Source organism: Pleurodeles waltl, chromosome 8 (assembly GCF_031143425.1).
Source record: "Pleurodeles waltl isolate 20211129_DDA chromosome 8, aPleWal1.hap1.20221129, whole genome shotgun sequence".
In the NCBI taxonomy this organism is placed as follows: domain Eukaryota; kingdom Metazoa; phylum Chordata; class Amphibia; order Caudata; family Salamandridae; genus Pleurodeles; species Pleurodeles waltl.
In genome coordinates, this window is record NC_090447.1 from 476,620,416 (window position 1) to 476,764,594 (window position 144,179).

A 144,179-nucleotide genomic window follows, 5' to 3' on the forward strand; every position below is an offset into this window, starting at 1 on the left:
GTTTCACATATGTGAGCTGATGGTTACCATAAGCGTGAGGGAGACGCAGAAAAAGAAATAGAAGTTCGCTCCCATTGAAACTTATTGGCAAAATTGCAATTATCCATGTTAACGGCAAAGGTGCAATCATCCACGTAACCAGCAAAAGTGCAATTATCCATGTAACAGGGTCGATGTCATGCAAAGCAATCGACTTCTGCCCAGCGAGATCGGCTGCACAGGAAATGAAAACCAGCTGAGAACACAGAACCTCGTATGTTTTCAGTAGCTTACCAGTGCGCTCAAGGAGGGCTAAACACTGGTAAAAGCATGACGTATGCATGCCTTTCACAAATGGAATCAACTGATTTTTAAAAGGCAAGCCCAGGAACAAATGAAAGTCACGGGCATGACCTGGGTTTGGTTAGAAGCCCACAGAGAGATTACAACATGGTCCAGAGCTATTGCGCGCGGTCGACCCTATAAATGAATGGTATGTTTTTATTTGTTTAAATGTCCAGGATCACACAGTGCAAAGTTGAAAAGGTTGCCATTTATGTTTGCCATGTGAAAGAGAGCTCCCCTATTCTCATGCTTAGTTTTCACAATTCTTGAGAATATTCACTCTATATGATAAGAGCAAAAACAAGAATATTTCAGCAACTCAATTTCCAGGTATGTGAATTTCATTTAATGGAGAGGAAATAAATTTAAAATAAATATTATCTACGTCAGTTTGGCAAAATAAAGTATGAAATATATAGCATTAGATTAAAAGAATGTGAGATTATATATCAGCACTAGTGTGAATAGTTTTATGCATTTATTACTAGGTAAGTCACATGGACTATGTGTAAGATTCAGAGTAGCTGTCTGAAAATGTAATTTAGTATATATTGCCAAGGAATTGTGTATATTAAATATTGTATTGTATTGCATGCTACATTTGATAGGAAGAAACTGTAGAATAAATGTGAAAGTCTGACTTCAAAATGTATCAGACGTTATGAAATTTGTTTAAGTCAATATACAATCTGCTTCCTTTAAAGAATGTCTAGCTTAGAATTCTGGGGGTTGTAGTTCTATTTATTCTGTCTTAAAACATTTTATACAAACACTAAAACAGACGGTCATGTACTGCAATATGCAGTGAAACATTTTCTGGTTCCAGTAGAGGTGGAGATCTATAATCAGTCAGAGACATAGGGTAGGATTAATACCACATTTTCATCTATGCAAACAATTACTACTTTAATTATGGGTGAGGACTACTGCTGCACAGCTTCTGTATCCTCTCTCATCTGTCAGTGGTATTGACCTGTAAAAGTTCTTTGTCAAGTCTCAAACTCATGTTTTAGTGCAAATACGTTCCATCTCTGATATGCTATATATAGCATGAAGCGTGCTGCAATGTGTTTAATTTATTATGAAACATACTTTTCAGTTTTAGAAGCTCATTTGACCAGTTTGAAACCTTTAACCAATAACAAGATGCACTATGCCACTCACCAAGGAACTGACATTCATGTTTGCAAAGCATGTATGGTGTGTGACTGAGCCAGTCAAAGAGAAACACAGAGATAGCCAAGAACATGCATGATCTAGTCAAGTATGCAGATAAATGCCGCTTTAATGATAGATGAGGCCTATTAGTTCACACTTTTCTGTCTTTTGTAACTGCTGACTAAACTTACCTTGTAAAGCCTCTTTCTGAACTCTCAAACTTGCATTAAAGTGCAAATATGTAATCTGTGTGATATGTTGTAGGAACCCCTTTAAGCATGCTGCATTGTGCTTCAGTGATTTAGAAGCATTCTTTTTCTGTTTTACAAGGTTACTTGTGCGCTTTCATACCACTAAGCTCAGAACTACATACACTATCCCAATCACCAAGGAGCTGCCATTCATCATTCTAAAGCATACATGCTGTAACTGCAGCACTAAAACAGAAACAGACAGAATTCTGCATTTAGTGACATATTTACACAGCATTTACATATGCAGCAATATCAAACACAATTGGAGACACACTCATATAGTCCTCTATCCTCTAACAGAGGTAATGATGTATATGATCAGCACTCATGTAAAGACTGACAGAGTCATAGTAGTCATAAAACAGACAGACTCATAGTGGGAGGTGCACTAAAATGTTTCATTTCACTGCTACAGGTATACATCTGAATTCACTCTGAAATTTATGCAAGTACTCACATGATCTAATCAGGTATTCAGAGACATTTTGCCTAAATCATGGACGAGACCCAATAGTTAAAACCTTGTCTGTCATTTGACACTGGTGACTGTATTTGGCTTGTACAACCTTTTTCTGAACTCCCAAACTCACATGTAAGTGCAAATATGTAATCTGTATGATATGTTGTAGGTATGCTATCAAACATGTTGGATTGTCCTTTACTGATTTAGAAACATACTATTCTGTTTGAAAAGTTTACTTGAACACTTTCAGACAACTAATTCAAGCATTAGGCACACTATCACAATCAACAAGTACCTGCCATTCATGTTTCTAAAGCATGCATGCTGTGACCCATGCAGTAAGAGACATACATTGACAGTTATACATGTAGTGACATACTCAGAAACTATGGCCCTAATTATGACATTGGCGGTAAATTCCACTTACCTCTATGCTGACTGCGGATATCCGCTAGCCATGTTATGACACACACACCAAGCCATCACAATTCAGACACACACACAAATCCGCCAGCCCAAAGGTCAGTGATAAACTGGCAGTATCAAAACCCACACAGTTACGCCAACATAACTACACCCATCACATTATGACCCACAAATCACCATGGCGGACATTCAATGGCGGTAAACCATTGGTGATACATACTGCTGTGCTCAAAATGCACACACACAAACAAAACAGCACCACATTGGACAATTCAAACTACACACACCTGACACCCATACATACACCACACCCACACACCCACACCACTATAAAACACACAACCACATTACTCACAACCCTTTACAAATACAAACAATTGCCAACAGAGAGAGACAGCAAGAGCACTCACACAACCAGAGCCACATACCACCATCACCTATGCCGCACCCACGCACCTCACAACACACACCCCAACACATCACCCTACACACCCTCACCCACACCACTCACACTACACCAATGGCACCACAATGACACCCCAGGTTCTCTCAGGAGGAGCTAAGGGTCATGGTGAAGGAAATCATCTGGGTAGAGCCACAGCTATTTGGAGCACAGGTGCAGCAGATATCCATTGCTAGGAAGATGGAGCTATGGCGGAGGATCGTGGACAGGGTCAACGCCGTGGGACAGCACCCAAGAACAAGGGTGATATCAGGAAGATGTGGAACGACCTACGGGGAAGGTACGTTCCATTGCAGCAAGACACCAACTCGCTGTACAGAGGACTGGCTGTGGACCCCCACCTCCTCCCCCACAACTAACAACATGGGAGGAGCAAGTCTTGGCAATCATGCATCCTGAGGGCCTGGCAGGAGTAGCAGGAGGACTGGACTCTGGTAAGTCAACCCTATACTACCACTACCGCTCATACCTGCATGCTATCACATACACCCACCCCACCCTCACTCCATCACCCCACCACCTGCCACACACCCTACCATCACATATTACTCATCCCAATGCCAAGCTCTGTATGCACTTCCAATGCATGAACACCTATCACTATAGCATGCACGCTATAGAGAATCAGCTAGCCCACCAAATACCAACTCACACAAGGCAAAGCTGCCAGGGCAATAACAACCATAGAGGGCAACCCACCCATGCACAAGATGTCACACATAGAACCAATAATCTGCATTTACATCCCAACGGTATCGCAGCCAATGCCACTGGAGAAGAGGTGCCAGCAACACCCAGTCCCCCCACAGAAGAGGCCCACAGTGATGACAGCAGCTCTGCTCGCCTGGATCTGGATGACCAACCTGGCCCATCAGGGACCTCCGGACAGTCAGTTACCCAGGCACACTCTCACACCACCACAGAGCATCCCCACTCAGGAAACACCAGCACAGCACCCACCCAGCGGGCCCATACCTCTGTCCCCAGGACACATCAATCAGCAGTGTGTCCACCACTACAGGGACCCCAGGGCACATCACAAACCCAGGACAATCAGGGACCTGGGGTCAGTGGCAGTGGGCACACGGTTCAGGGGACAGAGGCACAGGACAACAGGGAAGCTGGGGGGACTGCTGTGCGACAGGGGGAGGACAGGCCCTTGGAAACGACCCTCCAGGAGGCACTCACCGTGATCCTGAGAGCCTACCAACATTCCCAGGACACGCTGGGCCAGATTCTGGATAAGATGCAGGAGAACATGCAGCTGCAGGAGGGACAGTACCTTGGGATCAGGGAGGACTTGAAGTCCATTAACACCACCTTGGTCTACATTGCAGGGGTGCTGGCACACATGGCCAACAGTATGAGGGAGGCAGTGGCCACCACCGGGCCCCTGACACTAGCCTGACTACTGAACAGCCCTCCATCTCCACTGCCGCTAGTGGACAGGAGGCCCCGCCACAGGACCAACAGGCCACCAGCACCCCTCCCCCTGCAGAACATGAACCACTCCGCAAACGTTCCCTGCCATCCAGACAGAAGCCAGAGACTATTGGCAAGACCCCCGCCAGGAAATAAGACTCTCCTGATTGTCACCCTTGTGTCCCACTCTATCACCCTCTCCACCTTGAACTGCCATTGTTCCCCGTCCTATGCCCCCTTGGACACTGCACCTGTGATACAAATAGACTGGACTTGAACCTGGACTTTCCTCCATCATCAAGCCAGCCCACTGCACTACCCCCTCTTTTAAAGAGCATTGCAATAAACACACTTAGAAAAAATACAAGTATGGTGTATGTCAAATGATTTCAAAATGTATTTGTTTAACAAGGTTCAAACATTGCAGTTCAACTGTACAGTAATGTTTACATAGGAAAGACCTGTAGTTGGCTGCACTGAACACACCAGGAGCAATAGTGGGGTACCAACATCTGCAAAAAAGAAATACCAAAGGGTACAGTGTGCAGGCATAGAAGTAGGAATTCAGAGCCTGCCAGTGACAATGTCACACATCAAACTGTAAATGAAATGTGAAATAACACTGTCTTACCTGTGCGTCATTGGATGTATTGACGAATGACTGCACTTCTGTTGTCCTCATACTCATCCTCTGCCTCCTCATCTTCACTGTCCACAGGGTCCACTGCTGCCACACGACCATCTCCAGCCTCCTTCTCCTGCAGAAAAGGCACACTGCGGTGCAAGGCAAGGTTGTGCAACCTACAGCATGCCACGATGATCTGGCAGACCTTTTTGGGTGAGTAGCACAGGGAGCCACCAGTTAGATGGAGGCAATGAAACCTGGACTTCAGGAGGCTGAAGGTCCTTTCTATTATCCTTCTGGTTCGCCCTTGTGCCTTACTGTAATGTTCCTCTGCCCTTGTCCTGGGATTCCTCACAGGGGTCAGTAGCCATGAGAGGTTGGGTTACCAAGAGTCACCTGCAAATATTGAGGGACAACTGTTAGCCACACACTAACCCTTAGGGCCCACAACATACCCTTACACCAAACTCCACTGGGTGGGAACCAGGGCTCACCTATTAGCCTCATACTGTGCCCCCGGAGTTGGGCCATCATATTTGGGATGCTGCTATTCCTCAGGGTAAAGGCATCATGCACAGACCCAGGATACATTGCATTTCCATGGGAGATGTATTGGTCCGCCAGGCACACCATCTGGACATTCATGAAGTGAAAACTCTTTTGATTTCTGAACACCTGTTGATTCTGCCAGGGGGTACAAATACAATATGTGTTCCATCAATTGCCCTACTGATGTTGGGGATATGTCCCATTGCATAGAAGTCAGCTTTCATTGTGGCCAAATTCTCCACCTGGGGGAAAACGATGTGGCTGCACATGTGTTTAATCAGGGCAGCCAACACTCTGGTCAGCACTATTGAGAACAGTGGCTGTGACATTCCTGCTGCCAAGCCCACTGACACTTGGAAAGAACCAGTTGCCAGGAAATGGAGCACAGATAAGACTTGCACAAGAGGGGGGATCCCGGTGGGGTGATGGATAGCAGATATTAGGTCAGGCTCCAATTGGGCACACAGCTCCGTGATTGTGGGCCTGTCAAGTCTATAGGTGAGGATAATGTGCCTGTCCTCCACTGTTGCCAAGCCCACCAGGGGTCTGTACACGGGGATGTCTCCATCTCCTATTCATCCACAGTGGTTGTAAACTATGTGGCAAAATAGTGAGCAGCTGGTCATTATTTGTACATTGCAACCACTACAATTCAATGCATATTGTTATTGTTACATTATTTAGGTATGATAGGTCCAAAATGTGAATTTATGTACTGTGACACAGTTAGGATCCATCGCCTGCACCCCCCCCCGAAATGGCATCCTCCTCTCCAGTATGGAGGGACAGGTGGAAGTGAGGTAATTCTTCTGACATTGTGCGCCTTTGTTGGAGGTGGTTGTCATTTGGCCCTATGGGGTACAGTGGCCAATGGTGATGTATGCCAGTGGTGATGGTACGCACCGTCATGGACATGACCGCCATTTTCTATCTGTTCACTCACTTACTACCTGACCTTCAACAAGAGAGGACCTACACTGCATGTTCTGCTGTGACCTGTGTCTGGAACCGACCATGGCTTGTGTGACTGGGGAAAGGGCCCCTGCCTTCACCTCGGCGGAGTTGGAGCGACTGGTGGATGGGGTCCTACCCCAGTACCGACTGCTGTATGGGCCTCCAGACAAACAGGTGAGTACACCGTGAGTACAATGCATGGGCCATGAATGCATGGAGTGATGTGTACGGGGGGTTGGTGGATGGGCCATGGGCAGCATGCAGCATGTATGCTGGAATATGTCTGTGCTAATGGGGATGGGAAGGGCTATGGTGGGCCATAAGCGTAGCAGCCAGGACGGTCGGACTAATACCTTTCCCTGTGTATTTTTCCTGCAGGTCAGCACCCATCAGAAGAAGGGACTGTGGCATGCCATCACCAAGGATGTGCGGACCCTGGGGGTCTATAGCAGGCAGAGCATCCACTGTAGGAAAAGGTGGGAGGACATGAGACGCTGGGCCCAGAAGACCACAGAGGCCAGGCTGAGGATGGCCTCCTACTGAGGGCGGGGTGCCCGTCAGACCCTGACCCCCTGATGGCCCGCATACTGGCTGTGGCCTACCCAGAGCTGGATGGGTGCTTGAGGGCAGCACAGCAGCCACAAGGGGGTGAGTACAGTGAGTGTAATAACCATTTCTGTTGGGTGGCATGGGATCCTGGTGCTGGGTTTCAGTTAGTGGCTGACCCTTAATGCCAGCTCAGCCATTGCTGCATGATGCAGCTCAAGGTAAATGGGTGTATAGCAAAATCTATTAAACTAGCTGGGTTGCATTCCATGCCAGTCAGGGCTTAGTGGGTCCCAGGAGGGGTGCAGTTGATGGTGGTTGGCTCTCATCCTGCTGTGGCACCTAGCTAATGGAATGCCAGTGTGATGCATAGTGCTCAACCCTGATCCCTGTGTGTGATGGTAATGTGTATGCCAACTGTGGTGTTGGTGCTGTATTTGATCCAGTGCTCCATTTCTCTCCCCCCCATTTTCTTCTGTCATCCTGTCCATGTATGCATTAGCATCATCTGGCGGAGGAGCAGGGGCACCAGTGACTGAGGGAGCTGGATCCACAGGACCCAGGAGGCAGAGTCCACTGACGCCAAGGGGACCAGTCGGACGGAGGGCGAGGGGAGCACCACAGTGGAGACAGGAGGTGACAACACTGACTCTGATTCCTCCTCTGATGGAAGCTCCCTGGTGGTGGCGGACACCTCTGGAGCCACCCCAGCTACATGTACAGCCGCCACCCCGTACAAGCACGGCCCTCCCAGTAGCCCCCACTGAGTTGTCTGTGCCCACTCACCCAGAAGGGTGGGCATCTCCTTCGCCCCAAGCACCTCAGATCGTGCCCCATTGAGCCCTGCTTCCCCCAGTGAGGAGGCTATTGACCTCCTGATATCCATCTCTGTAGGGAAGTCAGCCATTGTGAATGCCATCCAGGGGCTGGCATCCCAGATGCAGCAATGCAATGCATTCGTGCAGGGCATCCACAGTGAGTTGGCGGCCCTACTGAGATCGTTTCAAGCTCTGGCCTCCTCTCTGAATGCAGTCAATGTCCTTGTTCCTACCATCCCCCCTCCATCTACCACTTCCCAGTCCCAGTCTCCTCAACACAAACCCATCCCAGGCACACATACGGACAAGCATGCACCCAAAACATCACAAAAGAGTAGCACAGTCAAACACAGGCAGCACACTTCAGGCCACATGCACTCACACAAACAACAGACTGTTGCACACACAACCACATCCATTGCCTTCACTGTCTTCCCCTCCTCCTCCTCCCTCTCAGTCACATCTGCACTCACACCTGCATGCATTTCATCAACAGCCACCACCACCATCACCACATCAAGCAGCACACACACCTCACTTGCAGACACCTCCACAACATCCATCCATGAGTCCCCTTTGTCCTCGCCCACCCGGTCTGCCCTCCCCAAGAGACACAACACACGCACTCAGTCACCCAACAGCCATCCACCTCACACACGAACACTGTTGATGCACCTGCACCCAAGTGCAGCAGACGTACACCTCCGACAACCACTCCCTCAACCTCCAATCCCATCCCTCCTCCCACATCCTGCCCCAACGTCCCTAAGAAGCTTTTCCTTGCCCAACTTGACCTCTTCCCTCCCCCTCCATACCCCTTCCATCCTGTGGGCGCAGGGTCCCAACGACCCAGCACAGCACCTCAGCCAAACAGTCTGCCACAATTCCCATCAAATCATCAGCTCCAGGCACAAAAGAGCCCCAGAGTGTGACAGCTGCCACTCCTACTGAGAGCACACCTCTGGCTCAGAAAGGGAGGGCTAGGGTGGCGAAAAGCAAGGGACAGGATACAGGGACAGTGGAGACAACTCCTAGTCCTGGAGGCAAGGACAAAAGTGACTTGTCAAAGGCCAAGGGGACCCGTCACAAGAGGGGACACATGGATCCATCTCTACCACCAAAGATTTCCAAAGATCCCCCTCCACCACCAATGAAAGGGAAGGTTCCCACTCAACTGTCAGTGAAAGGAAAGGTTCCCACCCAACCACCAATGAAAGGCAAGAGCCCACTCCACGAGCAGAGACACAGCAGCCCTCTCACCTCCAGTGGAGGCAAAGCATCCCTCCCCTCCAGCAGAGGTACAGCATCCCTCACCTAAACCAGAGACACAGCAGCCCTCACCTCTAGCTAAGACACAGCAGCCCTCACCTCAGCAGAGGCATAGCAGCCCTCATCTCCAGCAGAGGCACAGCAGCCCTCACCTCCAGCAGAAGGCATGTAAGCCATCCCTCTAGGGACTGTTGTACAATGAGCCCCCTCCAGAACCAGTGGGCAAGTCCCCCACTTTAGAGACTGTGGCCTTGCACTCCCCACCAAAGACAAATGGGCATGCAGCCCCCTCCAGAATCATTGGACAAGTTCCCCGCTCCAGAGACTGTGGCCTTGCACTCCCCACCAAAAACAAATGGGCAAGGAGCCCCCTCCAGAACTAGTTGGCAAGTTCCCCACTTCAGAGATGGTGACCTTGCACTCCTCACCAAAGACAAATGAGCCTAGATCCCCCTCCAGAACCAGTGGGCAAGTTCCCCACTTCAGAGACTGTGCCCTTGCACTCCCCACCAAAGACAAATGGGCATGGAGTCCCTTCCAGAACCAGTGGGCAAGTTCCTCACTTCAGCTGAGGTGCTCCCCAGCCCTCCCCTCTTCCCCCAGAGGTGCCTGTCCATTTACAACATGACTCCCCTGAACAGTGGATTCCGAATTGTGTCAGGAGTCAAGTTGGGCCTTGGACTGTGCCCTGTGGCCATGTGGCCATTTTGTACTTTGGATTGGCGATTTGCCCATTCTGAACATTGTTGCCTACATTTGGATTAGAATGGATAATATAGTGGCTCTTGGCATCAAATTACAGTGTTTGCTAATTCTCATTGTGGTCCTTGTTTTATTTTGACGTGTGTCCTGTGACATTGGCTTAACTCTGCAGCTGGTTCTGTGTATGGTGTGTGTGTGTGTGAATGGTGTGTGTTTTGCGTGTGTATGTCACTCTCCATTTCCTCCCTCCCTCCATTGTGTTCTGGTGGCTGTACTCACCGTTGCCGTCTTTGTCGGTGTTGGTGTTCCAGGAGGGCCATGGCGTAGAAGAGCATAGGGAAGACTTAAAGTTCCGGTTCCATGGTGGCGGCGGAGTCCTCTGGGTACTTGTTGGTGAGACTTTTGTTTTCTGTGTTATGTTTCCGCCAGGCTTTTGATGGCGTTGGGACCACCCCGGAAATCCTGGTGGTTTGCTAGGGCATAATATGGTGGGCAGTACTTTGGCTTCCGCCTGGTTGTTGTTAACTACTCCTGTGGTCAGTGGTGTTAACGCCCTGGCAGTTGGTGTGGTACATTGGCTGTCTATGGGAGGTATCACCGTCATGGTCATAATTTGGTGGTATTTACCGCCAGCCTGTTGGTGGTGTTACCACTACTTTATCACTCACTGCTAATGTCATAACGACCACCTTAGTGTTCACTTTCTATTTCGTTTTACATTTTAGCCCCATCAGATGCGCCTGCTCTGTTGAGTCTGCACAATTATCAGATACATAAACATTTATTGTTCCCGTTACTCCATACCACAGCCCACTTCGGTACTTCCCAGTGCTTGCCATACTTCTAAGCCTCCCCAACTTCATTTGGTGGGTTATTTGGTGCTTTTAGATCTTGCACCGTCTATACCCAAGCCATTATATCATCTGTCTTCTTTGGATCTGTGCGAACATGTTTCATCTGGACTTCCTCTGCTATTGCCCATTCTATGAAGTCTTGGTACCAGTCTCCATATCTCAGTGGAGTGGGGTTAAGCCATTTTATCGCAATGCAGTGTTTTGTCAATAAGAGTCCCAGCATTATAAATTTGCGAATTAAGGGCCAGATGTACGAAGGCATTAGCACCTTGCAAACAGTGAAAAACGCCGTTTGCGAGGCGCTAATGCCCTCACGCGATGCAGAAACACATTTTGCGAGTCGGAACCGACTCGCAAAATGTGTTTCCGACTCGCAAATAGGAAGGGGTGTTCCCTTCCTAGTTGCGACTCGCACCGCGATGTAAGTTGATTTGCGACCGCGAAAGCGGTCGCAAATCAACTCGCAGTTACCATCCACTTGAAGTGGATGGTAACTCATTTGCAAACGGGAAGGGGTCCCCTTCCCCTTTGTGAATGCTGACAAAATTATTTTTTCAGAGCAGGCAGTGGTCCTATGGACCACTGCCTACTCTGAAAAAAAACGAAAAAAGTTTCGGTATTTTTTTCTTTTTGCAACTTGTTTTCCTTTAAGGAAAACAGGCTGCAAAGAGAAAAAAAAACTGCTTTATTTAAAAGCAGTCACGGACATGGTGGTCTGTGTCTCCAGCAGGCCACCATCCCCGTGAGTGCCTAGACTCGCTATGGGGTCGCAATCTGCGACCCACCTCATAAATATTTATGAGGTGGGTCTTTGCGACACCATAGCGAGTCGCAGAAGGTGTCTGAGACACCTTTCTGCATACCAATTTGTGAGTTGCAAATTGCGAGTCGGAAGGACTCGCAATTTGCAACTCGCAAATTGCTTTCTACCTACATCTGGCCCTAAGTGTTTTCCTTTACGTGTGGGAAGTACTCCCAGCAGTAACACTCTGGGGATACGTGCTAACCTCCACCCAGTGGCCATCTCCAACGCCATCACTATATCCTTCCAGAATGAAGACAGCGCTCTACACTGCCATAAAATACGGAAGAAGTCTGCTGAAGCCATAGCGCAGCGAGGGCAACAAGGGGATCTCGCTGGGTATAAACGCTGAAGGAGACTGGGAGCTAGTTATGCCTCATGATTATAATTATATTGTATAAGTTTGAACCTGGCATTGGAACTGCTCGTTCTAGTCCACTTATATTTTTGTTTCCAGTTTTTGGCTGAAATCTCTTCCTCCAGCACTGCCCCCCATCTATGCTGTGCCACTGGAGTAATACATGGCACATCCTCTCTCATGGCTTTATACGTGCAAGAAATCAGCCTCCTCCCTGTTCCTAGTGAAAACAATGTATCCTGAATGGCTGAGTTCTGGGTTCATCAGGAAACCCAGACCACAGATCACGAACTGTTGCCGTCAGTTTTGCATACTGTAGAAACTGCCCTCTCCCTAACTGGAAAGCGTCCATAGCATCCTGCTGGGTTATACATTTTCCCCCCAAGGAAAAGAACTCACGCTACCTCACATCCCCGTCTTTCCATTTCTTCATAGGAAAGTCCAAGGCAACTTTTGCAAATGCCTGCATATCTCGTAGAGGTACATCCCTGGAGTAAGGATGGCAGCGCAACACAGAGGACACCACACGGGTCCACACATTGCAAACCTGTTTCACTATATAAGGGGCTCCAGCTCACATTGTCTAGTTCCCCAATAATAGGGCTGGCAGGGTGTATCCCTCAGACACTCTCTGAAGGAGTTTCTTCTGCCAGTTAATGTCAGGGTCAAACCAATATACCTACTGCATGCTGTAGCTGGGAGGCAAAATATTAAAGCTCCCTATGTGGGATCCCAATTCCCCCACGGTCTCATGTTTGTTGCAGCATGGCCAGTCCCACCCTTTTTCTCTTCTTTGCCCATAGCAACTCTAGGATTAGACTATCTATTCATGCAAAGTGTGATCGAGGTACTTCATATAGGGTGTTCTATAGCCCATATAAGCAGCTTGGCAGAACAACTATCTTAATAACGGCCGCCCTGCCCAGCATGGAAAGAGGCAAGTCTTTCCAAAACCCAACAGAAGCTTCCAACCCCTCCAGTACCCTGCCATGATTGAGGTCATAATATTTTTCAGCAGTATGTGACAATCATATTCCTAGATAGTGAAGACCCTCAGTTCCCCATGGCAGTCCTGCAGATGGTAGTATACCGATCTGATCCCCAACTGGAGTGCCCATCGGGAACAGGTAGGATTTACAAAGGCTCACCTGGAGTCCAGAGCACTCCCCAAATGTATCCAAGGCATTTAAAAGAACAGGAATCGATGCCCCTGGGTGAGGCACATAGACTAGCATGTAGTCCACATATAGGGATACCAAGTGAGTAGTTCCCCCCAATGCACAAGCCCCAGGGATTCAGTAGCTCACGCAAGTGTGCCGCCAGTGGCTCCATTGCCATAGCAAATAGGAGAGGTGACATCGGGCTGCCCTGTCTCATCCCTCTCTTCAATTGGACAGCTTCCAACACCACCTCCCCATTTCATACCTTAGCAACTGGGCGCTGATACAATAGTTGGATCCAGGCAATATACTGCGGGCCTAGACCTAATTTGGCCATAACTTGCCATAGATACCCCCAATCCACTGAGTCAAAGACCTGTTCTATATCCAGGAGTGCAAACGCTACTGGTTCCTTCGACTACAGATATTTCTGATGTATGTGGGAAAGGCCAGGAATATTAAACATTGTACTGCAGTGGGGTATAAAACCACATTGATCCTCGTGTATAAGTGAGGATAAATGAGGAAGTAAGCGCAGCGCCAGAAAGCCACTTAGTATCTTAATATCCACATTCAGGAGCAACAGTTGCCTATTTGTAGTAGGATCCGTTAGATCTCTATTTGGCTTGAAAATAAAAGCCACCCAGGCTTCGCTCATCAAGTCCGGCAGGAAGTATAGGAAAGTACTATCTTGCCTGGCTTGTTACCCCCATTTTTACATGTATGTAAGTTTGTTTTTGCCTGTCTCACTGGGATCCTGCTACCCAGGACCCAAGTGCTCATAGTTTGTGGCCTGAATGTGTATACCTGTGTAGTGACTAACTGTGTCACTGAAGCTCTGCTAATCAGAACCTCAGTGCTTATGCTCTCTCGGCCTTTAAATTTGTTGCTATAGGCTAGTGACCACTCTTACCAATTTCAATTAGCACACTGGAACACCCTTATAATTCCCTGGTATATAGTACCTAGGTACCAGGGTATTGGGGTTCCAAGAGAGCCCTATGGGCTGCAGCATTTCTTTTGCCACCCATAAGGAGCTCAGACAAACCTTTACACAGGACTGCCACTGCAGCATGAGTGAAATAACACACACGTTATTTCACAGGCATTTTCACTGCACTTAAGTAAATTATGAGTCACCTATACGTCTAACCTTCACTTGATGAATATTAGGTTTAAATTTACTAAGTGTGAGGGCACCCTTGCACTAGCAAAGGTGCCCCCACATAGTTCAGTGCCATTTCCCCGGACTTTGTGAGTGCGGGGACACCATTACACGTGTGCACTACATATAGGTCAATACCTACATGTAGCTTCACAATGGTAACTCCGAATATGACCATGTAACATGTCTATGATCATGGAATTGTCCCCATTCCAAATCTGGTATTGGGGAGCAAATTCCATGCATCCCTGGGGCTCCACTATGGACCCCGGACACTGCCAAACTAGCTCTCTGGAGTTTTCTCTGCAGCTACCGCTGCTGCCACCCCACAGACAGGGTTCTGCCCTCTTGGGGTCTGGGCAGCCCAGTCCCAGGAAGGCAGAGCAAAGAATTTTCTCTGAGAGAGGATGTTACACCCTCTCCCTTTCGAAATAGGTGTTAAAGGCTGGGGAGGGATAGCCTCTCCCAGCCTCTGGAAATGCTTTGAAGGACACAGATGGTGCCCTCCTTGCATAAGCCAGTCTACACCGGTTTAGGGAACCCTCAGTCACTGCTCTGGCGCGAAACTGGACAAAGGAAAGGGGAGTGACTACTCCCCTGTCCATCATCACCACAGGGGTGGTGCCCAGAGCTCCTCCAGTGTGTCCTAGGCCTCTGCCATATTGGATCCAGAGGTGTGATGGCACTCTGAAGGCCTCTGAGTGGCCAGTGCCAGGAGGTGACGTCAGAGACCCCTCCTGATAGGTGCGCACCTGACTACGTAGCCAATCCTCCCCTGAGGGCTATTTAGGGTCTCTCCAGTGTGCTTCTCCTCAGATACCAACTTGAAAGAGTTCCTCTGCATCTCTCTCTTTGACTTCTGCCAAGGTTCGACCACTGACTGCTCCAGGACGCCTGCAAAACTGCAACAAAGTAGCAAGAAGACTACCAGCAACATTGTAGCACCTAATCCTGCTGGCTTTCTTGACTGTTTCCTGGTGGTGCCTGCTTTGGGGGCTGCATGCCTTCATCCTGCACTGGAAGCCATGAAGAAATCTCCTGTGGGTCAATGGAATCTTCCCCCTGCTTCAGCAGGCACCAAACTTCAGCATCACCGGTACTCTGGGACCCCTTTCATCCTGATGAGCGTGGTCCTTGGAATACAAGTGGTGGACCCAAGTACCCCAGACTGTCCAGTGGTCCATCTGTCCAAATTTGGAGGAGGTAAGTCCTTGCCTCCTCTCTCCAGACAGTAATCCTGTGTACCGCATGAACTGCAGCCACAAGGGCTTCTGTGCACATTTTCACAAGATCCTGCATGCACAGCCAAGCCTAGGTCCCCCGCTCTCCGTCCTGTGATGTGCAGCTCCCGGAGTTGATCTCTGGTGTCGTGGGACCCTCTTTTGCAGTGTTGAGATGACCGCTGTGTTCAGACATCTTGAGCCCATGTTCAAGAACTTCTGCAGGTGCTACCTTCTTGTGCATGGGCTCTCTACATTGCTGAGGGTCCCCTCTGTCTCCTCTCCCAAGTGGCGACTTCCTGGTCCTTCCTGGGCCTGGGCAGCACCCTTTTTCTTCCACCACGACTCTTGCAGCTTGTAAAGCTTGTTTGTGGTATTTTGCCAAGGAAACAACTCAGCATCCTCCAGCACTCTGTGGGACATCTCCTGCACGAAAGAGAAGTTCCTAGCACCTTTTGTTGTTGCAGAATCTTCAGCTTCTTCCACCCAGAGGCAGCCATTTTGCACCTTTATCCAGGGTTTAGTGGGCTCCTGCTCCCCCTGGACACTTTGTCGACACTTGGACTTGGTCCCCTACCTTTGCAGGTCCTCAGGTCCAGGAATCCATCTTCAGTGCTTTGCAGTCTGTTGTGGTCTGTTTAAAATCCTTTATCACAACTTTAGTATGTTTCTGGGGTAATAGTAGTACTTTACTTCTACTTTCCAGAGTCTTGGGATGGGGTATCTTAGACACCCTTAGTGTTATCTTACACTCCCAGTGACCCTCTACACACTACACTAGCCTAGGGGTTCATTAGTGGTTCGCATTCCACTTTCTTAGTATTTGGTTTGTGTTGACCCTAGGCCTATTGCATCCCATTGTATTCTACAGTGTTTGCACTTCTTTCTGACCGTGTTACTTACCTGATTTGGTTTTCTGTGTATATTTTGTGAATTTTACTGACCTCCTAAGTGAGTATATCCTCTAAGATATTTTTGGCACATTGTCACTAAAATAAAGTACCTTTATTTTTAGTAACTTTGAATATTGTATTTCTTATGATATAGTACCTATATGATATAAGTGGTATAGTGGGAGCTTTGCATGTCTCCTAGTTCAGCCTAAGCTGCTCTGCTATAGCTACGTCTATCAGCCTAAGCTGTTAGAACACTACTGCTCTACTAATAAGGGATAACTGGACCTGGCAATAGGTGTAAGTACCATTGGTACCCACTATAAGCCAGGCCAGCCTCCTACAGGAAGCCACAGGCAAACGCCTTTTGGTATGCTGCCAACAGTTTCTCAGAAAGGATATCAGCATATTTATGATAGAACTCTGCCGGAAGTCCATTAGAACCAGGCGTTCTTGATGTTTTTAACTGTATTATGGCCCTTTGTATTTCTTCCCTATTGAGAAGAGCATCTAATAGAGCACTGGCAGTCTGCGTCAGTCGAAGAAGTGTGACCCCGTCCAGGAAGGCCATCCCAGCCTCCAGGGGGGCCACCCCTGGGAAAAGCATATAGGCCCTCAAGGTGATCCCAGAACACCATATTAATTGCTACCTGCGTACATACTCTCTGACCTGTATTAACCACCAGGGCAGTGACAGGCGTACGGTTAGCTTGTTGTTGGAGCAGGCGTACCAAAATGGCACCCACCTTATCACCCTCCGCATGTAAGCATTTGTGGTATGCCCTATAAACATATTGTTCCAGTCGTCGCTAGTCAAGTCAAAGGAACTTTATTTCGGCTACAAAAGCCATAAAAGTGCATAGCAGCAATAAATACAAATAGATACACAGAGTAATAAATGTAGCAATACCTATAATGATAAAAATTGAATAAAGATAAAATACACTCACACAGTGTAATGGAACAGTCTTGTTGGAACCATTAAGCAGATAAAAAAGGAACTTGGCAACGGCAATCACTAGGGTTGGCCTAGTGTCTGATCTGAGGATTCGCAGGGCTATATCAGAGCTGTGGACTCCCAGCAGTCTGCATGCCGGGGCCAGCCAGTTCCTACGTGAGGCGGAATACGCGGGGCAGGCAAAAAGAATGTGAGGGAGGTTCTCAATGGGGGCTTTGCAGGCTGGACAAGCGGTTGATTCTTTGTGTGACCAGCGGCTGATGAAAAGTCTTAGTGGTAGCGTTCCAATGCGGAGCTGAAAGTACGGTTTCCTTTCCCTTGGGTCCATGATTATGTCCCAAAAAGCCTCATACTTGCATGTCTCTTTTAAGTAAACAAAGTCACAAGATAATGTAGTGTGAAGTGGGGCCCCCTAGATCTTCGTGATCTGCCATTTGCCAGTATAGTTTTTTTAGTTCCCTTTTTGAGGGGAAGACGGAGGTGGTTGATGAATTCCAGAGTTCACTGAGCCCGAGTGAGTGAAGTGACCCCTTGATGTATCGTAGCCAGAGGATGCTGTGAAGATTTTCAGCTTTTAAAATAACCTGCAGGGCTACAATAAAGGTTTCAAGCTCTGGGGTAGTCCAGAGATGCCGCCAGTACAGGAGAGGGCGTAGGCGGGCTTTATGACCGATGCGTATTATGCCAAGATCCTTAAAAAGGGGGAACAGTGGAGTGCTTGGCGGAAGGGACACAAGGTTTCTTAGGAAGTTGTTTTCAGCGATGGTTATGTCTTAGATTTTGGCGTAACCCCATAGTTCAGCCCTGTAAAGTGCTGAGGTCGCAGCCTGGGCTTCGTATATCTGTATTGCTGGGCGAATTGGTTTTGTGTGTGAGAGGTGAAAGTTTTTTTAATAGTACCCCTGTTGTTTGCTTTAGTTTTAAAGCTTGCTTTCCTATGTGTGGTTTCCTAGACATGTTGTCAGTCAGTGCTATACCCAGGTAGCTGAAAATGCCCACCTTCTCAAGTGTGGTGCCCTCTGGTGTAAACTTCCCTCTAAAAGATCTATGGGGATGGAGGGTCATTAGTTTTGTTTTAGAGGCATTGATTTCAAGTCCCCGCGTTGAGCAGAATTTCTCAAAGCATGTGAGGAGTTTCCTTAGTCCACTAGGGGTCTTGGATATCGGGAGAGTATCATCTGCAAAGAGCATGACAGGGATTTTTTGTGTGCCAAGTAATGGTGCGTCAGCATCCACTCTAAGCAGGGAGGGGATGATTTCATTGATATACAGAGAGAAGAGGGTCGGGGCAAGGATACACCCTTGCCACACACCACTTGATACATGGATTCTATCAGTTAGTTGCCCCTTGTTGTCCCACCTGACTTGTGTGTAGTTGTCTTCGTGGAGACGTATCAATAGTGCTAGGATATGCTCTGGGATTCCCCTTCGGGAGAGAGTGTCCCATAGTTTGTTGCGAGGTACTAGGTCAAAAGCAGACTTTAGATCCACAAAAGCTACATATAGGCTCCCTTTACCAATGAACACTGTTTTCCAGTATAAAAATAGGATCCTGAGGGCTTGGTCAGTGGTAGATATTTTTTGCCGGAAACCAGCTTGGAGGGGACTAAGGATATCATGTTCAGTCATCGAGTCTTCGATCTTTCCCAAGAGGAAGTGGCAGAAGACTTTTTGCACACAGTCAATTAGACTAATTGGTCTGTAGTTGCAGGGGAGTGATCTGTTGCCCTTTTTAAAGATCAGGACAACAATAGCCCCTTTCCAGGACTCAGGGATAGGCGCCCCAGATGCTATTGCGTTCGCTATGATGGTGAGGTATCTTGACCAGGATGCAATGTCGGTTGAGAACAGGTCTGCTGGAACACCATCCGAGCCTGGGGCCCTGCCGCGTTTTATGGTGCCTAGGGAATATATTATGCCACTTTGAGAGAACAGCTGGGGCACTTCAGTGGTGGGTGCTAAAGAAGTGTTTAGGCAGAGATCCATGTGAACGGGAGTGGAGCTTTCATGTTCATGGGAGAACAGCCTACTAAAATGATCTACCCAGTCTTTTGGGGCGATGTTGGTTATAATGTTCAATCCACTGTTTTCTGGGCCTCGCGCTGCCAGGGACCAGAACAGACTACAATTCCTCTTGCGCACAGCGTTGCTAAGTGCTGTCCACCACTTATCATCTTGGTCACGCTTGGATTTGCGTATGGCTGACTTGTAGGACTTCCTAGCTAGGCGGATGGCGTTGGCATCCTTGGATTCAATAGCTTGGATTAAGCACTTATTTAAGGACCGGCACATTTTATTGAACCAGTGGTGCCTACCTTTGGGTCTCTTGCCATTGTGGGCCGTGGATACTGAGAAGTGGGCTGCGATATCCCTGAAGCATGAGGTGTGAATTAAACTTATTTCCTTATAGGGGATTGGGGGACCCACCTCTAGGTCCATTAATGTTGTCTTTAGGGTGTTATTAGCTGCGTTGATGAGTGCGGGCCGAGCCGCAACCTTGTCCCACTTTAGGTGTCGTTTGTCGCTAACCAGGCTAATACCCTCTGGTGCTGCTACTGAGGAGTTAATCGTGGGCGAGTGGTTGCCCAAAGCTAACGTATGGACAGAGAGAGGATTATGATCACTTTCAGTTCTTTCAATGATCGTCATGTCGATGACTAGGGGCCATAATCTTATGTCGAATAGACAGTAGTCGATTAAGCTGGTGTGGTTGGTTTTGTTGAATGTGTGACGGCCTTTGGCGTCTGATTTGGTTCTGCCATTTAATGCCCTGAGCCCGAATTCCATGGTCAGTGACTTTACTTGGACAGCGACCTGCGCCCATCTCTTGATGGGTGGAATGGACAGGGCGGGCATAGACCAAGCTCAGTCGTCCTCGTCTGTGGACCTGAGATCATCCCAGTCTAGAGGTTCGAATGTGACATTAAAGTCACCTGCCACAATGGTTTTATGATGGCGGGGACAGTTTTGCAAGAGGTCTGCCAGGACACAAAGGTTTTGGAGACTTGACACCCCCTGGCCCCTCGAGTGTAGATATTGAAGATGTTCACAACAGTGTCAGGCCCGAATGATAGGCGAAGACCTAACAGGTCGGGAGAATCGGTGGGTAGCTGTAATATACAACAGTTAAGTGATGTTCTGATCCAGATGGTCAAGCCCCCAGAAGGCCTGCCTCTAGTACTGGGCACGGCAGGGATGTGGAAGTTTGAATAGCCTGTTCGAAAAAGTGGATCAGTTGACCATGTCTCTTGAAGAAGGCATATGTCATGTTTTTCAATAAAAGAGATAAAGGATGGAAGAGGGAGAGTAGATTTCAAACCTGCCACGTTCCATGAGAGAAGTCGTACTCCAGTGAGTGGTGGAGCTATCCTGTCTAATGGCCTGGTATTTACATAATTAGCTGCCAGAGATTGGTTTGGCAGGTGAGGTTGAGTGGGAAGAAGTGGATCAATACCAAGGTTGGTCAGTGAGACCTGGGGTGAGTGGTGATGTTCCTCTAATGGAGCTGGCCTGGCCCTGGTGAGGGAAGTGCTTGCAGGCTTAGCTATCGGTTCTTGATTTGGTGGGCAATATTCCTGCAAGGTGAGAGATGCAGTATTGTCATATTTGCACGGTAAGCCATCAGGAGTCTGGGGGACTATGTCATGAGAGGGAGAATAAGTACTTGCACTGGCAGTGTTAGGGATTGCAGCAGGCCTGGAGGTGATTGATATATGTTGGTTGCGTGGTTTTTCGGCATAGATTTTAGATGAAGCTTTAAGTCAACCGTTCTCACCAAGGGTAGATAAATTATTTGCTAGGCAGTAGCTCGGGCAATCCCCGTAGTGCGCGGGTGGCCTAGGGTATTTGAACTGGATGCGTGAGTGTGCTGGTGGGCTTGTTCTTGCATCTAGGGCCACCAAATTGTCCACCATGGTCCCGTCCTTGGGTGTCAGTTTTAAAATGTCAAAATGTGTTCCTGGGTCAGGCCATCTTGCTACATTAATTATGTCCTCACGTATTACAGAGCAACAGCCTCTTACATGGCGAATCCAGAGAATTGCCTTGTTTCTGATAGAGTCTGCCCCTTCCTTTTGTGTCGATGTGTTTAACTTGGGGACGTTGACCTTTAGAACTATATTTCCTGATTGAGACCAATCAATGGCAGGCTGTAAAGAGTATTTTGGGGCAGTGTTGCTTATGAGTTTGGGGATTTTGTGATGGTCGTCTAGTGCATTTCCTGCGCCTAAGCTGTTATGCAAAGGAGGCTGGTGTACGTTCTTGATCTTAACACCGGCTGAGAGGAGGCCATCACAACTGGGTGCTGAAAAAATGGGCAGATTCGGCGCAGTGCCTGCTAGGGTTGGGCTTTGGGTAAAGTTCATGGTGGCCGTGTCATCTGAAAGAGTTAACTGTTTTACTGTTGCAATTAAGGAGTTAACCATGAGCTTAAGTTCTAGTACTTCATTTTTTTATTCTTGTATGCATTGAATGTGCTGTGGGTTTATGTGAGTTGAGTGTGTGTTTGCGGCTACTAGCCCATGCACCCTGGTACCTGGGTCGAGGTCATCATGTGATTCTAGGGCATTACTTAACGGGTTAAAGCGGTTGCTGCACTGGATGAAATCGTTAGAGCCCAGTGGTGGCTCGTTCACTAGAGATGGAGCAGTGTGGGTGATAACATTCCTGCCCTCTCCCTGCCCTGTAGTGCCTGTGTCCTGTTGCCCACGTTTCACAAAAATCTCAGCAATTTTCTTTGGGCCTGCCCTCCTTTTGGTTGGGGAGCGCTCCCCCCAGTACTGTTAAAGTTATTTCCCTGAGGAGTAGTTAAAATTCCCTCGCATTCACCCAAAAGAGAGTCAATTCTGTCCATAACGCAGTTACTAGCTGCATGCTTGTGCCTTTTCCGCTTAGCTTTTAGCACTGCCCCTGCCCCAGCCTCTACTGCATTCCTTTTACCCATCTGGGGCTGTTATTGGTGATAAAATGTTCTATAGAGTATCAATATAATGATGAAGCCTACAGGATAGCACAGTATTGGCAATAGCGCATAGAGCTAAGATCAATGATGCCTACTTGAATGGTCCATGTTAGGGGGGTGGCCCAGCCCGGCCTCTTCTGGGCTCCGACGGGCGTGGACGGGCCTGCCCTTGGCCCGGGCTTTGCCCGTGCACGGCCCGTGCGCGTCCCGTGCAGCGAGGTGCCCCCATGTGCTTTATAGCGCTCGTTGGTGTCAAGTGGGTGCAGGTGCAGGTGAAAATGGCCGCCTCCTGGGGCCTCAAAGCACCTTGGGATATGTAGTCCCTCTCAAGTCTTTAGTGCGTCCCGCTCAGCGAGGTGCCCCCACGCGCTTTATAGTGCTCGTTGGTGTCAAGTGGGTGCAGGTGAAAATGGCCGCCTCCTGGGGCCTCAAAGCAGCTTGGAATATGTAGTCCTCTCAAGTCTTTAGCGCGTCCCACGCAGTGAGGTGCCCCCACGCGCTTTATAGTGCTCGTTGGTGTCAAGTGGGTGCAGGTGCAGGTGAAAATGGCCGCCTCCTGGGGCCTCAAAGCAGCTTGGGATATGTAGTCCCTCTCAAGCCTTTAGTGCGTCCTGTGCAGCGAGGTGCCCCCACACGCTTTATAGCCCTTGTTGGTGTCAAGTGGGTGCAGGTGAAAATGGCCGCCTCCTTGGGCCTCAAAGCAGGTTGGGATATGTAGTCCCTCTCAAGTCTTTAGCGCGTCCCACGCAGCGAGGTGCCCCCACACGCTTTATAGTGCTCGTTGGTGTCAAGTGGGTGCAAGTGCAGGTAAAAATGGCCCCCTCCTGGGGCCTCAAAGCAGCTTGGGATATGTAGTCCCTCTCAAGTCTTTAGCGCTTCCCCGTCGCTAGTCATCTAGGAGCGACCGCCTAGTCTGTCGCCATTTGTTCAGTCTCTGCTGCTGCATTGGTAGACATTTCTCCAAGTCACGGAGCCTGCCCTCATGGTCAAGATCATCTTTCTTGAGCTCAGGCCTAATGTCATAAGTAGTCTGCATGCAACGACCCCTCAGCACAACCTTCATCATCTCCCAGTCACACCCCCTGGTCGTGGATGTTCCCCAGTTTGCATCAAACTATTGTATCAACCTGTCCTTGACTGCCCTCGCGAAGGCCTGTCTGACAAGGCCTTCGGTAGCAACCTCCACGTCGGCACTGCGGGTCATTTAAAGGCTTTATTCAATTTTACTAGGCGAGGGGAGTTATCCAAAATGTAAGGGGCAAAGTACGCAATGGCCTGGATTAGCAGGGACAGGGTTTCAGACACCAGGCAATGATCCAGTCTACTGTAAGTATTTGCTGCTGGGGTGTAACAGGATTACTCTCTAAGAGCGAAGTTTCTATAACGCCAGAGAACCTGAAACTGAAGCTCTTGCATGGTATCTACCATTTGTCTAGTCAGGTGGGGTTTCGCACGCTGTCACAGGGGGTCTTGGTCCAACGTACTGTTTAGGACACAATTACAGTCTCCTGCCAGAATAACTTCTGCTGCTAAATATGGGGAAGCAGCCCGCACTACGTCCCCAAAATAAGTCCCACTGTCTACATTTGGGGCAAATACGTTTATCAAGCTTAATTTCTGGCCTTCCAGAGTACCAAACAATACCATATATCTGTCATCTGGATCTAACACATGGCCTTTGTGTTGCGATAGGACTCCAGGGGCTATTCAAATCAATACCCCGTTCGCATAGCCAGAATAAGAAGTTCCATATAACTGGCTCCTCCTCCTGAAGACTAGAAATACATTTCCCTCCACGTAAGTGTCTCCTGTAGCATTGCTATTGAATTGCGATATATAAGCATTTTCCCCGCGCCGCTTACCTAACTGGGTTAAAACTGGCGCATTCCATTATATTAATTTATAATCGTCCATCATAATTACAGCATAGAACACATCTCTAAGATGATCATTCTGCACAGCAGGACTGAGAAGCACACTTTCCCAAAAACCATCACAAGCAGTAAAGCCCAAAACCTAAAAAACTAGCATTTCTCAAATTTCCCCCTCCCATAGCAGTGTCCTGGCCCCTTCCATATGAACCAAAATGGGTTAGAGGCTGAAGAGCCCCGCCTCCTGACCCGAATGGGCAATATAAATAAATTAGCTTAGTAACCTGTTAACCAATGAAGTGTATTATTACGTTTCGTCAGAGGTCATCACCAAGCCCGACCAGAAGTGAGAACTGCACATGTACCCCCTGTGGGGTAGAGGGCCAACCAGCCCTGCACAATGGTATAGAACATTTAACATTTCTTATTAATACAGAAATCATCTTGCAAATTATAAACAGATTTGGCCTGCAGGAATCACTTTCATCATCCTTTTATGTATCTGGTATATGTTCCCCCCTTATTTCCTAGGACCACAGTGCCGTAAGCAGTTCTGTTCTATTCAACACTATCAAGGCTGACCATCCTGTGCAACGTCTGTGTCTGAGTCAGAATATCTGCACTGCCTTCCAGTATCATCTTGACCATACAGTTTGTCCCCTTCATCAGCCAGAGTTCCATCCAGTTGCACAGTAATTCTACTTGTTGAAGCTAGTGGCAGGGTGCAACTCTGCTATGGCTTCTGGATGCATTTTCTTGTACGCCAGTCCCTATGAACTTCTGGCCTGTCCGTCAAAAGAACTCGATGAGATCCCACACACTCGCCTCTTGCTGGTCAGTAAAAAAATGAACCTTGTTATTACGAATTGATCTGAGTTTTTTCCGTATCACTAAACTGTAGTGTACATTTAAATCTTGCATCCCTTTCTTGACATTTATAAAGGATTTTCTGAGATTCTGCACTTTCTGGATGTAGTCCGGAAACACCAATATTTGGTGTTTCTGGATGTAGTCCAGAAACACAAGTATTTGGTGTCCATCATAGCTTGGCTGTCCAGTGTTCTGCACCTGTTGAAGGGTCACATCAAGGTCCCTGTAATAAAAGAAACGGGCTATGGTGGCACACGGAGGTGCCCCCAGCCGTGTGGAGGCATCAGGGCCCTATGGATGCACTCAATGTTGAAAATGGGGGACTATCATGACCAGTCATGTTTCCAGAAATTTCTCCACACTTCATCCTTCCACTCCCTCCAGAAAGCCAACAAATTGTAGAATATTGCTGCAGGACCTGCCCTCCTTGTCTTCCACCCACTCCTCAAGTTGTTAAAGTGATGAGACAGTATCTTTCAGGTTCTCCACCTCTCGGTTTAGCACTCTAATGGCGTCCTCCGCCTCTTTCACTCTCTCTGCTACTTTGCACAGGTCTGCTCACAGTAGTGTAACATCCATTGCTACTGCGTCGATTTTGGTGTCCAGTTCAGTGTTTGTACCTTTTATTTCATTTAGAATGTCAGTCATGGAGGGATCCTGGGTGTTGTGGGTCTCCACGATGTTTCGATTGCCCTGATTGTCATCCAGGGTATTTATGTCTTTACCATGGGTGACAAGTGCATAATTAACAATCTTATTGGCCTGGGACTGCTGCCTTCCTTTATCCTTGCCCATGTCTCCAGTGCTAGCCCCTGACACTCAAGCCAGAACCAGTACAGTATGTTTTGAAAAGCCTTTCTAGTAGTCTGTTGGACAATCTCCAGAAGTCTTCTCAGTTCCAAAACACAGCTCGAGCAGCTCTTGCAGTCATCCACTAGTCAATCAGGTACTGAGGTCTGTCGCACCATGACCCCTCCTTTCACATGCGTGGGTTTCCACTGTACAAGGTCACTCCCCAGTTCAGTTGGCCCCTACCGCTAGTGATTCCTTCAGTCACCTATGCCTCTATGTCTCAGCGTAACTATCACAGGTCATTTTGGCTATTGGACCCACTAGGTTAATGCCACATAATTTATAAGCTGGGGGAACTCCATTCCAGCACTTTCCGGGCCCTGTGTAGGTACTCCATGGGGATGGGCAAAGCCTGGTTTCAGCGCGTTTCCCCAGTCACTGTTTACAGTACCTCCACGGCTTTCCTCTACAAGTGGCTCTTCAACAGTAGGCCTGCCATTACCGGCAGCTCAGGTCTCTATCTCCACCGCTTCGCTGACTCTGTCTCCCATCTCCTTACTTCAGTGGGGGTGTTGCGCCCCTACTTCCGGGTGGCACCAAGGAGTTCTGTGACTGCGGTGTACCCCAAACGCCAGCTCACCCTCACTGACTGCCAATACGTTGTCTCCTTCCCCATTCTCAGGGGGTTGGCGCACTTGCCGGATGGCTGCTGTCGTCGGTCTCAGGTGACACATCAGACAGGTCAGACCAAAGGCGTTTTGCAGCACAGCCCAGAGGAGCGAGGCTCCACTGCGGCCCGCCCCAGCAGGGGTAGGCCGCAACTTTAGGCACCGCCCAGAGCATCGTGGCCAGGCCACACCTCAGGACTCGCTCGCGCCAATTTTAGGCCTCACCAGCCATCTGTAGGGGATCTTCTCAGTCGTTCACATGCGAGCGTCATTCCCTGGTTATGTTCCGTGTTCGTACACTGGATTTTGTTCAGGATTCCTTAGAATTCTTAACAGGGCCAACCATAGCCTGACGAAACATGTCTAGTTGGCCATCCTGTTGGCTCTGCCCCCCCACAGTGACAGAGTTAGAAAAGATTGTGATGATGTTCACTTCTCTTTCTTTGGACCTCAAAACAATGCACAGAAAATGAACAATTGTAATCTGCAGGTGTAGCAGAACAGGAGACATCTATTATTGTTGATAACTTTTGTGAAGAAATTATAATTTTTTAAACAGGCTGTTCAGAGAAACCAGACTGTGTTTGCATATGCTGTAGATGCACTCATTACAAAACTCAAAAGCGTTATGTTATAGTCTCTTCAAAAACTGAAGAAGACAACAGTGATAAATGGCGAGATTTTGCAGCTTATTTATTTGTATAAGAACGCTTTGATTGTTGCAAACAACAAGTTATATGTACGTACAGTTACAATTGATTAGAGGAGAATAAAACGCCGGCTAGAGAAGTGTATAACAAGTTAGAACTAGTTTCTGTTACACAAGATTTGCAAGACTTGAGTGTTTCTGAGTCTATACTTACACAATGTCACAATGTGTACATCCTTTTCAAGGAATAGTCCGCGTGGAACCAAAGACAGGAACGTTACCTTCAACTGAGCTCTAGAAGGGTCTAAAAGGTTGAGTTGTATATTTGCCATTAGATTTTAAAGAGAATTTGAAACTACAGGTGTGGACAGAGATTTTGCAGAGGGACTTGTGGTTCTAGTCAACAGTGTACCTACCAGGAGTAAAAAGATATGGCAAGAGTTAGTGGATGCGAGTTAATTAAAGAAAGCAACATTATGGGGGTCATTCCAATGTTGGCGGGCGGCGGAGGCCGCCCGCCAGAATTCCCCCCTCCGAAATACCGCGCCGCGGTCAAAAGACCGCGGCGGGTATTTCAAGTTTTCCCCTGGGCTGGCGATTGAACAAGAACAGAAGACATTTATAAACACTACAGTATTCATCCTCCTCATTCTAAAGAGATTAATGGATGTGCTATGTTAATTGTGTGAGAGAAAAGCTTAGAAGCTCTTTGTTTTTCAAATCTCTTTCCTACTGGAGTTGGTAGTAGGTGTAATGACCGCACTGTACAAATACTAGACTTTATTCAGGACCCTAGATTTCATCAGAGTATTTCTTGTATATTTCACCTACTATTTGAGAGCAACTTGTCTGGCTTATCCTACACAGTAAATCATATTTTACAAACAGAAGTAAACCTCCAGAATCTGACAGCAAGAGAATGTGTTGATAAAGTTCAAGGAAAAGATGAATGCCTTGAAAGCAACTTAATGAACTTGATGGCATGTCAACGTGGTAAAAATGAATATTGGTATCAGCGTCATGGTGAATTAAAATGCATGTTAAGGAATTTAGAACCACCTACTTGGTTTGTGACACTCACTTGTGCTGAATATGCATGAGATGACCTTCTTGAATTTTTACGTCAAGCAAACTTAAACACTAAAGATATCCATTTGAAAACAGCAGGAGAACTCTGTTCATTGGTTCCTGAAAAACATTTACTGTTATTGTAACCACCGTTTACTAGCAAAGATGACTTTCATCTGTAATAAATCTAGACATTGATTTCTTCTGGTGAAAGAGTACCAATCTAGAAGTGCTCTGTGCATTCACATGATATTGTGGGTAAAAGATTACCCACAGTTTGGAACAGACAGGGATGACTCTGTCTTGTCTTTCATGGAGCAGTATGTGACATGTGCCATTCTGAATGAAAATACTGACAAGGGATTAATACAACATTGTCTATGATTTAAAATTCACAGGTGTGGCAAATATTGTCATCGGACATACAACATTTCACACACAATGTTTCTTTGGATTTCCACATCCTGTTATCTCAGAGGGAAGAGTGAATAGCTTTTTGTCTGCAGTGAGACACACTTTGACACGGAAATCACCAACAAATACCTACAACATCAGAAGAAGAGAAAATTCAAAATATATGTGACTACAACCCAGTTATCCTAAAGATGTAGAATGCAAATATTGACATACAATGTGTTGCTGATAATTCTATTGCTGTAGCTCCCTATGTCTCTTGTTACATGCAAAGACAGAAAAAACAGAAATGAAAGAGATGTGGAGAAAGATTTCAGCAGAAAAGAGTCTCAGCAAAACATTGTACAGTTTTGGCTTGAAAATGCTTTCACATAGGGAAACTGGATCTTATTAATGTGCAGATAAGTTGAGCTTAGCAAGTTTGTTCTCCAACTCCAGAGGAATTGTGTGGGTAAGCCTGGGCCTTGCAAGCAGTTGTACTAGAGTATAAATGTCTTTCCCAGAAATAGAATACCTTGCAGAAGTTGATCCTGAGAGTGGAGATACTCTGAAGACTAACATACTAGATACATACTACCCAAAAAAAGTGCCCATCTTGAAAATATGTGCCTCTATGAAGTACTACAGCATTAACCATATAGAATAAATGTCACATAAAACATTGAAGAAGGCAAATTTACAGGTACTGACTCTGATGATTGTCTGGTAAGACACAACAAAGGATTTCTAATTATTTACAGGAAGCTGAGTTGCCAAATTCCAGATTGAAAAGAGTTTTTCTACTTGGCACTATTGCAACTTTTCAAACAATGTGAGCAGAATCAGATTCAATTGGACAGTATGACTGTTACGAAGATTTATTCAATGCTGCAAAAGATACTATTCAGTGTTCTAATCCAACATACTTACAGATGTTGAAAGATGAAGGTTGAACAAGAAGAAACTTCTGCAGCTGAAATAGCCAGAGAGAGTACACAGAGCAGTCAAATATCTCTACAAGCAACTCAAGATCCTTTTGGAGAAATAGTAATTCAAAATGAGGTAGCTATAGCAATTAACGAAGTGGAGATTGCAATGCAGCAAGCAAGAGAGCGAAGTGTGGATTTGGAACAGCTAGTGGAACAACTCAACACCTAACAGAGAGAAACTTTCAATGAAGTAAAAACAAAAATAGAAAATGAATTTCTTCCCAACAAAAACATTTATGACTGTTCTACATATATACCAGTACCACTGTATATCAGTGAACAACCTGGTACTGGAAAAAGCTTCCTAATTATAGTTCTCACCAGTTACCTACAAAAGACTACTGATACAAATTTGTCATGTGGTGTAACAGCACCAACAGGAGTAGCTGCTTATAATATTAAAGGAATTAATCTGCATCAACCTTTAATGCTACCTGTTGAACATGATTATAAACTTGAGCACAAGAAGCTATCTGGTGATGCTTGCCATAAAGTATCCAGAGTATTGAAAAAGAATAATCTTCTCATCATTGATGAAGTAAGCATGGTATCAAACATAATGCTTGCTTTCACATATTTAAGGATACACCAAGTTTTAAGAACAAACTATGATGTACTGTTTGGAAGAAAATATTGAATTGTCTTTGGTGACATACTCCAACTTACCCCTGTAAAAGGACAACCAATTTTCAAAACTTTTCTGCATAATGAAGCAATAATTTCCCTAGGAAGTATTGGGAATGTAAACATTTGGTTAAACTTTGAGTTCAAAGAATTAGTAAAAAATATGCATCAAGCATGTGATAGATAATATGTAGACATACTAAAAGACATTACAGTAGGAGTTCTTACAAAACAAGGGAGACATGCTATGGAAAGTCATTTAATCAAGACTCATCCACCATAAGTGCAGCAGAACTACTGTTCAATTTCATCAAAGAACAGAAATCTATAGTTTGTTTATTACCAATTCTTCAAGAGTGCTCAAACGTTAATGAAAATTAACTTCAACTAGAGAAAGAAGACATTTTGGAAACTACAGCTATTGATAAATTGTAACATCAATGTGTCTCAATATTACTGTCAGAGAAACTGCAAACAAAATTGGAATCTTTGGAGATATCCGTATCAAAAACAGCAGGATTAGAAAAGTGTTTAAATGTCTGTAAATAGTGTTGAGTTATTTTATTACACAATTCAAATGTTGAGGAAGTCTTAGTAAATGGTGCAATGAATAAAGTTGTTGATTTCATTCATTTTCCAGATAGAGATGAGGCGGAATACTTGGCAGTAAAATTTGATAGCTGAGGTGAAGAAAATTGGCCACTGTGTTGTACACTTTTTACTTGTAAAAGACTATTACATTCGAAGACAACAGTTCGCTCTTTCTTTAGCATATGCAGTAACAACCCAAAAATCACAAGGTCTATGTCTAGATGCAGCTTTGGTTAACATTGGAAGCTTTGTTTTAAAAGAAGGAATATCATATGTAGCATTGTCATGGATTAGAAGTTTGTCTAGCTTGTGTTTTTTTAATTGACTTTGATGAAAGGAAGGTTAGTAATGATGTAAATTGTTGGCGAGAGTATAATCAGTTAAGAAGGCTTTCCGCTGCTCATTTAGGACAGTATTCTGTTTATGAGAAACGCATACAGGGCCCAAAACAGAAGATAAAAAAAAACAGTCCACAGACCCTCAAGAAAAGAAAGGACAAAGGGAAAAGACAGACAGTACTAAAAAGAGAAAACTGGAAAATGATAGAGTTAGAAAGCACTTCAGGTGTCAACTCCTATGCCAATTTTTAATCTCAGCATACTATTCTATTTATCCCATGCAGTAAACAAAATTGAACAAAAGGTAGATAAGATAATGTGTTCTGTTCTATTAAACACATTCTGCTTCTGAGATCTTTTAGATATATGTACTGGATCGCTAATATTTACTCTGAACACTCAGCAAGATGCACAGGAATTTATTATGGTGATGCTTAATGTCTTAGAACATGAAAAAGAAAATATTGATGATCTTTTTGTTGTGAGTTACAAATGGACCCATGAATGTGAAGGATACTCTTATACATCTGCCACTCACATCAGCTGTGAACACTTCCTTTGCTTAATGTTACCAGATTGTAAAACTGTGCCTTTTGACAAATTATAGAAAAATGCTTACCAAAATAGGACCTGTCCAAACTGCAGAACAGACCTTCCCTCAGCATTATTTCTACGGATATTAGGAAAATATCTTATTGTAATGCTGCAAGGATACAGAGGGGATGGTTCCAAATTGGAAACTGAAATGACAAACTTCAAAGCTGGGCAAATATCGTTTTCAGGCAGAACCTTTACTACTTTGGCTATCATCTTTTGTGAATGAGTTAATATAACCTCTGGACACTACACTGTGAATTTAAAAAGCAGAAGCGGATGGGCAGAAATTAATCACATCAACCTAAAATATAAACAAAGACTTCCTTACAAACTACCAAATTTATATCTTCTTTTACTCCAACCAAAGTTCTAATGTAAAGTAATGATTACAAAGTGGACACAGAGCTTCCTGTACATGTTTATCTGTTTTATAGACAACATGTGGCCTAATAAGGGTAATGCCTTCAACAAAACATTGTTAAATCTGAAGAGACCATTTAATTGAAGAAAGAAGTCAATATAAGAAGTCAACACAACACAGACAAATAAAAGTTTGAAACTGGAAGGATATTCCAATTGCAGCAGCCTCAATTTCAACTAACACAATTAGGGATATATTTACAAGCACCTAGCACCACCTTGCCAGTGTCAATTTTTTAAGCTAAGGCAGCATTAAGGAAGCCTTTCTCTTGTGCTGTATTCACAAAGTGTCACATTGCTTGCACTGCGCCACTTTGTAAACCCCTGCAGCACATTATGCCTGCACCAGGTACAAGGAGGGCGTTCCCACGCAGGGAGGCCCACAAAAATGGCACAGTGAAATTTTCAACATTTCACTGCAACATTATTTCCATCATTGTTCATGCTTGCTCAGAGCAGTCATTAAAATGACGCACCCATTTTAATCAATGGGCCTCTCAGCGCTTTGCTGCACCAGTGTCAAAATCTTTGCAGATAGTTCAGCAAAGCTCCACAATAACATCAAAAATGTTGACGCTATTGTCCTCTGACTGCCGTGGTGCGCCATATTGTAAATAAGGTGCAACAAGGGTGTCCTTAGGTGGGGCAGGGGTGACGCCAGAAAAGTGGAGCATCAGAACCGATGCACCACTTTTTTGCAAATATGCCCCTTAATTCTAAACTAAAGAAACACTCCTTGTAAGGAAATGCCTCCTTGGCATGGTTACCCCCTGACTAAGTTTTGATTTGAAAGTGTGCTGAGGCCTGCTAACCAGGCCCCAGCACCAGTGTTCTTTCCCTAACCTGTACTTTTGTTTCCACAATTGGCACACCCTGGCATCCAGGTAAGTCCCTTGTTACTAGTACCCCTGGTACCAAGGGCCCTGATGCCAGGGAAGGTCTCTAAGGGCTGCAGCATATCTTATGCCACCCTGGGGACCCCTCACTCAGCACAGAGACACTGCTTGCCAGCTTGTGTGTACTAGTGAGGACAAAACAACTGAGTCGACATGGCACTCCCCTCAGGGTGCCATGCCTACCTCACACTGCCTATGTAGTATAGATAAGTCACCCCTCTAGCAGGCCTTACAGCCCTAAGGCAGGGTGCACTATACCATAGGTGAGGGCATAAGTGCATGAGCACTATGCCCCTACAGTGTCTAAGCAAAACCTTAGACATTGTAAGTGCAGGGTAGCCATAAGAGTATATGGTCTGGGAGTCTGTCATGCACGAACTCCACAGCACCATAATGGCTACACTGAAAACTGTGAAGTTTGGTATCAAACTTCTCAGCACAATAAATGCACACTGATGCCAGTGTACATTTTATTGTAACATACACCCCAGAGGGCACTTTAGAGGTGCCCCCTGAAACCTTAACCGACTATCCGTGTAGGCTGACTAGTTTTAGCAGCCTGCCACACACCAGACATGTTGCTGGTCACATGGGGAGAGTGCCTTTGTCACTCTGTGGCTAGTAACAAAGCCTGTACTGGGTGGAGGTGCTTCACACCTCCCCCTGCAGTAACTGTAACACCTGGCGGTGAGCCTCAAAGGCTCACCCCCTTTCTTACAGCACCCCGGGGCACTCCAGCTAGTGGAGTTGCCCGCCCCCTCCGGCCACGGCCCCACTTTTGGCGGCAAGGCAGGAGGAGGTAATGAGAAAAACAAGGAGGAGTCATTGGCCAGTCAGGACAGCCCCTAAGGTGTCCTGAGCTGAGGTGACTCTAACTTTTAGAACTCCTCCATCTTGCAGATGGAGGATTCCCCCAATAGGATTAGGGATGTGCCCCCCTCCCCTCAGGGAGGAGGCACAAAGAGTGTGTACCCACCCTCAGTGCTAGTAGCCATTGGCTACTAACCCCCCAGACCGAAACACGCCCTTAAATTTAGTATTTAAGGGCTCCCCAGAACCTAGGAACTCAGATTCCTGCAACCTAAGAAGAAGAGGACTGCTAAGCTGAAAAACCCTGCAGAGAAGACGGAGACACCAACTGCTTTGGCCCCAGCTCTACCGGCCTGTCTCTCCCCCTTCTAAAGACACTGCTCCAGCGACGCTCTCCCCAGGGACCAGCGACCTCTGAATCCCCAGAGGACTGCCCTGCATCTAGAAGGACCAAGAACTCCTGAGGACAGCGGCCATGTTCACCAAAGACTGCAACTTTGAAACAAAGAAGCAACTTTGAAACAACTTGCGTTTACCGCCGGAAGCGTGAGACTTGACACTCTGCACCCGACGCCCCCGGCTCGACTTGTGGAGAACAATCACTTCAGGGAGGACTCCCCAGCGACTGCGAGACCGTGAGTAGCCAGAGTTGCCCCCCCTGAGCCCCCACAGCGACACCTGCAGAGGGAATCCCAAGGCTCCCCCTGACCGCGACTGCCTGCTTCTAAGATCCGACGCCTGGTAAAGACTCTGCACCCGCAGCCCCCAGGACCAGAAGGATCTGAACTCCAGTGCAGGAGTGACCCCCAGGAGGCCCTCTCCCTTGCCCAGGTGGTGGCTACCCCGAGGAGCCCCCCCCCCTTGCCTGCCTGCATCGCTGAAGAGACCCCTTGGTCTCCCTTTGAAACCTATTGAAAACCTGACGCTTGTTTGCACACTGCACCTGGCTGCCCCCGTGCCGCTGAGGGTGTACTTTCTGTGTGGACTTTTGTCCCCCCCGGTGCCCTACAAAACCCCCTGGTCTGCCCTCCGAAGACGCGGGCACTTACCTGCTGGCAGACTCCATTGAAGCCTATGCGTTTTGGGCACCACTTTGACCTCTGCACCTGATCGGCCCTGAGATGCTGGTGTTGTAACTTTGGGGTTGCTCTGAACCCCCAACGGTGGGCTACCTTGGACCCAAACTTGAACCCCGTAGGTGGTTTAATTACCTGCAAAAACTAACAAACTCTTACTCCCCCCAGGAACTGTTGAAAATTGCACTGTCTAGTTTTAAAATAGCTATATGTGATTTATGTGAAAACTGTATATGTTATTTTGCTAATTCAAAGTTCCTAAAGTACCTACCTGCAATACCTTTCATTTGAAGTATTACATGTAAATGTTGAACCTGTGGTTCTTAAAATAAACTAAGAAAATATATTATTCTATACAAAAACCTATTGGCCTGGAATTGTTTCTGAGTGTGTGTTCCTCATTTATTGCTTGTGTATGTACAACAAATGCTTAACACTACTCCTTTGATAAGCCTACTGCTCGACCACACTACCACAAAATAGAGCATTAGTATTATCTCTTTTTGCCACTATCTTACCTCTAAGGGGAACCCTTGGACTCTGTGCATACTATTCCTTACTTTGAAATAGTGCATACAGAGCCAACTTCCTACACTCCTCTTTGTTTCTCCAACCAAGCTTCTACATGCTAACTGATGAAAATAGTACTATGCATATTTCTGTGAACATGAATTATGAGCACTGTAGACATCGTTTGGCTTAGCAGGGATTGTGACTAACCCATACATGCAGTCAGGCACTCACTTACACATACATGCATTTATGCACTTAGTCACTCTCCCATATAGTCATATGTGTACACACTCATGCAGATTATCTTTTTTTTACCGTGAAAGGCAGTTCTTAAAAGAACCATTTGTTTCTTCTTTTTTGTATAGCTGATTTAAATTGTTTTATTTTTCTAACAGTTTTTTTTTCTTAAACAAAATGGCAACAGGAGGATTAAAAAAACTAAAACAACACCCTTAAAAAGTGAGAAAAACACCAGGGACTTAAAAAATAAATAAAAACAATTAATCACTGAGTGTGCTTTCCATTGTGTCCAAAATAGCCTGAAACAACTGCTCTCCAGCAGTAGGAGAGGCACTGCAGTCTAAATAGTATGTGCCAATGCTCCGCAGTTCTAGATAAGTCTCTGGAAGTCTCCTTTCCACTTCTGCAGAGACTCTTTGTGCAAGAGGAGCTGCTGACTGTCTGGAGGTTGAAGGGCCTCCAACATCTTTGTTCCTCTTGGCCCTCTCAAGATGTATTCTGCGGTATATTTTCCAGTGATAGAGCATGCTAGTCGTACCATAGGAATACTTCTTAGAAGCGCCCCTTGATAGTATTTTCTCACACAATGTGCATTGCACATGTTTTGCTATTGACTTCAATTCTCCTGATGGTATAACAAAACAATTCCCAGGCAGCTCTTTGTTTATTTTACTGCAAGGTCTTCTTCATCAAACTCTTAAATTAGTTAATCTCCATACTCCTGTTCTACATCCTGTGACTGTACCTGAGGCTCCTGGTCTTCTCCTTGAACTGGAACCCATTTTTCCTGATCTCCCACTGTTGCCATATTGTTTTTGAAAAAACACCAAAAACAATGCACTATGGTCCTCTGTCCAAAACAGTATAGCAGATCCCACAAAACCATGTATACCTGCCTACACCCATCTAGAAACAATGAGCAGGTAGGAACCTTCTATGTAGCAGAATGAAAACACTCTGCTACAATCACATCTCTTTATTTCTGGGTCAAGTGATAATTACGGTTAACAACATAGTTGTGGTTACTGACATCACTGCGAAAACAGAAAATAGAATGTAAAACTGTTTCTTAGCGAAAACAAGGACAGAATCAGCACTTTTAGTAGTTTCTTACTGTTAGACTTGGCATCCTTGGCGTGGTCCCCTAACTTTTTACCTCTGTTTCCCAGGTTGTTGATGTGTGCTGGTCTCTGTGCTCTTTACCACTGCTATCCAGTGCTAAAGTGCAAGTGTTCCTATCTAAAATGTGTGTGTAATTGGATTTCCATGATTGGCATATTTGATTTACTAGTAAGTCCCTAGTACAGTCACTAGAGGTACCCAGTCAAATGCTACTAGTGGGCCTACAGCAGTAGTTGTGCCACCGATATTAGTAGCCCTGTAAACATGGCTCAGACCTGCCACTACAGTGTCTGGGTGTACTTTAAACTGCCAGTTCGACTTAGCAAGTATATCCACTTGCTAGGCCTAAACCTTCCCTTTTCTTACATGTAAGACACCCCTATGGTAGGCCCTAGGTAGCCCCATGAGCAGGGTGCATGCTATGTTTAAGGTAGGAGAAATACTAATGTATTTTATATGTATTTTATATGTCATGACAGTAAAATACTGCCAAATGTGGTTTTCACTGTGCAAGGCCTATCTCTCTCATAGGTAAACACTGGGCTGCCTTAAAATATTAATAAAGCACTGATTCCCTTTGGGAGCATATAGAAATATGGAGTTTAGAGTCGCTGAACTCACAATTTAAAAATACATCTTAAAGTAAAGTTTGTTCTTAGATTGTGTGTTTAAAAATGTCACTTTTAGAAAGTAGGCATTTTCTTGCTTAAACCATTCTGTGATTCTGCCTGTTCTCCTGATTCTCCTTTACCCTGACTATAGTGAGGGTCCTTGCTTGGACAGGGGGTTATCTGACTGTCAACCAAAGACCCCATTACTTACACTTAATAAACCCCTAGATTGAAACATTCTATAGATAAAGTCTATATCTATCTTTTAGACTTTGTATACACTGTAACTGTGATTATTGTGATAACCGCAAAAACAGAAGACCGCGAATACAGGTGTGCTCACGATAATGCACACTGGCATTGAAAAGCGAAATACACTATGTTGTGTAATATAATGTGAAGTTTTACAATTATTAAAGAAAATGTATAATAGAGAGAAACATACTCAAATACTACATTAAAAGTTGCCAGTTATGCCATATTGAAAATTGTGTCCAGCAAAACTTTAACTAACTCATCCAGTAATATTAAATAAGACATGTAAAAATTCAAAACAGTGACACTATAGTTTAAGCCGCTATCATACATTTTGCTGGGAACCTGAAAGAGTTCAGAATAGCTTAGAAACTGTAGGACCCAGCTTTGTAACTGGGGACCATTTTGCTGCTAATACGTTTACCTTACCCACTACAAAGAAAAACATAAAAGCATACTTCCTCTTCTCTGCCTTACTCTCACAAACATATAATCAATTACTATCTTGCAGCCACATACATCACAAATGCATAGTGACTCTCCTGCATATAGACTTATGCAGCCAATCTGTCACTTGCACAGTACTTTTAATCTTACTCTCTTACTATGTATGTTGTCATGCACTCAATAAGTGACCCATGCATACAGTTACAGACTCACTTTTTTGCCTATACACTAGTTTATGTACTTTATCAGTCACTCATACTCCACATAAAGTTGGGTGATTATAGGGGGTTGGCCACATGGCCTGGCCATATTACCACCCCAATTTGTGCAACCATAGGCCGTCTGCTGCAGGGGTTCAATATGTGTACAATAATTAATTTAGAAAACCTGAGAAATTCTCTGAAAAAAACACAGGTTACAGAGACATCATAATTAGGAAATAGAATTTTTTAAAAATAGAAATTCACTGAAATAATTCGCAATGTCATCAGTGATATCATCAGTGATGTCACTGGACATGCCATTATTGATGTAATATGTGAGGTCATAAGCAGTGCATTATGGGGGCGCAAGTTATATTTAGCTGAGGTAACTAAAACTGCTGAATGTCTCTGGTTTTGTATGAGTAAATTCAGAACCTAACTATAACGTCCTTGTAACTTTTGTCTTATATATATATATATATATATATATATATATATATATATATATATATATATAAACAAAGAGAAAGAGAGATAGAGAGAAAAAAAGTTATATATATATATATATATGTAATTCAAAGGAAAGAAACCACTGCACTCCGCTTTTCCTGAAAATTAACAGTGTTAAATCCACACCACCAAACACCAACGTTTTTCAACTCTGAAGAGTCTTGTATAATTTGAGGAGGATTGGTCTTCCTCCTACCACTAGCACCTGCAGTTTGAGTGCACCGTGTCTGATTTATGAATGCTTATATATATATATATATATATATATATATATATATATATATATAAGGTCACCAGTAGGTAAGTATAGTTACCACCTAGTTTAAATAGGAAAGCATTTGTTGTTTTGCCAATAACTTTAACGCCGTTTGATGAATCTTTACTAAATTTTCAAAATGTATACTTTGCTTAGGTCAGCTGCTATCTTGAAAAAGGAGGGGGGTCCCAAAAAACGTTTTGCCCATTCATTTTTCCATACAGTCTTTAGACATGCTAACAGCCCAAACTTCTGAATGGAATTGCACTAAATTTGGGTGAAGGCTAGATCTAGGTATGCAAATTATACTTTTTTAAAATTTGTTGCAAATCCATTTTGTAGTTTCTGAGATATTATAGTCTAAAAAGTATAGATGTATAGGAACAGGTATCAGGACCTGTGGATTCAGGTCCAGATTTGCGACTCTGCAGGAAAAGCAAGGACCTGATTGGCTGGCCCCAACCTGACAGAAACGTTGGGGCTGCCATTTTGCTTTTCGCACCGGCTGGGGTGGTGGGAAAGAAAGAGTGCAAAAACACATAAGGAATAAGGATAAAGGTATCCTGACTCTATAGGACACATAGAAGGGTCCCTTAGGAACCCCTTGTGGGCAAAAAAGTGTCCAATTACTTTTTTTTTGTTGGTCTGATCCCGATCCGTGGACCTGAGGATTCACAGAGAAAAAATGAGAAAAAACACCCACTGCATCCACCTCATGTTGCATATGGCTGAAGGCTGTGAGAAGCTTGGGTTTGTGTGCATGCAGGAAAGTTGGCCACTGGGTCTGACCATTGACCATGCCCTTTGGCCATCCCCTACTGCACATGGCCAAAGGCCATGCATGGCGTTGATTATTTTTATGTATGTGCGTGCTAGAAAAAACATAGAAATTAACTGAAAAAATCAAAGGTCACAGGGGCATTATAGTTAGGTTCTGAATGTACTCATTCAAAACCATTGAAATTCAGCAATTATAGTTAACTCAAGTAACTATAACCTACGCCCTAATGTAACTATAACTCGCGCCTTCCCCAAGCATATCTAATTTCTCCACATATTACATCATCAATGACCCTTTCTGTGGCAACTTGATATTAGCGCTGCAACACTTGCAATAATGTTATTGATGAGAAAACTGTGCATGGTGGGGCAGTGAGTTATAGTGACCTTAATTTTTTAGTTTTATTTAGGTATATCGTCTGAATGAGAAACTTGTTTGCTTACTCTTTGGTATTGATTTTTATTATTATTTTTCGATTTGTACATGCATCTGTACAATATGGACTGACTAGTTAGAGCAGACATGTTTGATCAATGGAGTTTGACTAACATTTGGAGAGTTAATCTGAGCGGCAATAAGAAGGGATTAGTTTTCAATTATTGATCAGTGCCTTATGATTTTTTGTTATTGAATCTTGGAACGATATAGGTATTTATTTTTACTTTTTGTATTGGATACAATTATTTATTATGAAGGATTTCTAACATGTTTTAGGATGGTTGTTATCTTACACAAATGTATCATCTGTAAGTCAGTCCGCGTTCTATTTTTGAGAAAGAGTTGTTACATCCAATGGTGTTTCCTAGTGTAGCGTATGGAATGGTAGTAGTGCACATTTTGAATGGCTGACATTGAGAAAAGCAAGGAAGCCAACATGCATTTGTCATTTGCTACAAGTATGGTTAAATAAATCAATTTTTGTGAATAACATTACAGTGTGGACACCTCATGTGAGTGCCCAACTTTGTTTCTGAGAAACAGAGATTTTGGCCTCCTCACCAGATGGAGCAACTGCCTTGTTAGAGGCACAGCAGCATTTTGGGAGGTGAGTGAAATATATATACTGTATATATGTAGCCAGTAGGCCAGTTAGGCCAGTATGTAGTTATAGTTAGGGCCTAGTTTCCATATGAAAAACATTTGTTGACTTGCCTACATCTTTGTCACCATTTGATGAATCTTCACAAAATTTCCCCCTAAAAGGTGTCAAGTTGGGGCTTATTGTGCATGTAAAGATTTGGGGTGATCTGTCAAGCAGGGAACTAGAAAAAGGAGGGTTCAAAAAAGTGTGCTCCCATGTTACTTCTCATAGACTCTTTAGACACACCTGCAACCTGGGCTGTTGGGTGGAATTACACTAAATTTGGCAGAAAGGTAGCTTTTGGTCCATAGATCGTGCTTTTTGTTAGTTGGTGTATCTCCATTCAGTAGTTCAAGATATCAAAGGATATTCAAATTTGAATGTCTAGGGTCGCGTTGAATGCGAGATGAATCATGAATGAGCACACAAACAGAAGTGCAATGATTGGCTGACTGCAACCTGAGCAGAAAGTACCAGCCACCATTTTAATTTATGGCCACAGTCCCCGTGTCTAAACAAAACTGAGGAAAACTGATAGAAGGGGTCAAGTGGACAATACCCTGACCCTATGGGTGGGAGATAGGGGTGTTCCTTGGACACAGTATGTTATAAAACATTGAAGAAAAGGTTTTCTTGTCCCATGTTTTATATTTGTGAATTCATCATGATGCCCAGCGTGGCCCCCCATGTGTAACATTGTGACAAATTTGTGAATATCGCAAAAAAAAAAAATCTTCACACGCTCACAGATACTCTCTTGTACACACTCAGACATTAATGCACCCACTCACACAACTACAGAGGTACTTATGCACCCAATCACACAGCCACTCAGAGACTCATGCACACACTTTCAGACTCACTGAGAGACACATGCATGCACTCATAGACTCAGAGATTCATGCACCCATTCACAGCCCCATTCAGAGACTCAAGCACCCATTCACATCCCCAGTGATGTTCTCATGCACACACTCAGACACTCACTTAGAAACTCATGCATCCACTGAGAAACCCAATGAGCTTCTCATGTACACACTCATAGAACCACTCAGAGACCCATACATGCACTGATAGACTCAGAGACCCATGCTCCCATTCACATACATATTCAGAGTCATGAATCCACTCACATACCAACTGAGGTTCTCATGCACACACTCACACACCCACTGAGGTACTGATGCACACACTCACAAATTCCCTCAGAGAGCCATTCATCCTCATAGACTAAAAGTCATGCACTCACTCACATACCCACTCAGAGACTTATGCACCCACTCACAACCCCACACAGAGATTCATGCACCCACTCACACACCCACTGAGATATTCATGCACAGACTCATAGACCCACTCAAAGAATCATGCATGCACTCATCCACTCAGAGGTCTATGCACCCACTCACATACCCACTCAGAGACTCATGCATCCACTCAAAGACACACTGAGGCATTCATGCACCCACTCACAGACTCACTCAGAGACTCATGCACCTACTCTGATACCCACTCAGAGACTCATTCATCCACTCACAGATCCACTGAGTTGCTCATTCACATACCCACAGACCCACTCAGAGACTCATGCATGTGCTCAGAGAGACAGAAACTCATGCACCCACTCACAGACCCACAAAGAGACTCATGCACTATTTCACAAACTCACTCAGACACTCATGCATCCACTTACACGCAGACTGAGGTACTTATGCACACATTCACAGACCCACTGAGAGACTCATGCACACACTTGTATACTAAGACACTCATGCTTCCACTCACAGACCCACTGAGGTACTCCTGCACACACTGACATACCCACTTTGAGACTCATACATGCACTAATAGACTCAGAGACACATGTACCTACTCACATATCCACTCAGAGACTCACACATCCACTCACAGATACAGTGAGGTACTCATGCATACACTCACAACTCACCCAGAGACTCATGCATGTACTTATAGACTCAGAGACTCAGAGACTTGTGTACCCTCCCACAGCCCCACCAAGAGGCTCATACACCCCTTCACAAACTCACTCAGACACTCATGCATCCACCTACACATATTCACGCACCCGCTGAGCTACTCAAGAATAAACTTTAAGACTCAGAGACTCATGCACCCACTCACAGACCCACTCAGAGACTCATGCATGCACACATACACTCAAAGACTCATGCACTGACTCACAGACCCAGTCAGAGACTTATGTAGCCATTCACAGATCCACTAATGTACTCATGCAAACAGTCACAGGTCTACTCAGAGACTCATGCACACACTCCACTCAAAGACTCAGAGACTCATGCAATTTCTCACATATCCACTCAGAGACAAATGCACCCACTTACAGCCCACTCCGAGACTCATGCGCCCACCCACTCATCTACTGAGATACTCATGCACAAACTCACATGCCCACTCAAAGACTAATACACACACTCACACACCCACTCAGAGACTCATGCACCAACTGACAGACTGACTGAGGTACTCATGCACGTAGTCACAGACCCATTCAGAGATGCATGCATGCACTCAGAGAGTCAGAGACTCAGACACCCAGTCATGTACCCACTCAGACACTCATGCACCAACTCATAGATCTACTGGGGTACTGAAGCTCAACCTCACAGAACCAATCAGAGACTCACGCACCCACTCACAGATCCACTGAGGTACTCATGCACACACTCACAGACCCACTCAGAGACTCATGCATGCACTCATAGATTCAGAGACTCAAGCACTCAATCACATACCCACTAAGATACTTATGCACCGACTCACTGACCCATTCAGAGACTCATGCACCCACTGACACAACCAGTGAGGTGCTCATGCACATACTCACAAGACCACTCAGAGCCTCATGCACACAATTATAGACTCAGAGAGTTGTGTATGCACTCCAAGACCCACCCATGCATGCTCTCATAGACTCAGAGACTCGTGCACCAACTCACATACCCAGGCAGAGACTAACGCATCCACTCACAGACCCACCGAGGTACTCATGCACCCACCCACAGGCTCACTCAGACGTATGCACACACTCATAGACTTAAAGACTCATAATCTCACTTGTATACCCACTCAGAGACTCATCTGCTCACTGACCCACTGAGGTACCCATGCATACACTCACAGACCCACTCAGAGACTCATGTATGCACTCATAAACTCACAAACTCATGCATCCACTCACAGACTCACTTAGACACTCATGCACCCAGACACACTGTTACTCATGCACACATTCAGAGACCAAATGAAAGACTCATGCACACACTCACAGACTCAGAGACTCATGCAACTTTTTGTATACCACCTCAGAGACTCAAGCATCCACTCACACACACAGCGAGGTACTCATGCACACACTCATAGACTCAGAGACTCATACATCCACTCACAGACTCGCTTAGAGAGTCATGCATCCACTCACAGATCCAGTGATGTACTCATGCACACACTCACAGACCCATTCACAGATTCATGTACATAATCACAGACCCACTCAGAGACTCATGCACCAAATCATAGACACACTGAGGTACTCATGCACACACTCACAGACCCACTCAGAGACTCATGCACACACTCATAGACTCTGAGAGTCATGCACTGAGTCACATACCCACTAAGATTTGTACATACCCACTCACAGACACACTCAGAGACTCATGCACCCTCTATACACCCAGTGAGGTACTCATGCACACACTCACAGACCTACTCAGAGACTACTGTACACACTTATAGACTCAGAGAGTTGTGGATGCACTCAGAGAATCATGCATGCTCTGATAGACTCAGAGGCTCATGTACCCACTCACATACCCACTGAGAGACTCATGCATCCACTCACAAACCCACTGAGGTACTCATGCGACCACTCACAGACCCAAGTACATAATCATGCACCCACTCACATACCTACTTAGATACTGATGCGCCCATTCACAGATCCACTGTGGTATTCATGCACACACTCACAGGTCCACTCAGAGACTCCTGCACACACTCACAGATCCATTGACAGAGGCACTCAGACACCCGCTCACATTAATGCACTCTTTGTGGTGGACAGAGTTGTTTAAGCACTTTACAATTTTAAATGCAGTGGTGTGCATTGAATGTGTGCTTTTGTTTTGTGCATTCACGATGTGACTGCACATTTAGAAAAGGTGTAAAAAAAGAAGTTAAAATAAAATGAGCTAGTGTTTGGGAAATTGGATGGCTCTGAAAAGATCCTTTGTGTTTATTGTTCAGTGGATGATAACTACACATAATACAGGATGCAGTGTTTTAAGCTGCTGAGAAACACCCCATTGCCTTTGCCTGGAAGTGAACTCCATCACCTCTATTGATACCATTCATGTCAAAGCGCAATTATTGTTGTAGATAGAGGAATGTAGAAGCAGTTTTATTAACAAGTTTCCTAAAGTTGCCCATCTGTTTATAGAATTACCATGACCACTTCCATTTTTGCTCTTGGCATTGGTTGGAGAATACCAAGGCAGTGTGAGGGACAAGTAACATTAATTGAGCAAAAATATCCTTCATTAGGATTTTCAGTCATACCCCTGTAAGTGTTCCCAGGGTATTACCATTAAAGTGCAGAATAAGGAGGTGAGGGGGTTGGAAATCTCTAATGCTTTTGTCCAAAGGCAGCAATTGATGGCACTTGTTATCTCTCTGGATAATCCAAGTTATGCTCACATTTGGTTAACTCAGGTCCCTGTCAATGTCACTGTTTCTAGCACACTCTCTAGCTCAAAACACAAGGATGTGACCCACGATCCACAAGCTAAGAATTTTGAAGGTAGTCAGGAATAGTACACAGGAGAAGGCTGGAGCAGAATGAGAAAGGTTTGAAAATGAAAGGCAGTTAAAATGGAGGATGGGAGTTGTTGAAACAATGTGATAGATTTCATTGGATGGTGTAAATAAACAAATATTTAAGATTAGGTAGTAATTTTTAGGAAGAAGCAAGTGCATCTGTGATTTTCTCTAGTTAGAAATTAAAAAAATGTAATGTACTCTTAGATATGCTTTCAATTGGAAACAGTCAAGCACACCTGCTGCAGTTGAGTTTGAGAGTAATGTACAGTTTTTACAACGTCGTGTAAACTTCTGACCTACTGGGTTTACTGGGTTGCTATGGAAACTCTGCTAAGGAAGTGTTAGCGGAAGTGTATTAAACAGAGTTTACTCCGTAATTCTTAAATTGCAGTTGTTTATTCTCATTATTGAAGAATAAGGCTGTGTTTTCCTAAAGAGGTTTTGCTTTTGGACTATAGTATACTTGTAAAGTATAACAAATAGTAAGGCAAATACATTTTTGGATCCCCACACATATTCACAAACGTGTCACAAATTTACATCAGGGGTCCATGCTGAGGGTCGCGTCAAATTCACGAATACACCCAATTTACCCTAACATATTAGGGCTTTGTTGGACCTGGTCCTTTTTGCAGGGTTATCCCCAAACGTTTTGCCTTCTTCCTCTTATTTTTTCTGACCTGTTTTTTTTGGCTTAGGACTCTGGATATTTTACCACTGCTGACCAGTGTTAAAGTGCAGATGCTATCTGTCTAAAATGTATTGGTGATTGGTTTCTCCATGATTGTCATATTTGATTTACTAGTAAGCCCCTAGTACAGTGCACAGTGAATGCCCAAGGCCTGTAAATCTAATGCTACTAGTGGGCCAGGAGCATTGACTATGCCGCACATATGAGTAGCCCTGTAAACATGTCTCAGACCTGCCATTGCATTGTCTGTGTGTACAGTTTTAAACTGCCATGTCAACCTGGCAAGTTCACCCACTTGTCAGGCCCAAACCTTTCCTTTTTTTACATGTCTGTCACTCCTAAAATAAGCCTGAGGCAGCCCCATGGGCAGGGTGCAGTGTATTTAAAAGTTGGACATGTAATAGTGTGGTTTACATGTCCTGCTAGTAAAATGCTGGTAAATACATGTCTCACTATTAAAAGGACAAATCTCTCCAATAGAATAACATGGAGACTGCCTTGAAATATCTTTTAAGTGTAATTCCCATTGGGAGCAAATAGAAATATGGAGTTTGGAGGTCTCTGCACTCACAATTTAAAAATACATTTTTGGTGAAATTTGTTTTTGAACTGTGAGTTTGAAAATGCCACTTTGATAAAGTTTAAACATTTTGTGAATCTGCCTGCCTATGGAATACACGTCTGGGTCAAGATGACAGTTGGGTGACATTGTGAATTCACACTAGACAGTCTCATAAAGGGAGCTGGGGTGTGCACTACAGTTTCTTATAGGTCTTTCTGAGCTAGAGTGGTGGGAGGAGCTGGCACTTGCACCTGAATAAGGCTGTGCATGTCCTTTCACAAAGCAGTCTCCAACTCCGTGTAATGTGTCTGGGGCCAGGGTAGGGAAGGCAGGGTCTTGTGGAATACAAAGACGTCTTTTTGAAGTTTGCCTACTTCAAAGACAGAAATGGGTATAAGTACTGGGCCTTTGACCCCACAAAGTTAGAATCCTTCTGGTCTGAGGAAATTCTGCCAGGAAGAACAGCTGAATACTGTAGGAGGGACTGTTTGATCCTTGGCTGTGGTGGCTTGCTGCTTGCACCTTATGTCCTGGGAATGAAACGACTAGACTTTTATTTCTACATCCTGCTTCCAAAGGTTCTCCAAGGGCTTGGACTGAGCTTGCCTCCGGTTAAGAAGTCCCAGGGACATCAAAGACTCCATCTGACAACTCCTGGGCTCTCTTGCTGAGAGTTCTGACATGCCAAGTGGTGCCTAATCCAGTTCCTGGACACTTGGGAGTGAGTTCTGGTGCAACCAAGAAGAAACCCAGCACATAAACTCTAGAGCAACTTTGTAGCTGGTGAGCTGTCTGACTCTGCACCGCTGCTTGCACTAGAGCCATGGTCCCCAATGCAATGACTGTGACTGACACTGCAGGCCACATGCTACTGCTGCATATCTGAAGTCTTGCCACAGTATGAGTCCAGGGTGTCATGTTCCCGACATCCGTGTTACCCAACTCTGACTCTGCTTAGCGCCTGTCGTCCTGTGGTGTAATTGCAACACCCCGAAGTTGATGCCTTGCATCTTAACAGGCTGGATTAATTGACCCCGTAAGGAACTGCCACCTGATGGCAAATGCTGTATCACCTCACCTGCAATCGTAAGGAGCCAATGCCCCACCTTACCTGCCTAGCAGTAAGGAACCAAAACACCTGACCTCCATGGTGCAAGTAGGGAACCAACACTGCACCTGTTCCTGTGATGCCTCACCTCCCCAGCTCCATGCAATATCTTTATTTCCTCATTGTTTTCCAAGGTACTGTACCTGGACTCTGTGCGACTACATGACCTGCCCACACTCCCTCATAAGTGGCGTAGGTCTGTTCAGAATGACTCCGTCAAGATACCCTGATAGCCCAGTTAGAGTTACTGTGTTTATAAGTGCTTTACTAAGATTTAATCTTTGAAAATTCCTATCTTTACTTTTGTATGTTGGATTTTTGCTATTTTGGTCTTGTATTGAGATACAACTTGGCTATTTTTCTTAACTGGTATGGAGTCCTTTTGTAGTGTTTTCACTGTGTTACTGTAATCGTGTGTACAGATACATTACAAATTGCCTCTGAGATAAGCCTGCCTCCTTGTGCCAAGCTACCAAGGGGATGAACAGGGGTTATCTTAGATGTGTGACTCCCTTACCATGACTAGAGTGAAGGTCCCTACTTTGAGAGTATGCAAACCACTACCAACTAGAGACCCCATTTCTAACAGGCTTCTTCACAGAAGTGAAAGAAAGTGTTAACAAACAATAACCATTAATAAGTAGAGTAAGAAAAGTAAATTCTGAAAGGGATGTGTTAATTTTCTGGCTTCAGTCAGTGCAAAGTTGAAAAAGTTGCCATGTTTGGTTGCTTTGTATGAGAGTGGTCTGCCATTCTTATGTTTAGTTTTCATCTTTTCTGAGAGTTGAATCTATCTAATAAGAGCAAAAAACAATTCTTGAACAAACCACATGTACAAAGCCATTTTGCATTTCTTACCAGTCTGAATCACTATTTTGGGCCATTAATAAGGGCAAAATGGGCTTTTCTGATGTACAAAGCCCTTTAAGGAATCACAAATTGTGATTTTCACCCTTGAATAGCAAATTACAAATAGGGATTACCAATTTGTGATTTCTATTCAGCTGTACAAAGCATTTCCTAAATGTGAATTGGGCATTTAGGAAATGCAAATTACCATTGACCTCCAGTCCATAGTAACTATGTGCATTTTTTTTAAAAAGCATCCCAAAATGCTTTTTCTTTAAGTGCAATAGAGTACACATGTGCCCCTTAAGAATATGTGTGCTCTACATGTGCACCACTGTTTTTGGGGGGCAAAAAGGGGGTGTTTTTGCCCATAGCCAACCTTGTGTGGTATTTTCCAAATAGCGCTTTCCTAATAGGAAATCACAATTTTTGGAAATTTGAAACTGGCCATTGTCTCAAATGACATGTGACTTCTTATTAGCGATTTCCTGATAGCGATTCCTACTTTGTAGGGATCGCTATTGAGAAATCTGTATCTTTGTACATAGCATTTTCTATTAAGTCACTATTTAGGAAATGCAAAATTGCATTTTAGTACATCTGGCCACAGAGTGTACCTTAAAACAACATGAGATTGAAAATGTATATGTGTATGTGAGTTTGATAAAAGTGAATATGACATATACAAAAGTATTCCAACTCTATGAGGGGATCTTTGAGTGCATGTGTGTGTATTTTTGAATATTTATAAAAGGATGAGTAACCATGTTTATGGGTTTGTAAGTATGAAAGTGTGTGCCTGAGGGTGAGAGTAGTTGTCTGAAAAATTACTTAACAATATGTTGCCCTGAAATTGTAGAGTGTACAAATGTTCATTTACTCCATATTGTACCTGGAATAAAAATTACTTGATGTGCTTTAAACCACTATAAAAGTATGGACTAGCAGCCCTGTAAGGCTTCAGAGGTCCATGCATTATGTGCTGCTCCAGACCAATGTTTTTCTTTATATTCTTGGAGTAGTATTCTTGTTTTTTCATTATAAGAGAAGACTACAAATCCAAGAATTCAAAGGAAAAATATTGGATTGAAGCAGTAAATCATGCATGAAGATGTGAAACTCACCCCTTAGGTTGTAGGTAAGCTATGGAGTAGGGTGCTTTGTGATTAAAAGGTGAAACATCCTTCTGAGTTTAACTGACTTAGATGTGCACTTGCAGACCTTTATACCCAGGTATATATGCATTCCAACACCCATACTGCAACTCACATACCTATGTATTAAAGCAAAGACCCACACACAAACCCAGTCAGACAATGAAAGAGCCACTTATACATCCATGCACATAACCCAGACAGCAGTTATGTATCCAGGGGTTTTGGAGCAACTGGCACCCACAGTTGTCTACCCATGCTCTCACCAACACATCCAGCAAGTGATTCATATAATCACCTATGTACAGATTTATAGGCCTATATACTTACTAGAATAGCCAGTGATATACTGACACATTTACTCAAACATCTGATGATATACTCATAGAGGGATTCATACACTCAATAACATATGTAAAAAAAAGGAAAAAACAAGGAGAAGTAAAGGTATTTCTCCTTGTTGCGCCCCTTTATGCCTCCCCTGGGCAGGCATACATTTTTTATGCATTTCCAGATTGACAAATCCTTGTCAATCTGGGAGTACATCAAAATACATGGATGTTGCGTGGGACAACACACTGCAACATTCATAGAACACCTCTTTGACGCAGAGTAAGGCAACGCAGGGCAGTGGCTCTGCATGGCCTTGTAGAAATGGGCCTGTACCATTGGTGTACAAAAAAAGTGAAGCACTGGCGGCGCTAGTCACTTGTAGGTATGGCCCATAGTTCAGGACTACTATTGGCGATTCTCAGTGTGCAGTTTTACTGTCAGCTCAACTTGGTATTAGAAAAGTTGCTTGACAAGTCTTAGATTCCCCTTTTACTACAAAAACACAACCCTTGGGTAGGTTTTAGGTAGGCCATAGAGCAGGGTGCTTTGTGATTAAGAGGTGAAACATCCTTCCGAGTTTAACTGACCTAGATGTGTACTTGCAGATCCCTATGCCCAGGTATAAATGCACTCTGCCACCCATAATGCAACTCATATTCCTATGAACAAAAGTATAGAGCTGCTCACACACCCACTCAGAATCTGAGAGAGCCACTTATGCATTCATGTACACAACCAGACAGCAGTTATGTATCCAGCGGTATCTGAGCCATTTGCACACACGGTTACATATCTCTGTTTCATCAAGACAGCAAGCAATTTATACTGTCACTTACATGCAGGTTTTGAAGCCTATATGCTTTGTGAAATAGCCAGATATATACTGCCATATTTACTTAATCATCTAGTGTTCATCTATAGAGGGACTGATACAATCACTCAAACATGTAGGCAATTACTGACACAACCTAGTTACCCATCTAGAGAAGTTATCCTTCAAAAATAGCTTGGGTCTACTACCTCACTTCCTGAGTGATACCTATTTATAAAAGGATGAAGCCACTTGCACACCCAGTCAGACATACAAGGAGTCTCTTATACTTTCATGCACACAACCAGACAGCAGCTATGTATGCTGCAGTATGAGACCCAGTTGGCAACTGATACAGTCATTGTATGTTTATGTTGAAATCGACTAAGAAAGGAGAAATAGTACATGAAATGAAAAGTGAAAAATCATATATTAAAGCTGAGAGTTCAACCGGAAGACAGAAGCAGTTTAAGGAAATCGGAGAGAATGTTCTGTAGTAGAGTAATTTAGAATATTATCAGAACTATGAAGAAGCATAAAAGAAGAAGAGAAGCAGACAGACAAAAAGAACATATTGAGACTGTAGTTGATAAGGCCTTTACTTTCAAGAGAAAGCTATTTATTTAAATTTTCTTTGGCAAATGGAAACATACTTCCAGTACTGAGCCTTACTTTAATGAAGAAAGCTACTTCCACATTAGTGTATGGAGTTGAAGAATCTGGATCATGGTATGATATGAAGGATTGTAATCCTATTTCATAAGAGAAGACGGTACCTAGAAATGTAGAGGAAGTAGTAGCCCAAGAGGTACAGGGAAGGTGTAGACAGGTCCCTGTATACAGATGGAACTGTAGCAGTATGTGTAGTGTCTGGTAGGAATCTCTTGATAAATTGAGGACATTTCTTATATATGTTTCCATGCAGAGGTTTGAAACAGAAAATAGGTATGTGGCAAATCTTAGATCCATGCAAAATGAGAAAGTATACATAATTTATAGGAACATTCACTAGTGTGTCTATTAAAGAAAGTGTGCCAAAGCACCTTTCATCATTATAGAATGTTAGCTGTACACCACTCAAAAATGTGATCCTTGGGTAGGAGGCTTTACAATGTCAAAACTCTTGCACTATGTTTAGGAGAAATTAATAGAGCTCTTTTGCATGGTACAGTAGCAGAGGTGGAAAGAGTTTGGGAAGATGGTGAATTTTGTTTCTTTGGTCATGAACGGCAGTGTAGATAAAATGAGAAGTTAGTATGTACAGGTGCAGTGGAAAAGAATACAGGTATTTGTCTTGATAACTTTGCATACAAAATTAAGAAGTGCAACAGTTTCTTCAGAGAAACCAAGCTGTGTCCGTAAATGTTGTTGACACGCTCACAACAAAAGTCAAACTAGCAACATTGTTGTGTATTCAAAAACTGGAGAAGGGAACAGAGAAAAGTGTCAAGAATTTGCTGCTTACTTATTTGTAGAGGAATGGTTTGATTTGTCTATGCAGCAAATTATATGCATATACTGATATGATCAGTTAGAGGATAGTAAAATGCCAGCTAGAGCAGTACATAACAAATTAGAATTTGTTTCAATACCTGACGAAGTTCGAGATGTAAATGTTTACAAATCAGTTCTGATATAGTGTGTACATCCTTTCCCAGCTATAGTTTGCGTGTAACCACTAACAGAGACATAAACTCAAACAGGGCTATCAAAAGTCTTAAAGGTAGAGTTGTGTCCTTGCCATTAGAATTGAAAAAGAAAATTGAAACTATAGGGGTACAGAAAGATTTTGATGAAGCACTTTTTTATTTTAGTAAATGGTGTCCCTACAAAGAACAAGAAAATATGGCAAGAGTTAGCGGATGTTACGAAACTAAAAAAAGCAAGGTTATGCCTAGTACTGTCGTGTAGGCTCTCATTATTCTAATGAGGCAGCTAGATTGGGGTGGCAGAATCACCTGAATTGTGGGGAAATTAGTCCAATCCCACACCATGTGACAACTGTTGGCCTAATCAGGTTTTCCGGCTCACTACCAGCACCTCAGAGCAGGGATGATTGTGACATTCGGGCGCATGACAGACTCCTCAGGAAAATCGTGGTCGATCAGATCTAATCCTTTTCTCTCAGTTACATTAGTCTCACATATGCAAAGACAAACAGAGGCAGAGAATGGTTCAATAAGGTTTATTGAATTAGCAGCATCTTAGATAAAATGGCATGAATTGCGATATTGAGGATGATAAAACATACTAGAAGCAAAATGTTGACAAGAAGAGTGAAACACGGAAAAAGTCCCACCATACTGTCACTGTGTATAATATACCTGCTTCCTACCTAAGCTATGTTAGAGCACAGCGTGATAAGCCCTAATCCACCCTTCAGGTTCTCCCCTGGGAAGACATCATGCCCCATACTTAAGCAAGGAAGCCTGTTGTCTAGAAAGACACCATCCCCATGTAGGCCAGGGATCCAGTAGTCTAAGCAAGCAGCTACAGCAAGGCAACTCTAACTGCAGCCTCGGAGAAAGCACAAAGTAAAAAGAATGTCCTGCTAGAAACACAATACTTTCCTAGGAAACAAGATAAAGAAAATAAAACAGCACCACAAATGTGGTCTATGCTAGAATAATAAAATTAAACTGAATAAAATGTAACTGAGCTAAAGTGCACAAGCAGGAGACCTACTTGCTAAATTTCTGTGTCTAACAAACATCGCTAAAATAGCTATACAACAGTAAAAAATAACATTTATTTTTAAAATAGTGTTGCTGCTCAAGATATAAAACTTATAAAGGATGAAAGATTAATGTCAAGTTGTCAGATTGAAAAGGTGGATCGAATGAAATCAGAAGAAATGTATTTATGACTACATCATCCATCCTCTGAATTCTAAATAGGTTATTGGTGATGCTATTGATTTTTTTCAAATGAAGCAAGCAAAATGCACTCCCATGAAAGTTTTGGGAGAAATGCTTAGAGGTGTACTGTTTTCTACAACTGTTTCCCACTGGAGAAGGTGGACACTATGATGCCAGCCCCGTATAGATACCAGCAGCTGAATACTGGTCAACAAGATTATATTAAAAAAGATCCTAGATTTTGCCAGTGTATTCCATACATATTTCATTTTCTCTTTGAGAGTGATTTGTCCGGGTTATCTTATGCAGTAAACTATATTCTAAAGACAGGAGTGAATCTTCAAAATCTGTTTTTTTTTTAAAGTTCATGGAAGGACGAAAAGTTGGAGTACAGCTTGATTAATTTGATGGTGTGGCAGCATGGAACCGAGTATTGGTATCAACATCACAGAGAATTGAAATGCATGTTGAGAAACCTAGGTGCAACTTCTTGGTTACTGACACTCAGGTGTGCTGAGTATGCATGGGATGACCTGCTTGCATTTTTGAAAGAAGCAAACTCTAACATTAAAAACATTAAACTGAAGGCAGGGTAAGAACTTTGGGGGTCATTCCGACCCTGGCGGTCCAAGACCGCCAGGGCCGGGAACCACGGAAGCACCGCCAACAGGCTGGCGGTGCTTCCCAGCCCATTCTGACCGCGGCGGTACCGCCGCGGTCAGAAAAGGGGATCCGGCGGTTTCCCGCCGGATTACCTCTGCATGGGCTGAATCTCCATGGCGGCGCTGCAGTAAACTATATTCTAAAGACAGGAGTGAATCTTCAAAATCTGTTTTTTTTTTTAAGTTCATGGAAGGACGAAAAGTTGGAGTACAGCTTGATTAATTTGATGGTGTGGCAGCATGGAACCGAGTATTGGTATCAACATCACAGAGAATTGAAATGCATGTTGAGAAACCTAGGTGCAACTTCTTGGTTACTGACACTCAGGTGTGCTGAGTATGCATGGGATGACCTGCTTGCATTTTTTAAAGAAGCAAACTCTAACGTTAAGAACATTAAACTGAAGGCAGGGTAAGAACTTTGGGGGTCATTCCGACCCTGACGGTCCAAGACCGCCAGGGCGGGGGACCACGGAAGCACCGCCAACAGGCTGGCGGTGCTTCCCAGCCCATTCTGACCGCGGCAGTAAAGCCGCGGTCAGAAAAGGGGATCCGGCGGTTTCCCGCCGGATTACCCCTGCATGGGCTGAATCTCCATGGCGGCGCTGCAAGCAGCGCCGCCATGGAGATTCCGACCCCCTTCCCGCCATCCTGTTTCTGGCGTTTTTTACCGCCAGGAACAGGATCGCGGGAACGGGTATCGTGGGGCCCCTGGGGGCCCCTGCACTGCCCATGCCTCTGGCATGGGCAGTGCAGGGGCCCCCTGAAAGGGCCCCATAAAGATTTTCACTGTCTGCTTAGCAGACAGTGAAAATCGCGACGGGTGCAACTGCACCCGTCGCACCCCTGCAACTCCGCCGGCTCCTTTCGGAGCCGGATTCCTTGTTGCAGGGCCTTTCCCGCTGGGCCGGCGGGCACTCTTTTGGCGGTCTCCCGCCAGTCCAGCGGGAAAGCCAGAATGGCATCCGCGGTCTTCTGACTGCGGAGCGGCCATTTGGTGGTTCCCGAGCCGCCCGCCAGGGTCAGAATGACCCTCTTTGTTCCTCTGATCCTGATATCTGTTTGCAGATATTTTAACCACAAATTTCAAGCTATGATGTCTTTCATCTGCAACAAAACTAATCCTCCTCTTGGTGAAGTAAGTGATTTCTTTTGGCGTGAGAGTACCAAGCATGAGGTCCTCCTCATATTGACATGCTGTTATGGATAAATGATGCACTAAAATTTGGAACAGAGAGTGATGAGTCTGTCTTGTCTTTCAGGAAACATTACGTGACATGCACAATAAAAAAAAAGTGGTAAAAAAGTTTTGACACAACAAGTTCTCTGCTGACAAACACATAGATGTGGAAAATACTGCTGTAGAAAGTACAGATGCAAAGGTTAATTTTATACAAGATGTTGTTTTGGTTTTTCTCAACCCATCATTTCACAAGGAAGAATAAATAGCTTTCCATTTACAGTCAGACATACACTGACATGAAAGTCAACCAAAAATATTTACAACCTAGAAAGAACGGATGACTTGAAGTACTTTTATGACTACAATCAAGTAATTTTAAAGATGTGGATCGTAAACATGGACATTCAAATAGTAGCAGATAACTTCTTTGATGTAGCTGGTACTACTTATATCACACAATCTAAGAAAACAGAATTGAAAGAGATGTGAGAGGATAGTTCTGCAGTAGAGACGGATGCCTCAAAGTACATTTATGACTACAATCAAACCATTTTAAAGATGTGGAATGCAAACATGGACATTCAGTTTGTTGCAGATAACTTCGTTGATGTAGCTCGTACTTTCATATATCTCAAAATCCAAGAAAACGGAAATGAAAGAGATGTGGTAGGAAATGTCTGCAGAAGAGAGCCTTACTAAGAAATTGTTTAGGCTTAAAAATGTTTTCCCACTGAGACATAGAGTCCTATGTGTTTGTGGACAGGTGGAGCTGTGCTAGTTTGTTCTAAATGTCAAGGTCAATTGTTTGGGTAAGTCTAGGATTTGCAAACACATGAAATAGAGTGTTAACGTCTTTCCCGGAAATTCAGTATCTAGCAGAGTTTGACTCGGGAAGTAAAGACATTGTAAAATCTAATATGTTGGACACCTACTACCCCAGAAGGCATCCACATCTGGAAAACATGTGCCTTTGCAAAATACTTCAGTACTTCAGATATATAAGCAAGCAGCAAAAAACACAGAGGAAGGGAAATTTACTGTACTTAGATGAGATGGTTGTTTGGTCAAACACACCAAAGGATATCTAATTAACCACAGAAAACGTAGGGCCTCATTAAGAGAGACCCTGGAGGCACACTGCTTTATTATTTTTCTTATGCTCCAGTGGGGCAGTGTGCCAGTCCATATTTACAAGGTCACGCAAAGCCACCTTGCATGGCTTTTCATGGCCTTGTAAATATGGACCCCTTTCAAGCATAACACTGCATGAAAGGGGCGTTCCATGGGTGTTGCTTGGGTGTTCCCAAGCAACACCCCTGGAACTTGAGGAATCAGATGCATTCCCAGATTTACAAGTCTGGGTATGCGTCAGATTCATATGCACTCTCAGGGGTAGTGTAAGAAAGGGGGTGCAATGGGGAGAGATATCTTTATTTCTCCCCATTTTTTCTCAGCAGCACACAAAGAAAGGAAAACACCTCTTGGGATTGCTTTTGTGTGGAAAGATGTCCCTTTGTGTACAAAAACAAACATCCCCACAATGTATGAATGTCGAACTGAAGGATAAAACAGAGCCCGGATTTCTGCATGAAAAGAAAGAATGTGGATGTTCTTCATTTGAACAACTCCAACTATACATCAGCAGTCAAGTTGGGACTGGGAAAAGCTTTCTAATTAAAGTTCTCACCACTTTTCTGCAAGAGATTACAGAATCAAATTTATCATGTTTAGTAGCAGCACCAACAGCATTAGCTGCCCACAACCTTAAAGGAACTACACATCAGCTACTTACTCTTCCTGTTGAACATGATAATAAAATGGGATACCAGAAGTTATCTGGTGAAGCTTGTCATGAGGTGTCAAGAGTACTGACAAAACTGAAGCTTTTAATCATTGATAAGGTGAGTGTTAGACCTGACAGCCTTAAGGTGGTCACCCTCAACTTTATGCCTGCCTCCCTCCACTTTTTGACACTGTTTTTGCCAGTTTTAGGACTCTTCTCACTTTGCAACTGCTAATGTGTTCTAAAGTGCATATGCTCTATCCCTTAAAACATGGTGACATTGGCTCATACCTAATTGGCTTATTTAATCTACTTATAAGTCCCTAGTAAATGTGTACTACATGTGCCCAGAGCCTGAAGATTAAATGATACTAGCGGGCCTGCAGCACTGATGGTGCCACCCACATAAGTAGCCCCTAAACCATGTCTTAGGCCTGCCATTGCAAGGCCTGTGTGTGCAGTTTCACTGCCAATTCAACTTGGAATTTAAAAGTACTTGCCAAGCCTTAAACTCCCTTTTTTCTACATATAAGTCACCCCTAAGGCAGACGCTAGGTAACCCATGGGGCAGGGTGCAATGTAGGGAAAAGGCAGGACATGTACCTGTGTAGTTTTTATGTCCTGGTAGTGTAAAACTCCTAAATTAATTTTACACTGCTGTGAGGCCTGCTCCTTTCACAGGCTAACATTAAGGCTACCCTCATATACTGTTTGAGTGGTAGATTCTGATCTGAAAGAAGAAACAAGGTCATATTTACTATGGCCAGAATGGTAATACAAAATTCTGCTGATTGGTGAAGTTGGATTTAATATTACTGTTTTAGAAAGCGACCATTTTTCTGCACTTAAATCCTTCTTCGCCTTACAATCCACGTCTGGCTGGGTTAGCTGACAGCTACCATGTACATTTCACTGAGACAACCCCAAACACAGGTTGCTCAGTCACACCTACACACATCTGCATACTGAATGGGTCTTCCTGGGTTGGGAGGGTGGAGGGCCTGACTCTAACATGTCAACGGACAATGGTCTGCCCTCACACAATGGACTGCTAAACCTCCTACTGCGACCCTGGAAGACAAAGAGAACTGAAAGGGGACCTTGTGCACTTCTAAGCCCCTCTTTGAAGTCTCCCTCACTTCAAAGGCACATTTGGGTATTCAAACAGGGCCTCTGACCCTACCAACTCAGGCACTTCTTGACAAGATACCATCTGGGAAAGGATCTCTGAACCAGAACCTGCAACCTGCCAAGAGAAGCTGCCTGGCTGTCTAAAGGACTCACCTGTACTGCTTTGCTGTAAAGGAATGCTGCCTTGCTGTTGCCTTATTTCCTTGTTGGCCTCTGGCTCTGCTGAGAAGTGCTCTCCAAGGGCTTGGATAGAGCTTGCCTCCTGTTGCTGAAGTCTCATGGACAAAAATACTTCACCTTCTGCAAATAAATCCTTGTGCGCCGAACATTCAAAGTACAGCCTGCACCACAATGAGAATATCGCTGCACAGCCAAACCGGAACAACGCAGTCCGTCTTCCCGAGTGAAGATCGATGCAGCACCTGCGTTGTGACCAGAAATTTGCCACACAGTGCACTGGATCAACACACAGCTGAGCCGCAACGATGCAGCACGACTCTCGGATGGCGAATCGATGCAGCACCTGCCGTGCAACAGAAAATCCCATGCAACACACTACTGGAACGACGCAAGCCTGTGGCTTCACCTTGCACGCCTGAGATTTCCATGCATTGTCACTGGGTGCAAAGAAGACCCCCGCACCGCAGTGAGGATCCGGGACCATGCCTCAAAGAAACAATGCATCGTCTGTGGGCGCCGGAAAATCTGACACACAACCTCTCTTTTCCCATGCAACCTCCGCCTCTGCGATCTCCATGCATGTAATTTTTGACGCACACCAGGTACTTTGACAAACCAAGCATTAACTGTTGATTTCTTACCTGGAGACTATTTTACAACCTTTGAAATTCATATTTCAACTTGTACTTATTGCAAATCATGATCATTTTGACCTTATTTTAACCAGTTAAATATTCTATATATTTTTCTAAACCTGTGTGGTGTATTTTTGTGGTGTTTATACTGTGTTATTGCATGATTTATTACACAAATACTTTACACATTGTCTTCTAAGTTAAGCCTGACTGCTCATTGCCAAGCTACCAGAGGGTGTGTACAGAATAATTTGGATTGTGTGTGACTTACCCTGACTAGAGTGAGGATCCTTGCTTGGACAGGGGGTAACCTGACTGCCAACTAAATACCCCATTTCTAACAGTGAGCATGGTATCTAACTTTATGTTTGCCTTCAGAATGCAGCAGATTTTAAAACAGAGTATGACATACTCTTTATAGGAAAGTATTTAATTGTCTTCAGTAACCTACTGCAACGTATCCCCTAAAAGGACAACCTGTTTTCAAGACACTTCTCCATAATGAAACATGAAATTGAAACACGGCAGCACAACTCATGTACACATTTATTCAAGAAGACAAATCTGTACTCTGTTTAATGCCTACACTTCAAGAGTCACCCAACTTCAATGGACAATTATTAAAACTGGAAAAAGAAGATATATTATGTATTAAAGTTACCAATAAAATGGAATATCAGGGAGCCACAATTCTTCTAGTAGAAAAACTACAAGCAAAATTTTATTTTTTGGGAGAATTCGGTTTCCAAGACTGCAGGATTAGAAAAGCCTAAACTGTCAAGTGATTTTGCAATGTAAATGAGACAATGATAAAATTATTGATTTCTTTAATTTTCCAAATAGAGATGAGGTTGAATATTTGGCTTTAACATTTGTTCAGATTGTTGGGGTGAAGCACATTGGGTGTTCTCATTTTTTGCTTGTGAAGGACTTATAGGTCCATCTACAAAAGTTACCTGTGTCTCTGGCATCGGAAACAACTATCCATAAATCATAGGGTTTAAGTATAGATGTTTTTTTTATTATTATTGGAAGAATAGTGTTTAAAGAAGGTATGTGGTATGTAGCATTCTTGAGTGTTAGAACATTGTCTGGTTTGTTTTTGGTTCAATTTGATGAAAGCAAAGTTAATGCTCATACAAACTGTGTTATTGGTTATAATCTGTTAAGAATTGTATATTCTCCTCACTTAGGTGAATATCCTATTTATGAGAAATGGCTAATCAGTCAGAAGCCTACCGAAGAGTTGACGGATGTTCAGGTAAACAAGAAAATGAAGCAAAATCTAGCAAGGAAGTGCTAACAAGAATAAAGTGGAAAATAAGGGGAGCATTGTAGATTGCCAGTTCCAAAATAGTTCAGCTGTTAACTGCTGTGCAAATGTTGTTCTAAATGTATTCTTTCGTTTACCACATGCTGTAAATGAAATTCAAAGAAAGCAGATAACAGATTATTTTCTGCGCTGTACCATTTGCTCAAAGGTTTACTCAGTAATAAGAGTGTAAAGCATTCTGTTTCAGCCTTTTGTGTCTTTTAGATATATGTATTGGGTATGTAGTATTTATTCATAATAGTCAACAAGATGCACAAGAATTTATAATGGTCATCCTTGAATATTAGAAGAATTTATTATTGATGAGATATTTGGACTGAGTTATAAATGGAACCATGACTGTGAAGATTGCTCGTTTATATACTATACTCAAATACATTCTGAGAGATTTCTATACTTGACACTACCTGATTGGAAAACTGTGCCTTCTAAGAGATTGATTAAAAATGCAAACCAAAATCTGACATGCCTAAATTGTAGTTAAGATGTTATATCTAAATTGCAACTACGCAGAACTGGAAAATACCTTGTATTTATGTTACAACAATGCAGGGCAGATGGCTCAAAATTGGAAACTGAAATTACAAACTTCAAAGCCAGACAAATATACATTTCTGGAAGAATGTATACTACTATAACTATTATCTTTCACAAAGAAGTTAATATTACATCTGGCCACTACACTTTTATCTAAAGAGTGGAACTAGATGGAAGGAATGCAATGACAGTAATCTTATATTCAAAGTTAAACTGCCTTTCAAACTACGAAATTCTTACATTTTGTTTTTCAGCCAAATTTTTAACATTTAAAATGTAGACATCATTTGGCCTTACAGGGGTGCTGTCTTTAGAAAGTTCTCCAAAATTGAACAATACTTTTATCTTCCTAGAAAGACTTAACATAGCATCTAGAAACAGCACTGTCTAATTAAAGAGTAACACTGGATGGATACAATTACATAATTTCAACATTAAACTGATACAAAAAGAGCATCTTAAAGTATTATCTTCCTGACTTTTTTACACCAAACTAACTTCTATGAAATATTTTTCTAAAAAAATATAATAAATGGCATTTCGTCTTCAAGGATCATCATTGTTTTAGACACCATTCGGCCTATCAGGGATGATGTTGTCAGAAACACAGAACAGAAAAAAGGGAAAATAAAATGTTAATATGTTGTCATACTGTTACCACATAAGTCTTGTGTACTGCTCCGTTTCTCAAAATCTATAAATGTAATACTAATTTGTTGGACTTTTTTGCTTATGCAGGGTCATCCCCAATCTTTTTGCCTCCTGCCTCCTATTTTTTTCTGACCTGTTGCTGTTGGTTTTTTAACTCTGAGCACTTTACCACTGCTAACCAGTGCTAAAGTGCATATGCTCTCTGTGTAAATTGTGTTGTTGATTGCTTTATCCATGATTGGCATATTTGATTTACTAGTAAGTCCCTAGTAAAGTGCACTGGAGGTGCCAGGGCCTGTAAGTCAAATGCTACTAATGGGCCTGCAGCACTGGTTGTGCCACCCACATAAGTAGCTCTGTAATCATGTCTCAGACCTGCCATTGCAGTGTCTGTGTGTGCAGCTTTAACTGTAAATTCGACTTGGCAAGTGTACCCACTTTCCAGGCCTAAACCTTCCCTTTTCTTACATGTCAGACACCCCTAAGGTAGGCCCTAGGTAGCCCTGAGGGCAGGGTGCAGTGTATGGTTAAGGTAGGACATATAGTAATGTGTTTTATATGTCCTGACAGTGAAATATTGCTAGATTCATTTTTTCACTGTTTCAAGGCCTGTACCTCTCATAGGTTGACATGGGGGCTACCTTTAAATCTGATTAAAGTGTAGATTCCCTTTGGGAGTGGATGGACATGTGGAGTTTGGGGTCTCTGAGCTCACAATTTAAAAAATACATCTTTTAGTAAAGTTTATTTTAAGGTTGTGTGTTTGAAAATGCCACTTTTAGAAAGTAAGCATTTTCTTGCTTATACCATTTCTGTGACTCTGCCTGTTTGTGGATTCCCTGTCTGGGTCAGTTTGACAGTTGGGCTGGTTGCACCTCACACTAGACAGTGACACAAAGGGAACTGGGGTGTAGTCTGCATTTCCTGATGAGCCATCTGGGCTAGGAGGGAGGGGAGAAGTGGTCACTTACACCTGAAAGGGCTGTGCCTGTCCTCACACAATGCAGTCTCCGACCCCCTGGGGAGTGTCTGGGGTCTGGCCAGGGCAAGGCAGGATTTTGCATTCAAAAGAGACATTACTTTGAAGTAGGCCTACTTCAAAGGAGAAATTGGGTATAAGAAGGGCACCCAAAACCACAGACTTGAGAAACACTTCTGGAAACAAGAGGAACCTCAGCCTGGAGAAGAGCTGAAGAGCTGAGGAAGAAGAGCTGCCCTGTCTGTGACTGTGCTTTGTGGAGCTATCCTGCAGTTGCTGCTTCTGCCAGAGTAAGAGGACAAAGACTGGATTTTGTGTGCCTTCCATCTTGTGAAGAAATCTCCAAGGGCTTGATTTAGAGCTTGCCTCCTTTTGTTTGAAGTCTCAGGGACAGTAAAGACTTCTCTCTGCCAGCACCTGGAGTCTCTGGAGAGACTTCTGCTCTGACTAATAGTGTCCTATCCAGAACCTGGACTCTTGAAAGGAAAGCTGGTGGAAATTCAAGGAAATTGACTTCGGACGACTACGGACCAACACCGCTGCTAAATCTGGTGACGCCGCCTGCACCCGACTCCGTGATCTTCGCTGGAATGCTGCAGCCCCGCTGAAGTCCGTGACTCCGTGGAAGTCCCCACACCAAGTCGTGACCGACGCCGCTCGAAGTGCGCGGATTCAACGTTTCGCACAGATGCCACAATCCCCTACTTTGCACATCTGCTAGTTTTCATCTCTTTACCAAGGTATTGTACCTGGGTGTCTATGCGATTCCGTGTCCGGTGCCGCTGGTGTCAGATTGTTGGGAATGACTCCGTTACAACGCGGTGTTAACACCTTATCGAAGCATTTTGTGTTTCTAAGCGCTATTTTTTAGTTTAATCTTTAAAAATTTATAAATTGACTTGTGTATTGTGGATTTTTGTCATTTTGGTATTGTTTTGTTTAGATAAATATTTCCTATTTTTCTAAACTGGTGTTGTGTCATTTTGTGGTGTTTTCATTGAGTTACTGTGTGTGTTAGTACAAATACTTCACACCTAGCACTCGGAAGTTAAGCCTACTGCTCTGCCAAGCTACTGAGGGGGTAACCAGGGGTTAGCTGAGGGTGATTCTCTGGTACCCTGACCAGAGTGAGGGTCCTTGCTTGAACAGGGGGTAACCTGACTGTCAACTAAAGACCCCATTTCTAACATTGATGATCAGCGGTTGGGATTTGGACTTGTATTTGACAGATAGTGATTAAGTGTACACCACTGTTTTGATTTCAGACCACTAAGTGACCACATACTGCTTGTCTTGTGATTTTGCTTTTTCTTTTTGGGACTCCTTTTTGTTCTACTTCCATATTTTTGGTGCTAAACATGTTTCCCGAGTCAGATCTCTTCCCCAAAACTATACTATGTTTGGTACTTCAGCCACCTGTGTAAGTCCCTAGTAAATGGTACCCCTGGTATCTAGGGCATGAGTACTGAAGTGGGTCCCCCAGGCTTGCGAAACCACTTGTGTCACTCTGAGAGGCTCCACGCCAGCCTCATGCAGACTACCATTCCAAGTGTATGACAAGGTGCTTTTAAAGGTTACAAATTCAACATGGCACTTACCAAGAGTGCCATGCCCACTAACAATGAACTAACACCCCTCTGGAAGAATTTACAGCAGACCTTACAGCCCTAATGCAGGGTGCACTATAATTAATGTGAGGGCATATGTGTGTACATATGTCCCTACTGTGTCTTTGCAAAACTTTAAGACACAGTAAGTGTACAAAGTGTACAAGGAAGCCATAGCAAATACATGTGCTGGACACTGGTCAATGCAAGTTCACCAACTACATGATGGCTTCTCTGAATGCTGGGTTGTTTGGTATCAAGCAACTCAGAATAATAAACCCACATTAGTGCCAATGTTGGATTTATTATAAAATGTACCCAAAGGGAACCTTAGAGGTACCCACTGAAAAACCTAACGGCCCGGGCATGGTTGCTGACTGGTGTTAGCCAGTCTGCCACCACTAGACAGAGACCCTCTGCTCTCAGGAGTTAGTACACAAAGCCTTTCTGGGGTGAAGGTGTTACACCTCCTCCCCAGACAGGCGCCCTACACAGTTAGTCAGATTCTAAGGCTTTACCACTGTAGAAATCTGACCCCCGCCTCTGCTGCTAGCAGCAGATGACCACCAAATGGTTTTTCCCTCATTTTGATTGGGGATGTAGGCGGGAAAACTTAGCTAGAGTAGGAGGAGTGGCCCCCTTAGGCTGCATCAGACCTCAGGTGTGACAGGTGGGTGACCACTCCATTTAATTTTCCTCCTTCTTGGATGGCAGGAAAATAGCCTATCAGTGTTAGCGACGTGATCAGTTCCCACAGGATGTGGTCACTTAGTGGGTGTAGCCACCCTAAGGTAGGTGGTCCATTGGCCACTACCAGGAACTACCCCTAATGCCCACTAAATGCAAAACTTAGGTAAGTGCCTAGACCAACACAATAAGATTTGATGGACGCAATAAAACCAGCATCAAAAGAGATCCAAGGCACAAAGACAGAAGGCCTGCTGCAAGACGAAAAAGGTGCCAAACCACACCTGTTGCACCAAGGGCTCCACAGTCACTGCTGAGGGGTCGACTGGACAACTGAAAGACTGTAAGAAACCGTAAAGGACTTTCAGCCTTATGAATTGCCAAGAACCTCCTTCTGAGTGAAGGTATCACTCCCTGCTCACCGAAGACAAAAAAACAGCAAAGTTTAGTTCACTGACTGGCCTCTGACCAATGAACTGGACACAGCAGCCTAACCAAAATCCACCTGATGGACAAAGCCTACCAGTGTTCCAAGTCTGGCACTGTGACTTTCAGGGCCTGAGATATGCCAATTCCCTGGGTACTAGACCCCCAACATCAGACACCCAGATTGAAAGTCCACTCTGGACTCTCGAAAGCCCAGAAGCAAGTCCCAGTTGTGGGACCTCAGGACACCCAACAACCACCCCCTAGAGTGGCTCTGCAGATCTTAAAGCAACCCTCCAATTGACCTGCTCCAGGCTCCAAGGACCCTAAGATGCAGGACTCCTGGCTGGCCTATCTATGCTGCACCAGGCTACCTGACCCCTGCATCAACAAACCAGCTGTGCTATCGGGTCCCTAACCCACTGCAACCTCTACTTTCCAAACGGACCCACCGGACCTACCTTTAAGTCCATCTGTGCAGTGTGTTTCCAAGTTGTCACCTTCTCCGTTGTGCACCAGCTCCAAGACCTTCAGCTGCTGCTAGGAATTCGCTCTCTTGCAGTTAGTGTTGTTGTAGTAGAGTTTGATGTTTCATCACCACTTCTTTCCCTCTGTGCTCTAGACAATTGCCTTTCATGGCAGGTTTTCAAATGGGACAACATGCTTGTTGTCCCACAAGAATACTTTTTGAAGTGCCCCTGGAATGGGTTTCATCACATAAGGAGCATTTAACATATTTAGCAACAGTCGTTTTTTCCGGAGAAGTGATGGGGAAAAAATCCAAAGAGATGGACTGCATTTTGAGAGCAAGTTCTTCTTCAGAATAGCATTCATCCTCAATATATTGCAAATGGTCCTGACGTCCTCCAGATGCCATTTTATGGAAACAATTAAACAGAAAAAAACAAAAAGATGAAATTTTAGTACAACATACACGAGATCTAGCAATAACCTTCCTATATTAGCACTTGTGCTCTGCAAAAGAAAAGACTGGGTGTGGACTTCCTTTAATAGCTGAAAACTGTCTTGTCCAATCACATCTCTGACTTGCATAGTCTTGTGATATTTGCGAATGCTGACGTCCTCATGAATAACGGCGTCATTGCGAATACACAAAACAGAATAAGAAAAGTCCAACAATAAAATTACTTACAGAAATACAAGTTTATACATTACATTAGTAAAAAACTGATCTCAAACATGAACTATAACTTGTGCATATGTTTTACCCTTTTTTAAAAGCACTCCAAATCTGCAAAATTCGTGACTCAGGAATATACATGACACAACATTCCCCAACAAATTTGCAAATAATTTAAAAAATCACAAAAAAACTATACTGAGCCCACAATGAAATAAAGACCTCAATAGAATATTTTTTATGCCTAAACATTTCACAACAATATATCATACACTTCACAACACTTTAATGTTCTAGCCGATACCCTTGATATATATTACTGGCATGAATCACCTTCCAACATGTTTACCACAATGATATCTACCTTACTAAATTAATAAGCGCTTGTCTTTCCCTCCTTCTCACTGGTTTCTCATCACTTTCAGTTCCATTTTTTGCATGCCTACTGCATGTCTTTTTTCTCCTTCTCACTGCTTTCCCTTCCCTCTGTAGAAAAGTACACTCTTCCTTGGCATGGTTACACCCTTTTTCTGCCTGATGTCAGTGTGCTTGACTGTGTTCTCTGGGCTTCTGCTTACCAGGACCCCAGTGATTATGCTCTCTCTCCCAAAACTCTGTGCTTCGCCCACAATTGGCACACTGGTGGCCCATTATAAGTCCCTAGTATATGGTAGCTAGGTACCTGAGGTATTGGGGTTCCTGGGGATCCCTATGGGCTGTAGCATATATTTTGCCACCCTTAGGGAGCCCATGCAAAGGCTTCTTCAGAACTGCCTTTTCAGCCTGTGTGAAAAGGTGCAATCACCCTTTCACTGCTATTTTTCACTACACCAGGTTACTCAGAAGTCACCCCTATGGCAGGCCTTCTAGCCCAGACGGCATAGTGCAAAGTGCCTGTGTGTGAGGGCACCCCTGTACTAGCAGAGTTGCCCCCACAAACTCAGGCCCATTTTCCTGGACTTCGTGAATGCAGGGATGCCATTTTACGGGTAGACTGGACATAGGCCACTACCTACGTCCAGCTACTTTATGGTAAATCTGAACATAGGCATGTTTGGTATCAAATATGTTGGAATCATACCCCAAGGCTTTTGCATGCACTGGTTGTATGATTCCATGCACTCTGGGGCTCCTTAGAGGACCCCCAGTATTGTCATTTCAGCCTTCTGAGGGTTTCCAGGAAGCCCAAGCTGCTGCACCTCCCAGACCGGTTTCTGCCTTCCTGTTGCCTGAGGAGCTCGAGCACACAAAAGCAGAATGAAGGATTTCCTTTGGGAGAGGGATGTTATACACACTCCCTTTGGAAATAGTTGTTACAGGCTTGTGAGGGGTAGCCTCCCTAAGCCACTAGAATTGCTTTGAAGGGCACATTTGGTGCCCTCCTTTCATAAACCAGTCTACACTGGTTCAGGGACCCCCATTCTCTGCTCTGATGCAAAACTGGACAAAGGAAGGGGGAGGGGCCACTCCCTTGTTCATCACAACCCCTGGGGTGGTGCTCAGAGCTCCTCCACAGGATCCCTGGGCTTTGCCATCTTGGATTCAAGGTTGGCAGGGAACTCTGGAAGCATCTGAGTAACCAGTGCCAGCAGGTGACATCAGAGCCCCCTCCTGATAGGTAGTCACCCAGCTAGGTGAGCAACCCCCCCCACCCTTTAAGGTCTATTTAGGGTCTCTCCTTTAGGTGGTTCCTCAGATTCAGATTGGAAGACTCCAGCAGGAATCATTTGCACCCTCCACTTCAACTTCTGACCAAAGAAACTGCATCGGGACTCTTCAGTACCCTACAAGCTGCAACAAAGAAGCAAGATGCCTTGTGCAACATTGTATCTCTCGCTCCTTTCAGCAACTGCAACATTTCCCAAATTGTGCATCCTCTGAGGACAGCCCAGTCTTCATCCTCCATCAGAAGAAAGAAGGATTCTTCCTTGGAGTGAAGGAGTCACTCCCCTGCTTCTGCAGGCACCAACTACGATGATGACCGGCTGTGTGGATCCCCTCTCCTGCTCTGGTGGCATGGATCCTGCATCACGGGTGGTGGACTGAAGTGGTCCCAATTGTCCTCTCATTCAACTTTCTAACTGTGTTGGTGGTAAGAGCTTGCTTCCCCATGCAAGACAGTACCCCTGTGCATTGTGTCCTTTGCAGCTACCAAGGCTTGTTGGCATCCTTCCTTCAAGATCTTCATGCATCTTGAAGATCCAGCCCTCAACACTCTATCCCGTGATGCACAGCTCCCTGAGATGTTCTCCAGTGGCACAGGAGCCTTTCTTGTAGTGCTGCGTGGGCCTCTTCTGCAACTTTTGTGTTCCCATCCTGTGGGACTCCCTTGTGAGCTGCCTTTTCTTCTGTGGGCTCTTTGTGTTGCTGAGAGCCCCCACTGACTCCCTCTCCTGGGTAGAGTCCACCTGGTCCTCTCTGGTCCCAGGCAGCGCCTTTTTCTGCTAACCACAAGCTTTGCATGTGCCAAGGCTTGTTAGCGGACTCCAACGACTACCTGACTGCAATCCTCCATCCGGCCTGGGAATTCACTTGCACCCTCCAGAAACCCAACTTTGTCCTCTTGAGTGAAGGGCTGACACTTCGTCCTCAACAGTGGTTCTATTCTTGCACCTTCATCCTAGTGAGTAGGGGCTCCTGCCCTTCCTGTGCTTCTTGGACTTGGTTCCCTTTTTCCACAGGTCTTCTTGTCCAGGAATCCATTGTTGGTGTCTTGCAGTCTCTTCTGGGTTTTGCAATATTCTTCTTTACTTCTCTGTGTCTGTTCTGGGAAACTTTCTGTGATTTACTCCTGTTTTCCTGGACGTTGGGGTGGGTTGTGGTACTTACCTTTGGGATTTCCTAGTACTCCCAGCTCCCCTCTACACTTGCTTAGGTGGGGGAGCGACTTTTGCATTCCACTTTCTCAGTATATAGTTTGTGTTCCCCCCGGCATATTTCAAACTATTGTGATTTTCACTAATTGTACTGTTTTCTAATTGTTTTTCTGCCTATTTCTGCATACTAGTTTATATAATTTGTGTATTACTTACCTCTTAAGGGAGTATAGTCTCTATTTTTTTGGTATTTGTGTCACAAAAATAAAGTAACTTTATTTTTGTAACTGTGAGGCCCATATTTATACTTTTTTAGCACCGCTTTTGCATCTAAAAGCGGCACCAAAAAAGTATAAATATGGGCCTGAGGCCCATATTTATACTTTTTGACGCAAACCAGCGCCGGTGCTGCTTTGCGTAATTTTTTTTACCGCCAGCTAATGCCATTCCAACACACCAGACGGGCACCTTATTTATGGATTGACATTAGCCGGCGCTGCGGGCTGGTTAGAGTAAACAAAAATTACTCTAACCGGGCAGCGCAGGCGAAGGGAAGAATGGGGTTGTGCGTCAAAAAATGATGCAAGTCAGGTTAGAGTAAAAATCATGGCTCTAACCGTACTTGCCCCATTTTTTGACGCACAACCCCCATTGAAATGACTCCTGTCTTAGGAAAGACAGGAGTCATGCCCCCCTGCCCAATGGCCATGCCCAGGGGACTTCTATCCCCTGGGCATGGTCATTGGGCACAGTGGCATGTAGGGGGACCCAAGTTAGGCCCCCCTATGTCACGTAAAAAAACGAAAATACTTACCTCTACGTACCTGTACTTACCTGGGATGGGTCCAGCCATCCATGGGTGTCCACCAGGGGTGGGTCGAGGGTGACAGGTGGTGTCCCTGGGGGCAGGGAAAGGCACCTGTGGACTGCTTCCATGGTCAGAGACAATGGAAATGAGCCCACAGGTCCCATAACGCCTGCCCTTAGCCAGGCGTTAAAAAACAGCACAAATCAGCCTGTGCGCCATTATTTAAGGCTCACCCCCTCCTGTGCGTCAAAATGATGTGGGAGTATAAATAAGACGCACATGCTTTAAAGTCATTTTTTGGACGGCAACACCTATCTTGCATATCATTAACAGAAGGCGGTTTCACACATACAGAAAATGACGCACACTGCTGAATTTTGACGTTCGCGGGATCACGTCAAAGTATAAATATGGTGTTAGGTTTGCGCCGAATTTGCATCAAACATTTTGGTGCAAATGCGGCACAAACAGATTATAAATATGCCCCTGAGTGTTTTCTTTCATGTGTGTAAGAACTAAGGGCCATATTTATACTTTTCGACGCACAACTGCGCCAACGCAGTTGTGCGTCGAAAAAGTTAACGCCGGCTAACGCCATTCTGAAGCGCCATGCGGGCGCCGTATTTATTCAATGACGTTAGCCGGCGTTAGCCGGCGGCGCTGCCTGGTGTGCGTAAAAAAAAATGACGTACACCAGGCAGCGCCGGCGTAGGGGAATATGGAGCTTGGGCGCCAAAAAATGGGGCAAGTCAGGCTGAGGCAAAATTATCGCCTCAACCCGATTTGCGCCATTTTTTTCGACTCCCAACCCCCATTGAAATGACTCATGTCTTAGCAGAGACAGGAGTCATGCCCCCTTGCCCAATGGCCATGCCCAGGGGACTTCTGTCCCCTGGGCATGGTCATTGGGCATAGTGGCATGTAGGGGGACACAAATCAGGCCCCCCTATGCCACAAAAAAATAATAATAATACTTACCTGAACTTACCTTATGTTCCCTGGGATGGGTCCCTCCATCCTTAGGCGTCCTCCTGGGGTGGGCAAGGGTGACAGGGGGGGTCCCTGGGGGCATGGGAGGGCACCTCTGGGCTCCTTCCGAGCCCACAGGTCCCTTAACTCCTGCCCTGACCAGGCGCAAAAAAACGATGCAAAAGTGGCTGGACGTCATTTTTTTTGACCCGCCCACTCCCAGGCGTGATTTTTGCCCGGGAGTGTAAATACGGCGCACATGCCTCGGAGTCAATTTTTTAGAAGGGAACGCCTACCTTGCATATCATTAACGCAAAGTAGGTGTCTACGCTAAAAAATGACGCAAACTCCATGGACTTTGGCGCTAGACGCATCTAACACCAAAGTATAAATATGGAGTTAGTTTTGCGTCGGAATTGCGTAAAAAAAAACGACGCAATTCCGGCGCAAACAGAGTATAAATATGCCCCTAATTATGACTACAGTGGTATTGCATAAGCTTTGCTACCTCTAGAAAGCCTAGCTTCTAGACACTGACTATTCTACACTCATAAGGGATACCTGGACCTGGAATGGGGTGTAAGTACCATAGGTACCCACCACATACCAGGCCAGTCTCCTACACCCTCTCAACCCTGTTTTGTGTGTGCCTGTTCCTTGACTTTCACTTGTTCTTGCTTTCGGCCCTATTTTGGACTGCCACTTGGTTGCCTTTCACTCCTCACTGTTTTATTCTTCCTCTTACTCCCATTTTGTGTGTATAATGCATGCCTTTGCTTCCTTTTCTATTCTTTCTCTTCACTATCTGTCCTTTTTTGTGCATCCCTGCTGTTTGCCTTTCCCATTTTTTGAAGGCACTTTCTTATTGCACAGGAGTATCAGCATGTCTCTAATAAAGAAAGACTCAATAATTGCATAGGGTAGGCCACAGAGCATGGCCACTGGCACGACCTGTGAACATCCCCCATCAAGTGATTATAACTTGTTGGCCACTGGGCCTGGTCGCACAGTTTTTCCTCAATAGTTTTACTGCAAATATTACATTCATATTATCAATGATATTATCAAAGATGTCATGAGTGTTGCAATATGTGGGGTAATTAGCAGTGCCTGGTAAGGGTGTGACTTATAGTTACCCTATGGCACAGGTTACAGTTACTTCAAATAACTCTAACTATAAATTCTGAATTTCTATGGTTTTGTACATTTAAAATGTTAGCCTAACTATAACGTCCCTGTAACCTTTGGTTGTCTAAGTGGATTTCTATTTTTTTAATTCTATTTCCTAACTTTAACATCCCTGTAGCCTTTGCTTTTATCAGTGAATTTGAATGTTCTGATTACTGTATGTTAATCCAACCACCACCATACACTGCCTTTGGCTGTGCGTGGTGGGGCTTGGTCACAGTGCCTGCCCTGTGGCCAGGCTCTTGCATGGCCAAAGGGGTTTGAAGCTTCAAGGGGGCCACAATATATATCTATATATATAAATAAATATAATATATATATATATATATATATATATATATATCAAACCAAGGCCCTTTCAGGGATAGAGTGACGTATAAATTATGCAAAAAACAAAGGAGAACTCTGGGAAGTTCCCAATTTTAGGTGGAGAGCTGCTCTAGTAAGGAGCAGCCTGCAACACCAGCGACACTCTACATTTGCTCACCTCAAATGTCTGCTTATCTAGCAAAGTCTTTAAGCATAGGATTAGCACAGAGCTATCCTCACCGAGCTAGACAGTGACAAAGTCTTTTGCCATTTGTACAGCAAAATCTTTAAGCATAGGATTGACATAGTGTCATCCTTACCGAGCTGTAAAATGACAAAAGCCATTTACCACTCCAGGCACAGTATTACAGCTTTGGACTGGTCAAATACCATCCAAGCCAACATGGAATGAGTAAAGCAACCCCTGACACGTGTTTCGCTCTCATTAGAGCTCTTCAAAGGGGTATAGCTTTGTCCAGACACAAGGGAGCACCCAGTATAAGTCAAACCAAGGCCCTTTCAGGGATAGAGTGACGCATAAATTATGCAAAAAAAAAAGGAGAACTCTGGGAACTTCCCAGAGTTCTCCTTTGTTTTTTGCATAATTTATGCGGCAAGGATGACACTATGTCAATCCTATGCTTAAAGATTTTGCTGTACAAATGGCAAAAGACTTTGTGGGTTATTACAACTTTGGAGGTGGTGTTAATCCGTCCCAAAAGTGACGGTAAAGTGACGGATATACCACCAGCCATATTACGAGTCCATTATATCCTATGGAATTCGTAATACGGCTGGTGGTATATCCGTCACTTTACCGTCACTTTTGGGACGGATTAACACCTCCTCCAAAGTTGTAATAACCCCCTTTGTCACTGTCTAGCTTGGCGAGGATGGCACTGTGCTAATCCTATGCTTAAAGACTTTGCTAGATAAGCAGACATTTGAGGTGAGCAAATGTAGAGTGTCACTGGTGTTGCAGGCTGATCCTTACTAGAGCAGCTCTCCACCTAAAATTGGGAACTTCCCAGAGTTCTCCTTTGTTTTTTGCATAAATATATATAAATCCAGCAATCAAACGTCACCTGCACTTGAAAATGAAATGTAAGGTAGACGACGGACCGTGGCTCAAATCCACACAGGGAAGATTATTTCAATAACAGTAGCGTTACAGCAGCATTAAACCCAACGCGTTTCGGACCCCTCACTCCTTGATCACGGGTTCGGGTATCCCATTACAATCTACCAAAGTAACTCTTATAAAATGAACTTGATGTGCTCATAAACATCAGTGACAGACTAACCAACATTAACACACTTTGAGGAACGTTTCGGCCATTTTGCAACATTTTGTATACTTATATACCATTATCCCTGCTGGTGAAATCATGTATATTTCTTTTATAATTCTTTTGTTTTGTGGCTGCATATCATATCAATCAATAGACTGTTTTTTGGAACAAAATTGAAAGACCATTAGTTATACAAAACTCTATTGTCATCATTCCTTTTTATAGAGCACTGTGCTCGAAAGACACAAAAAAACAGACATTCAATCCTTCTCTCTTTCTCTTTATAAAGTGAATCAGCCATTTTAAACTTCTCAAATACTTTTCCATATTTTATTAAATGTTCATTATAATCTGACTTAGTAGCCATAAAGTTACATACAATTTTCTGGACATGTAAACAATTGTTTACACCCTTTTCACTGTAATTAATTTAGTTAGACAATTTTGTTTTCATGATTAATACCAAACAAAAAAAAAGAGCAAATGTCTCTCTACTACACCCAATTGTTCAATGAACTCCACTTAAAAATCTTATATCTAAGTTGTTTCATTGTATACTGATGTTGTCTATTTTCTCAGGCTGACATAGGGACTAGATATAGTAGCTCTCTTGCATTCAATTGCTTCTTTGTCCCAGATCAATCATCTCCCTGAAACATATATAATACAATGTATAAAATCAAACCTTAAGACAAAAAACTAAAACACATTCCCTATCATTCATATAATGTTTTCTAAACCCACATTATATTTCTAAAGAAGGTAAAGAGAAAGAGAAAAAGGAAGGGATAGGGAAAAAGAAACATTGTAAGAATACATCTGTATGTCTCAAATACTGCCTGCAATTTATACTTAACCTAAGTGCACTGATAGTTCCTCATCCAAGTTCAATCCTCCTGGTTAAAGAGTTCTATATTGAATAATAAATTTAGATTCCAATCTCCTTAATCCCTGCACCCTGTTTCCTCCTCTCAGCCGATTAGGGATACTTTCCAAAACACAAAACCTTAACAGGTTAGTGTTTTTGTGATGATATAAACCAAAATGACTAGCAATTGGATATTGTTTATTATCATTTACTATTGCCCTCATGTGTTCAAGTACTCGTCTTTTGGCTTTGTGAATTGTACTGCCAATATAGTATTTTTCACATGGACATCCCAATGCATAGACACTATACTCTGAGTTACAAATCAAATGTTTTCTAATTATGTGTGGTCCAGTTTCTTTGGATAGACGAATCTCACAGCAGTTACTACTATATTTGCAGGCTTTCCATGTACCGCATGTAAAAAAGCCTTACATGGTTGTTTATCTAACAGTTCCTATAGATCTTTCTAGGCTTTCACATAATTTATCTTTCAATGAGGTACACCTTTTAAATGTAATCTGCGTTTTTTCCCCAATATGCTTGACTAAATGTTCTTCAGTTTTAAGTATCTCCCAATACTTGTATAGGCTGTGTTTCACCTCCCAAGCCTCAATGTGAAAAGTCGTGATAAGGTATTTTCTAACATATTTTCTCTAGATGAGACAATTGGTCTCCCTTGTGGATTTGCTGAAGCTTTGTCACTGGCAAAAGTATGAACAAACAATGAACACCAGTGGTAAACACCCTCAAAAGTTAAGGTACAATTGAGGCTCAGAAAACCCTGCAATGCTGACATGCTGGGTATATTTTTTAGGTCTCAATTGACAGCACAGCTGTTTCCAAAAGGTATTCTTACTAATACTTAAATATGTACATAGGATGGGCTTTGTCACCTCCCCAGAGGAGATTTGCTGTGCTCTCTCATGGTGTTGGCTGTTTGGTGTACTATGTTACCTCCCATTCACATGTTGCATTGCAATGCATGGGGGATTATTTTTCAAATAAATTATGCACACAATGTGCACATTATCTGTATTATACAATCAGTCCATACCTAAAGTAATCCATTTGGCCTGGTTTGTGTACTGCAGTAGACGTTTTGTTAATGCTTTTGCCAGGACTCATTTGTGAGCCTGAGGCCAACATTCAGATCGGCACCTAATGTATTTTACATAGAAATATTGTGAATCCAAGATAGCAGTGGCAACCCAAAAGTCTCGATTTCAGAAGACTTTTCGTGTCCATCTGCATTTAAGCACACCAATGGTCTCCTTTTTATCCTGTCACTAGGCCATGTCTTCTTCTTGCTGTCTTATTTACATGCCACATCCTTGCCTTTTTCATTTTCTCCTCCTCATGTTTACTTCATTCCATTTCCTTTTTACTCATCTCATATTTTCTCTACACTTCTCACTCTCTTTGGCTTCAGCTCCTCATTTCATTTGCTTAGCCATTCCATGGCTTTTCAAACACAACTTTCTCTTTTAGCACAGCACTTAAAAGCAATAGTTTACCTGTTTACATTCTTCTGCTATGATGTCATAGATGGGAGTTGTTTGTGTTCCACAAATTACAACTCCAAGATGGTATCAACTGATATATAGTTAGCTAGCTCCATTTTAGTTCTCCCTTTGCAAATCTCTTCTGGGTCTCTGTTTTGGTGCTTTATAAACCACATGCACGATCACTGTGCTGGTGTCCAATCTGTTACACCACTCCATTTGGTAAGTGTTCCAGCAAAATGAAAACATTACCAGGAACTAGTGGAATTTTTGTTTCACACCTCCATCTCTCTTAAATGTGCATCTCAGAGACTATCAAGAGGTGTCTATTTGCTCCTTCATTCTCTTACTTGCTTGCTCCTCTTTATCTCAATATGTCCCCTGATGCTCCCCCAGTGCCTCAGCCTGCCCTCTGATCCCTCCATTGTCTGGACATTTAATGCCTGCTCAGTGTCTGAGCATGCATTTTGGTATCTCATTAGAGCTTGTATGGTGGTCACTCATCAGTTTCAAAGTTTGTCATTTGCTGACATATTCCTATTTCATTGGGCCTTGGACCCCATTCAATCATAGGGGCATATTTATACTTTTTGTTACAAAACTGCACTAATGCAGTTTTGCACCAAAAAGTTTAGCACTGGCTTGTGCCATTCCTGAGCACCAGCCGGGCACCATATTTATGGAAAGGTGCATGCCGGTGCAAAGGGTGGGCTAGCGTAAAAAACAATAATGTAAGCCGGGAGGGGCTGGCGGTATGGGAAAAGGGGGTTTTGCACCAAAAAATGACTTTATGCTGGTTAGAGTTAAAAAATAAACATGCATACCACATGACTACTGTCTTAAAAAAGAAAGGAGTCATTCCCACCACTCCAATGGCCAGCACAGGGGACCAGTGTCCCCTGGGCATGGCCATTGCACCCTGTCCCATGAAGGGTGCCCCAAGGTGGGCCTCTGATGGCACTTTTTTTTTTTTTTTTATTACTTACCTATACTTACCCTACTTACCCGGGATGGGATCCTCCAGTGTCCCTCTAGTATGGGTGTGGGTGTTCCCAGGGCTTGAGGAGGACACCTGTGGACCCATTCCATGGTGTTTAACCATGGACATGGGTCCACAGGTCCCTTAACACCTGCTCTTACCACCTGGACTACCTTTCATCTCATTGACGCAAGGTATGTTCATCCATCTAAAAAATGGTGCAAACTCCAATATTTTGACTTTAGACTGGTCTAACCTCAAAATATAAATATGGAGTTAGTTTTGTGCCGAATTTGCGTTAAAAAAATGACGCAAATGGGGTATAAATATGCCCCATAGTCTGCCATCTGGTACCCTTATCATGCATCTACTCACTCACTTCACATTTACTGTTTCAGCTTATCACCTTCAGAAACCAGGGTGCTTAATCTTAGTGTTTTCTATGTGACTTATCCTATCTACATGGCACTCTTCAATGTATGTGATTTGCACTCTACATTTTCCACTTGGCCAATGGTACCCCATGCCAAACTACTAGTCACCACATGTCCCTCACCAATTTGTCTCTGACTCTGACCTCAAGTAAATCTAAAGTTACACAAGGTATCCTGTGGTGCTGTCTGAGGTTAAGCTTTCCCAGTTGTGTTTCTTCACCCCAAACCTGGGCTTGCTGCCTCTGCAGTCCAATCCTGATCCCTCTGTTCCCTCACTCTGCACTCTGCGCAATTGTGAGAGAGACGTTGTGCTTCTTCAACTACTCCCTAAAATTTAGTATGCTTTGAATTTCAAAGCAGAGCCTTCTGGCCCATAGTATCAAGAGTATGATAGATTTGAGGAATATAAAGCTGCAAAATAAACAGGGATCCCCTACTGCCCTCTCTCCCATGACAATCGTGTTGTGTGTTCGTTAGGTATGTTTTTTATTCTGTACAGCAAGAGACACTCTAAATATACAAATGCAAATGTATTCATCCTGAATGTGATGAATGTCATGTGTGTGTATTTCTGTACCTTAGAAAGAATGAATAAATAAGCATTTGTCAAGTCCACATGCCTTGCCTTTATATTGCGAGTACTAAGTTCTTGGTTTTGCCAGCCAGCTTTTACTTGTAAAGCATTGATAAAAAAAAGTAAAAGAATAAAACATTTTTAAATGCTGACAGAAAAGTTAACATGTATCTTATGATGTCTCAAAGCTTTACATTGAATTCAATATTTTAAATCTTTACCATTGGTATTGTTCATCTTTTGAATACTGTTCACTAAGGAAACTCTGATTTTTTTTTTAAAGAAGAAGGAGGTGGTGTCAACACCAGAACAGTACGCTTTCTATTGGCGTCAAAAAATGCAAAAAAAATCACTTTCAAAATAACATGATTCATGCATTGTGCTGATATGTTGTATTTTACCCCTTTGTATTGCAGAGTTCAATCCTAAACACTTATTCTTAATATGTTTACAAGTACTGTTTCTTTGCAAGGTATTGCTACAGGTTTTCAGAGTGGGTTAGAGTGTGGCCTCTTTCCAGGGCCTTCCAGAGACTTTCCCTGCAACATGTCTGGGCGTGGTTCTGGGCTGGGCCAAGACTCTATATAAGGAGAGTCAGCCCAACTCCCAGTGCTCACTATTCAGAGGTTCCAGTGCAGAAGAGCAGCTATTTCCAGAACTTCAGTTCCAGTGGCCTTTTTGATCTCACAGTTCTGCTTTGACATCTTCATTGGTGCATCTTGTTCCTGGGTGGTAAGACGGTAGTTTGGGTTTATTTCCAATACCGTTTATTTTATCTAGAATTATCTCATTCTAGGATCTGATCGTTTATTTATGTCAACAATTTGTTTTAAGGTTATAAAAAGTGCACTCGAGTATTTTTGTTAAAGTGTGTACATGGATGTTTATGAATCGGCAAGAAGCGCGATTCGTTTATGGTTTTGAAACTCATGTTACATTGCGCGCCAGCGTTTATTGACATACGCGTTGAGGTTTACAAATCGACAGGATGCGCGATTTGTCTGAAAAGCTTTAAAAAGGAAAAACTGTGTTACATTGCGCACCAGTGTTTATTGACATACACGTGGATATTTATGAATCAGCAGGAGGCGCGATTCGTTTGAAAAGCTTTGAAATCTTGAGTTGCATTGCGCGCTGACATTTATTGACACATACATGATTGATCATGAATCGGCAAGAGGCGCAGTTTGTTTATGAAGCTTTAAAAGCTTGTGATACATTGTGTGTTACTATTTATTGACATTTAAAAGAAGGTTTTGAAGGGGTACGATGTATAATTCAATTTAAGATAATTTCAAAACCTGTTGCTATTTATTGTGCAACCATTTCTTGACTTTGCATGGTGGCATTCGAGTCAGCAGGACATGCAATTTTTTACTAGAGTTTATTTATGTTGTGAACTGCATATTACCATTCCAGGATAATTGCTTAGTACAATTTGAGTTGATAAGTATGGGAAATATTTCTTGAACTATTGAACCCATTGAAAAATATTTATTCTCTAGTGTTTTATGAGTGTAATCTGTGTTGAAAACATTTCAAGGAAAATATATATAGGATCAGAAGTTCTAGATGCAATATTATATGCTCCTATTATGCATATTCTTGTTATTCTAATTCATGCTTGAATAAGAAAAGTTTTATTTGAATTAATCTTGATTCCATTACAGGTATCTGATCATCATAAAATCTGTTCATTTTTAAAACTGCAATTCAAGATTGCTCATATTTTCAGAAAGACTATGTTTATTCATATTTACTTCAGGTTATATTGTGTGTTCTAACCTTTTTTCCCATTAAAGGTCTCCTTCCCAGCAGTACCCTTGCTAATCCCCCCTTCCCCTCTTGAACTCTCACAGTCTCTGTGAATTGCCTATCAGAGTCTTGGAGCTGTTCATTAGAGGACGTGTTGGGAACATGCGCAAACCCCGAGGATCTGGTGACTCTGACAGAATAGTGAGCCCACGAATTATTATCCTCCTGGTTTGTGTATGTTCTCAGCATGGGCACGCTAGACGAGTTAGTTAAGGCTATCACCCAGCTCCAAGCAGAGGTGGTATCATCCAAAGAATTGACTACCAGCTTAGCAGAGAGAGTGAGTCAGTTGCAAGATAAGGTAGAGAAGAATGAGCAAAGTCCCACAGGGGTGTTTTGGCCAGGTACTTCTTCTCAGGCTTCTGGAAGTAGTCCAATTTCCCTAAATGTTCCTGCTGCTATTCCTTTAGCTCCCCCAGAATGTTTCTCAGGTGACCCATTGAAAGCGCAATCTTTCCTGGTTCAAGTGGAACTACACTTCACCTGCAGACCAAATACCTTTCCCGATGCCCAGTCCAAAGTAGCTTTCTTGTTATCATATCTGACTGGAGATGCAGCTACTTGGTCAATTCCTCTTGTGCGTAAAAATAGTCTCTTGTTGTATAATTGGAGAAATTTTGTTCGTGAATTTGAGAGAGTTTTTGATCGTAGAACTGTAACACAGTCAGCAGATCATGAATTATTAAACTTACGTCAAGGAAATCAAGACCTAGTATCGTATTTAGCCAACTTTAACCCACTGGTTGCTGAGACTTCCTGGTCTGAAGAAAAACAAGCGGTATTGTTTTACAAGGGACTCAAAGAGGAATTAAAAGATATCTTAGCGCAAATCGATCCACAACCTACAGACTGTCAAGAGTTAGTAAATCTTGTCTTGAGACATGACCATTGTTTAGCAGAACGTAAAGAAACGCACAAAAAGATTGAAAAATATTCATAGCACGTTCATGATAACAGAGATTCAAGAACTCCGAAAGAAAGAACGTCTGAACCGATGGAAATTGGAACCATCAGAAGACCTTTGACTAAAGATGAAAAGGACTTACGCAGAAAAAATGGACAATGTCTTTAATGTGGGTGAAAAGGTCATTTTGCCAAAGATTGTCCAATCAAACCAAAGAACAAGCAAGGTCCAGTTCAGAAGGTCGCAGCCAATGCACCAGTCGAGTTGGAAAACTAAAACACCCGAGATGCAGAGAAGGGTTGCTCTTGGGTGTCACCGTGGACCCTTCACAATCTAGACATCTTAAACTGGAAATAAGAGTTCAGGTCAAGAAAGAGATCTATTAAAAAAAAGCCCTAGTTGATTCTGGAGCTACTGGGAATTTTGTTGATGTCCAATTGGTTCGTGCATGGGGGATCCCATGTATTGAAAAGAAAAACCCAGAAATCATCCAGGCAGTCGATGGAAAACTCTTGACTGGTGGTCCGGTAACTCTTCAGACTATCCCCTTGTCAATGATTTGTGAAGATAAGATTCTAAGAAAGAAACATGAAGAGAAAATCATTCTAGATGTGATCCATGCTCCCCAATATGGGATTCTCCTCGGCTTGCCATGGTTAACTCATCACAATCCAGAAATCAATTGGGCAGAACGACAAATCATGTTCTCATCTGCGCTATGTAATGAACAATGTCTCCAAAAAAATCAAGTACCAACAGTTTGCAACTCTAACATAGCTACTGCTGCGGAGAAAGAAACTCAGTTGCCCAAACAGTATTCATCGTACAAAGATGTATTTGATGAGAAAGGAGCAGAGACTCTACCTCCTCATAGATCTTATGACTGTCAAATTGACCTAGCCCCAGGTGCGACACTTCCCAACTGTTGTGTATATGCTCTGTCAGAACATGAAAACCAACATTTACGAAAATACCTAGATACATTTTTGGAGAATGGCTTCATTCGCCCCTCTAAGTCTCCTGCAGCTTCGCCTTTATTTTTTGTTCCCAAAGCTAATGGAGAACTTCGAACTTGCATTGACTATAGAGGTTTAAACAAAGTCACCATCAAGAATAAATATCCTTTACCCCTAATTCCGGTTTTATTGGAACAAGTAAAGAGAGCAAAGATCTACACGAAGCTTGATCTTCGAGGTGCTTATCATTAGGTCAGAATGAGAGAGGGTGACAAATGGAAAACAGCGTTCAAGACAAGATATGGCCTTTTTGAATATACCGTCATGCCTTTTGGTCTGTGTAACGCTCCAGCAGCTTTTCAATTTTTCTTGAATGACGTTCTTAGAGAGTACCTCAACATATTTGCCATAGTCTACATCGATAACATTTTGATCTACTCAGACAATGAAAACGAACATGTACAACATGTCAAGAAAATTCTTGAAGCCCTTCGAAAACACCATTTATATTGTAAACTAACCAAGTGTGAGTTTCATGTTGCCACGGTTGAGTTTATGGGGGTTATTCTTACCACTCAAGGTATGGTGATGACAGAAAAGAAAGTAAAAGCTGTATCTGAGTGGCCCATCCCAAAAACTGTTCGTGATGTACAGTGCTTCCTGGGGTTTGCAAATTTTTACCGGAGGTTCATAAGTCATTTCTCCCAGACAGTGGCTCCAATCACTAAGCTACTAAGAAAGAAAGAAAAGTTTGTATGGTCCACAGAAGCTGATCAAGCCTTCTCGACTTTAAAGAAAGCTTTCTCCACAGCCCCAGTTTTAACTCATCTTGATGCGAATCAACCTTTTATAGTGGAAGATGATGCTTCAGATGTAGCAATAGGAGCTGTCTTATCACAACAAAATAAAGACACTGGTCAACTTCATCCTGTAGCTTATATGTCTCGGAAGTTGAATGAAGCCGAACAAAACTATGTCATTGCTGAAAAAGAACTTCTGGCAATTCGGGACGCCTTTAAAGAATGGATACATCATTTATTTGGTGCCAAATTCGCTGTTACAGTACATACTGATCATCGTAATCTTCAATTCATGAGTTCCGCCAGACTTTTGACCCCTAGGCAATTACGCTGGATGCTTTTGTTTGCCGAATTTGATTTCGTAGTAACCTTCCGGCCTGGTAAAGATAATCGCAAGGCTGACGCCTTGTCCCGTCAAGAGTCTACCACGTTGCCTGCATTTCAAGCCTCCAGAGCTATCATTGCTCCAGACAAGGTTCTATGTATCATAAAAACTGAAGATTTCTTTGAAGAAATTCGCCATTCCTTCACTGTTGAAAAATGGCAAACATGGGCCCAAGCTGATCCCAAAAGGTCAATCAAACAAGGTTTACCCTTTCATGACGCTCGTTTATTCATACCCACTATCAAACTTCGCAAGATAGTGTTTCATTGGTTACATGTTATACCTACGGCAGGTCATCCAGGTATTCCTAAAACTCTTGAACTGATCCAACGTTATTTTTGGTGGCCTACCCTAATGAAAGATGTAAAAGCAATGGTAAACAACTGTGAAGTTTGTGCTCGCATTAAAACAAGTAATTCTAAACCAAAAGGATTATTACATCCACTTCCAACTCCAAGTCGTCCATGGGAACACATTTCATTAGACTTTATTACAGGTCTGCCAGTGGTTCAACAGCATTCAGTAATTCTGGTGGTAGTAGATAGTCTCACAAAATATGGACATTTTATTGCCTGTAAAAAATTGCCCACTTCTAGTGAATTGGCAAACATTTTACTGAACAGAGTGGTTCGTTATCATGGACTACCAAAGGTTATCCTCTCCGATCAGGGGTCACAATTTTCCACCAATTTCTGGAAGACATGGTGTAAAACACTCCAAGTGACATCTACACTATCTACTAGTCACCATCCTCAAACAGATGGTCAAACAGAAAGACTAAATCAGACTTTAAAACAATACCTACGTGCCTACGCTGAAAAGGCACTTCATTCTTGGACATCTATGCTCTGGTTAGCTGAGTTAGCTTACAATAACTCATTCCACACTTCCATTGGCGTTACACCCTTTTTTGGTTTATTTGGTTATCATCCTGACACTTTGCCCATCACAATTCCTCAAGACAGTTCTCTTACTCCAGCTGTGTCAGAAACCATTCAGCATTTACATCAAACCCAAAAGCTGATTCAACAGTATCTAGAAAAAGCCAAACAAAAATATAAAAGACATTATGATAAGAAACATTGTGAGGGACCGCAATATCAACCAGGTGACCAAGTGTGGCTTTCCACAAAACATATAGACTTCAAGAAGAAGCACATGTTTAACCCCAAATTCATAGGTCCTTATACTGTCCTTCAGCAAATCAATCCAGTGACTTATAAACTACAATTGCCCGGATCCTTGTGGATTCATCCAGTGTTCCACACTTCCCTCTTGAAAAAGGCAGTCCAAAAGGTCCATCCTCATCCAGCTCCTGTTTTAGTACAAGGGGAAGAAGAATATGAAGTCAAGAAAGTGTTGGATTCTAAACTGAGAGGACGTAATCTAATGTATTTAATCTCATGGAAAGGTTATGGTCCTGAAAGTAACTCATGGGTTTCCACATCTGATGTTCATGCTCCAGTACTTGTGAGACACTTTCATCATCTTAATCCAAGCAAACCAGGCCCTAGAGCGCGTCTGGGAGAGGGGAGAACTGTTAACACCAGAACAGTACGTGCTCTATTGGCTTCAAAAAATGCAAAAAAACATCACTTTCAAAATAACATGATTCATGCATTGTGCTGATATGTTGTATTTTACCCTTTTGCATCGCAGAGTTCAATCCTAAACACTTATTCTTAATATGTTTACAAATACTGTTTCTTTGCAAGGTATTGCTACAGGTTTTCAGAGTGGGTTAGGGTGTGGCCTCTTTCCAGGGCCTTCCAGAGACTTTCCCTGCAACATGCCTGGGCATGGTTCTGGGCTGGGCCAAGACTCTATATAAGGAGAGTCAGCCCAACTCCCAGTGCTCACTATTCAGAGGTTCCAGTGCAGAAGAGCAGCTATTTCCAGAACTTCAGTTCCAGTGGCCTTTTTGATCTCCCAGTCCTGCTTTGAAATCTTCATTGGTGCATCTTGTTACTGGGTGGTAAGACGGTAGTTTGGGTTTATTCCCAATACCGTTTATTTTATCTAGAATTATCTCATTCTAAGATCTCATCGTTTATTTATGTCAACAATTTGTTTTAAGGTTATAAAAAGTGCACTCGAGGATTTTTGTTAAAGTGTGTACATGGCTGTTTATGAATCGGCAAGAAGCGCGATTCGTTTATAGTTTTGAAACTCATGTTACATTGCGCGCCAGCGTTTATTGACATACGCGTTAAGGTTTACAAATCGACAGGATGCGCGATTTGTCTGAAAAGCTTTAAAAAGGAAAAACTGTGTTACATTGCGCACCAGTGTTTATTGACATGCACGTGGATATTTATGAATCAGCAGGAGGCGCGATTCGTTTGAAAAGCTTTGAAATCTTGAGTTGCATTGCACGCTGACATTTATTGACACATACATGATTGATCACGAATCGGCAAGAGGCGCGGTTCGTTTATGAAGCTTTAAAAACTTGTGATACATTGTGTGTTACTACTTATTGACATTTAAAAGAAGGTTTTGAAGTGGTACAATGTATAATTCAATTTAAGATAATTTCAAAACCTGTTGCTATTTATTGTGCAACCATTTCTTGACTTTGCATGGTGGCATTCGAGTCAGCAGGACATGCAATTTTTTACTAGAGTTTATTTATGTTGTGAACTGCAAATTACCATTCCAGGATAATTGCTTAGTACAATTCGAGTTGATAAGTATGGGAAATATTTCTTGAACTATTGAACCCATTGAAAAATATTTCTTCTCTAGTGTTTTAAGAGTGTAATCTGTGTTGAAAACATTTCAAGGAAAATATATATAGGATCAGAAGTTCTAGATGCAATATTATATGCTCCTGTTATGCATATTCTTGTTATTCTAATTCATGCTTGAATAAGAAAAGTTTTATTTGAATTAATCTTGATTCCATTACAGGTATCTGATCATCACAAAATCTGTTCATTTTTAAAACTGCAATTCAAGATTGCTCATATTTTCAGAAAGACTATGAGGGTCATTCTGACCCTGGCGGCCGGTGGCCGCCAGGGCCACCGACCACGGGAGCACCGCCAACAGGCTGGCGGTGCTCCAACGAGCATTCTGACCGCGGCGGTTCAGCCGCGGTCAGAAGCGGAAAGTCAGCGGTCTCCCGCCGACTTTCCGCTGCTCGTGTGAATCCTCCATGGCTGCGGAGCACGCTCCGCAGCCATGAGGATTCCGACCCCCCCTACCGCCATCCTGTTCATGGCGGGAAAGCCGCCATGAACAGGATGGCGGTAGGGGGGGGTCGCGGGGCCCCTGGGGGCCCCTGCCGTGCCCATGCCAATGGCATGGGCACGGCAGGGGCCCCCGTAAGAGGGCCCCGCAAAGTATTTCAGTGTCTGCCTTGCAGACACTGAAATACGCGACGGGTGCCACTACACCCGTCGCACCTTCCCACTCCGCCGGCTCGATTACGAGCCGGCATCCTCGTGGGAAGGTCGTTTTCCCCTGGGCTGGCGGGCGGTTTTTCAGAAACCGCCCGCCAGCCCAGGGGAAAACTTGTAATACCCGCTGCGGTCTTTTGACCGCGGCGCGGTATTTCGGAGGGGGGAATTCTGGCGGGCGGCCTCCGCCGCCCGCCAACATTGGAATGACCCCCTATGTTTATTAATATTTACTTCAGGTTATATTGTGTGTTCTAACCTTTTTTCCCATTAAAGGTCTCCTTCCCAGCAGTACCCTTCCTAATCCCCTCTTCCCCTCTTGAACTCTCACAGTCTCTGTGAATTGTCTATCAGACTCTTGGAGCTGTTCATTAGAGGACGTGTTGGGAACGTGCGCAAACCCCGAGGATCTGGTGACTCTGACTGGTGGTAGCAGGTAAAAGGAAAAGCTTGACAAGACCAAATTTACTTTCCAAAGGATTCAGCCATTTGGTCCCTGTTAGTAGTCAGAGAGCAGATTAATGAGATGTCAGGAGATTTGTCATGCTGAGTAAATCTTCTGCCTCAGCTGCCAACTAAGTGAGTGAAGAAGATGGCTCTTTCCTTGGTGCCATAAAAACCTGTGAGCACAAATCCTTTTGCCTTCAAGCTATATGTGGAAAGCAGGAGATAAAACAAAAAGAACTCTTAAACTCTGTTCTTGAGCAATACCTAAGCAAAAATATATCTATTACTGTGCTCTTACAGATACCTGAGAGGGGTGGGGAGCAACTCAACAAGTGGATACATTTTGAGGGTGGTATCAGCACATGAGGGAGAGAGCTAGAAAACATATGTGTTATCATGGTGTGTTAAATGAAAAAGAACTAAGGGACATATTTATACTTTTTGACGCAAAACTGCGCTAACGCAGTTTTGCGTCAAAAAAATTAGCGCCGGCTAACGCCATTCTGAATCGCCATGCGGGCGCCGTATTTAATCAATGACGTTAGCCGGCGTTAACCGCCGGCGCTGCCTGGTGTGCGTGGAAAAAAACGACGTACGCCAGGCAGCGCCTGCGTAGGGGGATATGGAGCTTGGGCGTCAAAAAATGGGACAAGTCAGGCTGAGGCAAATTTTTCACCTCAACCCGATTTGCGCCATTGTTTTCGACTCCCAACCCCCATAGAAATGACTCCTGTCTTAGCAAAGACTTCTGTCCCCTGGGCATGGTCATTGGGCATAGTGGCATGTAGGGGGGCACAAATCAGGCCCCCCTATGCCACAAAAAAAAAAAAAAAAATGACTTACCTGAACTTACCTTAATGTCCCTGGGATGGGTCCCTCCAGCCTTGGGTGTCCTCCTGGGGTGGGCAAGGGTGACAGGGGGTGTCCCTGGGGGCATGAGAGGGCACCTCTGGGCTCCTTCAGAGCCCACAGGTCCCTTAATGCCTGCCTTTTCCAGGTGCTAAAAAACGGCGCAAAAGCGGCTGTACGTCATTTTTTTTGACCCGCCCACTCCCGGGCGTGAATTTTGCCCGGGAGTGTAAATACGGCGCACATGCCTCTGAGTCAATTTTTTCGACGGGAACGCCTACCTTGCATCTCATTAACGCAAAGTAGGTGTCCACGCTAAAAAATTACGCAAACTCCATGGACTTTGGCGCTAGACGCGTCTAACGCCAAAGTATAAATATGGAGTTAGTTTTGCGTCGGAATTGCGTAAAAAAAAACGACGCAATTCCGGCGCAAACGGAGTATAAATATGCCCCTAAGTATACTAAGTCTGTGCAGTGAACAGATACAAATCAGCTAATTGAACGGATCGCAAGGAGACTGTCATCCAGGGGAGGGACAAAGCAATGGTAAGCAGTGGGCAGGCTGTGAGGCAATGCTCATTCACTATTGGTCTTTCAAAACCAGACAGCTTGTGTTGTCAAGTGAAGTCAACTAGAATTCAATTTTAAAAACATAATATCATAAATAGGTTGCAAAAGTTATACAATCCAATTGAGATTAGGTGGTATTCTATAGTGCAAACTAACATAAATGTTCAAAAGTCACATGAATACAATTAAGGCGATTACTTGGTGCCTTCAGACTTTACGAAATTATGTCAAGGCCACGATAGTCTTAGCATGGGCTACTAATATGTTTTGTGAGATTGAATACAGCAAGAATCAGTGCTAAAGCTTAACACGAATATATATATATATATATTAAAACGTATAACACAACACAATTAGGCAAATATAGAAGTAGCTTAACATTGCTACTATATTTCAATGTATTTCAATGTAATATGAGATCAACTTAAAAATAGAATGTTTAAGATGTATGTTTAGGGGCCAAGACCCATGCTTGCTCCATTAAACTCTTTCATATGTTATGCTATCTAGTAATGTAAGACATTTGAGTCTCTAGTTCACATAAAAAAATTAAAGGCACGTTGAGGAAAACAGAATTCTCTAGAAGAAAGAGGGGATGTGAAAAGTGCTTTCAAATATCTTTGTAGAACCTACAAAACAAAATAAAATGTGGTGTGGATTGGGTGGCTTTCCCATCACACGGGCATTTAGGTACATTTTTATACCATGCTTCCATTTTTGGCAATGCTACTAAGTGATGTAAAATGCCCAACCACAGTCTCATAAGGTAAAATCTTTTCTGTATATTTAGTACAGTTATAAGGTATCCTTGTAAATCTTGTAAAGATTGTAAAGCCCTTTTCGGCTTTCTTCTTTTTATCTCTTAAATCCTTGTTTCTTAATAAGGATCATTTTCAGGTCCTTTTTGCCAAATACAGGCCCATAGCAGGACTCTCGATAATGATGTTTTCATCTATTTTTTATTAGTAGCCTGTTCACATACATTAACCAAGGAATCTTATCATGGTGCTCAAGCGTGAGACAGTCTTCAATAATGTCTTTTGTAAATGCATTTCATGTCTTACTCCAGATATTCTACCAACTAGTATTCACACATAGATGAATTACATCTTCAAGGTAAGATATATCTAATTTTCTATGAGTGATGTACATTGATACTGAATGGGGGACTGCAACTCCACAAAGTTGCCCCATAAATGACAATCAGAATATATTTACTCTTGTACAACTGCACTATTACTTCTATTGGTTTAGTGCCTATTTTTTTTAGTAAATCTAAACAGGGCCTCAATTGACCTTATAAATTTAAGTTTTGCTGATCTTAATTAGGGACCCCAAAAATCTAATTGTTAGAAATGTATGCCTAAGTAAGAAAGTTGTGAACTCCCTCTAATTTATAATCCTTCACATAATGGGTCTTTTTCCTTGCTTTACCCTTTTCACAACCATTACAAAGGTTTTGTTTTTGTGTCAGATCTTTTTGCTCCATATATGTGATAAATGTATTGATCAGCTGTTGTAGACCATTGGCAGTTCTAGATATCGGTACCACATCATCATGGTGTAGGAAAATAGGGTTTGAGCAGAAGCCATCTCTTGAGACGTCTGCATCCACCTGTTGTAATACTCTATCAACCTCATTTATGTATTATGAGAATAGGAAGGGGGCAAAGAAGCAACCTTGCCTGATGCCTCTAGCAACCCTGTAACTTGAGGTGCATTCCCTGACTAGCCCATATCATACTTGTGGTGTCAGGGACGTGTACATCTGAGACAAATGTGATATAATTGCTTCTGGGGCACCAGTTTCTGTCATGGTCTGCCATACCTTTGCATGATCGACTAGATCAAAAGCGCTACTCAAATCAGAGATAAGCTTTGAAGCAGAGATAAATGGGTCCCTGCTTTGCTAAGGTATATTTGCTAAGGAGGAAGTTAAGATTAATACATTGCTCCACAGTGCAAATATGCCTTCTAAACAGATACTGAGAGTCTGTCAGCACATGATTTTCTGTTGCTCAGGTACTTAATCCATCTAGTACAATTCTACCCATTATGTTTGTTGATGAGTCCACAAGTGATATTGGGTGGTAGCATTTTGTATTTCCTTGTCCCCTTTTTAAAATATTGTGACAAATATACTGTCTTTCCAGGTAGATGGAATACACCGTCATGCCACAGCATTGCATACCTGTGTCAATATTGGGGTTCATAGAATTATACAGGATTTTAATGCATGTCCTGGGAACCTGCCAGGGCCAAGGGCTTTCCCACTAGCAGGTTTTTCAAAGGCAGTCAAAACCTCTCCTAAACTAATCAGTTGTAAAGGTGCAAACAATATAGAAATAGCATTGCCTTCAGGGTGATCAGTTGTTCATTCTGTAAGTTAAAAATACTTCCAAAATGGCTTTTCCAGTCTGTCATGGAAACAAAGGCCCATATTTATACTCTGTTTGCGCCGGATTTGCGTAATATTTTTTTTACGCACATCCAGTGCAAACTTAACTCCATATTTATCCCATCACAAAAATTACTCACCTTTGTACCATATGTATGCAACATGACGCAAGGGTGGGATGCGGACCCGAAAAATGACACAAAGCCCGATTTGTGTCAAATTTTAACGCCTGGGTCAGGGCAGGCATTAAAATGAGGCAAACACATCACTACTTAAGTATCATGTCCCCTCAAGTGAAAGCACACTAAAACATGTTGGAAACTACACAATGCATGATACATACATACTGACCCGCAGATTGGATAGAAAATCATAGATACCAGGTCAGTGAGCCAAACACAAGTTGTCAAGTCAAACAACCCACTGCAGAAAAAAACTCACAGATGGCCAGGATCTCACACAATGCCACAAACACATATGAGTCACAGATGACACAAGATATCATCTGCCATGCTACATGACATTCCTGTTGGAAGCACTAACAAAACACTCACTCCTATTATCTTTTGCAGCGGAGCAGGGTTACAGGATACAGCCATGGATCATGACCACATTCCCCAAGCACAGCAGCAGAGCGTGCCTATAATGAGGCACATCGGAGGACACACACCATTGAGGAAAGGACCTTTGTAATCCTGAAGTCTCCTATATGCCCCAGAAAAGGTCTGCAAGATCATATTGATTTGTGCCATCCTGCACAACATTTGTGTAAGGAGGAACATCCTCCTATATGAACCCAAGCAAGAACTGCCTGAGGAGGAGGAGGAGGAGGAGGAGGAGGAGGAGGATGGTGCCAGTGAAAATGAGGGGGAACATCCAAACACAGGTGCAGGAATGTGCCGCAGACAGCAGAAAGTTCATAACTTTTTTCACCAATAGTCACTCTAAACACATTGTTAGGATATGTAACTAAACACCTCACTTTATCACACAATCCTCCTCTGGTTACTTATTACTCCATCACATGTTCTTTAGAAATGTGAGCATTACTTCAGGGAGCATGACACAAAGACAAAACTGACTACTTCCGATGCAACATCACATGTGATGCATATGATTGTACAGCAAACATCACACATATATTAAAAAAAAATCTTTAGAGTTTATATATGACACACATCCAAGTTGCCAACATGGTCTACTGTAGCACATGACACACAGCTATGACTTTCCAATTGTAAGGTAATTAAGCACCTCATACATGAGGCAGTGGATATGAAATATCAGTGGTCACAGGAATGTATGAACAAACCCCTGTCATTAGTAAGTGTGACATTTGCTATCTCTGCAAGGAGCTTGTGTGACAAGTGGTGCATCATTTCTGAAAATGGATAGTATGAGTGTCCCAGGTATGAAAAGTAATGGTCACAACACATGCCCTCCACAATCTATCCCTGGTAATAAGTCTTGCCACTGCCATGGGCTAACTCTGCCCTCCCAACTCTAGGGGGCACTGTCAATGCACTATCTGTACCATGGGAATCATCATAAACACTCACCCAGACTGCCATTCTGACTCCTGTTAGCTTCCCTTTTCCATATGGCATGCTATAGAAGAACTACATTAGCCTGCATAGACTTCAGGTCCCAAAATGCACTGCCTGGTTTTTTATAAGACCTGTAATCTTCTGTGAATTGCTTCCTATGGGAAAAGTCTGGTTGTCCCTTTATACTGGATTCTCTCTTCCAGGATTTGTGAGAGACTGAAGCTGCACACCCCTGCAGCCTAGCCATGTGACTCTGCCCTGGCCTTGCTGCTGCCTGGATCTGCTTAGAAGCTACTATTCACTGAAACTCCTTGTCATGCATTGGATTACAATTCATTTGTGTACCAGAGCACTTGTTGGATTGTGTTACAGTCCTGATTATGCCTGAACCTGTTCTCTGTTTACACTGTGCTGTTCCTGCTTGTTCCAATCAGACTCTGCTCACTGTTTCTCAGCCTTGTTCACGTTTGTTTCTGCCAGAGCCTGCTTTCTGTTATCCAGACCTGTTCCAGCCTTTGTGTTAACCAGAGCCTGTTCCCTGTGCCTGGCTTTGCCTCCTAGTTGGTTCCCTTGCCTTCTGTTTCCTCTTGGGGTATTGTGTCTGGTAAGTGTACTATTAGTCCTCACCTGTCTAGAAGTGTGTTGGACTTTTTTGTTTATGCAGGGTCATCCCCAATCTTTTTGCCTCCTTTCTCCTATTTTTCTGACCTGTTGCTGTTGGCTTTTGAACTCTGGGCACTTTACCACTGCTAACCAGTGCTAAAGTGCATATGCTCTATGTGTAAAATTGTATGTAATCGGTTTATCCATGATTGGCATATTTGATTTACTAGTAAGTACCTAGTAAAGTGCACTAGAGGTGCCAGGGCCTGTAAATCAACTATTACTAGTGAGCCTGGAGCACTGGTTGTGCCACCCACAGAAGTAGCTCTGTAATCGTGTCTCAGACCTGCCATTGCTGTGTCTGTGTGTGCACTTTAAACTGTAAATTTGACTTGGCAAGTGTACACACTCCCTAAACCTTCCCTTTTCTTACATGTAAGGCACCCCTAACGTAGGCCCTAGATAGCCCCAAGGGCAGGGTTCTGTGTATGGTTAAGGTGGGACATATAATGATGTGTTTTATATGTCCTGACAGTGAAATATTGCTAAATTAATTTTTCATCGTTGCAAGGCCTGTCCCTCTCACAGGTTAACATGGGGGCTACCTTTAAATCTGATTAAAGTGTAGATTCCCTTTGGGAGCGGATGGGCATGTGGAGTTTGGGGTCTCTGAGCTCACAATTTAAAAATACACCATTTAGTAAAGTTGATTTTAAGATTATGGGGGTCATTACAACATCGGCGGTAAAAGCCGCTTACCACCGTGCAGAAGACCGCCAATACACCGCCGCGGCTGCGGAATTCCGCCACAGCTATTATGACCCACATCTCGGAATCTGCCGAAATTCAGACACCCACACAACTCCGCCACACCAAAGGTCAGTGATAAACTGGCGAAAACAAATCCTCCACCGTCACGCCAACAGAAACACGCCCATGCTATTACGAAACACGAATCCACGCCACGGTCTTTCAACCGCGGTATTCCATTGGCGGTACACACGCCGCGCTCAAAATACACACACATCTCCAAAACACCGCCACATTGGACAATTCAAAATACACACACCTGATACACATACAAACACCACTTCCAAACACCCAACACAATATAAAACACACACCCACAAACCCCTACGACCAAAAAATAGAGACAAAGGCGACAGAGAAAGCACAGCAATAGACAACCCCACCACACAGAGGCACACAACACCATCACCCACACAACATCCACGCACAAAACACCACACACCACTACACATCACCACACTCATCACCCCATACACCACCCCACACATCACCTACACCACCCCATGGCACGCCAAAGACACCCCAGGTTTTCCGAGGAGGAGCTCAGGGTTATGGAGGAGGAAATCGTACGGGTAGAGCCACAGCTATTTGGATCACAGGTGCAGCACACCTCTATAGCTAGGAAGATGGAGCTATGGCGAAGAATTGTCGACAGGGTCAATGCAGTGGGACAGCACCCAAGAAATCAGGAGGACATCAGGAAGAGGTGGAACGACCTACGGGGGAAGGTGCTTTCCGTGGTCTCCGGGCACAACATCGCGATTCAGCGGACTGGCGGCGGACCTCCACCTCCTCCCCCACAACTAACAACATGGGAGGAGCAGGTCTTGACCATTATGCATCCAGAGGGCCTCGGAGGAGTCGGTGGAGGAATGGACACTGGTAAATCAAATCTTAACTATCATATCCCCCACCCTACCTGCATGCTATCACACACCCCACCCTCACCCCCTCCCCTATCACTCCAACTCCTCACTAATGTACTAATAACACAAACCACCAATCCAAACACCAAGCCCTGCATGACACAACAAAGCATGGACACCCATCACTAAAGCTTGCCCACTGCACATACCCATAACAACCCCTAACCATCATCACATAAGCCCCCACACAGAAAAGCTAGCACTGGGGTCCACGCTCACCCACGCATTGCACACCATGACACACACACATGCAATAATCATGCTTTTATACCCCTGCAGGACCACTACCTAACATCACCAGACAGGAGGGTCCAGACATCTCTACCCCACCCACAGAAGAGGCCCACAGTGATGACAGCAGCTCTGGCCAACTGGATCAAGATGACCAGCCCGGACCATCGTGGGCCACAGGACAGTCGGTTCCCCTCGCACAGGCACAGCCCAACACTGACCTTCCACTCTCTGGTAACACCAGCACAACACCCACCCAGCGGGCCCATACCTCCGTTCCCAGGACACGTCAATCAGCTGTGTGTCCACCACTACAGGGAACCCAGGATAACCCACCACCCCAACAACAACAGGGACCTGGGGGCAGTGGCAGTGGGCACACGGTCCAGGGGACGGAGGCACAGGAACACAGGGGAACTGGGAGGGCTGCTGTGCGACAGGGGGCGGACAGGCCCAGGGAACCCACTCTCCACGAGGCCCTCTCCTCCATCATGGGAGCATACCACCACTCCCAGGAGATGATGGCGACGGTCCTGGCCAAGTTTCAGGAGACCCAGCGCATGCAGGATGAACTGTATTTGGGGTTCAGGGAGGAGCTCAGAACCATCAGCTCCGCCCTGGGCACCATAGTAGGGGTGCTGAAGGATATACAGAAGACCATGAGGGACACCGTGGCACTCCAAGGGGCCCCTGACACTAGCATGGATGATGAACTGCCCACCACCTCCGCCGGCGCTAGTGGACAGGACGCCCCGCCACAGGACCACCACACCAGCACCCCACCCCCTCTAGACGGAGAACCACCCCGCAAGCGGTCCCTGAGATTCAGGAACAGGACAGAGCAAGATGGCAAGACCCCCGCCAGGAAATGAGACCACCCTGAGTGTCATCCCACTGTCCCACTTTGTGACCCTGTCCAGATTGGAACTGTTCCAGCTCCACTTCCTATGCCCATATGGGCAGTGCACGTGTGAGATTAATAGACTGGACTCTGCCATGGACATTCCTCCACCATCACCCATCACCATTTTGCCACCACCTCCAATAATTAGCACTTCAATAAACACCCTTGAACCACAAAACAATCTGGACTCGGTCTGTGATTTATAAAATGTGTATTAGCTATGACAAAATCCGTTCGAAAATGTAATGTCAACATACCTATGTCACACATCACAAGCCCATGAAGGATGCAAGCAGATGACACACATTGGTAACCACACCTGTGAAACCGTAATGGAAATGTGCCACTAAGTTAGCATATACTGCTTCAAATTGACAGACAGGATAGAGGTAGGAGTGTGAAAGTAAATGTAATAGTAAAAACATTTGTTCTCACCTGTGTGTCATTGGAAATATTGCTGTATGACAGAGTCCCTGTTATCAATGTCTTCTTCCTCTGCTTCCTCCTCATCACTGTCCACAGGCTCCACAGCTGCCACAACACCGTCATCTGGACCATCCTCCTGCAGAAAAGGCACCTGGCGTCGCAAAGCAAGATTGTGAAGCATAGAGCAGGCGATGATGATCTGGCACACCTTCTTTGGTGAGTAGAATAGGGAACCACCTGTCATATGGAGGCACCTGAACCTGGCCTTCAGGAGGCCGAAGGTGCGTTCGATCACCCTCCTAGTCCACCCATGGGCCTCATTGTAGCGTTCCTCTGCCCTGGTCCTGGGATTCCTCACTGCGGTCAATAGCCATGACAGGTTGGGGTAACCAGAGTCCCCTAATAGCCACACACTGTGCCTCTGGAGTTGACCCATCACATACGGGATGCTGCTATTCCACAGGCTGTAGGCGTCATGCACTGGTCCGGGGAACATAGCTTTTACCTGCGAGATGTACTGGTCTGCCAAACATACCATCTGTACATTCATCGAATGATAACTCTTCCAGTTCCTGTACACCTGTTCACTCCTGTGGGGGGGGACCAAAGCCACATGGGTCCCATCAATGGCACCTATGATGTTAAGGATATGTCCCAGGGCATAGAAGTCACCTTTAACTGTAGCCAAATCCTCCACCTGAGGGAAAACGATGTAGCTCCTCACATGTTTCAGCAGGGCAGACAACACTCTGGACAACACGTTGGAAAACATAGGCTGGGACATCCCTGATGCCATGGCCACTGTTGTTTGAAATGACCCACTTGCAAGGAAATGGAGTACTGACAGCACCTGCACTTGAGGGGGGATTCCTGTGGGATGGCGGATTGGTGATATTAGATCTGGCTCCAACTGGGTACACAGTTCCTGGATTGTGGCACGGTCAAACCTGTAGGTGATGATTAAATGTCGCTCCTCCATTGTCAACAGGTCCACCAGCGGTCGGTACACCGGAGGATTCCGCCATCTCCTCACATGTCCCAGCTGACGGTGCCTAGGAAGGACAACAACGACCACAGAGTAAAGCAACTCAGAGGTATGTACCCACAGCTACACAGTACACGAAACATAATCGAAAAAGTTGTCTGTAAGTGTGTTGAGTCCAGGCCTAGGTATGTGTGACGCAGTTGTAAATGAAGCCATGTGGGCCCCTGAAATGGCGGCTGCGTGACCTCTAAACTGGGACAATTGGATGTGAGGTAACTGCGCTGGCGTTGTACACCGTCGCGCAGCGCAATGCTGCATTGGTTAACATTGGACCCTATGGGTCCCAGGAGCCAATGACGAAGTGCACCGGCGGTGATGATACGCACCGCCGCGGACGTCACCGCCATTATCTATCTGTTCAATCACTCGATACTTGATCTTCGACAGGAGAGGACCTACACTGCAAGTGCTGCTGTGACCTCGGTCTGGAAGAGACAATTGCACGTGCGTCTGGGCAAAGGGCCCCTGCCTTCACTGCACAGGCGTTGTAGAAGCTCGTGGACGGGGTCCTCCCCCAGTACACGCTACTCTACGGTCCTCCAGACCAACAGGTGAGTACATAGGGTGCAAGTTGTATGGCCTATGCCTGGGTGGAGAGGGCTGGATGTAAGTAGGAAGGGGGCAGAGTTATGCGAGCATGAAGGAGTGTGAATGCATGTGCCACATGGCAAGGGTAGAGATGTGGGCCACTCACTTCGACGGTGCTGTTGCTAATGACTCCTCGTCTTCTCCTGTACATGCCATGTAGGTCAGCGCCCACCAGAAGAAGGATATTTGGCGTGCCATCGCCAAGGTAGTCCGGACCCTGGGGGTCCACCAGAGACGGAGCACCCACTGCAGTAAAAGATGGGAGGACATTCGCAGATGGAGCAAGAAGACGGCGGAGGCTCAGCTGGGGATGGCCTCCCAACGTGGGAGGGGTGCCCGTCGCACCATGACCCCCCTGATGTTCCAGATCCTGGCGGTGGCCTACCCTGAGTTGGATGGGCGCTTGTGGGCATCACAGCAGACACAAGGGGGTGAGTAGACTCACATTCTGATGACTTTGCGCGCAGTGGAGGGGTCTGGGTGGTGGAGGAGGGCTCTGGGTTTCCCTAGGCCAGGGTGAGTTCCGTAGGCTAGGCCCTTCCAGAATGCAGGCCATGTGCCACTCCACCCCACCTCTCTAGAGTGCCAAGTACAGGTATACATGCCCCTGTGTCATCTATGTGGACAGATGACACTCATGGCCATGTAGGCCATATCCCAGGAACTGCATCTGTAGAGGCCAAGAGCACGGCGTAGTGCAGGGGGCTGCTGTGTCTGTATTGTCCGCCAACGGTAGCTGTAAGCAATGCAATCAACCTGTCTTTCTTCTGTTTCCCCACCCCTTTTTGTGCTCTCCCTGTTCTTTTGTGCATCAGCATCATCAAGCGGAGGTACAGTGGCACCGGAGCACGAGGGAGCTGCATCCCACATGGCCATGGAGGGCCACACCACAGACTCCGAATACACCAGTGGGACGGAGGGCGAGGGGAGCTCCACGTCGGTCACCGGATCAGCAGACAGCGACACGGACTCGTCCTCCGATGGGAGCTCCCTTGTGGTGGCGGCACCATCTGTGCCCCCCACTTCTACAGGTACAGCCGCCACCCCCCCTACCAGCACCTCCCTCCCCGCAGCCCCTCAGACTTCGCTCCGTGCCCGCTCACCCAGGAGGGTGGGCATCACCTTCGCCCCAGGCACCTCAGCCCCTGCCCCAGTCACCCCTGCTGCCCTCAGTGAAGAGGCCATTGACCTCCTCAGGTCACTCACTGTTGGGCAGTCTACAATTGTGAATGCCATCCAGGGTGTAGAAAGGGAGTTGCAACACAGTAATGCATTCCTGGAGGGCATTCATTCTGGTCAGGCTGCCCTTCATCGAACCCTGCAATCTCTGGCCTCAGCACTGATGGCAGCCATTGTCCCTGTGTCTAGCCTCCCCCCTCCAACTTCCTCCACCCAGACCCAATCCCCTGTACCCCAGCCTATCCCAACCACACCATTAGACCAGCATGCACACACCTCAACACACAAAAGTAGCTCAGGCAAACATAGGCACCACACATCCCACAGGCACTCCGCACTCACACAAGCATCACCCACATACAGACACAGCCATATCCACTGCCTCCACTGTGTCCCCCTCCTCGCCGTCTCCCTCCTCCCTCCCAGTGTCGTCTACACTCTCACCTGCATGCACTACATCTACAGCCACTAGGACTTGCACCAGAACACCCAGCACCACACCCCGCTCACCTGCACTCACCACCCCCACTACCATTTACACATCCCCTGTGTCCTCTCCCAGTGTATCTGTGACACCCCCTCCCAAAGTACACAAACATGGGCACCCACACACCCAACATCCATCCACCTCACGACAGCCTCCAGAACATAGACCTGCACCCAAATCATCTTAAGTTACACCTCCTACAACCACCTCCTCTTCCTCCACTCCCAGACCCCCTCCAGCTACCCATCCCAGTGTTCGTCAGAAACTTTTCCTGAGCAACGTTGACCTCTTTCCCACCCCCCCCTCCATTTCATAGGTCCCGTACTAGCACCTCAGCCAGAAAAAGTCCAGTTCCAGTGGTGCGTGTTAGAGGTATATGGAGTGCACCGGGCACCAGGGCAGCCAGTGTGACACGGAGCCAAAGCACTGCCAGTCCACCCCCTGTAAAGCACCAGAAGTTGGACAGTGCCCGACAGGAGAGGGTGAAGACTCCTGCCGGCAAAGCCGCTCACAAGGGTCCCGGGGGGAGTGCTGAGTCAGCTGTGACTCCTCACAAGGTGGTGAAGGGGCAGAAGAAGTCTCCAAAGTCTGGGAAGAGCAGCACGGCGGAGAAGGCCGCCACCCTCCCCACTGGCCAGGACGCCACCGCCAGCACTATCGTCACTGGTCCGGAGACCACCGCCAGAGTCAGTGCCCAGGAGGGCAGCAGAATCGTCCCTGGTCCAGAGACCATCAGTGCCCAGGAGGGCAGCAGAATCATCACTGGTTCGGAGACCACTGCCAGAGTCAGTGCCCAGGAGGGCAGCAGAATCGTCACTGGTCCGGAGACCACGGCCAGAGTCAGTGGCCAGGAGGGCAGCACAATCGTCACTGGTCCGGAGACCACCGCCAGAGTCAGTGCCCAGGAGGGCAGCACAATCGTCACTGGTCCAGAGACCACCGCCAGAGTCAGTGCCCAGGAGGGCAGCACAATCGTCACTGGTCAGGAGACCACCGCCAGAGTCAGTGCCCAGGAGGCCAGCACAATCGTCACTGGTCCGGAGACCACCGCCAGCATCAGTGCCCTGGAGGGCCCCAGCAGCCACTGCCTCGCTGGGCACTGAGGGACTGTCATGCCACACACCGCTGCACAGGTCACAGACAGCAAAGTTAAGCACTGCTGAACAGGGCAAAGACCGCCATGGCAAGCACCGCTGAACAGGGCAAGCACCGCTGAACAGGTCAGAAACTGCAAAGTCAAGCACCGCTGAACAGGGCAAAGACCGCTATGGCAAGCACCGCTGAACAGGGCAAGCACCGCTGAACAGGTCAGAAACTGCAAAGTCAAGCACCGCTGAACAGGGCAAAGACGCTATGGCAAGCACCGCTGAACAGGGCAAGCACCGCTGAACAGGACAAGTACCGCTGAACAGGGCAAAGACCGCCATGGCAAGCACCGCTGAACAGGTCAGAAACTGCAAAGTCAAGCACCGCTGAACAGGGCAAAGACCGCTATGGCAAGCACCACTGAACAGGGCAAAGACTGCCATGGCAAAGCACCGCTGAACAGGGCAAAGACCGCCAACTCAAGGATCATTAGCCCATGTGCAGCTGGGACAGTGACGGAACTGGGACCGTCACAGGGAGCGTGATGCACTCTGGGCACCAGTCCCCCTCCAGAACCAGTGGAGAACTGCATCCACTACCTGAATCCTTCACAGGATGAAGTACTCTGGGCACCAGTCCCCCTCCAGAACCAGTGGAGAACTGCATCCACTACCTGAATCCTTCACAGGATGAAGCACTCCGGGCACCAGTCCCCCTCCAGAACCAGTGGAGACATGCATCGACTTGAGAGACTGTGGCTTTGCACTCCCCAGGATGGTACAGTGCGTAAACCAACCACTGTAGAGACTTGAGAGACTGTGGCTTTGCACTCCCCAGGATGGTACAGTGGGTAAACCAACCACTGTAGAGACTTGAAAGACTGTGGCTTTGCACTCCCCAGGATGGTACAGTGGGCAAACCAACCACTTGAGAGACTTGAGAGACTGTGGCTTTCCACTCCCCAGGATGGTACAGTGGGCAAACCAACCACTTGGGAGACTTGAGAGACTGTGGCTTTGCACTCCCCAGGATGGTACAGTGGGCAAACCAACCACTTGAGAGACTTGAGAGACTGTGGCTTTGCACTCCCCAGGATGGTACAGTGGGCAAACCAACCACTTGAGAGACTTGAGAGACTGTGGCTTTGCACTCCCCAGGACACATCAATGGGCATGGAGCCCCGTCGTGGATCTGGCGTGGTGCACTCATCCGGCTGAGGTGCCCCCTTCCCTTCCCCCTGAGGTGCCTGTTGTATTTCTATCTGATGCCCCTGCAGTGTTCTCTCCGTTTGTGGACAGGTATCTAGTGTGGGCCTCGCCCATGCATTGTGGGCCCAGTGGTCCACGGACATTGAAATGTGCATACCTGCACTACTAATCGTGATGTATAAATTTGGAATGTGTATATATTTTTGTATATATGAGCTTACTGTATTTGGATACATCACAATGGTTCAAGTAATTTGGTTTTGTCTTTGCATTCTTCTGGGGGGGTTGTGGGTTGTTCCTGTGATGTTTGGAAATGCATTGGTGTGTGTGTTGTAGTGTGCGAGGGTCGGGTTGAGGGTGGGGGTAATGCGTGTGTGTGTCCCTGACTTTTGCCTCCCCCCTCCCCTATGTCGTAGGTGCAGTACTCACCGTTGTCTTCGGCGCCGCTGTTGCTGGTGTTCGTAGAGGAGCAGGAAGACAAGCGCAGGGAGTATTTGGAGTTCGGGCTCCATGGTGGCCTCCTTCCTCGTGGAGTGTGTTCAGGTGAGCGTTTTCCCATTCCAAAAGCTGTTTCTGCCATGTTTTTATCCACGGTGAATCCACCCCGGAAAAGGTGGCGGATTGGTGTGTTGTAATACAGTGGGCGGTACTTTGTCTTCCGCCTGTCTGTTGGCGGTGACCGCCGCGCTACTTGTCTGTACCGCCGTGGCAGTCGGTGTGTTAAAGTGGCTGTCTATGTTGGCTGTTTCCGCCACGGTCATAATTCCCTTTTTTTTCCGCCGGCCTGTTTGCGGTATTACCGCAGCTTTAACACCGTCCGCCATGGTTGTAATGACCCCCTATGTGTTTGAAAATGCCACTTTTAGAAAGTGAGCATTTTCTTGCTTATACCGTTTCTGTGACTCTGCCTGTTTGTGGATTCCCTGTCTGTGTCAGTTTGACAGTTGGGCTGGTTGCACCTCACACTAGACAGTGGCACAAAGGGAGCTGGGGTGTAGTCTGCATTTCCTGATGAGCTATCTGTGCCAGGAGGGAGGGAAGGAGTGGTCACTTACACCTGAAAGGGCTGTGCCTGTCCTCACACAATGCAGTCTCCGACCCCATGGTGAGTGTCTGGGGCCTGGCCTGGGCAAGGCAGGATTTCACATTCAAAAGAGACTTTACTTTGAAGTAGGCCTACTTCAAAGGAGAAAGTGGGTATATGAAGGGCACCCAAAACCACAGACTTTAATTCACTTCTGGAAACAAGAGGAACCTCTACCTGGAGAAGAGCTGTAGAGCTGAGGAAGAAGAGCTACCCTGTCTGTGACTGTGCTTTGTGGAGCTATCCTGCAGTTGCTGCTTTTGTCAGATAAAGAGGGCAAAGACTGGACTTTGTGTGCCTTCCATCTTGTGAAGAAATCTCCAAGGGCTTGATTTAGAGCTTGCCTCCTGTTGTTTGAAGTCTCAGGGACAATAAAGACTTCTCTTTGCCAGCACCTGGAGTCTCTGGAGAGACTCCTGCTCTGACAAGTAGTGCCCTATCCAGTCCCTGGACCAATGAAAGGAAAGCTGGTGGAAATCCAAGGAAATCAACTTCGTACGACTTCAGACCGCCGCCGCTGCTGAATCCGGTGACGCCGCCTGCAACCGACTCTGTGATCTTCGCTGGAACGCGACGACCTTCACAGGCCCAATGCCACTGCAGCCCCGCTGAAGTCCCCGACTCCGTGAAAGTCGCCGCACCACGTCGTGACTGATGCCATTTGAATTGCACGGATTTAACGTTTCGCACAGATGGCACGATCTCCGACTTTGTGCATCGACTTGTTTTCACTCTTCACCAAAGGTACTATACTTGGGGGTCTACGCGACTCCGTGTCCAGCGCTGCTGATGTCGGCATGTTGGGAACGACTCTGTCACGACGCCATGTTAACACCTCATCCAAGCATTTTGTGTTTCTAAGCGCTATTTTTTAGTTTAATCTTTAAACATTCATAACTTGACTTGTGTATGTCGGAGTTTTGTTGTTTTGGTCTTGTTTTGTTTAGATAAATATGTCCTATTTTTCTAAACTGGTGTTGTGTCATTTTGTTGTGTTTTCATTAAGTTACTATGTTTGTTGGTACTAATATTTTATACCTAGCATTCTGAAGTTAATCCTACTGCTCTGCCAAGCTACCAAGGGGGTAAGCAGGGGTTAGCTGAGGATGATTCTCTTTTACCCTGACTAGAGTGAGGTTCCTTGCTTGAACAGGGGGTAACCTGACTGTCAACCAAAGACCCCATTTCCAACAAAGTGTTTAACTTTGTATTTGTTCTGGCACCTGGTTCCCAGGAGGCTAATCCAACCCCCATCCTTTGTCTAGTGTTGCATGTAGTCTTTAGAGCCTAACAGTGACAGTTTGCTATGGCTGTATTCGAGGATTTGTTACTGTGTCTCCAGCCCGACAAACAAGGGCTAGTCTTGTGTATGTAAGGAAAATCCTTGTTTGTGCCCTAAGGGTCCAGACATAGATTCACTTCTGCTGCCACCTTTCTATGGTACTTGCATCTGACTAGCTTTGAGATTAATATGCACAGAGGCACTGACATTCCTGTTGCTGTGGGAAATTCTGAGCCTTACCCTTTGTACAATCTTAGTGATAAGCCCTGCGTGTTTGTCCATTACTGACCCGTTCCATATTTGTCCACACTAAGGTTGCTCTGTATTTACTCTTCTGTATTATCAGCCTTACCATAGCTGCCCTATCCCCTTGTATACCTTTAGCTGCTCTTCTGCTTTGGTACACTTCTTCCTTGCAAGATACTCTGTGAACTGAAGGGTTGCCCCAACAGAGTCCTGGTTAGACATGCACGAAACCGTAACACCATGGAGCCCAATACTGACACAGAGTACACATGCCCACACACTTGAACAGGTCACTTCTCTGGAATGCATATCTGAAAATAGGTGAACACATGCAGCGAGGGCAGCAGGTCCACCACAGCAACATTAGTAACATAGGTAATTTTCATTAGTCAAACTGACGTGTACATAACAATTTTATGAGTAGAATTAAGGCACAGTGTCGCAAACACTGTACCTACCAAACATCTACAAAAGGCCAAAATATGGGTAGTTCACACACATGTCACTATGAAGTCATAGCCAACAATTAATGACATATGAGGAGTAACATATCCGACATAGCCCTCATCAGTCATCCTCAATCATCCCTGTGTTTTGTTTGTCGTGGGAAATGTAATGTCCCCAAAGTCAAACAACTACACACATCAAACGAGTCAACACATATTACAAACACATATCATGACTGTTGTATATTACTGATTGTCATCTGATGTAGATACCCATTTGTTACACATTCATACATGAACATTATGTCAAATGTATTGCATGCCATTCCATCAGAGGCACACATATTGTTGTTACAGTTCATTCACGCACAAAATCCATAGGCCATGATTTATTCTTTTTTAGTGCCGCATTGCTGTCATTTGTTGATGCAAAAGCAGCGCAAACCTACAAAATACAATTGTATTTTTACATTTGCACTGCTTTTTCATCAGAAAATGAAGGAAATGCGGCGAAAATATAGTATAAATCTGGGCCGCAGTTGCATGCTCTACCACATAGGCCAACCACTATAAAACACACTGCAAGCCATACCATCCTATCTTCATCTTGATACAGGCTGCATGCAGGTTAGATAATTAAAAATCACGCAAACACAGTTAAAGTCCAAAATGTTGATGCAAATGCATTGAAAAACAAAGCAAACAACGCAAACACTAACTAAACACACAGAGGCCCTTAGCATTAATTCCACCAGTGCACCGCACGCATCCGGATAGCCATTAAAATAGAAGGTTCCTGGTAATGCGTGGTATTTTGCCGCATATGTAGGTTATGCATCTAAACTATTATACGCACAAGATGGAAAACTGGCCACAAAGGGGACAGAAAGAGACATAATAGGAAATCCTATTTACAGACATGGTACTGTGAGTGTACTTTTACTTTCACTTTATAGTCTGTGCTTTTTCTTGACTCTGGCTGTGTCTTGGTGTTCCTCGTGTTTGGATTGTGTTTCTTGTATCTTGTGGTGTCTCTCTTGTGTCTTTTTGTGTATTCTATTTGTATTTTGTACCTGCTTAATTGTTTTTGTGTAGTTTAGTGCTTTTTGGATTATATTTGTACTGTTGGGTGTCTGTTTGGTGGTTAGATTAGTTGGGTTATTTGTGCTTTGTATTTTGGGATGTAAGTTTAATTTTTTCAGATTTATTTTTCTTCCTTTTTCCCTTTTTTGTTTAAATTGTTGTGCACTAATGTGTCGGGGAGGGCAAGGCTGACCCGCATGGGTCAGGAGGAGCTTGGGGACTTTGTGTGGCTGGTGGGCCACTTTCTGCTGATGATGCTGGAGTTGGGTTGGCGTGTGATCCAGGGGTATCACACAGAGGCAAGGCGGCTGCGTTGGGGCAAGGTGCTCTACCACCTCAAATGTGTCTTCAACACTTCAAGGAACGAGCACCAGCTGAAGCCTCGCTGGGCTGACCTGGTGGCCCGAAAACAGGACCTGCTGGACCACCTGGGTGTGGTGATCGGTGGCCCTGTTGGTGAGTATCGCATTGACAAATGTGTACGTGTAGAATGCTCCTGAGTGACAGTAGCAGATTTCTTGACTTGCTGCATGCAAAGTTTGTGGCCATGTTGAATGCAAGTAAAACAAACAGTTAGTTTACCAGTACTGAGATGTATTCCACATGTTTATACATGTTAACAATACAGTCCTGAGCTTCGTTGAGTCATGTCCAACTATTACTTAGGGCCACATTTACCAAGCTATTTATAACTCTCACAAATGGCCTAGTTTTCAGATTTCTTGTGTTTACGTCAGGAAAAACTTTCATTCAAATGCACACCCCCAATTTTGCTATCACAATGCCTAATCACAAAACAGGGTTTGCTAGTGCCATTTAGGAAAGGGCGTTCCTATTTTATTATCGAGTCACAGTCTGCTGATTGATTCTTTCTTTAGCACAAATGCTGGCTAAACAACTGCAGTTACCATCCATTTCAAGTTGGTGCTAACCCATATGCAAAAGGGGAGTGGTCCCCATGGGATCCCTTCCCCTTTATGAATGCATGCCCAAAAATTGTTTCTGAGCAGAAAGTTGTCCCACGGACCACTGAGTGCTTCTAAAAAATTATTCCAGTCATCATGTTAGTTTTTGAAATACTTTCTATTTACACCTGCTCAAATAAAGCTGCAATTCAATGAAAATGTACATTCCTGTTTGAAAGTAGTCACAGACATGGTGGTCTGCTGAGCCCAGCAGGCCAGCATCCCTGTGAGTGCTTCTATTCCCAGGGGGTGTGCACAATGAGACCTACCTCAGGTAGGTCATTTGCTACCCCATTTGTGAATTGCAAACAGTGTCATTGACAGTGTTGTACCTCACATCATCCTACTTGCTAATTGCTAGTTGCTAAGTCCCGCAATGTGTGACTCACAAAACCTGATATTGGTATATACGGCCCTGAGTAACACATTTCAGGTGCAACGACAACACCTGTGCCCATGCATTCTGTCAATGATGATCAACTAAGACACTGTCAGCATACCACATTTCACTATATTGGAACAGCAAAGTGGGCTATCCATGTTTAGTGCTACATTGTCATCATTACACACACATGATACCTGCTATCATGTTGGCAAAGGTGGCATATACCGCTTAGGGGACATTGCCAATGGGGCATTTGCTGTCTGCATACAAATGTGCCACATCTGTTATGGACCACTGAATGCACAATGATTGCTGACTGAAAATTGACCTCATGTCCATCACACAGTTAATCATTGGCCCTTGATGCACACACCACAATACCTGAGTCACTTGTATTGCAGTGCACCAGGGAAGTATCATTGAAATTGTCACCCAATTACAAATCATGACATGGAGTACCATCTGAAATGGATTAGCCACAAATCTTTGTAGTCAGGTTTAGCACCACCTGATTGGTATGCCCAGTGTCTGTGTGCATATGTGTGTCTATCACTCACTGGAGTGTCAGTGTCAATGCAAGTTTGCAGTGGTATGTCTGTTGGAGTGTCTACATGAAGGATCAGCAGCTTACTCATTTAAAATGTTACACAGTGTGATATGTTGTCCACACGTTTGTACAGTGATCAGACATTGTGCATATATTTCCTTTCGATGCCTTACAGGTAGACCGGCCCCCTAAACCATCGGGGAAGTGGCTCGATTTGAAGACCCATACGTATCCAGTAAGTGTGAAAATGTCTGTCCTGTGTAGTGATTGCAGCTGTTGTGTGAGTGACTCTTGTGTGTTGCACTCATTGCAAGATATGATGATCTGACACATGATCTGATGTATTACTTGACTGGAGGTTGACATGGTGTTCCATACAAAGGTTAGACATTCACCGGCAGGGAGTCACATCATGGGAGTCTTGTGCTGCACAATAGGCAGCAGCATATGAACAAGGTAATTAGTAGCCACATGTAGGCCCACATTTGACTTGGAAGTGCTCCAGTGTCAGAATATTGTCAGCAAGTTATACCCTCATTTTCACAAGACAGTGATGCATCAGTTTTCCACACAAAATTACACATCCCTGTATTGTAATGTACATGTAGGATTGTATGGGTAACTGTCCCCCAACATCTAGACCCATATGTTGTATTCCATTTACGTGGTGCTTATGTGGTATGTAATAGTGGTGCATGCAGGTCAAGGCCAGACGTGTTCTCTCATCAATGTGGGTGATTTTGGAAATGTGTTGGCAGATCAGGTGTTGATGATTGTCCACAAATGGAAATATGAATGTAGATATGATTGACCAATATAAACCTCATTCCTAGGTGGTAGCCCTCCTCACATGTGTTCCACTCACTAAATCCATGTACAGGTGGACATGGCTTCCTGGTTGTCCTCGACAGTTGTTATGATGTATTGCATGCCCAATCCCACCTGAGGCACAGGGGTAGGAGAAGAACATATATGTAGGTAGATGTGATGGTCACAGTGTAGATGACAGTCATCTCATTCAAGCATGCATGTGTTTCAAACAACACTGACCCCTTATGGTTAGCAACAGCATACCATCCTGCCAATTACATATACAAATCACTGGTCTTGGCTGCCTTGAAGTTGACTCAGATGATAAGGATTAGTCGGACTGGCCCATGTTAAGTACTTGTTGCATTTGCATTGTGACACATTGCACTACATCAGTGCACAGATCACTTTATTTGGGACACTTCATGTTGTGATTTGCTGTGCTGGTAAATACTTGATGGTTAGGCAGCGTTTCCATTTCATTCATCAGGGACAATATATCATCTGTACTGCATGTGCAATTTGAGGGAGAGTGTTAGATTATCATCTGTACATGCATCACACAACGATGACACTGATGGTTGCCTGTCTTATTTTTACAGCTGCCAACATGAACGCAGCAGAGATCAGGACTTTTCAGATGTGGGCAGTGAGGTACAGGCACATCTTGGATCTTTCAGCCAAGGGGGACAGGCATTGGCCACAACAGGTGGAGCCACCACCACTACTGCAGCCAGTAGCACAGCAGCCACAGGAACATCAGCCCCACCTGCTGCACCCTCAACCTCGGGACCAACACCCACCATACCTGCTGCACCTTCCATTTCAGCATCACCGACCACCACACCTACAGGAGTAACGACATCTGGAACACAGACCACCACATCTGCTTCTTTGGACATGGCCACCATTTCCCAGCTCCAGAGGGACATGCAGAAAGTCATGAAAAAGCTTGACATTCTCCAGCGGGAAGTGGACAGAAATAGCCGGAGGATGAAATCTACTAAGAAAAATCTGAAGAGAGCAAACCTCTGAACTCCTGTCTTCCCTCACCCCTAATTCCATCCCCTCCTTCCTCTTTCCTTATCCAGTTTTTTAGTGGGTTTAGGGGATTTAGTGATAGGTTAGAGTAGTGTATTAGTTTTGATAGGATAAGGAGGTAGGGTGGGGTGGGGGTTTCATATTATTACATGTAAGTTTGTGGGTGGCTGGGGGTGGGGGTTAATGTTGGGGTGCTTGTGTATTCTAATAAAAAATATATATAAAACATAAAAAATATATAAAAAAATATATATATTTGTTTAGTATTAGTTAGTATCTGTTTAGGTTAGTATATGTTGTCCTACATGTGTCTCATCATAGGTGCGTTGAGGGCATATGTTTAAAGTGTGTTGTTAAATGTGGTAAGTAAGCTTAGCATAGGGTAATTAGGGCCAGCTGTGGGTAATGTATAGTTAGGATAGATTAGGTTAGTAAAGGTGTGTGACATAGTTTTGAGTTTTGTTTTGTACATAGATATCAAAGTTTTTGGTACTTCCTTATGGCATGTGTCATATGCTTGGGAATCTGGGTCTTTGCATGAGTGTACAGTGCCAATTTTCTGTTGGCCTGTGAATTTCGTCCTGCATCCACATCCCACTCTTGACATGTTAATTCCCACTTCCAACTGAGCTGTCACATTGGCAGCTGCAACAAATCTAAATCTCTATGCATCTTCCATCCATTGTACCCACCACTCAAAGTGACGATGGTTCCCATGTATTGGACAGGTAAGTGTGGTTTTAAAGCTGTCATTGTTTGGGTCCTGTGTTGGAATGTTGGGCACTGTGGGACGTCTGCCAGCAACCTGATGTTCATGTGAACACCGCAAAACTAAGTAGTATCAATTTCTGATGAGGACAAGTATACAAAATTCACACCTATGTGTTTTAATTGTACTCCCAGCTGATGTTTTTGGCCAAACACTGTTACAAACCATTCCTGCTGTATGTTGTGGGTGAGTCATGTATGTTTTGAAACAAATGTCACATACACAATGACTTTCTTGTAGGGGATGTGGCCAGCATTGACTTTCATCTTGTAGATACCTTGGGCCAGAAATATACTAGTATTTTTCTGCATTTGGCTAATTTGTTAACAAACCAGCAGCGCAAACTTACAAATTACAATGATATTTTGTAAGTTTGTGCTGCTTATCCTTAAAAAATGAGGCAAAAGCAGCACAGAAGATTAAGAAGTCATGGCCCTTGTACGTAAATATCTGCCTATATTATTTCTGCACTCTGGTATTGACACTCTGTGACCACTGACATGTTCCATGCATCACAAATCTCCAGCAAAGTAGATGTGTCACATTACACAGAGACAAATTGGTTGTGGGGGTGCTGGTTATTTTAGAGTATTTTCATAGTCCAGGTTTGTGACCCCATTAGTGTAAAGCATTCTATTGTTGCGCAACACAAGTACAAGGTTGAGGCACATGTCATTGGACATGCTGAGTTGAAGCGTCATTCAGTGCAGAGGAACATGAATTGCCAATTGAGTAGTGAGAAACAATTGCAGTCCATAGTGGTAAGGTTAACAGTGTGTCGGTGAAGAGTGCATGTCACCAACTCTAGCAACAGTGACATGCTGTCAAGCACAGGACAAAGGAAAATCAGTGCCCATGTGGCATGGGCTGGTGCTACCGGGTACTCCTACGGGTGAATCTGATCTGTTCCACATCTTCATCCTCTGATGTATGTGTCGTCTCCTCTGCCGTTGATGGTTGTGGTGGTGAGTTTGAGGGGGCAACACACACTTCAGTGGTTGGAGAAGTGGACTCCGAATTCCCGGCAGCTGCCATCTGTGGAACTAGATATGGCATCACTGCAGCAAGGAGGAGCTGCTGATTATTGAGTATGGCAGCAACATCCCTGTGATAGGCAGCCATGTCTGCCCTGAGGGAGTCCAGCTTTTTGTCATGCATGCAGCTGCAAGATTCGAAGGGTAGGTGTTGTAGCAACTCCCTCACACTGTTGGACTCCTTGCAGTAGGGATTGTGTGACTTATATGGCTGCTGACTGTTCTGTGGACGTCATCATGCACATGCGCATCCCCTCAAGGCTGGCTGTCATAGTTTCCATCACCACCCATACCTCCTTGGCCAGCTCCCGCTGTACTCCCACTACTGTCCTCTCAAAGGTGATCCCAGTGTCATCAGAGTCCTCAGCTGTGTTTGAGCTGGCAGGTCCTACTATTGGGGCGGTGGGTGGGCCCTCTGGGATGGCAGCTACATCTGTGCTTCCCCTTATGACTAGAGGTGGTGTCTGGAGGGTTCCCAGGACATCTTGGAGGGTTTCCTGGCTGATGGTTGTCAGTTGGTCATCCAGGTCATCAGGGTAGTCCAGGACAGACAGATCCACAGGAGAGCCATCGTTCTCTGCAATGAAATATTGTACAATTAGTGTGTCTGTGTTGTGCCAGTTGTAATGTGACATTGCAGACTTCCTATTGGTGGTACACTGTAATCTTGGTTCCCATGCATTGTTCCTGTCTTTAATGTTTGCAGTCTCTCAGGCCTATGCCCCACCTGCATGTCACATGTAGTGTGGCCAGTTTGGGGAATTGTCTGCATCACATCTTCTAGGTGTGGGTTCTGTCCAAATTGTGGCTTGCAACCTTCTTGTCCTAATCAACCCTCCCTCTGCTTCCATTAGCATGGTTAGGCCTTGCAATGATTGTTGATGTGCTGATGCCACATGCACCACACATAACAATATGGCCCTGTCCCAGTCTATAATTTTTCACATACACCTATGCAGTGCTGAGACCTAGCACCATACCATGTATTGCATTTCCATGACACAATACAGGTGTCACCATTGGTAGTCTCTCAAGTTGATGTTTGCGTATGTGTGCTACATTGCATTGCACTGATAGGTCTGGCAGAGTTCCATTTCCTCTTATGACTGTGCGGATGTGTTTGCCTAGCTACACACATATGTCCTACCCTTCAATGCTGTTGTCTTGGCACTATGACACCTGAGATGTTGCATGGTGGCATTGCAGCTATTGTGATACATGCACAGGAGTAGACCCTGGAATGGGCAGCATGGGTATGAGATTACTGCTGTGTACTTGATAATGTATGTGACAGTGGCTGATGTTTATTGAGTCTGTGGACATGAGCAGTTGACAGGAGTTGCACTTGGATAGGGATTGATGGGGATTGATCACGTAGTCATACTGATCCCTCATTCTGAGTGTGTTTCTGCCAATGGCACCTAACTGCCATTTCCTAAGTGACCAGCACACACAGCACAGGTAATAGTGGCAAGTGTTGTCAATGGTAAATGCAGCTTAAGCCAATGGCCTGAGACTGAGCATTGTCCTCTAGTTTTATATTCTGACATTTAACAGCTGTCCTGTGACAGCAGCCCAGTTTTATGTTCTACCCCACACTCCTGGTCTGCTTCAGCAAATCTAGCAGCCTTGACCTGGTGGTGTACCCCCTTGCAAAGGTTGTTTGTGTTGTGTTGTGCTGTGCCGTGCTGCTGGATGCCCATGCACCCGTGCCATGCCCCTTTGCCCTTTCCACTGCCTGATTTTCAGGGCTGAAATGCATTGTGTAGTAGGTATGTGCCTCCCCCTCTTGCACTTGACATTTAGGTATTTTTGTCCCCATGCAACTTACCCTGGGTATGTGCTGTTTTCTGGTATTCTGCGCTGTCCTGTCATTCCATACCAGTGACGATTTCCTCTGGGATGACAGCTGCAACCATCTCCTCCATCTCGTCCAGGTCCTCTTGTGGTGCTGGACTCCCACCTCTGTTCTGCAGTGCTTCCTTCCTGCCCTTTGCTATTTTCTCCTTTGTCCTGCGCTTACAGTCATGCCTGCATTTCTTGCACTCAGTGACAGTTCTCCTGACCTCTGCCACACTGTTAATCTTATCCACAATCTGTTGCCAAATTGCCTCTCTCCTCCCAATTGGCAATTTAGAGGTGATGAATAGTCAATGCTGGTGCTCCGTCACCTCTCTGACCAGGATTTCATGCTCCTCTGCACTGAAGCAACACTTCCTCTTCTTCTTGTCTCGTTCCTGGGTCTCGTCTGTGTCCTCCTGGCTGGTTCCTGGTTGTGTGTGGTCTCCCCGGGTATCTCTCCTGGCATCTGGGATCCATTTTGGGGCTCCTTAGCACTGTTTGCTGCATGTGCATTGCTTTTTGATGCTATTGTGCTGAAAAATGGAGCTTATCCATTTTGCAATGTTGTTCACAAACCGGATTAGAGTAATTTTTCCTGCGTTACCGTCATTTTGGCTTACGACAAGGAGCAATGGTTAGCGTCAGAAAAAATGACTCTAACCTGTTCTTAGTGCCACCGTGCGTCAAAGTATAAATATGACGCACAGGTGGCGTTAAGAAATGACGCTAGCCAGCGCTAAAAAAAATTCCGCAAAACTGCGTTTAGGCAGTTTTGCATCAAAAAGTATAAATCTGGCCCAAAGTACATCCACCCTTGGGTCTATGTTACCTTTAAGGAACAGGAAGTTTATTATTTTCCAGAACAGTATGGAGTCTCTTCTTCCCGCTGCCTGTTCCAAACTGTCTCACGCCTGTTGTTGTAATTCTCTCTTCCTCAGGCCGGTTGCCTGTTTATAAATATGTATGATGTTTTTGATCTCCTCTCTGTTTCTAGGAGTTAGCTGTAGAGGTTTATTCAGGTTTTGGTGGGCCTTTGAACATTGGTGCTCAAACCAGCCCAGATTACTTTTCTGATAACACATATTGGCCACTTTTAAGTTATTAGCATTTGTAGATATTATCTTACTGAAGGCTGCCACAATCTTTTCTGGGGGGGCTTCAATTCACTACAAACAGTAAAGTCCTCCTTATTATCTTTTACAACCATTTCTAGTAGGGCTGAATCATTAATCCTCGTCCCATTAACACTAATACTATTTTTACTTGCTACATCAATATGGCCTGCTAGGCGAGGAGCTTCAAGGTGATTAGATTTGATTTTCAAAGCTAAGTTAGTGGGGGACGGGCATTAAAACTACTAGGTTCTGTAGATAGACAACCAAGCAGCTCTGCAACATTCGATGAGAGCATTATGTGAGCAATGTATGAGCAGCTCCTATTTCTTTGGAGCTGTCTAGTAGTTGAGAACTAAAAAGGGCTTCAACTGAGGGGTAACCCTACTTTTAATGCTGAATCTAATACAGGGGCAAAAACAGCAGATGATGGATGGAATGCAGAACAAATCCAACATTCACCACCCAATCACAGATTTAGGTTTAATCCATCAGTTTTTTTGCTTGCCATGCCAATTTGGTCCCAGTCATATGCAAATCAGTCTTGACCACGTTACCTACCAGGCCTTCCTTGACCAGAAACAAACATACTGGGACCGGTTTCAGGTTATCACCCTTCATCAGCCAGGCTAACTTGAACCTGGTAGCATAGTAAGCACGGGACCCACATCTGGGCATACCTTTCCCACTTGGGGCGACACATGCAAAAACAACAGATGATGGACAGAATGCAGAACAAATCAAACATTCACACCGAGTCACAGATCTGGGTTTAATCCATCAGTTTTTTTTTCTTGCCATGCCATTCCAGTTTGGAACCAGCCATATACAAATCAGTCTTGACCCTGTTCCCCATGGGAACAGTACAGCCCAAACTGCCAGGCTAGGCCCTCCCTGGACCAGAAACGAGCATCCTGGGACCAGTTTCAAAGTTTCACCCTTCATCAACCAGGCTAGGTTAAATCTGGAGTCATAGTAAGCATAGGACCCACATCTGGACATACCCTTCCCACTTAGGGCGACAAATGCAAAAATAACTGGTGATGGACAAAACACAGAACAAATCAAACATTTACTCCCAGTCACAGATCTGGGTTTAATCCATCAGATTTTTTGCTTGCCATGCTATTCCAGTTTGGACCCAGCTTTATGCAAATCAGTTGTGACCCTGTTCCCCATGGGAACAGTCTAACTTGAACCACCAGGACAGGTCCTCCCTGGAAAAGAAATAAGAATCCTAGGAGTGGTTGCAGGGTATCACCCTTCATCAACTAAACTAGCTTAAATCTGGTTGCATAGTAAGCACGGGACCCACATCTGGGCATACCCTTCCCACTTGGGGCGACACATGCAAAAACAACAGATGATGGACAGAATGCAGAACAAATCAAACATTCACACCGAGTCACAGATCTGGGTTTAATCCATCAGTTTTTTTTTCTTGCCATGCCATTCCAGTTTGGACCCAGCCATATGCAAATCAGTCTTGACCCTGTTCCCCATGGGAACAGTACAGCCCAAACTGCCAGGCTAGGCCCTCCCTGGACCAGAAACGAGCATCCTGGGACCAGTTTCAAAGTATCACCTTTTATAAGCCAGGCTATCTTGAATCTGGTGGCATAGTAAGCACGGGATCCATGTCTGGGCATACCTTCCCCACTTGGGGTGACAAATGCAAAAACAACAGATGATGGACGGAATGCAGAACAAATCAAATATTCACCCCCAGTCACAAATCTGGGTTTAACCCATCAGTTTCTTTTACTTGCCAGGCCCTTCCAGTTTGGTCCAGCTATGCACAAATCAGTCTTGACCCTGTTCCCCATTGGAACAGTCCAGCCTGAACTACCAGGCCAGGTCCTCCCTGAACCAGAAACAAGCATCCTGGGACCAGTTTCAGGATATCACCCTTCATCAACCAGGCTAGGTTAAATCTGGAGTCATAGTAAGCATAGGACCCACATCTGGACATACCCTTCCCACTTAGGGCGACAAATGCAAAAACAACTGGTGATGGACAAAACACAGAACAAATCAAACATTTACTCCCAGTCACAGATCTGGGTTTATTCCATCAGTTTTTTTGCTTGCCATGCTATTCCAGTTTGGACCCAGCTTTATGCAAATCAGTTGTGACCCTGTTCCCCATGGGAACAGTCTAACTTGAACAACCAGGACAGGTCCTCCCTGGAAAAGAAATAAGAATCCTAAGAGTGGTTTCAGGGTATCACCCTTCATCAACTAAACTAGCTTAAATCTGGTTGCATAGTAAGGACGGGACCAACGTCTGGGCATGCCCTTCCCACTAGGGGCGACAAATGCAAAAACAACAGATGATGGGCAGAATGCAGAACAAATCAAACATTCACCTCCAGTCACAGATCTGGGTTTAATCCATCAGTTTTTTTGCTTCCTATGACTTTCCAGTTTGGACCCAGCCATATGCAAATCAGTCTTGACCCTGTTCCCCATGGGAACAGTCCAGCCTGAACTGGCAGGCCAGGTCCTCCATGGACCAGACACAAGCATCCTGGGACCGGTTTCAGGGTATCACCCTCCATCTGAATCTAATACAGGTAGCATCATCAAAACAGTAGATCAGCTTCCAGGTTAAAGTCCATATATTCCATCTCTATTCTGGAACTCCCTTGCACCAATATGCACTTGCAATATACCGCAGAACGATTGTGTTAATTCTTCACACCTATGTGTGCTGCTGTTCACCATATGTGAGATGTCTTTTAAGATGCCTGTGAACATGAAGTGGTATTTAGCATGACTGCTGTAAACATTATATTGAATGCACTTTTACAGTAAGGAAGTTTTATTCCTTGACAGGACTAACACTGCAGTCAGATATTAAAGGAATTACTTGATACATTCAAACATTACAATGTCAATAGATAGATTTAGTTGTAAATGGACCAGAGATTCTGTCCTGCAATAACTACTTTGGTGCCTCAGTGGTTGTGTGCATCGGATGGCTCTTGGCCATCCATGCATACAACACAGGAAATCCCTCTGGTGGGTACACCAGAGGGATTTCCTTCTGAAAGAAACAGCCTCAGGAGTTGAGGGTGAAAGATTTCCCAGCTTCCAAGGCTGTTTCTTTCTTTTCAGTGAAATGACGATCAGCGCACATGGTGTCATTTCACTGAAAATGAAAGTGAAATGAGGACTGGAAACACCATGATGTACATTACATGCCAATGTAATATGCACAGAAGGTGTTCAGTCACAAAGAGCTGGCACAAACACGTTTTAGCCTCTCTTTGCTTCAGGGTAAGGGGGATGGCACATCTTCTCAAAAAAACTGTGCAGTTCTATCCATTCCTGACTTGTAGCTTTCAGAATAGTATGCTGTTTCTCAGTGATGGTACATCTATGTTGGATTCACTTTCTGGAATGTAGTTCACAATTTTAATAGGAGAGGATGGAACGTTTAATTTCTTCCTCTGCATTGGAAGAATTTAGGTCATTTGCATTACTCTTTAATACGAAGGTCCTACCAAAGTCTGCCAATCACTGCATATCTGAATTTTTCTCCTGCGAGGCTCCAGAAAATGCAAGCTGGTGAGCACAATTGAGATTTAGGCGGTCATTCCAACCGCGGCGGGCGGCGGCAGCCGGCCGCCATGCGGTTACCGCCGAATGACGGCCATTCTGGCTTTCCTGCTGGGCCGGCGGGCGACCGCCAAAAGGCCGCCCGCCGGCCCAGCGGGAAAGCCCCAGCAACGATGAAGCCGGCTCCGAATGGAGCCGGCGGAGTTGCTGGTGTGCGACGGGTGCAGTGGCACCCGTCGCGATTTTCAGTGTCTGCTTTGCAGACACTGAAAATCATTATGGGGCCCTGTGAGGGGGCCCCTGCCCTGCCCATGCCATTGGCATGGGCAGTGCAGGGGCCCCCATGGGCCCCACGACACCCGTTCCCGCCATCCTGTTCCTAGCGGTATTTACCACCAGGATGGCGGGAAGGGGGTCGGAATCCCCATGGCGGTGCTGCAAGCAGCGCCGCCATGGCGGATTCCTTGGGGCAGGGGGAAACCGGCGGGAAACCGCCGGTTGCCCTTTTCTGACCGCGGCTTTACCGCCGCGGTCAGAATGGCCCTGGAAGCACCGCCAGCCTGTTGGCGGTGCTTCTGCGGTCCCCGGCCCTGGCGGTCATGGACCGCCAGGGTCGGAATGACCCCCTTAGTGTCCCCTAGTGTGATTGTCTAACCCAGGCAGTCATAGGTGGTCATGAGCAGTCACAGGACTGCCATTTGAGTGGATTTGCTCCTGCTCAAGTAGCTTTTCTACTTGAGCGGCACCAAAATCAACTAGAATGGCCGCACATTCTTGCACAACACATTGTGCTGTTAGCATTCATTTTTCATCGTTGCTCGCCCTACCGGCACTAAATTGCATCGCAAGCTGCATATTTTCTGCCCGTTGGTGCAACTTCACTGAACCCTGCAGACTTTTCATGTAACTTCATGAAATTCAGTGGAGTGAAACTCCACATATCCCCCCCCCCTAGTTTTTACATAGTTCACCTGTTATGGACTTTTTGTGAAACCCCACTTCATGCAGATCTAAAATCTACAACCAAGTTGCATTCCTCTAATCATGCAAAAGGTTTCAACATATTTATTAGGCCCCAGTGAAATTTAAATTATGATTATTCCCTAAAATATGCCATTATTCCATGTAAAGTGATTGCAATGTTGCAAAATTATGAGGCAAGCCCACAGGAACAATGCAATCAGAACATAGGTGACTGCTTTTTATGGCACTGATGTTTTTTTGCTATTATTTCTTAGCACATTATGGATCCCCACTTACGGAATTGACACAAGAAAGCTTGTTGCACTAAAATATAGCACAAAATGGCAGATTTGCCTTTTGTGTATTTATTTATAATTTTCTTGAAATTAGCCATTCACGTGATTTTCACACACCCCTGGTGTATTCATATTTGACAGGTGTGAGTGCTAGTTCAATTTTTGCTAGCCCTCTATCACAGGTATAGTCTGGATCGTGGCTGGGTTTTTCCAACTATTCAAATATGAATGAAAACATGTTCCAGCCTTGAAGGCTCTTAGATTTTATCTTAGAAAGAGCTTGAAACGTACCTTAACATATCTTCATCAATTATTTAAATTTAGATGCAAAATAATTGTTAATAATTTTTGTGCTGTTATGATAATGACTCAAGTGGGAGAAGGATAAATGTTATTTAGAAATAGTCAGGATAGCAGCAACAGGCTTGCCATCTGGTACACTAAGGTCCATATTTATGGGAAAATGATGGAGTGCGATGCTGCAACAAAATTGGCAACGCCCCAATCCGTCATTTTCACAACGCAGGGATGCGCCATATTTAAGTGAATACGGCGTACCCTGTGTTGTCCCCTGTGCTGGTGCTAAATCTAGAAGGGGAAAAAAATCACTAATGCCGCTTTGGCACTTCTGTGTGTGCTGCAGAATGCAGCACACACAGAAGTGCCAAAGCTTTATGTTCAAATGACTGTTTATGTGCAGGAAGGGACACCTTCATGCACAGAAACAACCATTTCTGCTGTTTTGCTCTTTCTATGTGGGCTGCAAAATAGAAAAAGCAAAAAACGAGGAGGAATAAAAGTATTTCTTCTTGTTCAACCTTGCTAATGCCACCCTTGAGGGTGGTGTTAGATTTTGGCGCTACCTCAGGTTCATGAAATCTCGCAAATCTGAGGCAGCGTCAAAAGGCAAGGGGTGTTGCTGTAGCATGCCCAAAGCAACAGCCATTGCACACCCCTCTGTTGCAGATAACTGTGTCAGAGGGGCCCATATTTACAAGGAGGTGTAATGCCACAAAAAGTAGCGCTACACCTCCTTGTAAATATGGAGCAGAGGTTAGCGCCACTGAAGCATCATGTAAAGTGATGCTCCAGTGGCGCTAGGGGCTTATAAATATGCCCCTAGATGCTGTCATTACTAATCATTGTTTTAACCACCAGAACGGCAGAGGAAGGAATGCAGAGGAAAGACCAGAAAGAAACTCTTTATTGTTGTTAGTTCTTGTTGTTTCTCTTTCTCTTCGGTAGGAATGGGAGACTATAACAAGGGAGGAATCCTATGATAGTGTAATACTATATAAACTTTACCCCCAGCTCCATCTTGATCACTGACTTAATTTTGCACTTGACTTCGTTTCAAACACCCTCATATTGGTGGTGCAGGTATTTTTCCATGCACAAACTATGGCAACATGTTTTTACTCCTCTCACTGTCTTTCTCACCAAGGCAGGGACATAACACTGAGGAGTGAGGGAGAGATAAGGATGTACCAGATAATGTTTATGGTGCAGCAGGGAACAGTTCGGGCTTTGGGAGCACACCTTGGGATACGGCCAATCTCTAAGCGTGCTCTTTAAACACAGAGCTGCTACAGCCAGCATTTGAACAACAACTTCCAGTATGGGATGGGGGAGTTTCTACAATTCTCCTCTCCAGCTTGTTTAAGGTATTTAAGAGGGAAGCTTGACGACTGGGGAGAATGACAGAATTAATTCCGGGAAGGGGGCACCTTTGCACAGATTCCCATTTGCAGTCATCTGGGTTCTCTCTTTGAAGCTGGCAAAGAGATTCTGTCACTGTCAAGTCCCATGGTGTTGCATTTTTAATTCTTATTTTTTGTTTTGCATTGTTCATGAATATATAATCACTAAATCTATAGATATATTATCCATGCTTGAAGAAGTGTATTTTCATTGTTTGTTTCTATGATCATTATTATTCTACTGCTGTGATTATTTTCTGAAGTAAACTTGTGTTTCTGCTTTTGACCTGCATGCTTTCCCTGTTCGAGAAGTGCCTTAATAAATGTATTACTCAGACCAAGAGTGCTGCATTGTTGTTGTTCCTTTCATTTTGTCTTTTCATCTGAAGTATAGCAAAACAGATGTATTTGAATGTTAAATGGTTTGGCATGTACTTTTATGCTGATCCAGGAATTTGGTCAAATAATCATCTATGTGACGACTCTCTGGATCCTAACCCAAAAATATTTGCAAGCAATTCCCAGTGCCATACTGAATATACAGCTGAGCACCATTATAGTGAACTATCCTCTTTTCTTGTATGAAACAAACGTAATGTCTAGAAAACATAAATGAAAATACCAAACTGTCACAAGCTAAATATATTTTTGAACATAAATATCAGAATTTCTAAAATCTGTGTTAAAAGTTCTAAACGAGATAAAAAGCAAAATTATTTGGCAGTCAAGTTCACACGTATGGTCTTAAAAAAAAAGAGACAATAGCTAAGTGTAAGGTATGTGTCTAGTAAAATGAGTTCTGCCAATAGGTTTATCCAATATGTGTTTTTCATGTCCAGGAGTGTTAAATCCAAACTATTTTTCATTCAGACTTACATTCTGATAATAAATATAGCAGAATTTTCCAGTAAAGAATAGGCCAGTTGTAGTATTGGTACAGTATGACTTTAATGATAAAATTCTAAGCCACTATGAATTTATTGGCTACCAAGAAGAAATGCTAATAGCAGACATAGGCCCTCATTACGAGCCTGGCGGTCTGTGACCGCCAGGCTCGCGGTTGGCGGGAGCACCGCCGACAGCCTGGCTGGTGCCCCTTAGGGCATTCTGACCGCGGCGCTTTGGCCGCGGTCAGTGCAGGAAAACCGGCGGTCTCCCGCCGGTTTTCCGCTGCCCGTCAGAATCCTCCAAGGCGGCGCAGCATGCTGCGCCGCCTTGGGGATTCTGACACCCCCTACCGCCATCCTGTTCCTGGCGGTTCGCCCGCCAGGAACAGGATGGCGGGTAGGGGGTGTCGCGGGGCCCCTGGGGGCCCCTGCAGTGCCCATGCCAATGGCATGGGCACTGCAGGGGCCCCCGTAAGAGGGACCCGCTTGTATTTCACTGTCTGCATAGCAGACAGTGAAATACGCGACGGGTGCAGTAGCACCCGTCGCACCTTCCCACTCCGCCGGCTCGATTCCGAGCCGGCGTCCTCGTGGGAAGGTTGTTTCCCGCTGGGCTGGCGGGCGGCCTTAAGGCGGCCGCCCGCCTGCCCAGCGGGAAACTCAGAATGCCGGCCGCGGTCTTCAGACCGCGGTGCGGTATTCCTGCGGCGCAACTTTGGCGGGCGGCCTCCGCCGCCCGTCAAAGTTGTAATGAGGGCCATAGTAATATAGAAGACAATAGTACTTCCTGAGAAGAACTGGAAGGCAAAAAGTGCAGCATCGTACATTAGGTTAAAGTTGTTGTAGATCATCCTGCTTAAATTTGGTAAAGAATAGCTTGAGATCTTACCAAATGCAATTGTAAAGGAGAGTGACAAGTTATCAGACCATCTAGAACTCTTCATTCTACCTAAAACAGCCAGGTGCCTTGACAGTCAATCCTGGATAGAGTGATTTCTGTGCCACCAGTCATAAAAACCATAAAGACAAGTGCAAGATCTCGGGTGACTATAAAAGGAGAATGACAGGCCTCACTAATGACATCTTTGCAAATCCTTTGACTCAGATTAATGCCCATCATTGTACTGTGAGTTAGGGCCTTGGAGGAATTGGTTAAAACTGTAGTTAATGCCATTGCAATGGTAACAGTTGAAGGTGTAGAGACTGAGGAAGAAGAAGGTAAGATAATAGGTGAGTTCATTGTCATAAATTTGTTGCAAATCAAATCCTGTGAATATATATGTCTCAAGAAGGATCTTCACAGACATATTCAATATCATATCACACAGTACTGATGTGGTGTTAATGTTAGTGGTCAGAGCTGTAAAGTAAGTTAAGAATTTCAGAGTATGATTATAACTACATTGTGGGGTACTTTGTATTCTTACATAATGACATGCTAATACAGAATTAAAACCTGATTAATTGTTGGCAGGTAACAGGGTGGTGTCTCTAAATGCAGCATTATGGTATACTCACAATCATGACAGGCAGGTCACTTCTTCCTCACCACTGCTCCGCTCAGGTGTCTTTCTATTTTTGTAAACTTTCCCTGTTCTTTTCGGGTCTGCCTCGCCGCTGTGTCCCTGCGGCCCCGGCCCCCTCCCTCCACCTCGATTCTCCATTCCCTTTCCCTTTTTCCGCCTCAGAGCCCTCCTGCCGAGCCCCCTCTGCTCTCCCATTGGACGATCCCTCCCTCCTCCCAGCTGCCACTCCCTCCCACCTCCCCTCTTATGCCGGCTGCAGCGCGGTGAAAGGGGCAACCTCTGACCCTGCTTCTGGCAGGCAGGTCGCTTCCTCCTCACCACTGCTCACCTCTGGTGCCTTTCTATTTTTGTAAACTTTCCCTGTTTTTTTTGGGTCTGCCTCGCCGCTGCGTCCCCGCCCCCTCTCTCCACCTCAATTCTCCGTCCCCTTTCCCTTTTCCCACCTCAGAGCCCTCCTGCACCGCCCCGCTCTCCCATTGGACGACCCCTCCCTCCTCCCAGCTGCCACTCCCTTTCACCTCCCCTCTTATGCGAGCCACAGCACGGTGAAAGGAGCGACCTCTGACCCTGCTTTTGGCAGGCAGGTTGCTTCCTCCTCACCACTGCTCCACTCAGGTGCCTTTCTATTTTTGTAAACTTTCCCTGTTTTTTTTCGGGTCTGCCTCGCCACTGCGTCCCGCGGCCCGCCCCCTCCCTCCACCTCAATTCTCCGTTCCCTTTCCCTTTTCCCACCTCAGAGCACTCCTGCCTGCCCCGCCCCCCTGCTCTCCCATTGGACAATCCCTCCCTCCTCCCAGCTGCCACTCCCTCCCACCTCCCCTCTGATGCCGGCTGCAGCGCGGCGAAAGGAGCGACCTCTGACCCTGCTTCTGGCAGGCAGGTCGTTTCCTCCTCACCACTGCTTCTCTCAGGTGCCTTTCTATTTTTGTAAACTTTCACAGTTTTTTTCAGGTCTGCCTCGCCGCTGCATCCCCGTGGTCCCGCCCCCCTCCCTCCACCTCGATTCTCCATTGCCTTTCACTTTTCCCACCTCAGAGTCCTCCTGCCCAGCCCCCCCTGCTCTCCCATTGGACGATCCCTCCCTCCTCCCAGCTGCCACTCCCACCCACCTCCCCTCTTATGCCGGCTGCAGCGCGGTGAATGGAGCGACCTCTGACTCTGCTTCTGGCAGGCAGGTCGCTTCCTCCTCACCACTGCTCCACTCAGGTGCCTTTCTATTTTTTTAATCTTTCCCCGTTTTACGGGTCTGCCTCACCGCTGAGTCCCCTTGGCCCCGCCCCCCTCCATCCACCTTGATTCTCCGTTCCCTTTCCCTTTTCCCGCCTCAGAGCCCTCCTGCCCCGCCCCTCCTGCTCTCCCATTAGACGATCCCTCCCTCCTCCCAGCTGCACTGCCTCCCCTCTTATGCACGTCGCAGCGCAGATGCGCAGCGGACGCACGCAGCAGGCGCGCCGCTGTGCGCCAAAGGCAAGCCCATCTGCGCCCGTCCGTGCCAAGACCGTGCCCATCGCCAGACCCCTGGCCAACACGCCCCCATACCACCAATCACCACCACACTGCCGACGACCTCCACGCCCTCAATCCAGGACGCTCTTCTATCTGCTTCCAGTCCACTCTGACGTGTACCAAAGGACCCTTCTCCTGCAAAGCCTGCAAAGCCTGCAATTTCACCTGCAACCTAACCTCCAAGCTCCAACTCAAAGCCTCAGACAGCCACCTAAGATGCATCCTGTTTAACACCCGCTCCGTCCACAAGCATGAAATCGAACTCTGGGACCTACTGACCACATCCTCGCCCGACGTCGCATTCCTCACCGAAAGTTGGATGAATTTGGCCTCGGAACCAGACATAGCCATAGCCATACCAGAAAACTACAAGATCACCAGAAGAGACCGCAGCAACAAACCAGGAGGAGGAATCGACATAGTCCACAAAAACACCATAAGAGTCTCCACCAGCTCCCACGACACCATCAAATCCGCCGAGCACCTCCATTTCAAAATCCACATCAACGCCAACACCACCCTCAGAGGAACACTGGTCTTTAGACCCCCAGGGCCCAGACCGCAGTTCTGCGACAACATCGTCGACGCCATCAGCTCCCAAGCACTCGCCTCAACGGACTACATCCTTCTCGGCGACCTGAACTTCCACCTAGAAAACAACAACGATATCAACACCACCAACCTAATCGACAACCTCGACAACCTCGGCCTCAAGCAAGTCAAAATGTCACCCACCCACACCCCAGGACACACACTCGATCCCATCTTCTCAGCCAGCAACCATGTCTCCTTCAGCCACACCACCGAACTCCTATGGACCGACCATCCCTGCATCCATTTCTCCTTTCATAAGCCGGTCACTCACCACCTCACCACTAAACCCCCCCACCGCTACTGGAACAGAATCTCAACAGAACAGCTGATCTCCATCCTCACCCAGGCACCCCCTCCCTGGACCCGGGATCCCAGCACAGCTGCCACCTACCTGTACAAATGGCTAGAAGACTGCGCCAACACCCTCACACCACTCAAACAACCCTCAGACTCCCACCACAGACCCAAGGCCAGCTGGTTCACCCCCGACATGCAGGCCTCCAAACGGGAATGTCGAAGAATGGAAAAGACCTGGAGCCTTGCACCCACCGAATCCAACCACACCTCCCTCAAGACTGCCATCCGCAAACATCACCAGCTGATCCGCACTACCAAAAGAACCAACTACAAAAGCCGAATAGACACCAAGGCCCACAACAACAAAGAGCTCTTTGGCATCATCAAAGAACTCTCCAACCCCAGAACCTGCTCCCATGAACCCTCGCCATCAAAGGAACTCTGCAACTCCCTCGCCACTCACTTCCATTGAAAGATCGAGGACATCCACAACAGCTTCGAACCCCAGACCCATCAGCCAACCACAGACAACCACGAACCCAACGCATCAAACAACACCAACCCTCTATGCTCCTGGACCCACGTCAACAATGAAGACACCATCGACACCATGGCCTCCATCCACTCCAGCTCCCCCTCAAACCCCTGCCCGCACCAGATCTTCAACAAAGCCAGCAGCTTCGTCGCACCCCACCTCTGCGCAATCATCAACAGCTCCTTCGAGACAGCCACTTTTCCGGAGAGATGGAAACACGCCGACGTCAACGCCCTGTTGAAGAAACCCAAAGCAGATCCAGATAACCCCATTGACTACTGACCTATCTCAGTCCTCCCCTTCCCAGCGAAGGTCTTTGAAAAAATCATGAACAGCCAACTTTTCCGCTACCTGGAGGACAGCAAAGCGCTCAATACTTCCCAATCAGGATTTCGCAAGAACCACAGCACGGAGACCGCAGTCATTGCTGCCACAGATTACATCAGGACCATGCTGGACAAAGGCAAAACTGCAGCGCTCATCCTCTTGGACCTTTCTGCAGCTTTCAACACCGTCTGTCACCACACCCTTCGAACGCGCCTCCACAACACCGGGATCGGCGCAAGGCCCTCGACTGCATCTCCTCTTTCCTCTCCGGCAGAACCCAGAGATACTGCCTTCCGCCCTACCTGTCCGAATCCTCCAAAACCGTCTGTGGCATCCCTCAAGGATCCTCCCTCAGCCCAACACTTTTCAACGTTTACATGGCTCCCATCACTAACATCTGACAATCCCACCACATCACCATAGTATCCTACGCAGACAACACCCAGCTGATCATCTCCCTCACGAAAGACCCCACAACAGCAAGAAACAACCTCCACAAGGGACTTCACACTATCGCAGACTGGATGGAATCAAGCCGCCTCAAGCTAAACACAGACAAAACAGATGTCCTCATCCTCGGCAGCAACCTCTCCGCCTGGAACGACTCCTGGTGGCCTACCTCCCTCGGAGCCGCCCCCACCCCCACCACCCAAGTACGGAACCTGGGCATCATCCTTGACTCAGCACTCAGCATGACTCAGCAGGTCAACGCAGTCTCCTCTTCCTGCTACAACACCCTCTGCATGCTCCGCAAGATCTTCAAATGGATTCCCGTAGAAACCAGAAAAACAGTCACCCACGCCCTAGTCAGCAGCCGACTGGACTTCGGCAACGCGCTCTATGCAGGAACCACGGCCAAACTACAAAAGAAAATGCAACATATCCAAAACGCCTCCGCCCGACTCATCCTTGACATCCCACGCCGCAACCACATCTCTGCCCACCTCAGAGAGCTACACTGGCTACCTGTATCGAAGAGGATTACCTTAAAACTACTCACCCACCCACACAAAGCCCTCCACAACACAGGTCCGGCCTACCTCAACAACAGACTCACCTTCCACACCCCCGCCCACCAGCTCCGCTCTGCCAGCCTCGCCCTTGCCTCCGTCCCCCGCATTCACCACACCACCACCGGAGGAAGATCCTTCTCTTACCTCACCGCCAAGACCTGGAACTCCCTACTGCTCCAACTACGCCAGACCCAAGACCTCCTGGCCTTCAGAAAACACCTCAAGACATGGCTATTCGACCAATAGCTTCCCCCCCCAGCACCCTGAGACCCTGACAGGTGAGTAGCACGCTTTATAAATTGATTGATTGATTGACATAATAACACTCCATTACAGAGTCAGCCGAATGTGTGTAAGTATGATTACTAACATATAACATTTGTTTTTGGTATCACAAATTCACTACACATCTTCATACCTGTTGAAATACCATTACCACATTCCTGCTATATTGTACAGAAAACTTTTCCAGAGGAGAATTACATAATGGGCACAGAATAAGGAAAAACTATAGATGTTTGCCTCATTTGCAAGTCAAACAAGGTCAATCTACACTTCAAAGCAATGATAAGAAGTAAGAAGGATGAATAAACATACCTACATGCCTGGTCATTATGGTAACTGATGTGGGAATAGGGCTTTGGTACATTAGAAGTACATCAGTCCTAAATTAGGGCTCTCCTAGTATGTATTAAGGCCAATTGTTATATGGTTTTATTGGTGGATTTAGTGGTAGTCAGAGCTGATGGTTCTCTTTCTTGCCTACCTGCATTTCCTTCTTCCATGTTATACAATGCAACACACGCAATGTGTGAAATCTTAGGAAAAATTTAAATATTTCCCCACCTTTGTACCTGCATTAAGGAGACATATTTTTCACATAATGCAAAGTCTAACAATTTTACGAGATAAAGCTGTGTCTCAGAAACCATGGGTGGTTGCAATGAAATGGCCAAGTATATTCCTGGGATGCCCCCCTGACATGTAATGTAAAACAGCACACCTTTCTCCCACAAACCATTTTGCACTATAATTAAATACTAAATCAGGCCATTGTGCCAGGTTGTCACTTTGCCTGATTTTGTGGCAGCAATAACCCTTGATGAATCTGCCTCTGGTTGTCTGATATGCCTCATTGCTATAGCTCATGCGCTTCAACAACAGTGTTACATGCAAGTGGCAGAAACATGAAAGTTGTCAGCAATTTGAGCAATGATGGTAATGTTCTTCTATTATGGGGTTTGAGTATACCATTGAAGTTATTTCTGTATTAGCACTCCATATATTTGCCTCATCCATACATTAGCTCACTTCCAAAGCATGGGAATACCCAAATAATATAATGCCTTGAAGAAGGCATCTCAGTTTTAAGGTTGTGATTTTTATGAAAATGTGCAGATTGCTTTAACAAATTTTGTCAATCTCGTTGCTTCTAATTATCTGCTGCTCCATTTATAAGCTGTAAAATTAGCCCTGTCAACATATGTTGATCTCCATGCAACATTCACAGACTTTATGCCTTGTTCAAAAAGACCAAGGTTGTCAGTATAAGTGCTGGACAATCTACACCACTCAAATAACTTGAGACAATTTAGGTTTGAGAAAGCACACAGGAAGCATCCACCACATTCGAGATAGTGAACCATAGTCTTGGACAATACTGCACCCAAACCATGTTCACTCACATCCATCACAATCAGACTCTCTTTCACCATATCCAAAGCATACAAATATAGGATTACAATCTTTACTGCTTCAAAAATGTAAATTTTTCTGCCTCAAAACACACTTCTCCATTCTTTTTAAAATTTCCTAGGTGGTCTTATGCCATAACCATAGTGTGCAACAAATATTTAGCAATATTTGCACAGCCGGAAAATTACCTCTACTCTTGGTGTGACATGAAAACCCCTACCTTCACCAGGGATACCATAATTTACATGCCTTTTGTTTCATGACAAGAATGAAACTTATCAACATTATTCATTTAAACTGAATAAATCAATGGTTCTGCATTTTGTGATCTTTCTCAACATTTGATTCAATTTGATTAGATGATTTCCTAAGTGCAAATCTAGGGTTGAAAATTGCCTCCACATTGTCCAAAGAATAGGAGGTGCTGTAACTGGAGGGGACTAATTGTTCCAGATCCCTTGCTTTAAGGAGAGGGCAGAAGGAGAAGGCCCCAAAATCATCTGGTGCTACTCGGCGACATCCGGCACCCGCTGTTCGGGGAGCCAAAGGTGCACCCATTCTGCACCCATAACACTGGGTGGAGGCCCACCTTGGCTCTGCAATATAGTGTTTGGCTCTAACCGCGCTCTCTTTAGTTCAAACTGGTAAGATTTAGTTGCTCCCCTTTGTCCACAGTGGGAAGACTGAAAACTGCTTATTGAATAACACTGATCACCACTGACATCGATGGCAACAAATGCTCCCCCTAGTTTAAGCACTCCCGAGGATGCAATAAACTGATACCTTTTTATACCTTTGTGTTTACCTTTTAGATTATTTGCTTAATTATGGGGAAAACAAAGGGGGTAGATTTACCCTGGGAAGGTATACTGAAGCTGAAGGCTGTGACTCACGGACAAGAATCGTACTCTTTGTGACATTGATGATTTGATTGCGGAGGTTGAGGGAATTCTGAATAAAGAAAGAAAAAACCCATCAACTAATTGCAAAATCATGCACTTCTATTTGGGCACTTTCAATGACAAATGCACCACTACTAAAAAAATCTCACCAGCTTCCTAAGAAACCTTAGTGACTCTTCCCCCTGCTGATGAAGTTGTAGGTTCCCCCAAATCATCTACATCTGGGACTCAGTTGCCCATTTTACAAACAAAGCCTCTGTTTAACAGAAGCTAATGTACATAAAGGGAGTGCCCCAAAGACTGATTTAGATGATCTAAGTTGCACCATTTGCTTTGCATTGTTGACAGGCTCCTTAAGTGTAAATGCACCAAAGAAAGGGTGTGAGGAGGAGAATTTGATAAGATCATGGATTGCCAGAGGTGTGAATTTTCTCTAATTAAAAAGCAATATTTTCTTTAGATTCAAGACTACAAAATCTACAAGAGGTTGTAACAAAAGCTGTAGTGCCAACCACTGGACAGAAGGCCCCAGGCAATCTTGACCTTCAAAGAGAGAAGCCCCCCACTCGTACGGCATCTGAATTTACCAGTGTTAATATTGCTTCTATGCAAAGTAAGTCCTCATTCCACACACCAGAGGCTCAAACCATCATACAAGGATGATCCAAAGGGGGAAGTGTGGCCACAATGGCCATGTGCAACCAAATATCAGCAGTAGAGGGTAGTCACTGCATCTACAAAGACATGAAGGACAACTGATAGACTATTGCCTCAGACCCCAGTTTAGCTAATTCCAATTATGCTACAAGGAGAGCTAAGGGCTGTTATATCTTTTGTTTTATTACCGGAGGGCTAAATAGCAGAGGAAATCTACCTCAGGGTAGGAAACATACTTTTGATCACACTGACATTACCTAGCAGGCAGGCTCTGCTAAGGAGTCAGTAATAAATATGACAATCGTATCTAAGTTGAGGCCAGGTCAAAGGGAAAACATGGACACGCTCATCAATAAAACAACTAATTGTATTCATGTTAGTCAGCACTGCTATTCATTAATCCATAAAAAATTAATTCATGCTCCCAAGCAATGTATCAGACTGAGTGGAGAAACACTCCAGTCAGTCTGACACATTTAATAGTTTCCAGCTAGAACTAGATGCCCCGACAGAGTTGGTGGCCTATTAGCCATGGATGCCAGGACCTAGCCACCAATGTAATCAAGTATTACATTTGAATGCAGCCTGAGATTTAGTGATGAGAATGTCCCAGAGGTATAGGACCATACATCAATCCAGGGGAACAACCTGGAAAACCTAAAATCAAATACCATAGGATCAGACCCAACAGGAAATACAAAGCCTCAAATGGCTTTTAGCTCCTTCAGACTCTCTGTTTTAGCTAAGGTTGACTAACTTTTTAATTCTCAGTTTCTAAAAAAAGGAGGCTATAAGATTCTATCTTTATCTAGCACTCTCCCCTCCTCGACGATGATATTTACCTCAATTTGATGTTTGAGCGCACAACTCAATCATCACTAACTGGCATTATACTGATAAAAATTATAGAATTCATTATGCTAGCAAGGTGATCTTTCTACTATCATCTATACTTCAAATAGTCTTAGTTTCATTACCCAAAAAAACTACTCGAATATTGACAGAGCTTGGCTGCCTTCCACAACTATAGTTGCTGTCTTGAAACATCACAGGTTTATGCAGCAAGTTGACTGATGTGGAATGGGTACATTTATCAGCCATCTTGATTTTATATTGCTCCAAGAGGCTTGGTCCACAAAGCCTTTTTGCATCTCTGGTAATGCAAACTTTGGTACTGAAGCCACCCCGTCTAGAGCAAGATGCCTGTTGGGCGGCATCTTTGTATGGATTTGGAATTCATTAAATTTGTCAATAAACACTTAGGCCCTCATTACAACCCTGGCGGTCGGTGTTAAAGTGGCGGTAAGACCGCCAACAGGCCGTTGGTAAAAAAAATGGAATCACGACCATGGCGGAAACCGCCAACATAGACAGGCACTTTAACACTCTGACCACCACAGCAGTACAAACAAACAGCATGGCGGTCACCGTCAACAGACAGGCGAAAGACAATGTGCTGCCCACACTATCATGAGAGGCCAATCCGCCACCTTTTCTGGGGCAGATTCAACGCGAACAAAAACACGGCGGAAACAGGACTTGGAAGGGCAAACACTCACCTCTACACAACCCACGAGGAACCAGGACGCCATGGAGCAAGAACTCCAAATCCTCCCTGCGATAGTATTCCTGCTCCTCTACCAGGAGCACGAAAGATGGCGGTGACGACCACGGTGAGTACTGCACGTACAAGACAGGGGAGGGGGAGGGAAAAGAGACTGACACACACACACGCAACACGCAACACCCCCACCCCCACCCTCACCCACAACAACACACACACCAATACATGCTGAAACAATAGATTTACACCCCCCAACCCCCCTGGAAGAACGCAATGACAAAAGGAAATGATTGTAACGATTGTAATCAATAAAAATCCATTAGTCAAAACTTCAAATACAGTATAAACAATTATGTACACCAACAATATAAGCCTGGATAGTGCACCATTCAAAGTCCGTGGACCACTGGGCCCAAAATGCATGGGCGAGGCCCACACTCGATACCAGACTGCAAATGGAGAGAACACTGCTGGGGCATCAGATCAAAATGAAACAGGCACCTCAGGGGGAAGGGAAGGGGGGCACCTCAGCCGGATGAGTGCACGACGCCAGCTCCATGAGGGGGCTCCATGCCCACTGTCTTATCCTGGGGAGTGCAAAGCCACAGTCTCTCAAGTGGATGCCTTTCTCCACTGGCTCTGGAGGGGGCTTTGTGCCCACAGTGCTTCATCCTGCCACGGACTGAGGTAGTGGATGTGATACTCCACTGGTTCTGGAGGGGGTTTTATGCCCAGAGTGCTTCAACCTGCCAAGGACTGAGGTAGTGGATGCCTTTCCCACTGGTTCTGGAGGGGGCTTTGTGCCCAGAGTGCTTTATCCTGCCAAGGACTGAGGTAGTGGATGCCTTTCTCTACTGGTTCTGGAGGGGGCTTTGTGCCCAGAGTGAGTGCTTCATCTTGTCAAGGACTGAGGTTGTGGATGTGATACTCCACTGGTTCTGGAGGTGGCTTTGTGCCCAGAGTGCTTCATCCTGCCAAGGACTGAGGTAGTGGATGCCTTTCTCCACTGGTTCTGGAGTGGGCTTTGTGCCCAGAGTGCTTCATCCTGCCAAGGACTGAGGTAGTGGATGTGACACTCCACTGGTTCTGGAGGGGGCTCGGTGCCCACAGTGCTTCAACCTGCCAAGGACTGAGGTAGTGGATGTTACACTCCACTGATGGAGGTGCAACATGCAAGCTGGCCAGGCTCCTGGAACTGCCCATAGCCTCGTACGACTGACCACTGGGGATGGCAGCCATGTCTGCGGTGGTGCCCCTGGCTGAGGATGTTGCGGGGCTGCTGGCGGTGCTGGCGGCGGTGTCAGTAGCGGCAGTGCTGGCGGCGGTGTCAGTAGCCGCGGTGCTTGCGGCGGACTCTGTGGCATCGGTGTAGGTGGCGGGCTCTGTGGCATCGGTGCTGGCGGCGGGCTCTGTGGAAACGGTGCTGGAGGCGGTCTTTGTGGGGGCGGTGCTGGTGGTGGGCTCACTGACTGCGGTGCTGGTGGCTGCTCACTGACTGCGGTGCTGGCAGCGGTGTCAGAAGCGGTGGTGCTGGTCTCACTGACTACAGTGCTGGTGAAGGGCTCAGTGTCTGTGGTGCTGGTGGCGGGCTCAGTGTCTGCAGTGCTGGTGAAGGGCTCAGTGTCTGCGGTGCTGGCGGTGGTGTCTGTGGCAGCAGTACAGGTGGCGGTGCCGGTGGCGGTCTTGTCCGCCGTGCAGGTTGGCATCGACGTGGACCTGCCTTTGATTTTTTGGCCCTTCCCCACCGTGGATGGTGGCGCAGCTGTATTCCCACTTTTCACTTTTGTTTTGCCTGAGCTCTTGGTGGCAGGTGTTTTCGCCTTCTCCCTCCAGTTTGTGAGCAACGTTTTCTGGTTTGGAGGTGGGGGGATGTCCTTGTCCTCGCTCCTTGGGACACTGGCAGCCCTGTTGCTTGGCGCACTCCAAAATCCCGCTATTGCTGGCACCACTGTGCCCGGTGATGCAGGATGAGGTGCTGGGTTGGGACCTGGAAAGACGGGCCCTAGGGGACGGACGGGGGGAGATGTAGGGAAAAGGTCAACATTTGATAGGAAAAGCTTTTTAGACACACTGGGACGGGTAGATGGAGGGGGCTTGAGAGTGGAGGAAGAGGTAGTGGATGTAGGAGGTGTACGTTTGCTGACTTTGGGTGAAGGTGCATGGGCTGGAGGGTGTTGTGAGGTGGATAGCTGTTGGGTGGGTGTGTGACTGTGTTTCTGTACTTTGGGAGGAGGGCTCACAGACACACTGTGAGAGGACACAGGGGATGTGTGAATGGTAGTGGGGGTGGTGAGTGCACGTGAGCGGTGTGTGGTGATGGGCGTGCTGGTGATGGAAGTAGTGGCTGAAGATGTAGTGCATGCAGGTGTGAGTGGAGATGAGACAGGGAGGGAGGAGGGAGACGTGGAGGAGGGGGACACAGTGGAAGCAGTGGATATTGGTATGTCTGCATGGGTATGGTGCTTGTGTTAGTGCCTGTGGGATGTGTGGTGCTCATGTTTGCCTGAGCCACACTTGTGTGTTGCGGTGTGTGCATGCTGGTCTGATGGTGTGCTTGGGATAGGCTGAGGTACAGGGGATTGGGTCTGGGTGGAGGAGGTTGGAGGGGGGAGGGTGGACACAGGAACAATGGCTGCCATCAGTACAGAGACCAGAGCCTGAAATGCTCGCTGTTGGACTGCCTGGCCAGAATGAATGCCCTCCAGGTATGCATTTGTTTGTTGCAAATGCCTCTCAACACCCTGGATGGCATTCACAATGGTAGACTGCCCAACAGTGAGGGATCTCAGGAGGTCAATAGCCTCCTCACTGAGGGCAGCAGGGCTGACTGGGGCAGGACCTGAGGTGCCTGGGGCGAAGGAGATGCCCACCCTCCTGGGTGAGCGGCCACGGGACACACGCTGAGGGGCTGCTGGGAGGGCGGTGCTGGTAGGGGGGGTGGCGGCTGTACCTGTTGATGCGGTGGGCACAGAGGGTCCCGCCACCGCAAGGGAGCTCCAATCAGAGGAGGAGTCGGTGTGGCTGGTCTCTGCTCCTGTCCCTGCCGTGGAGCTCCCCTCACCCTCCATCCCACTGGTGACTTCAGACTCCGTTGTCTCGCCCACCAGGGCCATGTGGGATGCAGCTCCCTCCTGCTCCGGTGGCACTGCTCCTCCGCCTGATGATGCTAACACACACAAGAATAGGGAGAACACAAAAAGGGGGGGGCGAGAAAGAAGAAAGACATGTTCAGTGCATGCAATACCGCTACCGTTGGCGGACACTATAGATACAGCAGCCCTCTGCACTATGCCATGCACTTAGAGTTCCCTAATTATTCACAGGGACATGGGGTACAAGGCCTATGCCCGATTGCTGCACACATGGAAGTCACAGGAGCCTGACTAGGTGTAGATGGCTACCACTGGTGGGGTTGGGGTGCCACATAGCCTGCCTCACAAAGGGTCCTTGGCTACAAAGCTCGCCCTGGCCTAGGGTAACCCACTGCCAAACTCCCCCACCCAGACACCTCCTAATGCGTGCAGAGTCAGATGGATGTGACTGTACTCACCCCCTTGTGGCTGCTGGGATGCCCTTAAGCGCCCATCCAACTCCGGATACGCCACCGCAAAGATCCGGAACGTCAGGGAGGTCTTGGTGCGACTGGCACCCCTCCCACATTGGGAGGCAATCCCCAGCTGGGCCTCCTCCGTCTTCTTGCTCCAGCGGCGAATGTCCTCCCATCTTTTCCGGCAGTGGGTGCTCCATCTGTGGTGGACCCCCAGGGTCCGGACATCCTTGGAGATGCCACGCCAAATATCATTCTTCTGGTGGGCGCTGACCTAGAGGAATATTTCAGGGGAAAAGGATGATCTTTAACTGTCCGGACAGTCACAGTCATTGGCCCACGTTCTCACTCTTGCCCTGACACAAATACACTCACCGTCCGCTCATGCAGGCCTCAGTCCTCCCCCTCCTGTATATTCCATCCACACCACTCCAAACAGGCATTGCCCATACAGCATGCTCACAGTGTACTCACCTGTTTGTCTGGAGGACTGTAGAGTAGCGTGTACTGGGGGAGGACCCCATCCACTAACTTCTCCAACTCCTCCGAAGTGAAGGCAGGGGCCCTTTCCCCAGACACATGAGCCATCGTCGCTTCCAGACACAGGTCACAGCAGCACTTGCAGTGTAGGTCCTCTCTTGTCGAAGGTCAGGTATCAAGTGAGTGAACAGAGAGAAAATGGCGGTCACGTCCGCGGCGGTGTGTACCGTCACCGCCGGCGTACATCGTCATTGGCTCCTGGGACCCATAGGGCCCAATGTTAACCAATGCAGGATTGCGCCGTGGTCTTCGACCGCCTACCCCGACGGTGTACAATGCCAGTGCAGTTACCTCATTACCCCTTATCCCACATTACAGGTCAGGCAGCTGCCATTTCAGGGGGCCACATGGCATTATTTTTAAATGCATCACACATATCTAGGCCTTGCATACAAACAGTGACAGCCACATAACGGATTGACAAATGTGTGCAATAAATTATTTTTTTAGTACCTAAGTGTTGGCTGACTCTGTGCTCGCTGTTCTCATCCATAGGGCACGTCCGCTGGGGCAGGTGAGGAGATGGTGACAGCCTCCGGTGTACAGACCGTGGTGGACCTGTCGACAATGGAAGACAGACACATCATTATCACTTACAGACTTGATTGTGCCAGCAATCCAGGAACTGTGTGCCCAGTTGGAGCCAGACCTGATGTCAGCTATCTGCCATCCCACAGGAATCCCCCCTCTAGTGCAGGTCCTGTCAGTACTCCATTTCCTGGCAAGTGGGTCTTTTCAAACAACAGTGGCCTTTGCATCAGGGATGTCCCAGCCTATGTTCTCAAACGCGTTGTCCAGAGTGTTGTCTGCCCTGCTGAAACACATGGGCAGCTACATCGTTTTCCCTCAGGTGGAGGATTTGCCCACAGTGAAAGGTGACTTCTTTGCCCTGGGACATATCCCCAACATCATAGGTGCCATTGGTGAGACACATGTGGCATCTGTACCCCCCCGCAGGAGTGAACAGGTGTACAGAAACAGGAAGAGCTACCATTCAATGAATGTGCTGATGGTGTGTTTGGCCTACCAGTACATCTTCCATGTGAACGCCAAGTTTCCAGGCTCAGTGCATGCCGCTTACATTTTGAGGAATAGCAGACCTTATGTGATGGGGCAACTCCAGAGGCACCGTGTGTGGCTAATAGGTGAGGACAAGGACCCTATACCCTGTGAATAGTTGTCTGGGTCTGGTGTTGTCCCTAAGGGTTAGTGTGGGTCTAACAGTTGTCCCTTGACATTTGCAGGTGACTCTAGGTACCCCAACCTGTCATGGCTACTGACCCCAGTGAGAAATCTCAGGACAAGGGCAGAGGAACGCTACAATGAGGCACATGGGTGAACTAGGAGAGTCATCAAACGGACCTTCGGCCTCCTGAAGGCCAGGTTCCGGTGCCTCCATGTGACAGGTGGTTCCCTCTACTACTCACCAAAGAAGGTGTGCCTGAGCATCGTGGCCTGCTGTATGCTGCACAACCTGGCTTTGCAACGGCAGGTGCCTATTCTGCAGGAGGATGGTCCAGAAGGAGGTCTTGAGGCAGCTGTGGAGCCTGTGGACAGTGAAGAAGAGGAAGCAGAAGAAGAGGATATCGACAACAGAAACAACGTGATCCAGCAATACTTCCAGTGAGACACAGGTAAGAAGACATCACTGCCTCCAACATCTCATACAATTGTTAGACCTATCAAATGTCTGTCACTTTCACCCAGTGTATGGACCTTGACCTGTCACCTTGCCTTTCCATTTCACATATGTGGGTCCCACTGTGTGACCTCTGCTATGTTACCTCATGGACTAGAGCTGTGTGACATAGGTATGTTGACAATACAATGGACATTGCTATTTTCGTTAGTTATAGCAAATACACATTTGCGAAAGCACAGACTGATTCCAGATTGTTTTGTGATTCAAGGGTGTTTATTTAAGTGCAAATTAGTGGAGGGTGTTGGAAAATGGTCAGGGGTGATGGTGGACGAATATCCATGGCAGAGTCCAGTTATTAGTCTCACAGGTGCATTGTCCAAAGGGGCATAGGAAGTGGAGCTAGGGCAGTTGATGGATGGACAGGGTGACGAAGTGGGACAGGAGGATGACATTCAGGGTGGTCTCATTTCTTGGCGGGGGTCTTGTCATTGTTCTCTGTCTTTGTCCTGGATCTCAGGGACCATTTGCAGGGTGGTTCTCCATCTGCAGGAGGTGGGGTGCTGGCGTCATGGTCCTGAGACGGTGCCTCCTGTCCACTAGCGCCGGCAGAGGTTGTGGGCAGTTCATCATCGAGGCCACTGTCAGGGGCCCCTTGCTGTGCCACAGTGTCCCTCCTGGTGTTGAGAAGGTCCTTCAGCACCCCTACAATGGTGACCAGGGTGGTGTTAATGGACTTCAAGTCCTCCCTGATCCCCAATCACTGTTCCTCCTGCAGCCGCTTGGTCTCCTGAAACTTGGCCAGTACCGTTGCCATTGTCTCCTGGGAATTATGGTACGCTCCCATGATGTTGGAGAGGGTATCTTGGAGAGTGGGTTCCCTTGGCCTGTCCTCCCCCATCACACAGCTGTCCTCCCAGTTCCTCTGTTTTTCTGTGCCTCTGTCCCCTGAACAGTGTGCCCACTGCCCCCAGGTCCCTGATTTCCTTGGGCTAGTGGGTTTGCCTGGGTTCACAGTAGTGGTGGACACACTGCTGCTTGATGTTTCCTGGGGATAGAGGTATGGGCCCACTGGGTGGGTGCTGTGCTTGTATTTCCTGAGGGGGAGGCTCTGTGGTAGCATGTGCCAGTGTGTGGGGAACCGACTGTCCCGAGGTCCCAGATGGGCCAGACTGGTCATCTAGATCCAGTTGGACAGAGCTGCTGTCATCACTGTGGGCCTCTTCTGTGGGGGGGTGGACATGTCTGAAACCTCCTGTCCGGTGACGTTGGGTAGGGGTTCTGCAGGGGTGTAAAGGCATGATTATAGCATCTGTGTGTGTCATTGTGTGGAATGGGTGGGTGACTCTGTACCCCAGTGCTTACATTCTTGTCTAGGACCTTGTGTGATATTTTGGTTTGGGGATCTGTGTGGGTATCTGTAGTGGACAAGCTTTGGTGATGGGTGTCCATGCTTTGGTGCTGCATGCAGGGCTTGGTGTTGGGATGGGTGGTTTGTGATAGTGTGACATATGTGAGATTTTGGAGTGATGGGGTGAGGGTGGGGGAATGTGATAGCATGCAGGTAGGGTGGGGGATGAAGTAGTTAAGATTTGACTTACCAAAGTCCATTCCTCCTGCTACTCCTGTGAGGCCCTCAGGATGCAGTATAGCCAAGACCTGCTCCTCCCATGTTGTTAGTTGTGGGGGAGGAGGTGGGGGTCTGCTGCTAGTCCTCTGAACTGCAATCTGCTGTCTTGAGACCACGGAACGCACCTTCCCCCGTAGGTCGTTCCACCTCTTCCTGATGTCATCCCTAGTTCTCGGGTGCTGTCCCACTGCGTTGACCCTCTCTATGATTCTGCGCCATAGCTCCATCTTCCTAGCAATGGAGGTGTGCTGCACCTGTGATCCGAATAGCTGTGGCTCTACCCAGATGATTTCCTCCACCATGACCCTGAGCTCCTCCTCAGAGAACCTGGGGTGCCTTTGCGGTGCCATGGTGTGGTGTGGGTGATGTGTGAGGTGGTGTGTGTTGTGATGTGTGAGGGGATGTGTTTGTTTGTGTTGTGTGAGGTGTGTGGATGTTGTGTGAGTGAGTGATGGTGTTGTGTGCCTGTGGATGCTAGTTTGTTGATGGTGGTGTCTCTCTCTGTGCTTCGTTCTCAATTTTTGTCATAGGGGTTTGTGGGTGATGTAGGCGTGTGTTTTGTATTGTATTGAGTGTGTGGGTGTGGTGTGTGTATGTGTATCTGGTGTGTGTATTTCGATTTGTCCAATGTGGTTGTGTTTTGTAAATGTGTGTGTATTTTGAGCGCAGCGGTGTGTACCACCAATGGAATACCGTGGATTCGTGGGTCGTAATAGTGTGGGCGTATTTCTGTTGGTGTGACGGTGGAGGTTTTGTTATCGCCAGTTTATCACTGACCTTTGGTGTGGTGGACTTGTGTGGGTCTCTAGATTTTGGCGGATTCTGGCCTGTTAGTCGTAATAGCTGTAGCGGATTTCCACTGCCACAGCGGTGTGTTGGCGGTCTTCTGCACGGCGGTAAGCAGCATTTACCACCAATGTTGTAATGAGGGCCTTAGAGCCTGATTTAGATCTCAACGGTATTATTGCCAAGCTGTGTCGGACCCAATAGCACATAAAATCAACAGTGTTAAGCCCACTGTATTTAGATGTTACAGTTCTGCAGGTGGTATACTGGTGACAAATTGCTGACAGAGGGAGACTGCTGCGGGACCCAATGGACGTTGCACAATGCTAGTGGCTATGGAGTAGAGGTAAGTGACACATATACACTGTACCTTACCCATATGTGTCCTACACTACACACAACACACCACATTTACACCATCATTCATTCATTACAATAACAATAAAACACAACCTGAACACGCCGAAAACAGACATTGACATACATACATGACAAAACACACACACACCATTGACACTGCACCCACACACAATACATCCACAACAACAAACACAATTACAGACTCAGCTACAAAAACACACTCACCCGAAGCACAACTGCACACATCACAACATCTGCCACAGACCAACAGCGCACAACACACAATACACATCATACCCATAAACACGTGGCACACATACTGACACAATCACATCACTCACTTCAACTCCCTCCACCACAAACAACCTATTGCATCACACATAAACATACACATACAGGCTGATATGCACTACTGGGAGCATAACATCTGAGGTACAGGTCCCCTTGCAATGTGCACACAAGGTCATAGTTGACAACTTGGAATGTACCATCATTGTGGTGCAGCATTCTTTTGGCAATTAATACTGACACCAAAATGACAGTTGTGTATGGGTGTGACGTGTCATATACCAGTGCGAGCCGATCCATATCTGATATACTCATGTTCCCCATATATGCATGTCACAGTATTTTAAAAGAAATTACTGTGACATGTATATGCCTGCAGTGGACCAGACCTCATGTGCAGTGCTGACCCAACATACCATGGCAATGCTGGTTCCCTTCCTTTGAGTCCACTGCTGGGGGTTTTCGTTTTTCCAGTCGGTCAGTGGCAGCAACGATGACAGTTCTTGTCCAGTAATGTCCAGCCAAAAACAGACGTGGAATTGGGGAAAAGGGTAGGTTTGTACTTCATTCCCCCCACCCAATCTGCCAATTCAAGTGTGGGGAACTGACCACCACTTTTGGCTTTGAGGTAAGGCACATCCAAATCTGCACAGCAGTAAAGGTGGCTGGAGTTCTGCCAGCAGTTATTTTTTCCAATGGCACCATTAACGTGGGTGACGGCGAAACAAATGCGGGCTTTCACTTATGGGACCGCTAACATCTAAATCTGGCAGGTGGACCACCAAGGTGACTGATGTGTTTTCAGTCAAAAAACAATGGCATGACTATTCGTGCCAAGATCTAAATCAGGCCCTTAATGCTCAATACACCTGATGCTATTGTGATGTCTACTAGGTGAACAATGGTTTAGGTGTGAATATATATAAGATCTACAATCATTCAGTGAGAAAAAAGAGTCCCCCACGTTGTCTACCCTTGAACATCATCTGTCAAGCAGATCAGATAACTGTCCATTAATTATTGTGAGAGATTTCAATATAATGTTTGAACCCATAGCTTTTATTGAATCAATCACAAACTCAGAGGATGCAGCAAAAGATATTCAAAGGCTTCCCGCAGACCCGCTTAAAAACTGGTCTGCTTCTGCTTTTCTTCTCAAGTTCCTAATGCTTACATATGGCTTGCATGCAATGGTAGATCCAAACCAGACACACAACATGAATATGTGCTCTCTAATGGGAGAGTATCAATAGAATAGACTACATTCTTTTGGATCTAGAATTATGGCATGCAATAGTGAAGTTTGATGTACTTCTAAGATGTGATAGTGACTATCATTCTTTAAGTATATCTTTACAGCCGAATTTCTTTACTGTTAAAGCTATTACTTACAAGAGTTCTGACACCGTATTGTCCTTTGGCAACAATAGGAGATCTGTAAAGTGGATAAAGTTTATATCTAAGCCTATTATACTGTTAATTTCATTCTTAGGGCCTCATTTTGAGTTTAGGGGACAGGAAAGACCATGCACCAAACTCCCGACAGGGTGGCTGCCTCTGTAGTGTCGACCACCCTTCTGGACCAGCTCACGGATGGAAACTGAGTTTTCTGCCAGTCAGCCTAAAGGGAAACAGGGAGCAGCATTGTCTCCAGCACAAAATGAGCCAGCGACAATGCTGTCGCCTGCAGGGTGCACCAGCACCCTCCCAATATTCACTGTCAGCAGACAGTGAACATTGCAAGGGTGCCGGGCAGGGGGACCCCTGCATCTTGTCTCTGCCAGCCTTTTTTAATGGCGGTGAACCAGCCAAGGAAAGGCTGGTGGAGAACAAGGTCGTAATCTGCTACCCTGGGTGTTTATGACCTCCACCTGCCGTTAATCTATTGGGATCACCGATCCCAGCAGAGACGGCAGAACCCTGGGGGTCGGACCACCTGGGTCTTAATGTGGCTGATAGACCGCCATAGCAACAGCGGTCCTGACTGCCACAGCGAGGCTGGCGGTCTTAAGACCGCCAGGCTCGTAATGAGGCCTTTAGTCCCTTTGTTGATAATTTTAATAACAAGGTCTCTTTTTCTGATTTGCATCACATACTGTTTGGGGTATTGAAACCCCTAGGTGCTACAGAATCTCATTGTTCTACCCTCCAGATGCCTAAGACTTCCCCGTGGTTCAGCAATGGCTGTAGAGAGGCAAAGTCAGAGCTAACCAAAGCTGTAAAATTGAAT